The sequence below is a fragment of the Peromyscus eremicus genome, chromosome 20, assembly GCF_949786415.1.
Source record: "Peromyscus eremicus chromosome 20, PerEre_H2_v1, whole genome shotgun sequence".
Taxonomy (NCBI): Eukaryota; Metazoa; Chordata; class Mammalia; order Rodentia; family Cricetidae; genus Peromyscus; species Peromyscus eremicus.
In genome coordinates, this window is record NC_081436.1 from 25,079,735 (window position 1) to 25,220,758 (window position 141,024).

Genomic DNA, 141,024 nt, shown 5'->3' on the forward strand with positions numbered 1-141,024 from the left:
GCCACCATTCCTAGCCTCTGATTCTAAATTTGACACTTGCTTCTTAGTGGGGACACTCGCTACCCTTAGAGGGGACGGAAGGAGGGGTCAAGGAGACAAGAGACTGTGTCTCCCTCCTTCCTTTATCCCCTCCTTCTTCCTCTCCCCCTCCCTCCCTCTCCCTTCTTCCCTCCTCCCCTTCCTCCCTCTTTCTCTCTGAGGACCTGGGTTGCAAACTTCACCCGAGTGTCCAGTTTTTCTGCTATAAAAAGGAGATTAGACACACCTCACAGGGTTATTAGGATCAAATGGCTTTTGGAAAACATTCAGCCGGTAGCTTGCACTGTCATTAAAACAGTACGACGCATTCATCTGGCCGCTCCAGACAGAGTTAACGCAATGGCAGCTCAGGAGAGGCATCCAGCTGCCAGCTTTGGAGGAACAGACCCAGAAGAGGTCAATCATGCTCCAGTGTCACAACCCCTGTAACAGAGGCACGCTTCAAGTCCTCTGCAGGTAGAGAGGAAGGGTGTGGCAAGAGGGCTCGAGCAGAAGGAAGTGGTGAGGGAAGGGCAGGGAGGCACTGGGGTAGGTGGCAGAGGCCCCTTTTCTGCAGGGTGAGGCGAGGGCCACGGACTACTGGAGTGAAAAGGTGGCCTTGTGGTTCCATTACTTTCATCCATGCTGGTGCTTTAGAAGTGACCTGTCTCCACTGAGGGTGGAAAGGGACCAGCCTTTGGCTTATAAATCCAGATCAGGAGACGGCAAGATGGCGCAGAGGATAAGGGTACTTGCCACCGAGGCTTGGGACCCTTGGTGGAAGAGGAGAAGGCACTCTTGTAAGTTGACCTCTGGCCTGGATACCCACACATACATAATCAACAGTCAATCAATGCATCAACCAACCAAACCAGAGAGAATTTGACACTTGCTTCTTATTGGGGACACTCGCTACCCTTAGAGGGGACAAGAGACTGTGTCTCCCTCCTTCCTTTATCCCCTCCTTCTTCCTCTCCCCCTCCCTCCCTCTCCCTCCTTCCCTCCTCCCCTTCCTCCTTCTTTCTCTCTGAGGACACCCAAACCTTTGGGAATCCAAGGCCAGGTGGATCCAGGCTAAGTGAACATGGCCAAGTGGGTCCAAGAGGGAAAAGGAACATGAAACCTACACCAGCCTGGGAGGGATCAGAATGACACAAAGCAAGAGCTTACGCAGCATTCTTCCCCTGCCATTTAATTGCCTGGGATCTTCGGCAAGTCTTGACATGTCGCCTAGGCCTCAGTTTACTCATCTATGAAAAGGAAGGTAAGCATAAGCCTCCTTAAACAGTAAACACCAAGATGAAATGAGGCAGCCGGAAAACACTATTGCAAAATCTCCCTGCCCCACACCTTCATGTAGCCTGCTTATTACTGGGTCAATCAAATATGGTCTCTCCATAGAAGGAGATACCATTCAGCCATAGGAAAGAGTGAGATACCCACAGCTGCTCTGATGCAATCGTGTTTCTGAAACACTAAGCTAAATAAAAGCAGCCAGACACAAAAGCCCACACGCTGTGATGCCATTTCTGTGGAATGTTCTGAAGAGGCCAATCCATCCAGAAAGTTGATTAATGGTTGTCTACTTCCAGACAGGGGTGGGGGTGGGATGGAGAAGGTTGGGGAAATGGGGAGTAGCTGCTGATGAACATGAGGTTACTTTGAGGGGAGGGGAATGAAAATATTCCAGAAGCAGATGGTGATAATGATCGCACAGCTTTAAACATACGAAAATCTACAGGATCGAATTCTTTAGGTGAGTGGAATCTGTGGAATGGGAGTCATATCCCAATAGACCTGCTGGGAAGAGCCAGCAGCACGTTTGTGAGTTTGGTTCCCAGCACTGGTGTGTGGGCCCACACAGATGAAGAATTGTACTCTCCAGTGTGGCATTAGTGTAGTGGGTTCATATGCACTCTCGCAATTTTTATTGGCTTATTTGTTTATTCACTATACAGAAACTTATTGTAGGTCTGTCAAGATTCTGAGTTCCATGTTGGGTCACACACACACACACACACACACACACACACACACACACACACATCCTGATGTGCCCTTAGAAAACTCAGGAGGCAGGCAAGCTGGAGGGGTGAAGAGAAGAGTGTTATGTTAGCAGGGAGCCCAGGGTGCTGTGGGAGCAAAGAGGAGGGCACCATGCCAGGTGGGAGGCTCCAGAGAGGTCCCTGGAGGCAGAGCCACACTCAAAGGCACAGGAGAAAGGCAAGAGCATGGAGGCATGGAGATCAAGCTGGGCTCTAGGCAGTGTGGCTGAACAGGCACAGGAGCCATTGAACTAGAGATAGGGGGTCATGTTTGTTGGCTGAATGCTAGTGAGAAGCCTCCCCAGTGATCGCCCTTCTGGGGGCAGGGAAGGCAGGCATGGTCCTTGTTGGCTGGTGCTCAGTGATTGCTTGAATAACAAAGGTGTGGAAGAATGTTGGACTCACTGCTTTAATGAACTCCCTCCAGAAATTTGAGACCTTTGAAAGTTTGTTTCAGATAGGCTCTTGCTATGTATCCCAGGCTGGCCTTCAACTTGTCACCTTAGGAGTACTGGCATCACAGCATGTGTGACCATGCCTGCCTTTGAGTTTCGCGTGTCCGCCTGTGCATGCTAGGCAAGTGACCTACCGCTGAGCTGTACCCCAACTCTAATGTCCTACACAGTGGGTCTCCTCAGATTAAACTCACTGCTTTTTGTCTTGTTTTGAGACAACGTCTTCCCAGGTAGCTCTGACTGGCCTGGAACTTACTGTATAGCCCAGGCTAACCTCAAACTTGTGGCAATCCTCCTACCTTTGCCTCCCAAGTGCTGGGATGATGACAGGTTACGGTCACCAAGGCCGGCTGCTTTTCAGACTTCATCAGGACTCAGACCCAGCAAGCAGATTTGGCTTCAGTGGCTCAGGGTTCTTCTCAGTTCTTGGCCTTGGCTTTAGTTTTATTTATGTATTTATTGCTGGGTTTCAAATCTGGGCTTTGTGGGTGCTCACTGCACCCTGTTGCTATACTCAACCTCCCTGCCCTGGGACTTCCGGTTTCTACGAAGCCCCTACAAGTAAGGTTGACGCTGCAATTGCCACAGTCCAAATGATGCTTCCCCCTCCCCCTGCACAGGCTGCATCTCCTCCCTCTTGGCCTTTGCCTGGAATGAGGCCTCTCTGCCCTTCACCTGCATGCTCTCCTCCACCCCGGCTGGGCCACCTTGGCAAGCGTTGCAAGCATAAGACTCTTTTTTTTTTTTTTTTTTTAAAGATTATTTTTTTAAGATATATTTATTTATTATGTGTACAGTGTTCTGCTTGAATGTATCCCTTCAGGCCAGAAGAGGGAGCCAGATCTCATTACAGATGGTTGCGAGCCACCATGTGGTTGCTGGGAATTGAACTCAGGACCTCTGGAAGAACAGCCAGTGCTCTTAACCTCTGAGCCATCTCTCCAGCCCGCAAGCATAAGACTCTTAGAGCATGCCGCGCTTTGTCACTGAATCCTAGCACCCGCCATGTAGTCTGGCCAATCAAAAAGTCCCTAGGCAGCACTGCTTTGGCACATGACCTGTTGGAAGCAGTAAAACAGGCGCCCACCTCTTCTTTGTCCTAGCAAACACTGGCCCTACCCACACTGGCCCTACCCATTGCCAATGCTTGACGTATATAGCATGTCACCCGATCCTCAGAACAACCCAGTTTGGCAGGGACTATCACCAGCCCCAACTTAACAGTGCAAACTGAGGCACAGAATAATTCAATACAGGCCGAGTCTGGATTCTACTCAGGCAGCCCAAGACAGACACACAGCAGAAAAGGAGAAGTCCTGCCGGAGAGACACAAATATGTCATAGGTGAAGCAGAGGGAAAGCTCTCTTTTTAGTGGGGGTTGGGGTTTTGAAGGATGGGTAGGAGCCCAGGAGTCTGAATCATCAGAGTCAGGATGAAAGCAGTGGTGTGGCCGTGGCTTGTCTGGTTGACAGTGCAGTGAGCACCTTGTACCGAAGGCCGTGCAGGAGAGACATGGCTTTCTCAGGGGCTGCAGATACTTGTAGGGGGCCTGGGGCAAACAGTCTAAAAGTCTGAGATTCACAGAATACATCAAAAGGGCTCTTGGGCAGGACGGAGGCGCTTAGAAAATTGTGTCTTCTTGTGCAGCGAAACGAGTTTTGTGAAGCCAGCCACACCTGCACCTATGGCGCGCACACACACACACACACACACACACACACACACACAGTCACACACACACACACACACAGTCACACACACACACAGTCACACACACACACAGTCACACACACACACACACAGTCACACACACACACAGTCACACACACACACACACACACACACACACTAATAATAACAAATAAAATAATGTTGAAAAAGACTTGTTAATTTTATGTGTATGTGTGCACAGCATGTTTGTGCCTGATATCTGAGGACACCAGAAGATGGTATTCGGTCATCTGTCTGTGCAGTCACCAGCTGTGAGCTGACATGGAGGTGCTGGGAACAGAACCCTGTTCTGCTGTAAGACTGACTGGTCAATGCTCTTAACCTCTGCATCAACTCTCTGGCCACCCTTCCCTTTTTGAGACAGACTCTCACTATGTAGCTCTGGAACTGGCTCTGCAGACCAGGTTAGTCTCAGACTCACAGAGATCTGCCTGCCTATGCTTCCTAAGTGCTGGGATTAAAGGTGTGAACCATCATGTCCAGAAAAACAAACAAACAAACAAAAAAACTTTAAAAAATAAAAATAAAACAAAAGTTCAAGGAAGGCCCTGGTTTTTTTCTTTCTTCTTTCTTTCTTTCTTTCTTTCTTTCTTTCTTTCTTTCTTTCTTTCTTTCTTTCTTTCTTTCTTTCTTTCTTTCTTTCTTTGAGCTAGGGTCTCTCTACATAGCCTTGGCTATCCTGGAGCTCACTATGTAGACCAGGCTGGTCTCTAACATACAGAGATCCATCTGTCTCTTGAGTGCTAGGATTAAAAGTCCAGGGCCCTGGGTTGTTTTTTGTTTGTTTGTTTGTTTTTGTTTTTTGTTTGTTTTAAAGTACATTCAGATCCTAAAAGACACTGGCCACAGAAAGTTAACCCGCAGGCTAGAATAAGATCACACAGATGATGAGGAATAAATATACAGACAGAGAACTCCGCAACTCAGAAACTCCCACCCAGAAGACCTGATTAAAAAAGTACAAAGGGTCAGGCATGGTGGCCGGCTCCTTAAATCAGAGGCAGAAAGTAAGTAACACGGTGGCTGTGGTAGCTGGGAAGGAGAGAATGGGCGTGGCTGTGTGGTGAGCATAAAGCTTCCTTCAGTCTTGGTAGGCGGAGTCTATGGATGATGGATACTGATTGGGGCACAATAAACGCATTCAGTGCCACAGAGCCACACATTTGATTGTGGCTCAGTAGCTAAAAACACTGCCTGTGCTTCCAGAGGACCTGGGTTCGATTTCCAGCACCCACATGATGGCTCACAACCACCTGTTATTCCAGGTCCAGGGAATCTGATGCCTTCTTCTGGTGTCGCTGGATACCAGGCACACACATAGCTTACATATATAGATGCTGACAAAACATCAACACACATGAAAAATAAAAATAAAATACAATTTTAAAATGGCTCTAACAGGATGAATTTTATTGTACATTTTTTTTTTTTTGGGGGGGCGGGGGTGTTTCGAGACAGGGTTTATCTGGGTAACAGCCCTGGCTGTCCTGGAACTCATTTTGTAGACCAGGCTGACTTCAAACTTACTGAGATCTGCCTGCTTCTGCCTCCCAAGTGCTGGGATTAAAGGCCTGCGCCACCACCGCCTGGCTATTGTGCATATTTTAACACAATTTTTATTTTACTTATTTTCTGTTTTTGAGACAGAGTCTCTCTATGTAGTGGTGAATATTCTGGAGACCAGGCTGGTCTCAAACTCAGAGATCCTTCTGCATCTGCCTCCTGAGTACTTAATTAAAGATGTGTACCATCACACCTGGATAACACAATTTTAATTTTTTTATAACTTATACTTTTTATTGATTTTTCTAGTCAACATACAAAATCATGGATTTAGTGATTACACACACACACACACACACACACACACACACACACACAAAATTGTACTTTGCTCATATTCTCTCCTCTATTACCTTCCCTTGTCTATCCTCCCGTATATATTATTGTTAAATCTAGATTCCATATATGAGAGGAAACAGAGGTATGGCTCAGTGAGTAAAGCACTACTTACTGGCAAGCCTGAAGACCCAAATTTGGTCCTCAGGATCCACATGGTGGAAGGAGAGAACTGGTTCCTGCAAACTGTCCTTTGACCTACACACACACACACACACACACACACACACACACACACACACGACACAATATGCAATACTTGTCTTCCTTCCCTATTACTCTTCCTTGTTCCTTGTCCCCATCCTTTAGACCCCTTTCTTGCCTAACATAGCCCCTTCCTACTTTCATGTTTGACATTAGAAAATTAGGCTTCAAATTCCTAATCCTCCTGCTTCTACCTCCCAAATGCAGGGATTATGGGCATGCATGCATCACCATATCTGGCTACAAGTATTGTAATTTAAATTTAGATTCTGCATATGGGAGACAACAAATGGTATTGTCTTTCTCAGCGTGGCTTATTTCTCTTAACACGATGCTCTCCAGTTCCACCCATCTCCCTGTGAATGGCATCATTTTATTTCATTCTTCTTCGAGGCTAAAGTCCGTTGTGTATATCCAGCACATTTGTTCCAGTTGTTTACCTGGTGATGGTCATCCAGCCTGCCTCTATAGTAAATATGGATGTGCAAGTATCTCTGTCGCAGGCTGACCTAGTTTCCTTCAGAGTGTTTATCACAATTTTTAAAAGTTGAGAAAAAAAAAGGAGAAAAGATTGCTAAATTGGAGGCCTGGGTGGAACACGGACTTGGCAGTTCCCTCTGTGACTGGTACAGCTGCAGGTGGCAGAGTGGGCTGGAAATCCAGGAAAGGAGTTGAAGGCTGCAAAGAAGAGAGCTTCTGCTGGTCACAGTGGGCAGTGCGGTGCTGAGAGCCTGGGCAGCTGGTTGCATCTGCCTGGTCTGAGCGCCACTGCCACTGCCACTGCTTAGTAGATGGGTGGTTGCATTTGCCTGGTCTGAGCACCAATGCCACTGCTTAGTAGATGGGTGGGTGAACCCAGAGAATCATTTAACTTTGCTGAGTCTCGCTTTCCTTATCTGTAAAGTGGGGATAATATCATTGTGGGGATGAAATAAGATAATTCTTCAATAAGAAGCTCAATATAGGGTAAAAAGTTCTATCAATGTGCGCCTCTGGTAGAGGTGTGGGTAGCTTGGCGAAACCATTCAGAAGGAGCTCTAGCAGCTGAACGTGCATTCCTGCAGTGTCCACCCACCTAGGTCACCAGGCCAGGGAGGAAGCATGGAGTGGAGCAAGAAAGAAACCGAGTTCCTGGGAGTTTCTAGATCTTTGGTGGGGGGATGAGGCTATTGATTTTTCTTTCTCTCTTTCTATGTCTGCATAATAATCAAGTGTAGACCAATTTATCCCATTATTATTATTATTATTATTACTTTTTTTTTTTTTTTTTTAGTCAGGGTCTCACTATATAGCCCAGGCTGGCCTCCAACTCACTGTCTGCTGCAGCCTTTTGAGTGTTAGGAGTGTTGGAATTATGAACATGAACAACACAGTTTTATATTGATTGACTTTTTTCCTACTACTTTTTAGGGTGGGAGGGCAGGGTCTCACTATATAACCCTGGCTGTCCTGGAACTCATGAGATCTACCTTACCTCCCAAGTGCTAACCTCTAGTATTAAAGGCATGTGCCATCAAACCTGGGTTTTTTTTTTTAATTGAAAACTTTATTTTGTGTACATCAGAGGACAACCTGTGGGGGTAGGTTCTCTCCTTTGCCATGTGGGTTCCAGGGATAGAACTTAGTCATTATTTTTTGTTGGATATATGCTTAAGAGTAGAACTGCTGACGCTGGAGGTATATGTGAAGCTTTAGTAAATAAAGCCATGGACTGGCTTGCTTCCTCTCTTGTTTTATTTTATTTTATTTTTTTGTTTTTCGAGACAGGGTTTCTCTGTGTAGCTTTGCGCCTTTTCCTGGGACTCACTTGGTAGCCCAGGCTGGCCTCGAACTCACAGAGATCCGCCTGGCTCTGCCTCCCGAGTGCTGGGATTAAAGGCGTGCGCCACCACCGCCCGGCCCTCCTCTCTTGTTTGAGACAGGGATTTTAGTTGGTTGTTTTTACTCTTTTGCTCTTTGTGGTCCCACTACCCAGCTCCCAAATAAATACACACGGAGACTTATTATTACTTATGAATGCCTGGCCTTAGATGGCTTCTATCTACCTTTTGCCTCTGGGTTTTTTCCTTTCTCTTCCTTCCTTCCTTTCTTTCTTCTTGTTTTTGTTTTTGTATTTTTCAAGACAGGGTTTCTCTGTGTAGTTTTCGTGCCTGTCCTGGAACTTGCTCTGTCGACCAGACTGGCCTCGAATTCACAGAGATCCGCTTGCCTCTGCCTCCCAAGTGTTGGGACTAAAGGCATACACCACCAGGCATTTCTCTTTTAAAGTCTGTTCTTAGTGAATTGAGTGTGTATGTTATTGCTAATTGAACCCAAGCCTTGCACATGCCAGATAAATACTCTATAGCTGAACTACATTCCCCAGCCTCTTGATGATCAGTTTTAAAAGTAATTATTGGCTGTTTATTTCACACATTTGGACTGCTTGTCTGTGTAGTTCAGTAGCAGTATCCTACTTCAGCCTCTTGAGTTCCGGTGTACCACCCATCACCCCTGGATGTTTTCAGCCATTTTTTTCTTTCGGAGCATTTGGATTTTGCTTATCAACTAGGAAGCAATCTTTAATATATTGTAAGTAATAATCATTTGTCATCTGGGCTGTAAAACCTTTTTTTTTTTTTTTTTTTAAAGCTGTCTTTTTTCTTTAGAATGTAAGTTTTCCCTGAAGTTCATTTGGAAGGATTGTTTTAGCTGTGTTAGAAAGAACATTCCAACAGTTAAGCGCAATGACGAGAAACTTGCTCTCATAAAGTGATTAAAAGCTATCCCCACGGACTGACGTACTGAACGATCGACCACTCAGATCAATGGACACCACTCGAAACGGATATGGTGAAAGTGGTACCTACAATCAGGGCAGAAAATAATGTGTGGACATATTTCTGATGGATTAAATGAGAAGTGGAAAAAAATCCTCTCGTGGTTAGTAACTGAAATAAATAAAATAAATACAATACACCCTTAAAAATAATTAAGCGACAAATATCTCACAGGATGTGTCCCAAGTTAATTACTCGGAGGCAAAGCATTCCAAGCAGAGGGACCCACCAGAGCAAAGGTTCAGAGGCTGGAGGACAGCCGCGAGCAGGCTCCAAATCGAACTCAGGACGCCCACACGGAATGCAGGGTTGAAGCCATGCCCGCCCCCACAGCCATCATAATTATGTAAAATACCACTTTTCCCATATATGGTACTTAATATCTGTTCTCCTGGTAGGGCAGGACGAAGGGAAAACACGGCTCGCGGGGCGGAGTGTCAGAGCCTCAGACCTTCCCAGCACTCTCCCGCCGGCCTCGGCCCGGCCCAGGATGCGCACCAGAGCCGGGACCGGGAACCCAGCGCGCCGGAGCCGCCCACTCCTGATTGGGTACAGTTCACGTCAATCCTCGTCCTGTAACCTGGCTGTCCGTTGGATCCGCCCCACGAGGCGGGGCTCCCGCCTAGGAAGCGCGGGGAAGGTGGGGTGGGCGGAGGTGGGAACGGATGGGGAGGAGGAATCCCAGCCCGTTGGCATCCGTCCCTTGTCTGCTTATAGGCTGAAGATGTGTCAGTTTAGGCCAGACTCCTGCTGGATTGGGCGGCGTGGGGGAGGGGCGGGCGCTCTCGGGAGCTCCGCCCCCGACCCGTAGAGGGCTTCAGACCCGCCCTCTTCTGGAAGGGCGGGGCGGGCGGCGTTCAGCCGAGCTGGGTGCGGTGAGGCGCGCAGATCACCGTGGTTCCTGGGCAGGGCACGGAAGGCTCAAGAACCTGACCTGCTGCGGCTCGAGTCTCGCGTTCGCTCCACCCCGCCGCGCCGCCCGAGCGCTCGCGAAAGTCCTCTCTGTAGAACCAGCGCCTGTTCCCCGGGCAAACCCAGGTTCAGGTGAGCGAGCCCTGCCGGTGTGTCCCGCCCCGGGACTCCCGAGCGCGCGCGCGCGCGCGGCGACTATACGCTCGGCATTTGGAGCCGGCGGCCCTGTGGTTCTCGGCCTCCGCGTGGCCGGCTCCGGCGCGGTCGGGCGCGAACGCCTAGAACCCGGCTCCGCATCCTCATCCGAGGGGCGCTAGGCAGGGAGGCCTTGGGGTTAGGGAGCCGGGGGACACAGTCCCCGCTCCGCTGGGAGTCTTCCCGGTCTGGGCACTGGGAAGTCGGCCTGCTTCTGTCGCCTATGCACTCCCGCCTCCCCGACGGCCGGCTGGCGCAAACTTTTTAACCCCTTCGGGAACGCCGCAATCCGCGGACCGCCCGCCGAGCCCACGGGGATGAGGATGCGGGCTCGGGGCAGCGGTTCCTCTAAGTTTTGCAAAGGGAGGTAACGGGCAGGCGGGGACCGCTTGGCAGCTGTCGGGGTGTCCTTCTGAGTCAGGATCGGTCGGTCCCGCCGCAGACATTGCGCCCAGCTCGGTTTCCGCCCTCCGCAGCGGACTTCCTCATTCGCCCGTCAGCCTTCAGGCCGGGAGGGGGCGGGGAGAGGTGCGCTGGGTGCGTGGGAAAAGGGGACCCGGCTGCTGCGGGGCCCATGACGCCAGAAAGACCCCCGCCTGTCCTCATCCAACCTTGGGTTTCTATTGCCCGAGGGCAAAAGGCCTGGGTCTGCCCGCAATCGTCGGGCCGCCCAGGCGTGCACCTGATTCCACCGCACCCTGGGACGCCACGCCCGGACCAGTGTCTGGGAGCTGGCCCTGACTTTAGGTCCAGGCCCGTCTACTACTGCATCTTTTATGTTAGGGTTAGAGGCGGAGTTTTGAAGACATCCCCCACTTCCCTGTGCAAGGGTCCTCACCCCATCCTGTTCTGGGGCCACGCCCAGGACAGAACTGCTCCCCGCTTCTCCTGGCCCTCATATCTCCCAAGCAGCGGAGTTTGAATCCTCCAGGACTTGCTTGCGGGCAGTAGTGAAATTGAGGGCAGGGTGGGCCCGGGCGGGTGCCTGAGGCCCCACCCAGCGGTGTTAGGGAAAAGGTTTCTGGGAAGTCCCAGGTCTTTCTTGGGAGACCCGGAGGCTACCTCGGCTGGGCAGTGGAGAGGTCCAGTGGCTTTTCGGTTCTCGATGAGTGGTTTTCTGGATTTAGCAGGATTTCCAAGTAACTGTTGCCTGCTCCCTTCGGCAGCACCCATACTAAAATTGGGACGATACACAAATTCATGGCCCCTGCGCAAGGATGGCACGCAAACTCGTTAAGTGTTCCATATTTTTAGCCAACGCAGACTGGCGTATCCCAGCCATCTCTGGGCAAGCGGCTCACTCTCAAGCACGTCTGGGAGGTCTCCTTGCCTGAGAGGCGCTCCCTCATCGGCTGGGTGCCAGCCAGCCTCAGGACCTCCACCTGAACTTCTCACGCTGCTTAGGCAGCTGTGTAACCATCCTGGAGTCCCTCCCAAATCTTGGACCAAGTTAAATTAACAACAACAACAAATTAAAAAGGTAACTGTTGAAGGGGAAGAGTCTTAGCCCCTTTTTGTTCACAGCAACATTGTAGCCATTTCTGACTCCACCGTCTAGAGGCCAGGCTGATAACCTCACCTGTCTACCTTTTTGTTCAGGAGGCAGGCTGCTTGAAGGCCTGTTTAAGACAATCTCTCAATATCAGTCGGTTTATATACAAGGTTGCTATGGGTGGGGGAGGGGCCTATAGATGTGTAATTGAGCAAATATTTAACTGCCTTCTCCTGCCAGGGACTTTGCCAGGTGGTGTGTGTGGGGGTGGGGTGGGGTGGGGTGGGGGGGGTGTGAGTTGAGTAAGACCTGGCCCCTGCCCGCAGGCACTTAGGGGAGAGCTGAGACAAATCAGTAGAGGTGACTTTAGTGTGAGGTGGAGATGACAAGAACTACGGAAAGGTACCGTGAGGCATGGGACTGCCCTGTGAGAGCTTGTTGGCCTCCTGAAGAGAATTGTGTCCTGGGGAAATTGGAAGGTTTCAAGGAGTAGCCACGGCACACTGAGGTACAAAGACAGCTTGTGCTATGTCCCAAACAAGCCAGGGACAAAGGACTCAAGGGATTCCTAGGTTAGGGAATCCCTTGTCCAGGGCACGCAGGGAAGCCACCACGAGGAAGGAAGACATTTCAGGCTTGGCAATCTGAGGCAAGCACGTGGTGAAGGAAAGTGGGGAGTCATTTAATGGATAATTGGGGAGTAATTAAAAGCATCGAGGGATTGCTCAGTGCCGTTCTAGAGGCAGTGTGTGGTGTGGGTGACACTCTAGAACTTTGCTTCTGTTCTCTGCAGGTCCTGGCAGGGCAGGTGGGCAGACCCAGCTTCCCCTCCAATCAGCATTAGCAAGTTCTGTTGGGAGGCATTATGTCACCCTGGGGGGAAGGGAAGCTGAGAGTCAGGGACTCTCAGTGGGGCTGCTGAGGGGAGAGAAGAGGAGAGGAAGGACAGAGTTCTGGTTTATCTGGTTTTTATTTATTTTTTTTTTAAAATGTTTGAACTTTTTAACCAAAGGGTTAGGAGATAGGGCAGCTTCTCTCTTGTGGAATGAAGGGTGCATATTAATCACAGCCTGCCTTTTGCCTGGTCTTGCTCTAGAAAAAAACAAAACAAGGATCTCTTAGCTCTTAGAGAAACACACTAAAAAATGCAGCATTGTTAGGGAGCCGCTAGGGTATTGCTAGAAATGGGGCTGGCTGGGGTTTTGCTCACTTCCTCTTCGAACTAATCCTTCAATAAAGTACTTAAGACAGCCCCTACCAGCTTGACATCTTTATTTCAAAAGGGGAGGAGGGGTTAGCTGTTGTTTTCCTTCTCTTGGGGGGTGGGGAGGGGGATCTAAAGCAAGGGGAAAAAAAAATCCTTGCCTTGACAGCTTCCTCCAAGCATCATGTTCCAAAAATATTTAGAATAACAAAATCTGTGTGTTCTCTTAATTAAACAAACGTCCTAATTTACTGAGCATAAAACAGCATCTCCGCCCGCAGGGGCAGGAAGTACATTTTCCTTTTGTGCTGCCCCAGAGAATCACCGCCTCAGCTTTTAACCCTTGGTGCTCTGAGCCCATGGGCTCAGGGCCTCTGGTGACAACAGAACACTGGTTGCCTAGGCAACTGGCTCAGGGACCTCTGTTTAAAATAAATAAATAAATAAATTTTTAATACAGAAAAGTGTGTGTGTGTGTGTGTGTGAGAGAGAGAGAGAGAGAGTGTGAGACAGACAGACAGACAGACACTAACTTAGGGGAGTTGATTCTTCTCTTCTACCAAGGGATCCTTGGGATCTAACTCAGACTTGGTGGCAAGGGTCTTTAATCCACTGAGTGGGAAGCGTGAGTGGGTCAGGGAAAGAACATGAACTGTGGTGATAAGGCAGAGTTCAAATCTACCCCTTCCCACTAGCTTTGTGACATTGCACACATTATTCAACTCCCTCAGTTTTCCCATTTGGAACACGGAATCACGGGATCTACTTTGCAAAACTAAATGCAAGAACTAGAAGGAGTAATCCTGTGAAAGGCCTGCTGTATAGTGGCCGTGTACACCTTTTCTTTTTTTTATAGATTTTATCAGTCTTACCTCACTAGGTAGTTATGTGAAGGTAGAGGGTAGACCATTTACCTTGGTTCCCAACTCAGCATTTTTTTTCTACCTCTAAAAAGGAGTCCATGTATTATGGGGTGCTTGGGGGTCGCCTTGCAGGGGCAGGACAAAATGCCAAAATCATAGTGGCTTTTTTTTTTTTCTTCGAGACAGGGTTTCTCTGTGTAGTTTTGCGCCTTTCCTGGGACTCACTTGGTAGCCCAGGCTGGCCTCGAACTCACAGAGATCCGCCTGGCTCTGCCTCCCGAGTGCTGGGATTAAAGGCGTGCGCCACCACCGCCTGGCCATAGTGGCTTTAAGGCTGTCAATGCTTTTGGATAAGCTTGCTTATGAACATGGGCTAAATGGCTTGTTTTGAGGTGCTGGCCTAGGCAGAAGTTGCTCACACTGGCTGTATGTTTCTTTGGTTTTTTTTTGGTCTTTTCCTAAATCATGGTTTTCCGTGTTCTAGATGATAGGCAAGGGTAGTGTGGAAAGAACACCACCAGACTTGTATATCTGGAGACCTGGCTTCCAGCTGTGGTGCTGGTAGAAGGTAGGTTTGATCTGTTAGAGAGGACCATATTCCCTGTAAGAGTGTAGCAGTTCATGTGCTTATTGGTATACAGGGGTGCCTGGGAAACTCTACAGTTGAGGGACTTCCTTCCAGATACCTCTGCTTCTCCACTTGAGTACTTTTTGGGTGGGGTATATGTTGCACACCTTTTTTTTGGGTAGAGATTAAAAAAAGTGTGTGTGTGTGTTATGTTATGAGTACAGGTGCCAGAAGAGGCCAGAGGTGTGGGGTTTCCCCCTTTAGCTGGCGTTACAAGCAGTTGTGAGCCACATGATGTGGGTACTGAGGACCGAACTCCAGTCCAGTCCTCCGCCAAAACAGTGTGCACTCTTAACCAATGAGCCGTTTCTCCAGCTCCAGGCACACCTCTTCTTCGACAGTATCTGCTGAAGCATATTCCCTTCTAACTGCATTCTAGGCCCTTACCCCACAGATGACTGGACTGTGCAGAAGGAAATGTGAGGATAGTCACTGTGGCATCGTCAGAGAAGGCGGCAGGAAACAAGCTCGCTGTCCATTAGAAAGGGCACGTTAATCATGGCACAGCTGTACAGCGGAAATCCTCGCAGCCCTTAAAAGACAGCCTAATCTCTGTGCTCACAGGGCCTGTTCTCCAAGGGGGATGAAAAGGCACAGCTAGATACTATGTGCTGGGTTCTCATTTGGGGGCAACCTTTCACCTCTGCTGTTTTATGGAGACAGGACCCCACTGTAAGGTCCAGGTTAGGTTCAGGTTTAGCCTTTGCCTTTCCACACCTGACCACTTGAATGCTGGGATTGCAGGTCTGTGCCATCACGCCTGGCGGAGGTGGAAAGGGCTTAAAAATGGACTGACCTGCTCTTCTGGCTTAGAACACTTGAGTCCTGTTTTCCTCAGCCTGTCTCAATCTCACTAGAATGACAGATGTACTGTTCTGATCATCCCATCGCCCACCCCAGCCTGGGAAATATGGGGGGGTGATTCCTGTTTTGGCTATGAGAAAAAGAAGCTTGCATGGATTTGTTGTTGAGACAAGGTATCACTGTGTAGCCTTGGCTGGCCAGGATCTCGTGGTGTAGACCAGGCTGGCCTTGAATTCATAGAGATCCACCTGCTTCTGCCTCCTGAGTTCTGGGATTAAAGGTGCGTGTCCCCTTCTTTTGTAACTTGGGGTCATAGCATTTGAAAGTACACCCCTTTACTGCTCTGCCCCGGTTAATTGCTCAGACATCTGGTCTGTGGTTTTTAATGCATTAGCAGTGGAAAAGCTCAAGTTCTTGACAGTGTGATCAAAGGGACATGGTGACTTGGGGAGACCCTGGCCTTTGTCTCCAGGAAGGGCTGATGCCAGCCTCAGATTCTGTGGGTGCTGGGGACGCTCGCTGCCAGCTCTCCTCATTCCTTTCCCCAGGGAAGCCTGAGGAAGAGCCTCTGAGGGTTTTGAGCAGGCCCTGTCCCCTGCCAGACAGCGTGGAAAGTCAGAGTGGCGTGAGTCACCGAGAGCACGTACAGTGAGCCAGGCTCTAAAGTGGGCCTGCCACCACACGGGCAGGTGGTCGAAGGCACGGGGAGCTGCTCCTTGGGTCTGATGTGAGTCTCTTTAAAAAGCACCTGAGGCACGGTTGTGCTCGACTTAGTCAGGCTCCACTCTGACCGGTTCCCCGAGCCTGAGGTGATTCAGCACCGGGCAGGTGGCTGGAGAAGAAGGAGGCTCCTGGCCTTGGCTGAGGCCTCTCCATGCTGGTTGTGAATGCCCAGGACCCCCCCTTGGCTGGGGAGCTTGCAGTGCTCTCTGGAAGGAAGTCACTGGCGAAGGGTGAGTCTCCTGCAGGACAGGTTGGACCGCAGCCTATCTGCTGCCTAGAGGTAAGGGCAACTGATCTTTTCCATGCCCCAAGTTACTTCCTTGTGGCCTCTCAGACGGATCTCTAGGTCCTTACGGTGCTTTGCCAAGGAAAAACGGGGTCTCCCAGGGAGGCCTCTATGGTCCCAGTGGGCCGGATGCCTGTCTCCATAATGTTTATGTGTTAAGAGAGCCATAGATGAATTTCTTTCATAAGGATGTCACTGACCAAGAGGACATTTACAATTTTGAAACTTGATCCTTAGAGTTTTTTCTACTTTTTATTTTTAATTTTCTTCCTGTGCAGTGCTGGGAATCAGTCAGTCCCAAGGCTTAGATGCTAGGCAACTACTTTGCCACTGCGCTTCCTCCCCAGAACTACCCCCCAGTCTCTGAATATTGATTCTGATTGTAAATGATCCCAATTAAAAGAAAAACCATTGGCGTCAATGCTGGGAATGGTGGTGGCGCACACCTTTAATCCCAGCACTCAGGAGACAGAGCCCGGCGGATCTCTGTGAGTTCCAGACCTTCCATCCAGGACGACATAGAGACCCCCTGTCTTTAAGAAAGAAACCAGACGAAAACAAAAAGTCTCTTTCTGTTGAATGTGCTTAGGCTTGTAGAATGTCTGAGTCGAAGGGCTCTTGGGCATAGTTTTTAAAGAAATACTTTTTTCTTCCCATGATGATGAGCACTTTGCCCAGGATTCATGCCGACAGTTGCTCCTGGTCTCACTCAGGCGGGAGAAAGTGCTTTTGAACGGGACCATCTTTCTTGGCTTTTGTGGGCAGGTAGCCAAGCAGCACGCTCAGCTCCCTTAGCCTTCCCTCAGAAGCCTTCCCTCCCTAAAACATCTTTTCCTTTGAGAGGCAGCAAGTTAAAGAATGGGGGAGGTGTTGGGTTTGTCTGAACTTCTTCCAGTTGGGTGGGGCCCTTGGGCTGAAAGAGTTCCCAAAGCTAAAAAAGAAAAAGAGAGAGAAAGAAATTAGTATCTCTTATGGGGTAGTGCCAAGCAGAAGGGTGGGCCATCCTGAAAGCCACATGGCACTCAATGTCCTCAGCCAGTTTGAATTTCTAGTAACTTTGACTCAGAGTCTCAGGATCAGTTATTTTTTTGTTGAAGAAAGAAGCCAAGATTTTTTTATTTTTTTGGCTGCGGGCAGACCTGGGACTGGACTCTTGACTGTAACTCCTGCAACTTGCCTCAGTTTCCCATCTGCAACATACCAGCTTTGAGATGGAGCATTCTTCATCTTCCTCCCGTCTTCCTCCCTCCCTACCCTTATGTTATTGTCGACATCACTTCTCAGATGGTAGGAGATATATGTTCAAGTCACAGAGATGAAATTGATTCCCGAAGCTGCGCCTTGGTAACAAGGTGTGGTGGTAGCTAAGTGATGCAGGAAGGAACCGGTGGGCAGGCTTCTGGGCTTGCTGTTGAGGCTTCAGAGGGGCCCAGCCTCTTGCGTATCCTTCTCATACAGCGCAGCTCAGCTTGTTACTCCGGTCTGAGTTGGTAAGCATGAAGAAAAAAGGGTTCAGAAAGCAGCAGAGGTACCTTTATGTAGAGTGCCTGTGTTTCCTGTGTTTTATGTGAAGTCACTGGGCTGGAGAAGGCAGCTTCCCGTGTGGTAAACATGAAGAACGAGGCAGCGGAACACTTTTGGAGACTTAACTAGGCCAGAATGGGGGTGAGGGTTAGGAATCTTAGAGCTTGCTGGACGGTGAGGCCTGGGAAGCCAAAAGTTCCCCCTTGCCTTAGCATAGGGTCTGGCGCTTCAGTCAGCTTCAGTCCCTCCTGCTTGAACCCAGCTGAGGCCTCCATGGTGCCTGTCTTAGGGTTTCTGTTGCTGTGCTGAAACACCGTGACCAAAAGGGACTTGGGGAGGAAAGGGTTGTTTTCAGTTAGGCTTAGATCTGCAGTCTATCCTGAAGGGAAGTCAGGGCAGGGACCTGGAGGCAGGAACTGAAGCAGAGGCCATGGAGGCATGCTGCCTACTCCCTTTCTTTCTCCTCATGGCTCTCTCAGCTCCCTTTCTTATACAGCCCAGGCCCACCTGCCCAGGGGTTGCACTACTCAGTGTTAGCTGGGCCCTCCCATATCTATCATTAATCACAGAAATGCCCCACAGGCTTGCCTACAGGCCAGTCTGGGTTGGTGGGCATTTTCTCAGTTTAGATTTAGAAAACTAGCCAGCGCAGGAGGAAGAGTAGCAGCCCGAGAATCTGGGTTTCCGAGTTGAGTCACAGTTCTGCTAGTGACAGGTTAGATTTTCTTTTCTTTTTTTTTTCTAAATATTTATTTATTATGTATGCAGTGTTCTGCCTGCATATATGCCTGCATGACAGAACAGGGCACCAGATCCCATTATAGATGGTTGTGAGCCACCATGTGGTTGCTGGGAATTGAACTCAGGACCTCTGGAAGAGCAGCCAGTGCTCTTAACCACTGAGCCATCTCTCCAGCCCCAGGTTAGATTTTCTGGAGCACCTGTATATAACAGGCTACATGCTGATGAATTCTCCTCTTGCCCCCAGGAAGTAGAAACTCATTCATTTTGCTGAGGAATTGCCTTACAGAGATTCAAACTGGGGGGAGGGCCACTTCAGCTCCTGGCCTTGCAACACCCTTCACGGAGGGTAGACATAGCCTCGCTTGCAAAGAGGATGGACTGGTTCCTGCGACTTTCTCCTTTGGCTGTGAGCTCCGTAAAGAGCACCATCATCGCCGCTGCTGTTGGCCACTCACTGAGGCCTCCTGTGCCTCAATAAATAAATGGTATTTATTGCAGCTACTCTTTTCTTGAGTATGGAGCTCAGGGAGGGAGGGAGGGCAGGTGAGAGGACCGTGGCTGCTAGCATGGAGTCCAGCCCAGGATAACTTGGTTGCTGTTGGAGGCAGTGTTGCCCATGGCCAGAAGCCCATTGCTGTCCCACAGGCGTGCTCTTGCTGCTGCCTGAGCATGGTGCACTGTCGCATTCCTTCCTCTGTCTGTCTGCCTGTCCAGCCCTTAGTTATTCAGTAACCACAGCGCATAACACAGATTCCCATGCACAAAGCTGGACCCCAGGGCCAGGTGCTGGGAGAATGGAGGCACAGGAAGCGTGGTTCTTGTTTGCAGGAGCCCAGTCGGGGCTCCAGCTCATACAGGGAGAAGCCCTTGGGGAGTCTGAGAAGGCTGCCTAGAGGAGGTGGCACTTGAGCCAGTGGTAAGATCAGAGGGCAGGGCATGACGTATCCAGGGAGCAGGGTTGGGACTGTGCTCTTGGGCATGTCGGCCCTGCTGAAGCTTTGTTCAGGAGTGACTCAGGTTGGTGAAGCCCTGTGACTCAGGACTGGTGAAAGGTGCCCTCTCTGGTAGGCCCTAGCCTTTTCAGAGCCCAAGGCAGCCCACGGAGGCTTGCATCCTTGCACCATTTCCTGGGAATTCGAGTGCTGCATTCCACTCCCAGGTCATTAGCCTCTGACTGGGTGCTGGGCAGGCTGCCCATGTCCTCTGGTTGGGTGGTCAGACATGTTATACCCAGACAAAGGACTTAAGGTGAGATTTTTCACGGACTATTGAGAAACAGCCATTGCTATTGGAAACTGTCCTATTAAAGTTAAAAAGGAAAGCCAGGAGCCTGTTGTTCACAGCACAAGTATGGCAACAACACTGCCTAGAAGCACCCCACCATTGGAGTTTCTGGGTTTCCTGTGCGTGCACACACGTGCACACATGCAGTCATGCACACACCTGTATGCACTTCACCAAATCCTAAGCAGAGCGATACTGTGTACTCTGATTTCTCATTTAGAGCTGTAATCTGAAGTTTTCTATGTTGCAACATCATCACACTGGGTATGATGGCCGTGTTATTGTCCACTGAGGGGTAGAACTGTTCACATTGTCGGGAAGTACCATGGGTTTTATTAACTCTTAAAATGTGTTCACTCGATGAGCAGCTAGCTGTTGAGCATCTGTCGTAGGTCTTCTCCAGAGAGGGTTGCACATCAAGAGGCTGGTGCCTGAGATCACTGGGCTGCTGTCTGCACTCAGGTCTGGTCCTAGGAGCATGGCCGCTGCCTTTGGTGTTGCGGATGAGAAATGGGGATTTGCAGAGGAGATTGGGCTGCTGGGTGCCCAGTCCGGTTCATAGAAAGCTGGTAAAACCACTTTGTCATTCATGAGCTGTCAGGAAGCTCAGGAACTGGAGCCAATTGCTGGGAGACCTTTGCAGGCTCTGTGGAGGAAGGTCTTCCACTTTCTGCCTCCCATGTCTGTCTCCTGTGTATACAGGTGCAGTTTATAAGACCTGGGTCAGAAAACCCATGTGGAAGAGGTAAGGGACCAAAAGTCTCCAAGGGGCCTTGTTCACAGTATGAGGTCCGCTGCTGAGGACCATACTGAGTAAGAAGACGACTGCTGAGGGGCGGGAGGAGGAAGGAAGAGGGGATAGGGCCCCACCCATGAGGGCGGGGAGGGTCAGAAAACATCTAGATACCTTGTCAGGGGCCCAGGACTCTGCCGAGGCTTCTGCCCTGCTGAGATGGTGTAAGAATTGTAGCAATAAGTTGCAACAGTGTGGCTTTGTTGTAAAAAGGAAGTTTCAGAATCCTAGTGGCAGCTTTTGAACAGATCTTTTATCTGTAAGTGGGGAAATATTATCTGCAGGGGGGCAGCTGGACTTCAGGAGGGTGGTGGGTGCCTGCTTTTGTCAGGGAGAGCATTGTACTTAGCTCTCTCTGCCCCCACCGCTCAGTTCACACTCCCGTTCAAGGCTTTCTGAAATGTGCCCTCTTCTTAGAGAGCAGGAGGGGTAACTTGTTGTTTGGGAAGGAGCCAGAAGCTTGTTACCACCTGCCCGGGCTGGGGGAATGAAGCGGGCTGGGGTGGACTCAGGCATTGCAATCTTCCTTCACCTTCGTGGGTCCTCTCCACTCTGCAGTCTGTATTTGTATCAGCCCCTGGCCTCTTGGGTTTGAGGTTTGTCACGATTCTCAATCAACACCTCCCCACCCCCCTTTACTCAAAGCAACACAATCCAAGGCTTAACCTAGCTTTCTTTTCACACATGGGTTGAAGTTGGTACTAATAAAAAAGTAATTGGAGGAGTCCAGCAGCTGGTGGAATGTTCCTAGTTAGGGTGAGGCCCTTTGTGACCCTTTTAAAAAGAGATTAGTTTATATGTATTGCCTTCATGTAAGTATGTGTACTACATGTATGCCTGGTGCCCAGGAAGCCCAGAAGAGGGCATTGGGTTCCTGAATGTGGAGTAATGGATGGATGGTTATTGGTCACCATGTGCTGGAAACTGAATCTGGATCCTCTGCAAGAGCAGGAGCGGCTCTTGATGGCGGACCCATTTCTTCAGTCCCCCTTTGTAGCTTTATTCACTTCCTGTTTACACTGCTGTTCCAGTCCCCTCTTGTATCTTTATTCACTTCCTGTTTACACTGCTGTTTGGTGATTGCAGGCCAAAGATTACCATTGAGTTTATACTATTTTACATTATTTACTAGCTGTCATAGCAGAGGTGGGAGAAGGGAATGTCAGAATTAGAAATGGGAGGAGGAAGTGGCACATGGTGGGGACCGGGCAGCAGCTGAGTTTGGATCCCATTTTTTATCCAGGTTATTTGTTCATTAGCTATGGACTGAACGGCTGGGTGTGCATTAGAGGCTGTCGTAGGTTCTGGGACTGTGGCCATTGAGTAAGTCCTTGGATGTCCCTGCAGTGTGCATGCTATGGAAGCAGACAGCAGCCACAGGAACTGGTTCACTGCCATCACTCCAGGCTGCTGGAATGGCTACAGCGAAGTGCCACAGACGGGCCACTAGGCAGTAGGCATTTGTTCTCCCAGTTCTGGAGGCTGGAAGTCAAGGCCACAGTGGGGCCATTGGCACCCTGGCTTACAGGTGGCCATCTTATTGTGTCGTCACATACTTGTCTTCAGCATATCTGTGTCCTAATCTCTTACGGGGGCACACCAGTCATATTGGATTTGGGCCTATTCCAGTAACCATGGCTTGACTTAATCGTCTTTGTGAAGGTGCTGTTTCCATCGTGGATAACAACCTGAGGTGGGTCTTCAGCCATCAGAGGAGCCCAGTCCAGCCCAGACATTCTGGTGACTTTTTCAGGTCTAGCACCTCCTGGTGTTTTTTTTGTTTTTTTTGTTTTTGTTTTTTAAGGCAGGGTCTCACTATGTAGCCCTGGCTGGCCTGGAAATCTTTATGTAGACCAGGGCAGCTTTGAACTCATAGAGATCCATTTGCTTCTGCCTCTGCTTCCCCAGAGCTGGGATTAAAGGCGTGCTTTACTCACCCCTACTACTTCTTAGTCTGCTTTGATCCCCACTTTCTCACGTGTAAACAGGTTAGTATGTCTTCGGGCCATAGAGGAGCTCAGTGAAGGCTAGACTCGGCTACATATTGAAACTGTGTACCAAGCAACTGCCCCCTTGCACCCCTCCAACCTGACTCTTGTCTTGGTGTTCTGTACAGCCGAAGGACGGGGTACCTTCAGCAGTCTGGACTGACTTGAAGCAGCAGGTGCACAACCCCCCATCCCAGTGCGGCCCTCAGTGTCCCTTTCCACTTCAGATCCAAGCCCTTAGCGTCCGGCTGTTCAGCCTTTTCCACCTAGTGCTGAGTGTGGCCTCTCTCCGGCTGAGCATCAGCCAAGTGCGGGGAAGTGGCTCAGAGCTGTACACTTTCAAGTCCCTGGGGTTGGCCAGTGTTGAGTGGCTACTAGTAAAGCTTCTTTGCTGAGTACTTAGCCGGGCTGGGGCGCCACTCCGACCTCTCACGGAAGTGCTGGCTCCATTCGGGCCTCACCTCGCTGTCAGGGCTTCACCCTTGTGAAGTCCCTTGAAGTCCCATGGTGGACTGGGGAAACGGGAACATGTTTATACCTGATTGGGTCAAACACACTGGGTTAATTTCAGCACCTCCCTTAGCTCTGGTGGCCTTGGATGGGTGGCTGTATTTCCTTGGCTTCTGAGGCCTAACTACCCTAAAGTGTGTATCCAGTACTTACATAATAGGCAGGGGCTGTGGCTTCTGACTAATTGCTTTTCTCTCACTTTTTCACTTGTAAGTTATGTGACCACTGTGACTTTTTTTTTTCTTTCCTAATCTGTGATGGAGGAAAAGAAGCAATAATACCTCAAGGGGTTTTGGTGCTCAGTGAAGCTGTATTTTTTATTTTGCATGTTATTTACATAATAGTTTGCCCAGCACAACTATATGCTTCTTGGGGCCTTCTTGGGGATCTGCAGGTTCAGTGGCAAACTTCTGTTTAAAAAAATTACGTGGAGAGCTAGAGAGATGGCTCTAAGCACTTAAGAGCCCTCACTGCTCTTCCTGAGGGCTGGGGTTCGGTTCCCAGCACCCACACGTCAGCTCACAACTGTCTGTAACTCCAGTTCCAGCAGGCCCAGTGCCCTCTTACGGAGCCTGTGGGTACTGTACACAGGTGGTGCACAGACGCACATGCGGGCAAACACACATACACATAAAATAAAAGTAAGGTAGAGAGACACCAGTGTTGGCCTCTGTCCTCTGCACGCACAGAAACACATGCATGCACCACAATACGTACAAAAATCCAATTTGTATGTATGTCAGTCTTTTCATTACGACTGTATGAAACTTGAAGTCACATCCAGGTGATTGTGGCTGAAGTTTCCTACAAGGAAGGCTGTCAGGAGTAGTGCTCTCATTTTATAGCTGGGCATGTTGAGACACCCAAGAACCTATTTTGTTCTCATGGCTTCCCACCTTCTCATGCCACCATCTTTTTTTCTCATTGAGACAGGGTTTCACTGTGTAGCTGTGGCTGTCCTGGAACTCACAGAGATCTGCCTGCCTCCGCCTCCCGAGTGCTGGGATAAAAGGCATATGCCACCAACACCTGGCTTCATGCCACTATTTTATGGGCCATGGTGACATGGGTTTCTTCTGCCACAGTGGCTTTGGGTTCCAATCGCTTACTGACTTGTTGGTATCGGGTATAAGACCCCACTTCAGGTGAGCATGGGCAGGCCAGGGCAGATGTGGTCAGCAGGTGTGTGTTTGGGGGGTTAGGAAGGAGATATCTTTAGCCCGCTTTCTTTAGAGAACCCAGCTTCTGCTTCTCTTCTCCAGCGTGCCTCCTCCTGTCGGCCCCCACCAGCCTGCCGTTCTCAGCCTGCCTTCTGCCCACAGCCTGCTGCCTGCACTGTTTCCTGTCCCTGTCTGGGGTGAGGAGGAGGAGGAGTCGATGTATAGTCGAGCGCTCAGGAGGAATGCCTCATTATCCCACGACTGTGGGGCACGTGGCTCCCCTGCCCTCCCAGCGATGTGCTCCCCAAGCTAGCCGTCCCCTCCTCCCCAGCCCTGGCCGCAGGTAGTGAGTTCCAGGCTTCTGGCTAGAACTCCCAACCTCATGGCACCGAGGACGGAAGAGCTGCAGAGCTGCAGAGGCCCACCTGCCGCTTCTCAGCTGTGTGTCCTGCATGGGAGCAGTCTGGGGAGGCTCACGGGTGGCACGGCTCTACCACACGCCTGGCGAATGGCGCACTGTGTGAAAGTGCCCAAGTTGGCTGCTGTGGGCTGGGCCTCTCTCTTCCCTTGGAAAACCAGTCCCGGGCTTTAATTATCTTTAGGTTGAAGTAGCAATGCCCCTCCCCCAGTTCCACCCACCTCTTTTCTTCTGGCTTTCAGACAAGAATGTGAAGAATGTGGTTCTCTGTTGCGGACCTGAGTAGAGGTCTGGGTGCTGGGGCCATCTGGGTGCCTAGGCCATCTGGACGCCGGGGTGGGGGGACTCAAAGGCTCTTCTCGGCTTTACAGGCTGCTTTGTTGTGCCCAGACTGACGGGGACATTCCGGATTGGTTGTGGTTGGCTTATTAAATTCCTGTATATTCTATGTGGCCCCTTTGAGACAGCTGGGAGGAGCTGTAGTGGGGCGATGACCCTCTTCCTCTCCCAGCCTCTCACCTCAGAGGAATCAAGTTCAAAGGGATTGGCAGGGGGAGTCTGGTGCAGGAAAGGTCAGTGTCAGGCCTGAGGACCACTTCAGCTATGGGACAAGGAGACCAGAGTCGCCTGGGCGTTCTCCTTCCTGATCTGGTGTCTGCTGGGATCCCTGGCTTCGTGTGTCTGCTGCCTTATTGCATCCTAGGCTGCAGGGAGCAAAAGGGTTGGATGCAGGAGGACCTGGAGCCCAGAATGAGAACTGCAGGATGCAGACGCTAATAGCAAGCCATGTACCAGCTGTCTCTTTTGCAAATCAGGATAGCAGCAGAAGTTACCTGACAGCGCGGCCTTGTGTGAGGCGGCTGCTCTGGAGGCAGTTGGGATGAAGTTCACGGCCGTGTGTTCCTTTGAGCTGGGCTCTGTAAGGGAGATTCTGAGTGATTCGCTGGCTGATTCACACCCCCCTCACCCAGACAGCAGAGACGACTCAGTGCTTGCTCAGGAGAGCCCAACTCAGAGCATCACTTTTGTCTCGACCCCAGCATCTTCTGGGGCACTTCTGTGCTGCCATCTCTGTGTGTGCTGTGAGCATGTCTGTGAACACAGGTCTATGCCCACAGATCTCTACATACATCTTTATGTACATATATCTCTCTGTGTATTCAGGTTTTGTGTATGTCTCTGAACAAGTCTGTGTATCCAGGTTTTTGTGAGTACATGTCTCTATGTACATGTCTGTGAGTGTACATGTGTGCAGTGGTCTGTGTATGTACATGTTTGTGTTTGTACATGTCTGTATGCAGCTAGGTCTTTGTGTGTACATGTCTCTGTACGTCTGTTTGTATCTATGTCTTTGGGTATGCATCTTTGTGTGTATGTGTTTATTTATGTATATAGGTCTATGTGTACATATCTATTATGCACATGCCTGTGTATGTGTCCAGGTTTTGTGTGTGTGTATGTGAGTGAGTGTGCAAGTGTGTATGGAGGTGAGAGCTTGTGGGAGTTGGTTCTCTCCATACCATATGGGTCCTGGGGATCAAACTCAGTGCCAGACAGACATTTCCCCCCTTAGCTGTCTCGTTGGCTTTCTTCCAGGTTTTTATGTATATATGGTTACATGTGTTTGGGGGTACAGGGCTTGCTCCAGAACAGGATGACCTGGTGTGAATGTCCCTAGGGCAGGGCCCCTGCTTCTTTTCTTATGTACAACCTTGACCAACCTTGGTCACTTTGGAGCCTAATTGTGGCTCAGGCAGTCAGGATTCTGGTGTGGGTCATTCCTGCCAGCCAAGCTCCCTATTGAAGGGCAACTGGGGTCGGCCTGCCTTTAGAAAGGAGGAACCATGTAACTAGGCATTGTTATTTTATTTTCTGTCTTATGTATGAAGCAATTGGTTTGGTCTTCATGCCTAGGCTCCCTACTTTGATCATCTTCCTGAAAGGAGGAGGCTCAGGAATGCAGTCTGACCACCTCAGAAGAGAGTGTCAGATTCCTTGGAGCTGGAGTTACAGGCCATTGCCCTATATGGGTGCTGGGAACGGAACTCTGGTCCTCCGGAAGAGTAAACAAGCATTCTTAACCCCTGAGCTGTTTCTCCAGCTCCTGCTTGGTGGTTTTTTTTTTTTTTTTCTTCCGAAATAGGGTTTTTCTATGTAGTCCTGGCTGTCCTGGAACTAGCCCTGTAGACCAGGCTGGACTCAGTTGACCTCAGATTGACAGAGATCTGCCTGCCTCTACCTCCAGAGTACTGGGATTAAAGGCTTGTTTGTTTTTTAAGAAAAGGTCTTGGTATGTCTTTGAATTTAAGTCTTACCATCTGTCACCTAGGATCCAGGGCTGCAGGTATATACACCACACCCCGTCTGCTGCCTTCCTGATTCTTAAGGGATGCTCCAGAGTCCTCATATCTAGGCAAGTGCTTCTGAGCTTCCTGAGCCCCCCTTTTTTAAGGAAGAGGGGCCATGATTTCTGCCTTGGCTTGGTCAAGGTTGGCAAGATCAAGCCATAGGAATATGGTGAGACACACTGTCTGGCAAGCAGCAGGTTTTGGTCTGTTGTGGCCTCCTGACCTGCTTTTGCCTCTGAACTTGGAGTTCCACTTGGTCTAATTGAAAGCGGGACTTGGTTGGGCCCGTAGCTTGACCTGTGTGGGTCTCCTCTGCCTAGTGCAGTTTGACTCGGGGTGTTTCCGACTGTCAGCTGGGTGGTACCAGGGTCTGTAGAGATGAAGTACAGTACACTCAGTGGACTCACTGCATGTGGCCGTCATTTCATGAAGCTGGTTGGTGTTTGTGTGTGTGTGTGTGTGTGTGTGTGTGTGTGTGTGTGTGTGTGCTCCTGTGATGGAGCTCCTTGGATGAGGTACTCTGGGGGTCTCTCACAGCCCTGACCTTAGGATCCTTCCTGCATGTCCGAGCTGATCTGCGACTGGAGACCAGCCTGTAAATGAGCCCCTTTCAAGGCCAAATTCTGACTAGAGAGCTCTTGACAAAATTCTGGGAAAGAGCTACATTCTTGAAGAGGAATAAATCATGTTGAGTTGGGTTAGGCAGGATGTGACTTCAAGCCCCTGAAGTGTGCCGCGTCTGTGACTGACTCATTGTGAGTTCAGCCATGACAGAGACGTACTAATGACTTAAGGAGCCGCTGTAGGGGGAGGGGCTGCCTGTCTGGGGTGCCAGCAAACACTGGCACAGGGACCCTTGTATTCTCTACAGTGGTTCTGGGCCTTACAGGGACGGGGTAGGACAGTAATGTCAGCCAGACCTGCCACATCCTCCTTACCTTTGTGTTTTTCAAGTCACTGCAGGGGGGCAGGGATTGCCCGGAGGCCCAGAGTCTCCTCCTGTGAGTTATCAGCTTGTTGACTGTGTCTGATGTCTCCTAAGACATTCTATGTCTCCCTCCCTTTCAGGGATGGTGCTCAAGATCAGAGTTCACTCTAGGAGTTGCTGGAGGCTGTTGGGGCTGTCACTTGTGTCTTAGAAACAAAGATTAGGATATGTCATACCGTACAGTGGAGGGGGTATGGTGACACTGATTCCCTGTGGTCCCGGAGGTCTGCAGTCTGGCCTTTGTTTACACATGTAGTCACACTGATATCTGGACAGGGAGGTGCAGCAGATGGTGTGGCTGTGTGAGTCTGCAAGGCAGATCTCAGGGCTGGTTGGCCAGTCTAGATAAATGCCAGCTCTGGGTTCAATGAGAGACTATCAAAAAATAAGGTGGAGATTGGTAGAGCAAGATGCTGGACATTGGCCTCTGTCCACAGACGCCGCCTTGCCTCCACCCACCAGGCATACTTCTATACAGAGCAGCAGAGAGAGAGAGAATGGGAGGTAGATATTTTTATTGAGCTTGATTCCTGGACTTTTGACCTTTAGGAAAGGAAGATTAGACCCTCCCCACTTTTGATCAGTTCAGGGCAGGCAGTATTCAGCACTCACCTGTGTTGGCCACCAAGGGCCTACAGGTGACCAGCGTCCTGAGACCTGTGGGAACAGAAGAAGGCAGCTGTATGGGGAAGTGGCTCTATAATTCAGCTTTAAAAAATTTAGTAGCTTGGTGCTAATTTGCCTAGTATGTGTACGGCTCTGGGTTAGAATTTTCAGCACCACCCCAGAATAAAGTTAAAAGATATAAAAAAAAAAATGAAAAATTTATATAACTGTCACTAAGAGAAAACAATGTTGCTGAAGGTCTGGTGGGTTCCAGGTAGAGTGACCTTCAGAAATCATTTAGTTTAATTATTTATAGACAGGGTCTTGGCTTGGGACTTGCAATGGATACCTGGTTAGCCTCATTCACAGATCTACCTGCCTCTGCCTTCTGAAGGGCAAGTGTTGAAGGTCTGAGCCTGAGCCACCACCAGGCCGAGGGCGCCTTGTTTCCCAACCCTGGATTGCATTGCTCAGCAGTCATGATGTGGACTTGGAGACCAGCGTTCTGCACTTTCCCACTGAGACAGTGGCATATAATTAAAATGTTCAAGTATGGTTATTTTTCTGCGTTGGTTTTCAGCAAACCATGCTCACATGCCTGAGGAGAGAAAAACCCTCTCTCAGCAGAACCAAGGGGAACCAAGGGGAAGGAAGGAACCTCACTGTCTGAAGGGCTCCGAGTTGCCCCCATGCGTGCGTGGGCAGCCGCCAGCAAACTGGGAGAAGCTGCTGTCTGCGTGAGGGCACCGCTTGTGTCCACGTGGGAACAGCTCCTAGAGAAAGCACCCCAGAAGTGTTCAACCCTATCAAACCTGAGGGAGAGGGGAGGGGACACCGAGAAGGGGTGAGGGACGGGGCCAGCTGCCCCACTCTGCTTGGCGGCGGGGGCGTATCTCTTCCTGGAATAACTTGCTTCCCTAAAGCTCCTGGACTGAGCGAAGGCTCATTACATGCAGGTGAGGCCTCTTGTGTGATCTCACTGTGCAAATATTGAACCAATTAAAAGCCAAGCCAGAGGCCAGTATAAATGACTTATCTGTAGCTCCAGCCCCGCCTGCTGCCCGTCTGGGCCAAGGCTGCCTAACCTGTTGTTGAAGTCCCTTTCTCTCCTTTTCCTTGCCCCTTCAACCCCTTCTCCCCCTTCTCCCCCTTCTCCCCCTTCTCCCCCTTCTCCCCCTTCTCCCCCTTCTCCCCCTTCTCCCCCTTCTCCCCCTTCTCCCCCTTCTCCCCCTTCTCCCCCTTCTCCCCCTTCTCCCCTCTCTCCCTCCGTCCCTTTGTCCCGAGACTTAGCGGGAGTTGCCTTTGGAATGGTCATTCAGGTCTGCTAGGATCCCAGAAGACACACTGAATGTTTTGAAAAGTTCTGGTTCTTCCCACAGCGTTGACTCGGGGGACCCCGTCTGTAAAGAGAACCAGAGGAAACAGTTCTGCACCCCTGAAAATGAGCAGAGCAGCAGAGGTTCTAGGGCAAGGCTGAGCTGGGCCCAGGAGAAGAAGGCAAGGATAATTCATACCACAGTGCTCAGAAAGGGCTGCTTGCTGGGTGAGGGCCATGCCTGGGGCTTGGAAGACTCTCAGCTGGAAATGGGAGGGGGCATATGGCTGCTCTGGGGGTATGATGTGAGGAAGGATACTCTGGGGTGCTGACTGCTGGTGTCTAGCGTGGATCGAAGAGGAAAGATTGTCAAAGGCATTGGGTGATGGGTTGGGCTCCATAGGCCTGTGTGGGCAGTTTGTCCTTAGGGTGGACCGTTGTACTGCTGGGAGTGGCTTATTGCTTTCTGCTCTGACTCATTCATTCATTCATTTAGAAATGGTTCTCATGCTGAGGCCCTGAGACAGCTATCTTAATGGAGGAGACACAGTAAGATTATTCTGGAGTTCCCGTGACACATGCCACACAAGGGCTGTTCCTGCCACTCTGCAAACATCTACATAGGGCCCTGGGTTGGCCGCTTTTCATCTGGGGGGCTATAACTAACTATAGGACTCTAAGGAGTTGAGGGGTGTCAGAAGGGGAAATCTGGCAGCTTTTATCTTGTTCTGGTTTTAATCTCCTACCCTGCCTGGTTCTGGGAACTAGATCCCTCTTAAGTCCCCTATTCTGCTTATACTGGGAGCTGGGCCCCCTGAGTCCCCTGTCCTGTCTACACTGGGAGCTGGATTCCCGAGTCCCCTGTCCTGTCTGCACTGGAAGCTGGGCCCCCTGAGTCCCCTGTCCTGTCTACACTGGAAGCTGGGCCCCCTGAGTCTTATATCCTGTCTACACTGGGATCTGGATTCCCCTGAGTCCTCTATCTTGTCTACACTGGGAGCTGGATTCCCCTGAGTCCTCTATCCTGTCTACACTGGGAGCTGGATTCCCCCAGAGTCCCCTGTCCTGTCTACACTGGGAGCTGGGCTCCACCTCCCCCCCAACCCTAGCTTGGAAGTTCTCTCCTTTCCAGGTCCACGACTTTCCAACGGCTTATTTTCCCATGTGTGGCCACCCACCCCCTCAGTGAAGTATGTAGGGTGAACTCTAAAATACGGAGCTGATGATGTCATCTCCCCCTCCCTCACTGTCCCCAGAATAAAGTCCACATTCCTAAATGGCTGATAAGATCCTGCTTTAGCTGGCCCTGATGACCGACCACCTACAACCCTTTGTGAATTCATCCACACCTTTAGTGCACAGGACGGAATCTATATATGACATTCTCAGGACTTTTTAAAGAAAGTTTTTCTTTTAATTGGCAAAATAAAACTTGCCTGTATTTACTTTACCATGTACGTTTTGAGATAACGTCCTGGTGTCCTTTGCTGGGCATAGGCACTGTGGGAACAGCCACAGGGCCACATGTCTCAGCCTAGGAGGAAGGCGGTGGGGCAGGCTTTGGGCTCTCGGCCCTTGAGCTGAATTCCTCTAGGCCTTCCTTCCCCTGGTCTGGTTTCCTTATCTGCTGAGCATCTGCTTGGGCCTGGGTTGGAATACTGCTAATACAAACAGGTCCCAGCTTCTCCTGTAAGCAAACAACATTCCTGAGGTGTGTGTGTGTGTGTGTGTGTGTGTGTGTGTGTGTGTGTGTGTGTCCCTCCTGGTGCTCAGCAGCTCAGCCTCCACCTCTTCACAACCCGAGGTCAGTGGCTGCCTTAGAGAGGGTACTGTGAGGCTGGCTCGGAGGCAGAGTGGTCCCTTGTGGACCCTCCCTGTAAATAGCTGTTGTCCTAGGTGTTTATGCCAGGCCCTTTGTCTGCTTTGAGCTTCACAGCAGCCCCAGCAGACAAGTGTGAGAGCTGAGGCCTGGGGTCTGGGAACAAACAGGTGGTCAGTGCCAGGCCAGGCTCAGGTCCAGCTCGTCTGGCACAGCCCTTGCGCACAGCCTGTCAGCATTTCCCAGATCAGCTTGGAACAGTCTTTTCCCCCACGGGATCTCCGGAGTGCCAAGTCTAATCCGAGGAGTGAAGGCAGCCTTCCTTCTGCTTGCGTCAGAACTCTGCAGGAGGCTGTGGTGGTGTTCCCTTCCTCTAAGGGGAGGGCAGAACCTGCAGAGTCACAGGCACCCCTCCTGGGGAAGATGGGGGTGGTCACTCTGGGAGCAGGACAAAGGAGAAGAATGTGAACTACTAGGAGTCTGGGGGGGGCATGAATTGCAGCTCCTCTAATGGGTGCCCCTCCCCCCTCATTCAGAAGCCAGCAGTGTGAGGTGCTAATAGCTTTCGGATCCCAGGAGTTGTGAGCAGAGGACACAAAACTGTGGAATCCAACCCTGGTCTTCTTGGCCCCCACACACAGCATACCCATTCTGTGTGTTTGGTGTACTCCAATTTTGGGGTTTGAACAGATGCCCCCACTGTTCCCAGTTCCAAGACTGATGGCCACAGCCCTCGGTTAACACTTAGCCCTTCAGCCTCTTATGGCACCCAAAGGCATCACGGGCTGTGCTTGTCAATGTCCTTTTCGGTATATTGGTCTGCTAGGGACAACTTTGCCTTGGAAAGTTGGGGTGCCTGAAGGTTCTAGAAAACAGTGCTATCCTCTGCAAAGCTTTGGGGGGGGGATCAATAAATTATCTCCACTCCGTTTTTCTTTGTAGACTGAAGCCCCAATTATGCCTTCCCTTTCTGTTTGGAGTGTGTGACAATCAGTCCACGAATGACTTAGTTTTCCTAAAGGTGAGCTAGCCATGCCCCTCACTTCTTGTGTCACTGTGTCCCACTCCTCTCCTCTCCTCTGGCCCCCTCTGTAAAGCTTGGGTGGTTTCCTAGCCACCTCATTCATTCACTCACTCACTCACTCACTCACTCACTCACTCACTCACTCACTCACTCACAAAACCCTAGCCCAGTTCCTGCCCTGGCCACACATTGCCCTAAACATTGGAATTGAGATGGTTGAGACTCAGTTCCTGCCCTCAAATGAAACTGTAAGCAATTACAGTTTGACCAGTTGGTCACTGGTGGAAATGAACCCAGGGCATAGAGGGGACAGACATCAAACAGGACATCTTTTTGCTACATGAGCTGAGAGCCGAGGGCTTCCTGATGCAGAGAAAACAGCCTCTTGGGAGCTCTGGGGTCCAGATCAGATTGGGCCATGAGCATGGAGCTGGGATAGACATTGGAGAGGGGGAGGGCAGGGCAGCCTACTCACAAGCTGAGATGATTCGGCTTATTTTGAAGAAGGTGTGGTATTACGGAATCTGTTTGAACCTAACCAGTCATGTCTATAAAACAGGAGAATGTGTAAGTAGCAATGTGAATTGCAGAGTCTCAAGCTGGGAAGGAGGCTAGGGAGAAGTGTGGATACGCAGGGCACTGGTGATAGGCCTCATCATCCACTGGGGAGGAGTTCACTCTCCAGTGTGTATGTAAACGTGGGTAGCCAGACCGACAGAGACCTAGAACAGGGCACGGGAGGTGGAGAGTTGAGGGACGGTGCCCCTCCAGGTGGAGGTAGCTCCTTGGAAGGTGCTTAGATGAATTGGAGTGTGGAAGAGAGGCCTGAGTGGGAAGGGGAGTTCTCATCTGGGATCTAGGTACCCCAGAGAGGAAGCCATGGGCTCCCCAGGACTAATCCTGACTGTCCCACAGTGTCACTCACTAAATAGCATTTGGTGTGGAATTCTCCAGATAGGATAAGCTGGCACTGATGTGGAACAATTCCTGCTCCCCCCTCCCTCCCCATTACCAGCTGCTTTCTGCTGCTTCCCTGGACTGTTTGATGCTCGTGCACTTGGCTTATGAATCACTGTCTGAGCTCCTGTGTTGTTGGGGTTTCTGGGGGGGGGGCGCTTCGTGCCCTCTAGGGAGACACACCACGTCTTTTGTGTGTTATTTTAAAATTAGGCTATTTAGAATATTGACTTGTGAGGATTGAACATGAGACAACACTAACTTTGTGCACTAGAAAAGCACTCTGCCACGCTCGTCCCCTGGCCCAAGGACCTTTAAAGTGCAGACAGTCAAGTGAATCCCTTAAAGTATAGCCTGTTATAAAGGACAATCCTTTCTTGGTGACAGTGTCATCCACACTCATCATTGTTTGGGTCCTAGAGTCAAATTAGCCTCAGAACTTTTCTTCCTCTGGACACAGGATCTTGCTGTAATGTTGAACCTGGATTGCCTTCAAACTCCTGGGCACTCTGAGTTGTAGGCATCACTTCTGGTCCCTGGAGGATAATTTTAAGTGATTTCTCCATGCAGAGGCCTGTGAAGTATTTTGTTTGTTTTATTTATTTTATTATTTTTTTTGGAGACAGGGTCTTGCTATGACTCCTTGGCTGGCCAGGAACTTGCTATGTAGACCAGGCTGACCTTGAACTCACAGAGATGTGCCTGCCTCTGCCTCCCAGGTACTGGGATTAAAGGCATGTACCACCATGTCCAGCTCTGTGAAGTGTTGGTTTTTTTTTTTTTTTTTTCTTTTTGTGTGCTGGGGATTGAATGTAGGTTCTCCCACATGTTAGGCAAGAGCATTCTACCATTGGGTTCTGTACAAGCCAGACTCCTGTGTCACACAGGAGATTGGTCAGACACCTCAGAGCCAGGGGAGATTTTTCTTGAGGTGTACCTTGTCTTTTGGTTTTTGAGACAGGGTTTCTCTGTGTAGCTTTGTGCCTTTCCTGGAACTCACTTTGGAGACCAGGCTGGCCTCGAACTCACAGAGATCCACCTGCCTCTGCCTCCCGAGTGCTGGGATTAAAGGCGTGCGCCACCACCGCCCGGCCTGCCTCAACATTTTAACAATATGCAGGTCAGCTCCACCAAGCATGATTTGGCCCTAGAAAAGCACCGAGGTGGAAGAATGCTGCCTTAAGCAAGCATACCATTTGTGTTTATGAATCACTGCTTTCTCTTCTCTCCTCTCCCTTCCCCATTGGTTGTCAGTATTCTACCCAGCTTCACTGGTTTCACAGCCTTGGTGCTTGCCCCCCTGAGCTCCCTCCGAGTCCCCCTTTTTCTTGTTTCTCCTGGCTTCTTGCTTCACTGAGTGTGTGTTGGGGCTGCTTGTTGACATGGTGTTCCACAGTGTACATGCATTTGAGGAGCAGCATATGTGGAATTTAACAACCTGTGCATGGGGAAAGCAGCTGAAGTGGTATCAGGTGTTGTCAGGGCCCAGGGGTATATGGCAAGCAGCCCCTCCTCAGTCATCGAATGTCTAGTGGGCACCTGGTGCATTTGGGTTTGGGGAACATAGTGACCAAAACAGAAGAAAATTACCTTCCCTCTGCTCTGTCTGCCCTTCTTGGTTCACATTGACCCCTCAGGGAGCTGTGTGTGCAGTCTGTCCTGTGTCCCTCTGCATTGTAAAACCCCGGGGGGTTTTGCATCTTTGCAGTGACTTTTTATGTGTATATCCTCAGTACGTATTTGTTGGTTGAATAAATGAAGCTCATGGCTTTGAAGGTTGTTCCAGCCTTTCCTTTTCTAGAACTGTTGTCATTAATGGTGGGGTGGGATCCAGGCCTTGATGATTTCATTGACCTCTAAACCTGTGAGGAGAGGGAGGAAGGGCATGCTCACCTATGTTCTCAGGAGATGGGGAATGCAGATGCAGGAGCCAACATCTGTGATTAAGCTGGACCGGGGCTTCCAGTGCGTGCCACTCAGCTGTGTGTCCTTATGCCAGTTACCTGACAGAAATGTTTTAAAGAGGAAAAGATCACTTTGGCTGGCAGCTGCGGGGGTGTCTGTCTGTCTTCTGCTGCCTCTGTCTTTCTGGGCCTGTGGGGAGGCAGAGCATCATACATCACAGGTGGGAGGGTGTGGAGGAAAGCTGCTTGCCTCATGGCAGTGAGGAGGTACAGAGGCAGCAAGGAATGTCCTGGGACAAGCTGTGACCTTCGAGGACACTCCCTCTGCGATCCGCGTTCATTGGGCTCCACCTCTGAAAATGGCTACTACCATCTCCCTACAAAGACATCAAATTATGAATCCGCTGAAGAGATCTCACGATCCAGTCACTTCCCCCCAGTTCCACCTCTGAGCATTTCTGCATTGGGGGCCAAGCCATCGGCCCTTGAGCCTTGTGGGGTGGGACATTAACGTCCAAACCATACCACAGTCTGAGTGGAAGCCGCCAGGGTCAGGATTGCAATCAGTCTTGTAGGCGTTGGTTGACTGCTAAATCTGACTACACTTACCACCTTACTTTAGCTCTGGCAGTTTCCATGTTTTGATCAGAATTCCTGTGCAAGCTAGGCTTACAGCTTTGAGGAGACACCCTAATGTCTGCCTCACCAGGGGCGTCTTTCTCTGTTTGATTCTTTCCCATAGTTCTGTGATTTCGGGGAGACATTGGTTCAAGACAGTGCTTGGAGGCCACACAGGTCTCAGTTAACCTGAATCCTGAGGCCTGTTAGAGCCTTGTCTCCCTTACCCATAAAATGGATGTGATGAAATATCCCTTCTGAAAGGACTGCCAGGATGGAGTGGAAATTGAGTACTCATTAGCAAGTCTGGAGAGCGGAGGCTTTATGACGAGTGTGACAACCTGAGGGCTGCCAGCCTGGAATTTGGCCTTGGAGGATGGTAGACTAGTCCGGTTGTCTAGGAATGGAAAAGCTCATAGTGTCTCCACCAGAGTAATTTCCATCTTTACTGGGCCAACAGTTTGCTTTCTGAATAAACACACAAATAAGTAAAAAGAAGAGCGGGGTGGGGGGGGGGGTGGGGAGCGGGGGGAGACAGCCTAGTGGATGCTTGGGGGGAGGCTGGGGAGGTGGATAGCGAAGGAATCGCCTTCTGGGTTGAAAGAAGAGGTTTTTGGTCAACCTCTTTGCTTTCAGTTTCATCATTTCCTGAGAGTCCCAATTTAGCTTCTGGTGTGTCCTGCTCGATTATGGCCTAAAAAGGCAACAGCTTGGGTTTCTGAAGTTGGATGGGCACCCGCAGGAAGCTGCTGGGGAAGGGCGGCCCAACCCGACCCAGTCTCCAGTGGGCCAGAGCTACTGCGTTTAACTCCTTGAGTGCTGCCTGCCAGCCCCTCTGAGGAGGACCCAGCCTAGCCGCAGGAGCATTGCTGTGAGTGCCAGGGCAGGCAGTGTTGGCACGGTCATGGTCTATCATGCACGCGCACGACACACACACACACACTCCTGCCCTAATGGCGGCCGCCCTCTTAGAAGATTATTAGATTGTTGCGTCCGCCTCGACCAGCAAGGATGACGCGACGCCAGGCTCTTCTCTAAGCAGTTTATTCAGGAACCTTGAACAATCTTCTGACCCCGGGGAAAGCCATCTTCTTCTTCCCTCTCACTCTCACTCACACTCTTTCTCTCTCTCTCTCTCTCTCTCTCTCTCTCTCTCTCTCTCTCTCTCTCTCTTTCTCACTCACAGTCACCCCCACAGTCACTCTCCCAGTCACTCTCACAATCACTCTCACGGGAAAGCCAGCCCACACCCTTTATAGCCACTGGGCAATCAACCCCGTGGTGCCACGTGGACAATGCCGCTAGGGTCAGACATACACAAGCAAGCCAGATTAGGTCCAGGTGTGCAGAAGCAAGCCAGATCCTAGCCTTAGCCAAATAAGGAGCATCTGCCATCGGGAAGGCAGAAACCAGACGCCGCGCCATCTTTGAGGCATGGCCGTGCATGGCTCTCTACATTAGATTGCAGGTCCCAGGGCCACAGACATGTCCCCACACTCCTCCACTGCAGAAATGGCATGGCTGCAAAAGCTCACTGCAAGGAGGCCTGCAGGTAATAAGGGGAACCCCCTCCAAGTGGTACTGAAGAACTGTTTAGGGGCTAGCCCAGTGGTAGAGTGCTTACCTAGCATGCGTGAGGCCCCAGGTTCAATTCAATTCCTAGTACTGAGGACAGTAACAAAAACAAAACCCAAACCAAATCCAGACTCCCCCCCTCAACTGTGTCACTCCAAACCAAACAGCCCGCTCTGGACTGCTGTGCAGTCACTAGTGACCCACAAAGAAGTGTTCTGGGTTTGAGTCCCAGCCCTTAGCTCCAGCGAGCTAGTAGGGTTGCTTCCATCCCTTGTAAGTGAAGCTTTGGCTAAACACAGAACCCTGTAGGGGAATGGATGCATGCAGTAAGTTAGGGAGGTAAGTGTGAGTCTCTTCTCAGTCTGTCACGAGTGTTTCTGTGAGTCAAAACTAAAGAGGACCAGTAAAAAGAGAGACAATGGCTTTGAAATTTCATGCATGTCAGTGTTTTGCTTTTGTGTGTGTGTGTGTGTGTGTGTGCGTGTGCGCGTGCGCGTGCAGTGCGCGCGCCTGGTTCCCACAGAGGTCAGAAGAGAGGATCGGATCCCCTGGATCTGGTGAACCACCATGTGCATTCTGGGAACCAACCTGGATCCTCTGCAAGAGCAGCAAGCATGCTTGACTGCTAAGCCATCTCTCCAGCTCCCAGAAAAATGATTTTTTTTATTAAAAATATTTTAAGAATATGCATATACACTGCGCCCCCCCCCCCCCACTGAGCTGTGACAGTTGCAGCGCAAGCCTAGGACAGCAGTCACAGAGGCAAAGGCAAATGTGGGTTAGAACCCCACTGCATGGCTGAGCTGGGCATCCCGAGCAGTGATGCACCCTCTCTGAGTCTGCTCTCTCTTCTGTGAATTAGAGATGATAAAAAGTGCTTTCTAGGAGACTGGCAGGGAGGCAGTAAGCTTGATACTGATGGTAGACACTTACCAACTGTCCACCTCCTGGTGTGGGGATCTTGTGCAGGGCAGTGGTACATACCCTCAAGTGTACCCTCAGGCATCTTCAGTAGATGAGATGGGTTTCCCTGTGTAACCCAGGCTGGCCTCTAACTACGATCCTCCTGCCTTAGCTAGCCTTCCCAGTGCTGAGACTACACGCCTGTAGTGAAGCTGCCATGTACTCAGGATTCTGGAGACCAATGATGGAGATGAGCTTGACTTTGAGTTCTGAAAAAGTTGGGAACCAGCAGCTGACGAAAGCCTGGGTTCTGTGTTCACGGTGGTTTGTGAGCAGAGCAGGGATGTGGTGGGGAGGCTGTTAGTCTTGGTCAGGCGCCTTTTGGGGTGGGGGAGGGGGAGAGGACACCTGGGGATTACTGTGTGTGGCAGACAGAAGGTTTGTCCAGTGGCCTGGTCTAAATTGGCGGTGCCTGGAGTAAGTGCTGGCACTCTGGCGCTCACTCCACAGAAAAGGTGAAGCCCGCAGGCACTTCACAGCTGCCTGATTCTGTTCTGCTTGCCACCAGCTGACTCTGGACCCTGGCCTCTCTCTCCAGCAGTCCTTGCAAGGTAGATGGCGCCTTGTGCAGGAGGCTAAGGGGGTGTAAGGACTGTAGGAAGGACTGTAGTTTCCTGGGGCTGGGTTTAGATGAGGAAAGCTACCAGCTGAGGGAGCTGCCGAGGCTGCCAGGGTTCCCTGAACTTGCCTGCCTCTTGGGAGGGAGTTTGGGAGTACCAGGTTTCCAGGAAACCAGCCCCTGGTGGAGTGAGCAGGGAGCCCCTGAGCCTAGGTCTGGAAACCATTTAACAAGCCAGAGATGGAGGCCTGGGCAGCCAAAGCCTCCAGCCTCTTTGGCATCTGAATCCCTGCTGGAATCAGGAAACTTGAAAGCTGAGGAACTCTGGGTTCGAATCTGGAATCTTTGTGGCTTTCCAGAGTAAGATGGTCAGACTTGATCTCACAGAGCAGAACTTACCTGTGTCCTTTACTTGCGTTTCAGCTTCTGGTTGCTTCCTCTGGTGGCTTTGGGCCCAGTACCTTATACCAGGTTTCAGATCCTGGTTTTGGTTCAGTCAAAAGTAACAGTAGTTCCCCAGGGATCCAGCCTGTGTCTATGGGCTTCAGCCACCACCTTGCTAAACACGGGAAGGCCATAGGCCAGGACCTATACAGTCCTCGAAGCCTCTCTGCACAAACCCCTGGCTGCCAGGGAACCGTGCTTACAGACGGGTGTCATAATATATGCCCATGCCGTTTGTGATTCTGTGAGGACTAGTTGCTTCTCATATTTATTCTGCAAATGAGCTCTGAAAAGAACAAGTCACAGGTAGTGATTGTGTCCCCTGACCCCTGAGGCATGCCTGGTCCCTTTCACTTGATGGTATAGCCCAGAGCCTGGCTTCGGTTTTTATTTCTATCATGTAGTTGTTGTGAGTTGCTGTTTTGGCTAGTTAGATACCTGTGTTGTTGGAAGTATTCGGTGGTGTGGTTGCTCTGCTGCCTCCTCAGTGGACTGTGGCTGAGTCTGTCTTTGTAGAGACTCATAGCTCATCCCTTCCCATGGTAGTGTTGTTTATAGAATTGCGTATGTGCTGATCATAGAGTGATGCGCTTACTTATTAATTTCTAACCAAATCTTGCTTTCTCTCAGATGCGTAGAGTAAGAAAATTCTGGCAATTGCTCGGTCTGATTATGTGGAATTTCACTGCATGAGCGTTTGCAGGGAGAAGTCTTCTGTGGCTGATGTTCCGTGGCTGATGCTCCGTGGCTGATGTTCTGTCATTGTTTCTCCTCTTAGGTCCTGGCCCTAAGTCACCATGGCCCAGCAGGCTGCAGACAAGTACCTCTATGTGGATAAAAACTTCATCAATAACCCGCTGGCCCAGGCCGACTGGGCTGCCAAGAAGTTGGTCTGGGTGCCTTCCGACAAGAATGGCTTTGAGCCAGCCAGCCTCAAGGAGGAGGCGGGCGAGGAGGCCATCGTGGAGCTCGTGGAGAATGGAAAGAAGGTGAAGGTAAACAAGGATGACATCCAGAAGATGAACCCGCCCAAGTTCTCCAAGGTGGAGGACATGGCAGAGCTCACATGCCTCAACGAAGCTTCGGTGCTGCACAACCTCAAGGAGCGCTACTACTCAGGGCTCATCTATGTAAGTGACCCCGGTGGGGGCGGGGCCTCTCCACCCCCAGGTGCCCGGTCTCCGGCCACTGCGTGAGGAGAGGGCTTTAAGGAGTGCCAGGTGAGATGCTGTTGCATCTGCCTATCCTGGTGGAATGTTCTATGACATTACCATTTCTATCCCCTGCCCACCTTGTTTTTGGCCACATGTAGGAGTAACATGCTCCCACCTGCTTGCCTGTGACCTCAGATCTTTGTGGAGACATGCAGGTTCAGTTAGCATGGTCAATTCCTCTAACGGAGCGCTGCCCTCTGTCTCCTGGCTCCCTTGATCTTCCTGGACTACCTGGTCAACCCCTATAGCCACTAGTTTGGTTCAGTCCCATCTTGGTACTTAAGGCGTTTTTTTTTTTTCCCCTTGGAGAATCCTGTTGGTAAAGCCTCTTTCGTAGGGTTACATGTAGAACAGAGCCGAGCTGCCAAGAGTGGAAGGGTGACCTAGAACATGTTAGTTAGTTAGGCTGGTTCCGTGCCAGGGCCAACAGAAAAGTGGCATTAGAGTCCCAAGAACAGTGTGGGCAAAGGCCCTAAGTACGCCAAAGATCAGAGTCTCTTCTGTTGGGGCTACGATTTTAGATGGAGAGAAGAGCATTTTCCCAGGCCCTCCCCCGCACCTGTTATAGGCTCTGAGCTTTACTGACCCTGAGGTCACAAGGTTCCTTCTAGTGCCAGCCCCAGATTTACCCTTTTCTTAAACAGCCTTTGAAAACAGAATGTTTATTTTATGATAGATCATTGAAATCCTCAAGATGAACTGGATGCTGCATCCGCTTCCTTCTTGGCCTTAGACATTTCTCCGTCACAAAAATCCGTATCTGAGTCTGCCATAGACAGTTCTTAGGCACCCCATTTGCTGGTGCTCTTGGCACTCCAGTTATACTTTCCCTTGCGTTTGTCAGGGCCACATTTGCCGAAGGTGGGCCTCTGAAGGTGGTGGGCTGTGGAACCACAGCAGCAGTCCAACTGTGCATCTTCTGCGGCACTCTCCAAATGGCGTTCCTTCTGCTACCATGCTTCTGCCGAGGCCCGAGAGGCCCGAGAGGCCAGAGGCCCCGATTCCTTTTTAGTGCAGCTGTTAAGGAAGAAATAATGTGGTGGTTGTTCTTCCTAAAACAGCTCTTTGTTTGAATATGCTTCTGCAGCCACCTTGGTCTTGTTCTCAAGGCCAAATAACATAGTTCAGAATCCAGGGGAATGAGGTATCTCAAGGTTTTTATAGCCCTTATCATCTGACAGATGGGAAGTCCAAGTCTCAATGCACAGGCTTGCTTTTGATTTTGGGGAGGAGCAGGCTTGTGTGCTGCTAAGGAGGAGGCTGAGAGCGCCCAAGGGCTCAGCCCTTGAGCCTTGAGCCTTCTGTGAGACGCCAGGGCGATTTCACATTTCCATAGGGTACTTCCTACCCCACTGGATGGCTGCTACCCCACATGCCAAAGCCCTCAATTGAGTGTTGACACTTGGCATTACACAGACATTCCGAGTGGGCCAGACCACCACCTTGCTGATGCTAAGGTAGTCCTTCACGACAAGTCCTTTTTTCTGCTCACTCGTTGGTCCTCAGTCTGATTAGTCAGGGCCTCCCAGCACAGCAAGCACAGTTTGTCTGTTGGAAGAAGCATTCTTTATGGAGTGCTTTAGTTCATCTGGAAGGGTGGGAAGAGTTGAGGCCTGCAGATGGGATGGCACTTAGATAGAACCTTATACACAGTGAGGTGCTGGCAAGGGCTGGGAGCGAAATCTGGTTTTGTTTTTTGTTTTTTTTATAATTTTTTTAATTAAACTAATTTTATGTGTATGGGTATTTTGCCTGCATGCTGTAGAGGCCAGAAGAGGGCATTGGAAATCCTTGGAAAACTGCAGTTAAGGATAGTTGTGAGTGAGCTGCCACGTGGGCGCTGGGAACCAAACTTAGGTCCTCTGGAAGAGCATTCAGTGCTCTTCACCATTGAATCCTATCTCTGGTCCTGGAACCTGGGGTTTTTGGTGAGAATATATATATATAACACAAATTCAAATCCTGCCCCTAAGAAGCATCAAACATGAAATTCAAATTGGGAGCCTGCAGAAAAATGAAGGAAGAAAGCCTTGTCTGTCTGCCCAGATAGCATGGGAGTAGAACGCTCTTAGCAGGATTTGTTGTTGATGTCCCATTCACTCTGCTGTGCCAGTCTGCCCCTTACTGACTGTCACGTGGTGCTGCGGAGCCTCACTTCCTCTGTAAAGCTTCCAGGTGGCTCTCGGCTTGCACCAGGTCTGGACTCTGGGCACTACTGTTTCAGTCCAAGTCCTCTGCTTGGTCTGCCACTGGTGTCTCCATTTAAGTGAGCCCCTGGGTGAGAAACCAGCTAGCCACCTGCTCTTCCCTCTAGCTAGCTGCCAGTGGTCTTTCCTTCCCACGCAGGCAATATTAGCTGTCAAAGTAATTCAGTATTAAGGCAGTACACCCTTGTGAGTGACTGGCAGGACATCATTCTGTAGGTGGATGTGGCATGTAGAAGCCAAGCTTTTCCCCCAGAGCTCTGGTGGCAGGCATCAGCTCTTGGTTTGGTTTCTTGGCTGTCCTGTGTAGGTACCCCCGCCACAGACCGTCTCCCAGGTAGCATCACTAGGAGTTGCTAGTGGAGATCCCACCCAGCAGGTGCAGAACTGGGGCAATCAAAGCCTTTGGATGGCTGGGCAGGGTGCAGCCTCCCTCACGGCCTATATATGTGCAGCAAGGTCCCACACTGTGACCCCAGGAACCTTCATGCTGCATTTGCCTAGCCTTGTGGGCGGCCTGGCCAATTCTGCACCACAGCTGCTCTGTCTTTTCCTTCGGGGGAAGTGAGGCTCCGGGACAGGGGGCGATTGGGCACAAAGAGCCTCTGTGGCCTGTGAATGGAGCAGCTCCCTGGTGTGGCGGCTGCGTGGGAGCAGAGCCACTTGCTCAGTGTCTGTGCCTCCGTGAGCGTTTAGTGTGCTCCTTCCTCCCACCTGAGCTGTGTGCCCGCTTCTCAGGGCTCAGCTGCCTGCTGTCCTTGGCTTGGGGTTAGCCCAGAGTCCTTTAGAGCTCAGCTGTCCAAAAGAATGGTCCCAGTGACCCTCTGTCCCCTTCTGTTGTTTCTGCCAGCTGTTTCAAACATCTGGCTTTGTGGCACACCCTATATGTGGGACCATGTGTCCTTGGCTTTTATCGGGCTGGAGTTCCTAGATATAGGATTTTTGTCTCCAAGGCTGAGGACAAAGTCCAATTGTTGGAAGATCCTGGGATGACCTCACTGTTGTCTAGCCTTCTATCTGGTCCCTACCTAATGCCATCTGACATTCACACGGAGGATACCACAAGATGACCTTGCTCCCTTCTTCCTTTGGCAGCATCCAAGCCAGTGCCACATTTGGGTTTCTTTGCTTTGACCTCCCTGGCCCCTTGAAAATAGAGTAGTCGGAAGGAGAACACATGGCGGAAGCCCGTCCCACTCCCACAACTCCCTGGGAAGAAGGAAGTCTTCCTTAGTGTCCAGGTCAGCTGCTCTCCCCAGTGCAGAGCAGTGCACTTGGTTAGGGTACAGACCAGTTCCCTCAGGAGAGCAGCTGACCAGTGTCTGGGTGGTGGGGTCCTCTGAGCAGTGTCCTCAGCCTCGCTCGCTCGCTCATTCGAAGTTCCAAGGAGAACCTTTGGTCAGTGCTGGGGAAGAACCCTGTCTTCATGCCTGGCTTCTGTGTGAACCCCTGGGTTGAGCCTTGCAGTTTACTAGAGAGAGCGCGGGTGGAAGGGACTGGATGCATCCCACGATCAGCTCCCCAGATGGGCTGCTCTTGGATCGGGATGGAAGTGTACAGCGGGGATGCAGGGAGCACGGAGTGAGGAAAACAAAGGATGATTGGAGACTTGGCCCTCCAGAACAAGGAGGTTGACCTTGGTCCTCTTGAGGCCTGAGTTTGTTCCCAGTGAGGCTTCATGCCTTGTGATCTTTGATTGTCCCTTAGCAGACGGCAGTTTTGATGTGGAGCCTGGGGTGCTGAACCTCGCTCCCCAGCTTTCTCTCCAGCTTGGGATCGTTACCCCAAGAAGATAGCCCTGAGGTTGCTATTGCTGTTTGAAGACAGCCGTGTTCCCGAAACTGAGCATCCCTGGGTGCCCTTGGCAGGGACAGATCTCATGTGCTGGTTAAGAGCCCACTGTCTGTGTGTCTGAAATAAGCAGGGAATTTATTAGAAGTGGTCACAAGGCATTGTGGGCATTTCCTCTAGAAACATGGAGGAAAGAGCTGTGTAAGCTCACCGTAGGAAGCAGTCTCAAACAGCACCTCTCCACAACGGTGTGTTCCTACTCCTCACCATTGAGTAAGGTACCAATCTCCACCCCACCCCATGCTCTTTCAACAGATTGGGAAATGGAGGAAGAAGGGTAAGGACCCCATCCCTGCATCTCAGTTGGGATTTGAACTCAGTGTATCTGACTCCAGGGTTTTGCTTTTAAAGGTCAAAGCAGACCTGGGACATTGGGTGTATTGTAGGTGTCTGGCCTGAAGGGTATTGACAGTTTTGAGTTTCTGCCCCTTGAGGAGTCTTTCAGAGGACCCAAAAGTAGCCCTTATGTTTTTTTAAAGATTTGTACAGGAATGCAGGGCACGAGCTAGCTTTTAGCCATTGAGGATCTGTGGCGAGCTTTCCCAGTGTTAGGGTGGAGCACGTGTGTGTCAATGTAGAATTACTTGTGCTTCTTTGCAGTTTTCCGAGATACAGTTGAATCCTTAATCTTTGTGCATCTCTCACAGTGGCCGACACATCTCTTATTGTCCTAGGATCTGATGTTTTTTGTTTTGCTTTTTGTTTTTTGAGACAGTGTTTCTCTGTGTAGCCCTTGCTGCCCTGGAACTCACTCTGTAGACCAGTCTGGCCTCAGACTCAGAGGTCTGCCCGCCTCTGCCTCCTGAGTGCTGGGATTAAAGCCTGCATCATCATGCCTGGCTGGAATCTGAGTTTTGTAACTTGACTTCTGTATACTTTGATATGGACCTCATCTGGTGCACACTTGTCAGCATACAAAGCCTGCAACCACCTGTATTGAGAGAATGTTAGTTTGCCTGCAGCATCAGCAGCTGCAGGGACACCAGAGAGCACTTTCTCCCTAGGCTGAGTTGTGGTCTTGGAAACAGTGGACACTCAGCTGCACAAAGGTTGAATGCTGTCGAGACTCAGACTTGCTAAACCATTGCCTTCTGTTGCTTTCTGTAGACCTACTCAGGCCTGTTCTGTGTGGTCATCAACCCTTATAAGAACCTGCCCATCTACTCAGAGGAGATTGTGGACATGTACAAGGGCAAGAAGAGGCATGAGATGCCACCCCACATCTACGCCATCACAGACACCGCCTACAGAAGCATGATGCAGGGTGAGTGCTTCGGGGCACTGAGGTCCTTGCCTGGCCTTTCTAGGGGCTCCATCCCTACCTGTCATGTCAAGACATTTGCAGGAGCTGATCCACATTTAGTGTCGCATTGCTCTAGTGACTGGTGATGGGGCAGTGCATGGGACAGAGGCTGGTGTATCATCGTATAAGAGCCAGGGCCAATGGCTATCTAAAGGACATGTTTGTGTGTTGACAGACTGTTCTAGAAACTTGAAAGATACACTTCCTGATTGTTTTCCCATGTACTCCTCCTTCTAAGAGTTCCCACACGAGTTTTTGGCTCTGTTCTAGGTCCTTCTATGAGTTCTCTTTGTGTTCCTTGCAGACAGTGCATACACTGGAGTGCATCCCCTTTTAGAGAGCAGATGTGAGGTCTCACCTGCTGCCTGCTCCCCTCTGCTTGCTGTGTCCTCTGTCCTGGCACAGCTTTGGGAGGATGTTTGTTCACTAATTCCTTCTCGTCCTGGCCACACCCCTTGGCCACTTCCTGGATAGACTGACAGGTCACCCATTACCTCCATACTTCTGAGTTCTTACTGTCTTCCCTGCCCTGGTGTGGGGCAGTCTCCCTGCCTTTCCTTCAGGCGTCTCTCTGCTCCCTCTGACTCTCTCCTCCTCGTCTACTTGGCTGTCTCCATGGCCCTCTTGCTTCTGCCTGTGGGTACGCCTTTTAGGCTCAGGCTCAGCCCCGGGCCTTTCATTCAGCCACTGGAGTGGTTTCTGCCTTCAGTGTCTGGCTGCGCACTGGTACTGTCCCCGATCACTGCCAGGCAGTCTGTCCCCACATTGCTGCTAGAAGCCTAGCGCCCAGGCTTGTCACACACTCTCCTGTCCTCACCCCTTTTCCCAACTCAGCCAACACTTTCATTTTGTTTGTTTCTTGGGTTCTGAGACAGTACCTCACTGTGTAGCCCAGGATGGTCTTGAACTCAAGAGTCCTCCTGCCTTGCGCTTCTCCGTGCCTGGCTTCAGCCTACTCTGTAGGTGTTCTTTCTGCTACTGTTTCTGATCCAGTTTTCTTCCCACCCTCACAGCACTGGCCTTACGTCTGGCTTTGCAACTCCTTGTCTGTACCATTGTTCTGTCAGAGCCTCTACCTGTCAGGTGAGCACTTTTCTAGACTGCAGGTCTTAGACACATAGAGAACCTTCGTGCATTTCTCTAGCAGGTCTTTCTGCTTCAGAGCGCCACACTTACTCCACCGGCACATAGCGCTCAGTATGTCACTGCTCCTCTCCGGAGCCCTCTGCCCCCCAGGGAGAAGACTCATACCAGCTTTGCACCAGAGCCTGGCAATGCTTTGCTTTTGCATTTTAAACTTGATTTTCTCTCCTTGGTATGGACTAGGCCCTGGCTGCCCTTATATTCTTAGAGCCTTGACCAGTCCCTGGTACATGTAATCCTAACTCAGGCCCGACTCCCAAACAGTATGGCCGTCTTATTTTGATAGTGGTTTCTTTTGCATTCTTTGTTCTTTAAGCCCTGCAGTCAATCTGGGCGGGTGGTGACGCCCTTCATATTGGCTTTGCCTGGGTTTCGTGGTTTAAAATGGCAGTGTGCACCCTTCACTCTGCACCAATGCTGTGCACAAGGTATTCCCCGGTCAGGTTATTAGGCAGGATGTGCAAGTTTGGCCTAGCCTTTGGCTGATGTTCACATCTCTCAGGATTCCTTGTGGAAGCCAGCCCTTTGGTTTTAAAGGAGGATGTCTGTTTGAAAGTGCTAATGAGAGCAGTCTGGTGGGAGAACATTTTGTGAGATTCCAGAGGAGTCTGAGTCCCTGTCTCTAGAGGTTATGAGTCACTTTTCCTTGGCTCTCCGGTGGCGCAGTGCGAGAAGTGCACTTGGGGTCTTCCTGAGTAGGGCGTGTTCTCACTCTCCACCAGGATTTAAGCTGCTGTCTTCTAGGCGGTCATGGGGGAGCGAGCGGTGGAGAGTGGAGAGCCACGGCCAGTCATTGGAGTGGACCCTTAGCCTCTCACCAGATAACCTGTGGGCGCTTTCCCAAGAGACTTAACCAGCCCTCTTTTGCTCAAGAAGGAAGTTGGGGGCAGGATTTCTGAAGGTCACATAGATTGGAAATGGTTATGAGACAGAGATAAAATAATGTGTCTTGTCCTTAGCAGACAGAGAGTAACATAGCCTCAGCAGGGAGGGAGCTGAGGGAGCAGTTGGAGGGAATGCTTGTCAGTGTGGGGACCTACAAGCCCTGTGCTTCTTCAGGAATGGTCTGTGCAGGGGCTGAGGCCACATGTTCTCTCACCCACAGCCCCCACTTCACTTCCTGTTTTGCTTTGGGCTTGCTGGAACTCTTTAGCCCCCAAGTGGACCTACTGAGCACATTCTGAGCTGTTGAAAAGTTCCTTCTTGTTGTACACAGTGGGCCCACAAGGCCTTTAGCAGGAGGTGTCTTATTCTTGGGGCATGAAGGGGGCCTGTGACACCATAGGTCACTAGTAGAGAGTGTTTCCAAAAGGAACCCTGGCTTCTTACCCTAAGCCAGGTATTGTAGGTGGAACCTTGGTCTTCAGGCGGTTGGAACCCGTTACTCTCTGTTTTGGGGTGGAGCCTTAGGGCTTGCTGCCCACCCAGTGAGGGAGGGGGCAGGTTTGCTTTGTCATTGCCCCCCCCCCCCCCCCCCCCCGTCTTAAAAGGTATGGCCAGATGGTTCCTCTTCTGCCTCCCCTCCCCCAAGAACTAGACAAAAAATTTCCTTCCTTCCTGAGTTGGCTGTGGCTTATGACATACTAGCATTTATTCTGCCAAATAGGGTAGTTGGTGGCTTTTTCTGGGGACTTTTATGAGACAGGCGTTTTGAGTCCTCCTTCCTTGTCGGAACCCTTCGGTACTGGGGTCTGCCGATGCAGTCTTGGTTACTGCCTGTGGCTCTTTCAGCGTCTTCCTGGTTTGGATGGTAGATTATAAGCTATTTACATATTTGTTAGACTAAGCCAGGCATTCTCAAATATGACATTTGGGATACTGTAGGATGCATAGTAGTATCCTGGTCTCTTTTCATTCTCTCTACTTGTGACAAAAAATATCCCCAGCCACTTCATTAGATGTTCCTTGATGGACAAAATTGTCCCCAGTTGAAAATCCGTAGACTCAACTTTATTGATCCATTTTACTCTGACTGTTAGTTCTAGTTAATCAGCAGTTGGGTGGACCCTGTACTGTCAAGGATTTGAAACACAATCTCAAAGAACTCTGGGATAGATTAGTATTGTCTGCCGTGGGCACAGGATAGGGCATTGGAGTGTATGGTGTCTGGTTTAGGCCACACAAACAGGTGATAGAAAATGCCAGGATACCAAAAGGGTTATCCTGTTCCTGGAGGCCCTGGCCGTCCAGATGGATAGAAAAGACATATTTGCGGACAGATCTGGGGCCACAGATGCACAAGGCAAGCGGCTGCTGCTGCTACCTGGTGCCAGTGCAGTGGCAACAGGTGTCGGGTGTCTTGGAGTTCAAGGAAGTTGTGGCCGCTGAGGCTGGTATGGCAGGGAAAGGCACCGTGGAGGTAGAGACCATGGGAAACCCGGCCGGTCTATGTTAATAAGTGGTTATGGTGCAGCCCAGACATGCCTGCACAGTTCTGTTTGTTGTTTGAATCTCCAGCCTTGGGTTTAATTAGAGTTGTGTTGGCTGGTCGGCTCACCACTCTAACCCCGGCTCTCCGTTTGTTTTCTTTTTGCCATCCGTGGCTGTTAAGAGGCATTTCAGCCTTAGGAACCAGGGCAGAGTGTGAACTTGTGAGGCCGCCCCCAGCTTGTAGGGTGCGAGAGAAATTGAGCTCAGCTGTCTCCCAAGGCAGGTAGAAAAGAAGCCATGCTTCATAGCTCCGAGCCAGGTCTGGTTCGCTCTCAGGGCAGCAGCGGAGCTGGCTTGCACTGCAGGCCTGCCCATGCACTGTGTGGTGGCAACAGGGCAAGGTTCTTCCTCTCAGCCCTCCTTGGCTTCTCTGCGGAAGCCGCCCTGGAGGCGGTTGGTCACCGAGCAGTCGCTCCAGTGCCCAGTGGAGGAGCACGTTCCTCTTGGTGGTTGTCTGACCTTGCTGAGTAAACAGTGACAGTGAGATTTGTGTGCCACCTTCCCATCCACGCATGGTCCCCCTGGCTCACATACAGGTGAAGGGATGGGCTCAGGTGCATTAGCTGATGTGATGGGAACTGGGGGGGTCTCTTGTCTCTGACCAGGAGGGCATGGCTACTTTTTATTGCCCCTCTTCTTTTCTGGCTAGTCCTTGAAGGAATTCTTCCCAGCCTAGCAGTTAGGTGGGGGTGTGAGAGAGAGACCTGCCTTCCTCTCTTTCTGTATCTGCCCTGTGGTTCCAGGGTCTTCTTGAGGAAAAGCCCTCAGCTCATCAGAGGCAGGAGAGTATTTTAGGACTTGAGTGGCAGCTTCGGAGCTGGAGCAGCGGGAAGCCACAGATGCGATGACTCCACTTAAGCAGGAATGTGCCAGCCAGGAGGCCTGGTGCTGGCCAGCCTCCTCACACAAAGGCCTCCCTGTCTGCTGGGGAGGTGTGGAGCCAGCCCTGTGCCTCACCGTGCGCTTCAGGAGGCAGTGTGGCTTCCCTGAGGAGGGCCATTCCCCTGTGTCTGTGTGACTTAGTCCTTGCCCCGGGCTAGCCACGTGCCTCCTGTGTGCTGTGCACTGTGGACTGTCTACTCCTGCAGATACAGGTCCTGCCCAGAGGGTTGCTGACTGGTACCCAGAAGTGCCGGATGCCCCAGCTCCTCTATCAGTGAGGGGCCCACACAGAGGTGGTGTGCCCTGGAACTTTGAGGGCTGCTGGGGTAGACTTGGGGTTAGAAAACTAGTTAGCACTTTGTAGGCTACAGCCAAAGGTCTGCTGGGCCAATCAGCCTTAGCTGTGGTGAGAAGCCTTGTGAACACGGCTTGAGAGCTGTGTCTGGGAAGAATATGGAGTTTGGACCAGATAGAGTAGGACTCTGGCTCTTTCACTTGCTAATTGGCTTGGCTATGGCGCAGCAATATATACCATGATAGGGTCTTTGTTTTTCTCTGCCTTTCACCTTGATGCACCTAACATGGCCAGGCTCAAGAGCTGCAGGAGTGGCCGCAGGGCAGTGCTGACCTGTGCGGCAGGTGCCTGGAGAAGGGCTAGTAGGAGACTGGAGACACAGCCTCCATGGGACCTTCCCAGTGCCCAGTCCTGCCAGCCCTGCCAGCCTGTTCACGACTAGCCAGTGAGCAAGTACTTACCCCGGGGCGTCTAAGTCTCAGAGCCACAGGCATAGGCTGCCTTCACTATATCTTCAGGGGGGCTTCAGCCTTGCAGCAATAAGGCCTTGGGTGGGTCTTCTAGGAGGATGTCACTTTGTTCCAGGGGTGTGTGTGTGTGTCTGTCTGTCTGTCTGTCTGTCTGTCTGTCTGTCTTCTATTGCTGGTGGGCCTATAGAGGCACTGAGACACACAAGCCTTCCACCTACTTCTACCACAGTTCTGGAGCTAGGAGGCTGCTCCCTGGATGGCAGACAGGTTGCTCCTGGAGTGAGCTACCTCGTTACAATCTCCTCAGTTGTATCGTTCTCACATCTAGGCTCTTATTTCTAAAGAGTGTGTGAGAGGAGTACGTGTTACGTAGGTCCTTTCTGTTGGTTTCTCTTCTTTTTTGTGTGCTAGGGATTGAACCCAGTAGATGGCTTGTGAGTCAGGTGATCTGCTGAGCTGAATCCCTAGCCCAACAGAACGACCCTTTCTCACAACTCAGCTTTATGGTTTCCATCCAGCTCAGCAGCGGCCCCTCCCCACTGCTTTGACCTGGGCCAGCAAAGCTACTTTGAGAGCAGTTGGAACCTTGACCCCCATGGTTTTGTTAGTCCATCCTCCCTCACCCCCTCAAAAAAGGCAAATAGAAAAAAGTACCTGTGAGGGACTGGAGAGATGGTTCAGTGGTTAGGAACAATGGCTGCTCTTCTAGAGGGCCAGGGTTGAGTCCCCAGCATCCACATGGTGGCTCATAAATGTCAGTAACTCCAGTTTTAGGGGGTTTAATGCCCTCTTTGGCCTCAGAGGGCACCAGGCACATAGACACATACAGGCAAGACCTGCCTTTAAAAAGGCCACCTTTGTAAAGTGCAGTGGGCAGAGCGGGTTTGCTGCTGTCAGCATTGCTGTGTCCGTGTGTCCTGCTCTCCCACATCCTGGCGGAGACGGCAGTGGGGCTGTGGCCTGGCATGCCAGGACCAGACAGGCCGTGTTCAGAGAAGAGACACTTTCCTTCCCCGTTGCCTTTCTGGAGTGGAGCTGTCAGATGAGAACAAAATAATTCCCCGAAGCCAGAGAGAGAGAGAAACCAGTGGGCAGCCTGCACACATGAAGTTCCTGTAATCTTGACCCCCGGCTACTGGTTCAGGATTGACTCCGAGGACCTAATGTTTTTAGCATTCAGACAGTATAGCTTAGGGGTCAGGGAGTCACCCATGTTCCTAGTCTTGTCTGCCCACCTTCAGCTGGTCCAGAAATACAGTAGTGCCAAGGCCCAACCAGAAAGGAGAAGGGTCTGCAGCTGTCCTCCTGTGGCATGCTCTTCCCTGGCAGCCTCCAGCATACTCTTGCTAGACTGGCAAGGCTCCTAGAGGCCTGAGTGTCTTCAAGAGCACCCCCACACACACTGTCGCTCTTTCTGAGCTTATCCAGGGGCAGTCAGTGGTCATCCTTTGGGGATCAGCTCTCCCTGAGCCCTGCCTGGCTGTGTCCATCTAGCTTCCGTCTGTCCTGTTTTGCTTCCGTCTGTCCTGTTTTACTCCTTCCCCAAGAGCACAGCTCTGCAGAACCATCCACCGTGGCTCCTCACCCTCTCTCTGTCCAGCATCCAGCAAGGCCCCCCTTTCCTCTGAGCAAGGCAGAGCCGGCCAGGGTACTTCCTGAAGGCATTTGCCGTGGGCAGTGGGCACTCAGGTGGTGTTGGATTGCCAACCTGACTAACCTGTTGGAGGCACCTGTGCCAGGTCAGCTGCCTGTCAAGAGCATTTCCCCTCAGCCTTGTAGGCGGAGAAGTGGAAATGGTCCGCCTGTGCACCTGAGTGTTGCTGGTGCATCTGGCCAAGAGAAGGCTTGTTTGGGGTCTCACTTTTAGCGCAGTGAAGGTCAAGAGTCATCCCTGGAGCTGTGTTCTGATCATCCAGGGCCTGACAGGGAGGGCTGCCCGACTCCTGCCCTTTGTACCTGGGGCCCAGGCTTCTGAGGAGCACAGGCCATGATGAGGCCAAGTCCATCTGTCTCTAGCACCAATTGCTGCTGAGTGAGCGACTACATGTGTGTCCTGGATGGGGGGGGGGGGTTCCTTCTTAAAGGGCTGCCTTGTAGAGACAGCTAGAAGACCTCTGTTCCGCCTGTCTGCAGCCTCTGCTAGTAAGTAGGAAGTGGTTTTTGCATCCTTCCTTCTCACCTTTCTGTCTGCTTCCCAAGTGCTTGTCACGCAGGCTGTGATTAGGCTGCCTGGGGAGACATCAGAGTCCTCCAAAGGTTCTCTCTCATCATGCATGGCTCTGGCCTCTGTGCGTCGAGGTTGAACCCAGCCTGTAGGTGCTTTTACCGGGACAAAGACCTGCCTGAGTCCGATCGCCGGGTTCCTCAGGATCTGAGGTCTTATCTCCAGGCCACACTAAGGCCGTCCCACTTCTGGCTTTGAACTGGAACCCCACATTTTATATGCTTTGCACAGTCCTTTGTGTTTTGACTTCCTGACACCCAGATGGTGTCCAGAGACATGACTCTGGAGTTGGAGTGTCCACCCAGGGTGACCCGGTGCAGAAGTCACCTTGCCCACACAGTCTGCACCCAGTAAGCCACCCCCAGGTCTGCTGTATAATTTTCTCCAGAGCACATTTGGAGGGGTGCTGCTTGTCATGACTCAGGTGGGCACGTTGCCCACTCTGTTGCCGTCCGCTATTGGTCTACTGCTTCTCAGCCCCAGAGAACCTGCTTCTCAGCCCCAGAGAACCCGGTGGACCTGGGGATGGGGGTTCCTCAGGCAGCTATGGCCTTTTGACAGTTCCTCCTGGGAGGTACACTTTCTGAGCCGGCCGTGAGTCAGTTCTAGTAGCGGCCTGCACCCTTCCTCCTGTACTTCCTGTCTGGCTGATGTCACCACTGTTCTAGTAGTCTCGAGCCTCACAGCCTTTTATGGACAAGAATCAGCCATAGTTCCTCTCACAGAGGAAGTGAGCCATAGCATGAGCGCGCCCACCCCCCCCATGTGTATCGGAATCTAAATACCGGGGATGAAACACCTGCAGCCAGGCCTCGGGCGTTTTTCTGAGTTAGCTGGAAACCTGTCCGCTCAGGGCGGCCACATCAGCTCTGTGACCTCATTCCATGGACTCAGCTTCTGAGTTTAAAGTCAGCTCAGGGGCGGGAGAGCCTGACGGCTGAGTGTTTCACTCACGAGCGCCTTTCTTGTGGTTCTGGAAGGCTCTTTTGGGAGCGTGGAGATGTGGTGTAGGGGTGGTTAAGGACAGCATTCTGAGTGGCCTCAAGCATTCATCTCTGCAGGTCTTCCGAGCAGACCCTCTTCATTCCCAGAGGTCCAAGGGCACAGCTAATGGCTTCCTTTCTGTCTGCTCTGGGGGTATGACCAGTGCCGCTAGCCGCTGTCTGCTGCTCAGGGCTTTGTTAAGATTCTGACTGAGGAAAGGCTGCAGCTGTGAGAGTTCTAGAAACCATGGCTGAGACTCACAGTGCTGCCTCAGCCCACATCCTCTGAGGTGGGGCCCGGGCTGAGATGGGGTCCTGGGTGGTTCAGATCCCGTGTTTCTGAATAAGGTTATGCCGGTGGCTGTTAACTCCCAGGTGGCGGGGTAGAAGAGAGATGACAGAAGCGCCTTTCAGATAAACTCTGTGGCCGTCCAGCTGGCCTCTGAGTGTCCTCAGCCGCTGAGACGACAGTGTGAGGCCAGGCTGCTGGCGTGCGTGCCAAGGAGAGTCCCTGCTAGAACACACGGGATGGCGGGCAGCAGGATGAGCCCAGGCCAAGAGCCCACCACTTGCTGGGAATTTATGCCAGTATCTGTACGGGAAGCTCCGAGCTCAGGAGCAAATCTCAGGCAAGCTGCTGTGGAACAAGCTAGACAGAGCAGGCAGTCCATCAGCAGCTACCTCCTGCCTTACCTGACTGGAGAGGGTTTCCCCTGGCTACCCAGGAGGTCGAGAGAAAGCTTCCAGAAAAGGTCGTAAGGACTTTGAGTCTTTAAGAGGCTGTGTGTGAGTCAATCTAAGGAGGTGGCTCTGCCGTGCTAAGTGTTTGGGGGGGCTGACCCGAAGGGAGGAGGGGGCCTCTGGGCAGGTCTTCTTTGTGAAAGCTCTGGCAAAGCAGAGTCTGGCAAAGCAGGCTGGGATTCCTTTGAACTTGTGTTTGGGCTGTTCTGGCAGAAACAGCCTCTGGAAGTGGAGAGGAGAGGGCAAGGAGCTGAGGGTGTGGGGAGGCTGAACTTCCTCCATGTTGAGTCTGGCTCCGAGGGTTAAGCTTTTGGAGTGTGTGCAGGCCTCTGTGTATATGTATGGACAGAAGTGCATACATGTGCTGTGGATCTATTTACACCCAAGTGTCTCTGTACTGCTCCGGGCACTCACTGACTCTGTTTGCACACAAGTATCTGAGTGTGTGCTGCTCCATGCACTCACGTTCCTGCTTACATGTCTCTGCACACATTCTTGTGCACCACGGCACACACCTGTGTGTATGCAGGTGTGCGTCTGTGTGCATACAGGACTGAACACAGCTGCCCAGATGTCTCTGTTTTCTGTGCATGTGTGTCCATGTGTGCATGTGTGTTGGCCACCCTGCTTCCTGCTCAGTAGTGAAGTCTCTGACTCCTCCTCACACAGTTAAAGGAATTCCAGTCATCCAGGGTCTGGGCCTGGACAGCCCTGGGAAACACTTCCTTCTGAAGGAATGGAGAATGTTTCCTTTTATGGTAGCACCAGGCCCTTTCTGCTCATGCTTCGCCAGCACACGCAGGTACATTCTTGCCTGCTCTGGGGTGGTGACTAAACATGCCCGCCTGCAGCCACAGCTGGGGCCGCCACAGCTGGGGCCGACCACAGGGAGCTGCTGGGGGAGGGCAGAGCCTGGGATGACAGAAATGCTTGCTCCAGCCTCAGGGGCCACACTGCTGTTGGGGAGGAAGGGGTGAAAACAGCCACCTCCTGCTTTTTCCTGTATCCCTGCCTGTCTTATCCAGGCTGGGCTCTGCTCTGTCTCAGTCCTTGTCTGGCAGCCTTGAAGAACACAGGGCAAGGCAGGGGTGGTTGAGCGCCCCCTTCTTGCCTTCTCCCTGAGTGGTTCTCAGGAAAGTGGCATAGTGTCTGTGGGAGTGTGAGTGATGGGGCTCCCCCATACTCCCACTCCAGGGCAGTTTTTCTTTTTTCTCATCTTTTAGTTTGTCTCAGCTATATAGATCACCCTGGCCTTCAGTCCACAGCAGTTCTGCCTCGGCCTCCAAACGCCTGGCTTGGTGGTCGTTTCTTGAGATGAGGATGGAGGCTGCAGCTGAGGGCATGGGCAGCTGCTGCCCCCCTATAGGATGTGAGGCTTCCTTTTCCGGCTTCCTGTCTTGGAGTCCAGCCTTCCTTCTGCTCAGCCAGTTGACAGAGTGAGGATGGCAGTGTGCACTCAGCCCTATACGCTCTTGAGACTGGGCCAGCTAGAAAGCTCGCCTACAGGAGGGCAGGTCATCTGCCTGGTCAGTCTGGTGTTGGATGGCTAATTCCATGTCCTGAGGCCATGCACACAGAAGGCCGTGAGTCATTCTCCCAGAACCTTGTCACATGGGGCCCCGAGCCCGAGCAGGAGCCGGAAGTGCCCTTCATGAATGGCTAGCACCTACTGTCAGGCAGTGCTGGTTCTGCTGCAGCCACCAGTGCCCCCGGATCGGCCCTCCTGCTCCCCCCTCTGCCACCGCTGCCCTATCACAGAGGTGATAGAGGCCCTGCAGGAGTTTACTGTGCTTACAGGGTCAGCACCAGGCCTGTTTTATGTGTTAGACTTATCAAAATCATCACAGAAGGGAGTGGGTAGCCAGTCTACCTTGGGCTGTGGAGATCCACAGTCAAGAACCTCATCGTAGTTCGGATGTTACCAAACAGCATGATGCTGGCTTGTGCCGCTTTGACTCTGTAGGGTTTGAAGTGGGACACTCAGCACCCACCTGGCTCAGCAGATTGTCCTAGACTGTGACCATCTAGCTTAGCTTTCAGAGCGCAGGGCACTCACTGTCCCTTAGCTTCCAGAGTGCAGTTGTCCCCACATGCAAAGAGGAACACTCACACCCCTCCTTGCCGACTGGTTCATGAAGCTGGGGTTGGAAGTTCCTGCCGCTGGTGTAGACAGCAGGCTGTCACAGACACCGTCTGAAGCTGTCAGTCATCGCTGGCTCCTTCCGTCCTGTCGTCATCGTGTGCTTGCGTGAGCCAAGCACCATGCCGGCGGGTTCACGTGTGTCCTTTACATACGTGCTGCCCCACATGGAGGAGTGCATGGGGCTCAGAGACGCTCTTCATCGTCTCTGCGAGGCAGTGTCCCGTACCAGGACTGTCTCATTGTCGGCCAGGCCTTGTCGTGCTGCCTACCCTGACTTCCGGCCCCCTAAACAGTATTCCTTGCTTAAATATGGGCAGTGTTGGGAACACCTGGCATGGGCATTTTTTCCCCTGATATTCATGGGATAGAATGGGCAGTGTGTGTACAGCCTGGACTTGGGGAGGCAGTTTTCTGGGACTTTGACATTACAGATGCTCCTCCGAGGGATGTCCATAGTCAGCCCGGATTGGAGGCCTGGAAGGTCCCTTCAGAGCAGCATTTAAGTCTTTGTTCCTTGTCTTGGCAACTCTTCATGGAGGTGGGAAGGGGCAGGTTTCTTCTTCCCACCCAAGGTAATCTGATGTCCTCTTTGTTGCAGATCGGGAAGACCAGTCCATTCTGTGCACGTAAGTGTTTCCTGAGTGTGTGTGTGTGTGTGTGTGTGTGTGTGTGTGTGTGTGGTGTGGCGGAGTGAGGGGTGTTTACCGCTCTGATATTTGTATTTGTGGTGCTTGGGAATGAACTCATCCCTGCTCTTACTGTTCTCGGGGAAAGAATACTTTTATCCTGTTGAAAAGGGGTTGATGGGCTCTTTCCCAGTTCAGGTCCCTCCTCTTGCCCTGAGACAGGATTCAGGGCTATGTGTCTTCTGCCCAGTGGTCCCAGTGAGCTTTTGTGTCAGCCCTTCTCAAAGGAGTGGCCCTCAAGTGTGGGTGCGTGGGTGACAGCAGAGAACCACCACAAACTCCAGCAGGAGCCTCCAGCTGGAGCATGGCGCATGCCTTCCAGCTGGGAATGGCCCTCCTTATCTGATTTAGGCTGATACTGGCTACTGTCCACCTTAATAAGGAAACCGCCTCCCAGGGATATTTCAGGGGAACACATATAAGTGACTTTGGCTCCCAGGTCAACAGCTGCCTGCCCCGATGTCTAAAACATTTGGCTCTAAAGGCTGCCAAATGACCAGGGTAGGCAGTGGTTATGAATCGACCTTGGTCTGGCCTCTGGTGGGCCATGGGAAACAGACTGAGAGAAGATTCCAGAGCGTCACATTTGGTTTGCTGTTCCCCTTTCCTCCTGTTGGCTCCCTCATGGGTACCCACCGAAGGGCAGAGGGGTAGACAGCAGCACATGCTGTAAGGGGGGTGGAGGCCGGGACATGTCTCACTGAGGACTCCCTCAACTCTCTTGGCAGGGGCGAGTCGGGAGCAGGCAAGACAGAGAACACCAAGAAAGTCATCCAGTACCTGGCACATGTGGCGTCCTCACACAAGAGCAAGAAGGACCAGGTGAGTGCCTGGTGCCCTGCTGGGCCTTGGCAGGGGGTGGCGAAGGAGGAGGACTTACAATGGAGGCCTCCACTGTAAATGAGGATGCTCTTGGGAATGAAGCAGAGGCCCACCCTACGTCCCTAGGCAGCAGCTTAGCTATCTCAGGAGTGGTTGGGTGGTAGCAGGTCCATTCCATTCTTGGCCTCCAAACTCTCCAAGTTGCTATGAAAACTGGACCTACCCCAGGGTTTCCTTAGCGGAACGCTTGGTGTGGCAGCTGATTGCCGCGCGCACGCCACTTCTGAGGCTGGAAGAGACAGCCCGAGACAAGGTTCTCAAGTTAATGAGGCCAGAAGGACTTGGGGTGACCCGCCTTCACATCCCTGGATCCTTGTTCTGTTGTGGGAATCCATGCCTCTGGGTGGACAGGCCTCCCTCCCTGAGGAAGGACAGTTGGAAAGTCATCTTACTTCCTTTTTTCCCTCCTCCCTTGGTGGATTTTGGTGGAACTCAGCAGTGGCCTGGCTAGGTGAGATGCACGTTTTACTGCACGTTCTGCACCGGGAATGCGTGTTCTGCCATCGTGTGTCCTTGGATTCTGTACATTCTTCTGAGCAGCTTTTCACTTCACACGTTGTCACTTTCTGCAGCTAGAACTTTTCTTAGAGGCTCGGCTCACTGATTGTCTCGGGAGGAGGGCTGGGTGCGATGCACACAGGCCTCTGGTGCACTCTGAAGCGGCAGTTCCTGACTGGGGTCAGCCTCATCACCTGGCTTTCCTCAGAACGCCAGACCTGCCTGAGTTCCAGATGTGTGCCCTGTTCGGTGCCCTGTGCAGGCATGGTGGGGCATGCACCTGCCTTCCCAGAGTCCCGCGTGCTCCTCACTCTGTGGTCCACACCGGTTACAGATGGCTGGCCCCTCATCTCCTGGCACAAGCTGGTAGAGATACTGGGGGAGGGGTCCCAGATTGGACTTTCCTAGGGAAAGGAGTGGTTAGTGTTGAGCATGGCTGAGGAGCCCCTACACTCCTCATCCACTTAGGCTGCCCTGAGAAATCTAAGTACCAGTGATGGCCTTCCCCCCCACCCCCCAGGCCATCGGGGTGCTCTACTGCCCTCAATGGCTTCACTTGACTGGTGTCCTATGCACTCTGTTCTCCAGTAAGTTGGGGTGTGTCTCTGCATGCATAGCTGGGGTGCAGCCACACAGCATCCTTGTACCGTCTTCTGGAACCAGACCAGAAACAACTCTCCACATGCCAAGCTTTCTGAAACTTTTTCCATGGGGTGTGAGGAATTATATTTAGAAACTAATAAAGTTTCTTTCCCCCAACCTTCCCCCCCCATTTTCCATTCTTTATAGGAGGCCTATTTTAAAAACAGATCTGAGAGGTTAGGAGGTCTCTGGCTGTGGTTTTTCCGTCTCTGAATTTGGAGTAAAATCTATTTCCCAGCTATTTATTGAATGCGTGGTATGTGACTGATTCTTAGGAGGATGACACTGGAGTCTCTGCCCTGGAGGACAGGAGACAGGACCCCAGTTGGAGAGCAGTAAAAGAGCCCCATGTGCCTCATGCCTGGGATCCAACTTTGGAGGGAAGACAGGGCTCAGGCATACAAATAACTGGGGGGCTTTGGGAGACAGTGGAGGAAAGCCATGAAGACCCCATATGTGGCGGGCACTCTGTGCCTGGCTCCACCTCCAGCTAGAGTGATTGATGGCCGCCTCTGGTGTCCAGTCACAGCTAAGGCCGTTGACCAGGGTAGTTGTTTACCGTCCCTGAAGCTCTGCTGTGATTTTCTCCACATTTACCCAGTAGTTTCTCGATGGTAGGCCTGTTGTGACATGTATGTCTGGGAGAGAACTCTCTTACCTTCAGTGACTGGCTCACTCCCCCCAAAACAAAACACACACACACACACACACACACACACACACACCCACCATGAAAACTGAAATCAAAACAACCAAGCCCACCAGACAGGACATGCAACCTTGGCTAGTTCTGTGTGTTCAGAGCTGAGCTTACTTTAGAGGAAGGCCAGGGTGGGTTTCTGCAGTCTGAGGAGTGGCCCTGCCTCTCTCTCTCTCTCTCTCTTTTTTTTTTTTTTTTTAATGTACTAGTTGGAGCCCCCTGGCTGAAATACCACCCAGGGAAGCTTTTCAGAAACTGGACTGGTGATCCCAAACTCAGGATCAGAGGCCAGCATATCATTTCATATCGTGCACACTTCCTTCACGGTCTCTTCTGTGCCCAGTCAGATGTCCACACAGCAAATTCTGTCGGTCAGCCATCACCTCTGCAGCAGGGAATGGGTGGGCTCTGTCACTGCTCCCACTTTCCACAGCAGCTGTGTGTGAGTCCAGACAGAAGCCTGAGCTCTGCCTCTAAGTCAGGCAAGCAGAGGCTGTCTGAGGGAACAGGAGTGGCCCAGCCATCTTGGCAGCCTGGCATCTGCTTTGTTAGGAGCGTTACTGGGTGGGGAGCAGCGCCTGTCCCAGTTTGGCTGTGTGGGTTCCCTTTGGGCTGACTACCAGGCCCACCCGAGGCTTTTGGGAGGGAGCCTGGTGCCTTATGGGAGGGTGACTGTTGGTGCCAAGTGTACATGTGGAGCTGTCTCTGAGGGCATGGCCATCCTTGCCCTTCGGCCTGGCCTTGCTGACCCTCTTCTCAGGAGTAAGGCAGAGTGACTCCCCCACTTACCTGACTGGGCCATGGAAGCTTCCACAGAGGAGCCTTGGCTAAGGTGGTGGGAGGAAGTGGAGGAGGCGGAGGAGGCTTAGCCTGGTTCACTTCTAGGCTCTGGTGGACTCCAGAACCTTTCTGATGCCCCGCAGACATGTTGTGTCTGTGGTAGTTGCGCTGGAAGGCGGGTGCCCGGCAGACAGGTTATGTCCGCAGCATTTGTGCCGGAAGGCAGGTGAGGTATCACTGACTCTCCTGGGAGATCTCTGCACCGCTGCCGGGTTGCCTTTCCTCGCTCTCAGGTGGCCGCTGTTTCCGGAAAGCCCTGGCCACTCTCCAGCCCTTCGATTAAAACGTCGACCCTGCCTGGTGGGAGTGACGCTCTTTCCTCTCTAGAGGTCTGACCCAGAGGAACAGGGCCCAGTGTCCTCGGCCCGTCTTGGCTGTTGCTGGCTGGCTGAGGAGGTTGATGAAGCTTGCAGAGTTGATTGGGCCTGGCAGGGCAGACTCCCCCTGTAGGACAGTTGCAGGGCCAGGGGATGTCGAAGTGGCTGACAATGGTCAGGGTGAAGACTTTAGTTTGACCACCAGCTTTGCCGACCGGTGCGTGGCTGGATAACCTTGAGCAGAATGAATATCCCTCCTTCCCCATCCTCGCTCCTGAGTCTGTGAAAGAGGACAAGGACAGCTCTCTGCCCTCCTAAGCACCGTAGTTCCAGGGATGAGACACACGAGGGCTTCTTTGAGCAGCCAACAAACACCAGGATTTGTTGAAACAGGATTTGTGAAAATTATTGATAAATACCTGGGCCTCTAAAGTGGGCCTCCCTGATCCCACCTGGAGACACCTGCTGACGTCAGGGAAGGTGTGGAGATAGGGGCCCATAGGGACCGTACAGCTGACTCCGCTCTGTCTTGTGTGGACCTGACGCCTTTCCTTGTCTGTAAAGGGCAAGTGTAGGGCTTAGATACAAGGAGCAGGCAGAAGGCCAGTGTACACAGGGCGGCTGTCCCGGAGACAGGTCTGTGCCATGCTGTCTCTTAATTTCCTCACTCTCTGTACTCTTGGATTCAGTTCCCAGAACTGGTAGCTTCCCGATTTTTCTGGCAGGTCAGTTTCTGATCAGTCCGTTTCCAAAGGCCCATTGGGACAGCTGCTAGAGTGGCGGCTACCAGGGGCCCCGAGGGCCCTACCTGCAGGCCTGTGTTCCTGGCATGCCGGGCTTAGTAGCCCACACCGCTGCCCGGCCTTCATGAGATTCGGTTCCTCCACAGGGCGAGCTGGAGCGGCAGCTGCTGCAGGCCAACCCTATCCTGGAGGCCTTCGGGAACGCCAAGACCGTGAAGAACGACAACTCCTCGCGATTCGTGAGTATTGGCTGGGCTGCTGTGGCTCTCGGGACACAAGGCCACCTGCGGGTGTTTTGACACCATGACTTCTCACCAGGGTGCTTTCCCCCCAAACAAGGGTTTGAGTTTGTGGCTTCCTCCTCCCATTGGTACAAGTTCCTGTCAGCATGCCCCCCATCCCCGGGCCTCCTTCACAGAAGATGGGAAAAGCCGGGAGGAAGTGAGGAGTTGTCTGTTGGCACCCTGGGTGCCCTGCCATACAAGTGGCCAGGTCACATGGGAAGGAACACTGCCCATGACAGGCCTCTCCTCTCTGCCTTCCCTCCTGCAAGGAACTCACCCCAGACTGGGCACATTAAGTAACCTAGTGCCTCCCTCCTGTATATTGGTTCGGCTTGTCAACACAGAGCTTTTGGCCTTCCTCAGCCTTCTGGGTACAGGGGCAGGGCCGGGTGGGGCCCCTTGTTCCCTATCTCTGAGATTTGTCTCCTCTGTGTTTGTCTCCTCAGGGTAAATTCATTCGCATCAACTTTGATGTCAATGGTTACATCGTGGGTGCCAACATTGAGACCTGTATCCTTGTGGCTGACTGACTAAGAGATGACGGAGCCCGTGGAGAGGTGGCAGCCCTCAGGACAGGCTGCTGCCTGATCTCTGCACCTTCCCTTCTTGGGCTCATTGTGGTGCCATCAAGAGCTGACTGGAACCGTGGCGTGGCGCCCAGCTCAGAGGGCAGATTCTTCTTGGTTCGGAGGGAACTACTGAAAAATCACTAGCGGGGTCCGAGAGGGCTGGCCACATGGTGGCTGCTGTTTTCTGTCTCCCTTGCGCCATCCTGTGGCCTTCGTGGAGTGTGCTAGTCTGACGTCACTCATCAGCAGGGTCTCTTGAAGCAGACAGGCTCCCCTCGGGTGGACCGCAGTATTAGAGTCCAGCAGCGTGTGTGAAGGCGGGAGGCGAGGCAGCTGGCTTTGCCCTGCTTTGCTGCTGGCTGCCTTCCTTCCTCCTGGTGACATTTAGTTCCTTCTGGTGGAGATGGGAGTAAGGCAGAGGGTTGCCTTCGCTCTGCCGTGCGTTGCTCTTTAACGATCTCGAAGATCTTTTGGAGAAATCTCGTGCCATCCGCCAAGCCAAGGAGGAGCGGACCTTCCACATCTTCTACTACCTGCTGTCCGGGGCCGGGGAGCACCTGAAGAGTAAGTCAGGGCCTCTCTGGGGTGGGGCTGCGTGCCACCGGAGTGTGGAAATATGACTTGGTTTGGGGAGGGGAAGTGGGGCGGGTTTCTGTCTTTGGGTATGTCACAGGCAGAGCTGTCGTCTTAGAGCTTTGATGCTCTGTGTCGCACAGATGCTAACGGCACCTACTGAGTCAACAGAGAAGAGGGGTCCAGGGTGTTCACAACCCCAGGGCTTGGAGGTCGCAGCAATCGCCTGGAGCCTGGGCCTCTCGTGCCTCACCGGCCCATGCTTTTCTTCCTCCTTTCACAGCTGACCTCCTGCTAGAGCCATACAACAAGTACCGCTTCCTGTCCAACGGGCATGTCACCATCCCTGGGCAGCAGGACAAGGACATGTTCCAGGAGACAATGGAGGCCATGAGGATTATGGGCATCCCAGAGGATGAGCAGATGGGTAAGGACAGGGCCTCCTGTGGCAGAGTGGTGAGATCAGCTAGCCTGTCCGTAGAGGCCTTGAGGCAGATGTGGGACCCACGGATAACTGCCTGTTGGCTTTGGTGCTGGGGAGCCTTGTGTAGTGGAAGGAAGTCTTGCTCTTGGTGACACCACGGGCCTTTACACAGACAAGCAAAGGAAACAGAACTCTGGCTCTGTGAAGTGTGGAAGAGGCTGGCGGGCCAGAGCATCTATGTTCAGTCACAGACACCATTTAAACAGATGGATATAACTGTCCCAATAAAACATTATTTATAAAAGCAGGCAGCGGGCCTTGGGCCAGAAGCATGTCGTTACGGTAGGTTTAGAAAGGTTGAACATGTAATCAGACCTTTGTGTCTAAATAGCGCTGTCAAGCAGAGGTCTGGGAGAGACAGGCCACTGAGTGGTGGTGAGCCCCCAAGGCATGTAGCGTCTATACACCATGAGACGAGGCCTGGTATTCTGGTGCCTCAGGAAGTGCAGTACCCATACTTAGCCAGAGATCTCTTGCTGAGTGGCTACCCTTGACTGGAGCTTCCTCCAACCTCTGTCCACTCTTGACTCATCTTTCTCAAACACCCAAGGCTTGCTGCGGGTCATCTCAGGAGTCCTTCAGCTTGGCAACATCGTCTTCAAGAAGGAACGGAACACTGACCAGGCGTCCATGCCCGACAACACAGGTAACACCAGACTCTCACCTGAGCTGTGGGTATGCTCAGCAGAAAGTCCGCAGAAATTCCAAACCTCTCTTCTTAGCTTGTCTGCGTTTGTGGGTGCGTAGCCCTCTGGTTTTTGTTTGTAGGTTTTGGGGATTTTCTTGAGTTGGATTTCACCATGTTCCTCATGCTGGCTGTGAGCATATGGTACTCTACCATCCCCTGTGCTAAGAGCTGGGCTTAAAGCTGTGCACTGTTACGCCTTCCTCCATTCGTACACATGTTAACTAGACAGCAAGTGGTAGTGAGCATTCTCTCCTGGCCTGAGGTTTGCTCACTTGTTTCTGAAGTCAAACAAACCACTTGGCCTGGTTGCTAAACGCTGTTTCTGCTTGAGGGACAAAGTAACCCGAGCCTTGTCCTTGAACTAGTCAGAATGTGACACCATGTAACTCACCTCACTCAGCCACTACTGTTTCCTGTTTAAGTTACTGAGTCCTTACAACATGATCTTCTCTTACAGTCTCTTAAAAATGTTCAACATGGGTTGTGTGGCTTGTACTGGATACTTCTGTGGGACTACTTACTGCTGTCCCTTGGGTAGGCCTGCCCCCTTGGAGGCCTAGTTTTGAGTAGAGGCCTACGTTAACACCTGAACCACCATGTCCATAGGCCTGCTCTGTGACTAGATCCTGTCGGTGACTGCACACTCTCCTTTACACCTTTCTTCTTTGCTTGCAGGCTACACGTGGGTTTAATTAAACCATTTCTCACTCCTGTCCTTATTTTTTGAAAATCTCAGCTGCTCAAAAGGTGTCGCACCTCCTGGGGATCAATGTGACCGATTTCACCAGAGGCATCCTCACCCCGCGCATCAAGGTGGGAAGAGACTATGTGCAGAAGGCACAGACCAAAGAGCAGGTACGTTATTGGCTCTCTGTGTGTCACATGACCCGGCCCTTTCCTGGGAAGAAGGTCTTGCAGCTGGGTAGTACTAGGCTTGTTCTGGGCGGCCTGCTGTGAAGACAGTTGAACAGGCCTGTCATTTCTATCCGGGTGGCACTCCTGAGACCATCGGAGGCTGAGGGACAGGCATGCCCAAATCCACATTTGGAAGGTGCTCCTTTTAGGCTGCTTGGTGTTGAGGATGATGCCACATCCTGTGTCTGCTGCTTAAAACGAGGCTTTGCCATTTCTGCGGTGTGCTTTCTGGTTCCAGCAGTGGCCTCGTCATCTTTGGAACTCAGGCCAAGTGACTGTTGTTCCTCTGCCACCTGCTGCCTTGCTACATGTGCTGAGAGACAAGCAGGGGCTTTCCTGTCTGTGCCAGGCAAATGTGCTTGTCATTCCCGGGCCTGGTGCCCCCGCAGGCTGGACCTCCGCCTTGTCCGTCGGCTTATCCATGGCTCTGGCCATGGAGTTTTATGACACCAGCGTTTGGAAGATGGCATCAGGGCCCTTCCTAAAGGATCCCACGGGATAGCTGGGAGCCTGTGCCTGCTCTTGGACAGGCCGCTGCAGGAAAGACAAGAACATTGTTTTCAAAAGCCATTGTGTGTAATCCTGCCAACTGTTCATGTCCGTAATAATTAAAGAGAAACCTTGGCACCCCAGCCCCCATTAGAAAATGCTCCACAAACACTTAAGACAATACAGCAAAGCCAGGAGAAGAAGCAGCAGTATTGTCTAACCGTGAGGATTGTTACTTCCTGAGGATCCCTTTTCCTTTTAACTGAGTTTCAGTTTTGGCTTTTCATTGTGGAGCTTTTGGAACAAACAAAACAAGAGAACCATGGAATGACCCCTTGGTGTGTCATGAGGCAACTTTAGCAGTTGGCCAGTCTTGGTTAGTCTTCACCCCTCTTCCCACCTGCATTATTTTGAAGCAAGTCTTGGGATCTTAGCGCTTTTGTAAATTGCCCTTGTTCTATTAACAAAGGTCTCCTCAAATACCTGGGTCCGCTGTCCTGTGGGGAATGGAGGTGTTTCAGCTCTCTTTGTACAGCCTACAGTGAGAACCTGTGTGAGGCTTTCTCCATCTGTTTCTCTGGGGAAGCCTCATGGTGAGGTCACTGGGGCAAAGGCACACGGCTTCCAGACTTTGTATCTGACCTCCATGACCCCGGATGTTGTCCCTAGGCTGACTTTGCCATTGAGGCCTTGGCCAAGGCTACCTATGAGCGGATGTTCCGCTGGCTGGTGCTTCGCATCAATAAAGCTCTGGACAAGACCAAGAGGCAGGGTGCCTCATTCATCGGGATCCTGGACATTGCTGGCTTCGAGATCTTTGATGTAAGCTCACCCCTTCACACCCCCTGGGTTCCCCCTTGGCTTCTGGGTTGCCATCTTCTTGGGTCCTGAGTCTCTTTTTGTCATGGTCCCGTAGCTGCTCATACTGGCAATCTTGTTTTCAGAGGCACACTGTTGGTGTGTGTCTTAAACAACACAGGTGTATGCCCATTGCCGGCCAGCAGTTTTAGAGGGGCGGGCCTTTCAGGCCACTCTCTTAGAGACTTCATGGGGGGTTGGTGCCTGGTTGTTTATTCTTCCAGCCGAAGTTTGCACTTTGGGGTCATACATTGTTCCTGTCCGTGAAGGCCTTGAGATCTAGTAGGAAGAGCTGCTGAGATCCTGCACCTGTTGCTCACAGTAGATTCTCAGTGAAGCCGAGAGCTTAGATTTGGGAAACACGGTCTTCGGTTTTCACTAACTTCTCATTGAAGTGTTGTATTTTTTCCACTTGTGTTTTGAGTGTAGTGCCCGGCCACAGTGGGATCAACAGTAGGTGCTACCTGTTTGCACATCCCAGCGGAGTCACAGAGACCTGCTGCCGTCACTAACATTATTCATCTATTTGTCCGTGTTCTAGAGACAGAGCCCACAGCTAGTTCTTGTTCATAAGCAGCACAGATGTATTTCCATATCCTAGTATTTTGATTAATGTAGTCAACCACACACCTCTTCTTGCTAAGTTACTTTGTGTCTCATAACATCATCCAGAGCAGGGCCTTGTCAGCCTGCGAGAGGGCTCCTCCTGCTGTGGAGTGAGGCGGGGCAGATCCCGGATGCTGCTGTACGGGCAGTGCTTGGACACACCCACAGCATCCCTTCCCTGCGCCCTCCTTCCCTGGGGTCCGGTACCTCTCTGATGCCCCCTTCTCCCTGCAGCTGAACTCCTTCGAGCAGCTGTGCATCAACTACACCAACGAGAAGCTGCAGCAGCTGTTCAACCACACCATGTTCATCCTGGAGCAGGAGGAGTACCAGCGCGAGGGCATCGAGTGGAACTTCATCGACTTCGGCCTCGACCTGCAGCCCTGCATCGACCTCATCGAGAAGCCAGTAAGAGCCCAGCCGGCCTGTCCACTCTGCAGTGCCTGCCCGGCTCCTGCAGACCCCGGTTTATCTAGAGCTCTCCATTGTGGTGTTGTCTAGAGAGCTCACGGCCTGGGCCCCTGACCCAGTGCCTGGGAGACTCAGCAAAGACGTCCTGGTCGAGTGGAGATGAGACTGCGCAGTGCATTCCATTTTCCTCAGACCTGTTTGTCTTAAACAGCATGCTTTTGTGAGATGTCTCTCCCCTCCCCGCCTACAGCACAGAACTATGTACCATTTACATAAAACCAAGCAGATTTTTGTCTGCTTGGGACCAACACAGCCCCCCACAGCCTTTACCCCGTGGCCTTGACTATTGAGATGGCTGGGGCTGGAAGAAACCTCCCCTCTGTAAAGCAGGACATTTTTATAGCTCTTGCCAGGTAGAGTTTGGGCTGCCCGGTTGGGCTTTTGGGTGTGTGGGCTGTATCGAAGTCTGACCTGTTGGCATCTCTGGGTCACTTCCTGAATGTTGCTCGACGATCTGGTTTTAGTGTCGTGGACGTTGAGTCACATAGAAAGATGGATAATCAGAAGACCCCGGAGACAGTCTGTTCACTTTGAAAACAGTCCTAGCAGCTGGGGGATGTGTAGTCTGGTAATGTTGGCGTTTGGAGGTTTTGCTTTTCCTTACTCAGTTGAATTTATAGGTGTCAAGAACCCACCTGGCTCCAAAGTGTCAGACACTCTCTAAGATGTCCTTCACTTCTTAGAAGTTCAGTGTCCAGAAGGCTGTTGGGTCTCTTGGGCCATCTCCTCTTCAGGGGCCATCTTAGGGGGTCTCATCTCATTAAGCTGCTGTGTAGACACAGTGTAGGGGCCGGGGTTTATGCAGAGGCCCCTGAGTCCAGGGACAGTCACTTGAGCAGTTCCCATGCACCCCAGAACAGACACGGGTATATGGGGTGGTGTGTGGTGCATTTTGTCATTCTCCCTGGGGCTCGCTAGTGACCTCCACCGCTGCAGACCTGCTACAGTGCGTCATCTCTCAGCCGTGGCCCAGACGCCAGAGGCATCCCCAAACAGAATTCTTAACTCAAGTGCTTTCTCCAACACCACTTTTTTCCCTCTGGAGAGCGTTCCTCTGTGTGAGCAGCATGGATTCCCCAGTGGGTGGACGTAGCCGCACACTCTGCTCACCCGTGCCCTGCTGCTCTTCCTCCAGGCAGGCCCCCCAGGCATCCTGGCCCTGCTGGATGAGGAGTGCTGGTTTCCCAAAGCCACCGACAAGAGCTTCGTGGAGAAGGTGGTGCAGGAGCAGGGCACCCACCCCAAGTTCCAGAAGCCTAAGCAGCTGAAGGACAAGGCTGACTTCTGTATCATCCACTATGCTGGCAAGGTGAGGAGGCACCTGGAGAACTAGCCGGTCACTCTGTGCCATGAGGTGGGGTCGTCTCCAGGCATAGCAGCCAGGCAGCCCTGGGGTGGAGGTGTGGTCCAAGTAGTTTTTGGTAATACGGTGAGAACAGTAGTAAGCCTGCACACAGCTTTCAAAGCACCTACACACAGGCCTAGCTGTGGTGTTGGAAGCTTCTAGAACTTCTTGTAGAGGTCAAGGCTGTGGTGTAATGCGTTTGGGGCTGGAGGAGCTGCGGCTGTAGTCTGTAGCTGAAATGAGAGCCCTGATACTTAGGAACTGAGTGACAAGGTGCTTAATCTCGCTGAGCTTCTATTTCTTGACCTGGGAGCAGACAGGGATGACGTGAGCTCACGTGGGTCAAGGCTTCTCGGCCTCCCGCGGCCCAGTTGTCTTTCTTGTGGAGACTGGCCTGCACTTGCTGCGAGGTTGAGCAGTGTGGCTTCTCCCACACTGGCTTTCCCGCAAGAGTTCCAGCTGTAGTACCCTTCCGCACTGTCTCCAGACATGGCCAGTTGTGTTCCATTGGAAGGGGATGGGAGTTGTCCCCGCTGTAGATAGCAGCCATTGTCGTGGGCCTGCACAGCTGGTCTGTGGTGGAGCTGTGCTCGACCCTTGGCTAGCGTTCATCTCAGTCTTGTGTGCTCCTGGGCTTCAGCCTGACTGAGCCTCAAAGGCGCGTGCTAGGAAGCTGCTCTCGCTCAGCAGTCTCTGCTCTTTGCAGAGTCTCCAGTCCTAGCTGGAGCACACAGTCTGAGATGAGTTGGCACCTCTTCAGTGGTGACCTCAAGCCTTTCCCATGCTCTCCTGGCCTGTGTTGCCTGGCCCCTTCTGTGAAGCGGCTCTCTTAAAACTCCCCAGAAAAATACAATAAAACCCAAAGCACTATTTATACAGCTACCCACGGAAGGCTGCCTGGCCTTCTCTTTCCTCCCAGTGGTTCCCAGAACCAGCACAGAAGCTCACTGGATGCTTCTACTGCCCTGTGATGTATGACATGGAAGGCAGGGACACCCTACCTGCCATCCAGGGTCTGAATGATGAAATTAGCTGTGCCATCTCGGCTCAGCGGGGCTGCTCAGCACTGCCTCTGGATTGCCATCTTGCAGCGTGCACGCGCTGATCCTAAGAAAAAGGAAGCCTCACCCTGTTCCTCACTGGCAGCGGCTGCCATGTGGGCTAGAGAGAGGGAGGCCAAGATGCCTGCTGTTCTGCTTGTATTCTTCTGGGACCTTCTACAATGAAAGCAGGACTCTTGTTATTGAGAATGTATTTGTAAAAGATTAGAACAGTGCATGCAATTATAGAAAACATGGGCCTTGTGAGAAGACAAGGAAAAGCAGAGGTTATGGCCTCATAACTACAAAGAAATGTTAGTTAACATGGAGTACGTTCTGTGGCGGGCATAAAAAGGGGTTTTGCTTATGTTCTTACTACTTTAAAGAGGATGGCATTCTGTGGCGTAGCTGCGACATCATTTTCTCAGCTGCCCCTTTTTGCCTTCCATCTGCAACCCCTCAGAGAACATCGTGTCCATGCCTTGTGGCTTCTGTCACTTGCCACCTGCTTCTTGGGGATGGCAGTACTAGGTCAAAGGCGTTCACACAGGGCTCTCCATGTCCCTGATAACGGTTGCCAGAGTCTGTGTCTCCAGAGCAACTCATGCTCCAGTCTCTGCCTCTTGCAGGTGGATTATAAAGCTGATGAGTGGCTGATGAAGAACATGGACCCTCTGAACGACAACATCGCCACGCTGCTTCACCAGTCCTCAGACAAGTTCGTCTCCGAGCTGTGGAAGGATGGTACGTCCTTTGCCCTCCACCTCTGCCTCCTGCCTCATACACAGCCCATCATCCTCCTAGTCTGCGGTGAACCCAGCCACCATACAAAGGGCCCTGATACCAGCCAGGTGTCCTTTGTCCTTTGTGGCTCTCACAGGAAGGTCTTCCTGAACTAAAAGGGAGAGGTTGCCCTGAACAGCAGCTTAGCCATCTCCTCTAGGGCTGAGGCTCCTCTGGGCTTCCTGGCGGTCTGGCCAGGCACCTTCCCCAGGTGAGCCGCCCCCAGGTGGCTCCAGCCTCGGCCGCACAGGTCTGCAGTATCTAAGCCTCCTGCATTTCTGCCTCTCCTCCTTGGTAGACTGGTTGCTTGAAGCCGTTGTTTTTCTGTCTCTCCTCTCTCCCTCTCCTCCGCCTGGGTCTTGCTTTAACCTCTCTGTTGCAGAGATGCAGAGCACTCAGAGAGCCTATTTCTATCGCCGCTTTCCCATTCTCCACCTAGAATCAGGTGACTGGCTGCCCGGAGTGGCCTCTCGTGTGTGGCATACCCAGGACTGTGCACGTTGCTGTCTCATTTTCCTTACCCCATGGCTCCTCCTGCCTGCCTGTGCCTGTTCCCTGTGCTGCCCTGGGCTCCTGCCCTCAGTATGCCTGGCACAGGCCTCAATGGAATGCCAGGTTTCTGAGGGACTGTTGGGATGTTGGACGTTTCACATGGAGGGAAAACCGTTGAAACCTGGTGTCCTGCTTAGAGCTCCCCCTGGGGGCTGCGTCTTCTGCTTGGACCGCTGTGCATGTTGCATGAGGTTCAGGTGTTTGTGCTACTGTGTGTCTGTGGCTGAAGGGCAGCTGTGTGATCCTTCAGCACTCACTCAGAGAGCACTGGCTATGTAGGTCAGCAGCAGGACACATACAGGGACCAGTCCCCGTGGGACCACACTCATCTTCCTCTCTAGGACCCAAGTGCTTTCTCCAGCCACTCACCCCCAGACTTTGGTGGCCAGTAAAATAGGCACCATGGTGGGTACCGAGATCAGGTGGCTTGCAGCTCCACTGTGGCTTCCATTTTAAGCAAGTGGTTTTTGTTTTTGTTTGTTTTTAAACCGTCCTGATGTATATAAGAGATCTGATCACACAGGAGTAGGAACCGGTCTTTGCCACAGAACTCATGTCTATCCACGGAAGCCTTCAGATTTAACCCTAGCCCATGCTCCACACTGATCTCAATGGCTGCTGCTTTGTTGTTACCTTGGAGAGAGCAGTTCATTTCACTGCTGCTGGGCAGGAGCCATATAGACAAGAGCCATGTCTTTTTGGGTTGGTCTAGAGGATGAAGGCCTGTGTGCAGCGCCCTAGCACCATGTGATACCATATAAATGTTCCAAGGAGAACCTTGGAAGTGCTTGGGGCTGGAACTGGTTTTTTTAAATTCTTTCTAATGCTGCCATGTGCTGACCTTCCCCCTTGCTTTAGAGGTCTCAGCTGGGGAGGACCATGTGTATGTAGAGACTACTCTGAGCCCTGTCTACAGTGGCAGAACATGTCTGGAGATCAGTGCTTGGCTCTTAGCACAGTGCTTATAAGCAGAGGTCACTGTAAAGGCAAGATACTATTTCTTTGTCAGCTAGGACCACAGGAACCCACGTGTGTGAAGCCAGGGTTTAACACCAGAGCCAACCTCTGAGAATTCTCTCTGTCCCAAACACATTACCAGCTTCACTGATTCTCCCTGGGAGTATGGGCTTCCAGAGTTGGCTAGGGTAGGGGACATGAGCATATAAGGTCAGCCTTGGAGATGCACTGGAGATATGTCTCAGGACTCTGCTGTCGCTCCCCAGGTTCCTCCTGCCCAGGTCAGGTCTCTCCTACCCAGAGGCCTTTGCACTTCTCAGCTCTGGTCAGAAGGGTCCTGCAGCTCCACACTGACTATCCTTTTTGTCTTGATGTCTGTCTCTCTTGTGCCCCCTGCTCCGTCGGTGTGGCCCTGCCACTCACAAGCCTTATGTTCTTCACAGTGGATCGAATCATCGGCTTGGACCAGGTGGCTGGCATGTCGGAGACAGCCCTACCCGGTGCCTTCAAGACACGGAAGGGCATGTTCCGGACCGTTGGGCAGCTGTACAAGGAGCAGCTGGCCAAGCTCATGGCCACGCTGAGGAACACCAACCCCAACTTCGTCCGCTGTATCATTCCCAACCATGAGAAGAAGGTGAGGATACTTGGCGTGGTGGGGCGGGACAGAGCCGTGTCCCTGCCAGCCGGGCTCACCTGCCCCTTTCTCATTAGCTCCTGGATACAGTAGTGAGCCCATGCGCTTTCCTTTCCAGGCTGGCAAACTGGACCCACACTTGGTGCTGGACCAGCTGCGCTGTAATGGCGTCCTTGAGGGCATCCGCATCTGCCGCCAGGGCTTTCCCAACAGAGTGGTCTTCCAGGAGTTCCGGCAGAGGTGAGCTGGCCCGAGCCCTTTCTTTGGCCCAGGCCACATGAAGAGTAAGCCTCAGGTGGACGGCTTCCTGAGAACCTTTAGCTGGGGCTGTGTTACTACCATCCATGAACAGTAGGGTCTGGCCAGCTCTGTGCACCGTTCGCTGTGCCTTGCGGGGAGATGGTTTTTAGTTCCGGTGCCACCACTGTCTCCGTGACTGTGGTAAGGCACCACAGGCAAGGCGGCCTACAGGAGGAGAGGGTCACTGGGCTCATAGCTTCAGAGGATTAGGAGACATCACTGTCACCTCCCAAGGCCACCAGCTGGGGACCTAGCATTTAGATGCCGAGAACATAGGAGGCATCTCTCTGAACCCAGCATGTGAGAAGAGTTGTCCCCTTCTTATTGCTGGAAGGAATGTCACTCTGCGAGTGATGATGGGCTGTTCCCATCAGATGCAGCCGGACACTTTTGGGGCATTGAAGGGACTTTGTGGAGCCGGCTTGTAAAGTGCTGCAGCGTTTGCCATGGTGCTGGTGACTTGGGCTTATGTGTCTAGTGACTGTTGAGTGAAGAGAGTTCCCATGATGCAGCCATTTATTTTGTGGGCCAACCTGCAGTGTCCAGGGAAGCGGCGAGTGTGGCTCCCTGGGTCCCCGATGAGGACTCTGTGCAGTTAGCAGGGAGCAAGCACAGCTTATTCCTGGGGGCCGAAACATTCCAGTACCCTTTCCAGACTCACCCCCTCCTCAGCCATCTAGCCAAAGGAAGAGCAGGGTGCAACTGGGCTGGGACCCCCTCTTTGGGAACTCTGGGAACTCCTGCTACCCCACACGGGGGACCTTAGTTTTTGGTTAAGCTCTAGTCCATGCCGAAGTGAAGCATGGGTGGAACGACCAACTTTTCTTTTCTTCCTTCCTCAGGTATGAGATCCTCACCCCTAACTCCATTCCGAAGGGCTTCATGGATGGGAAGCAGGCGTGTGTGCTCATGGTGAGTCCTGCTGCGGTTCCCTGGAGTGGGTACCTTTGGCAGTTAGGTCACAGCTGCTCATGTGGCCACCCTGTGGGACGGTCATTTTGATCTGTGGATGCCTGTGCTGCGTGCTCTCTGCTTGTGCTCAGGTTCTGAGTTTTCTAAGTGCCTTGAGAGGCTGTCCTCGAAGGCCTTCGGTGGTCAGGGACGTGTTGGAACCAGGACAGACAGCCGAGGACTAGGCTGTAGGAGACAGGATTTTGACAGGAATTGGTCTGTTCCATTCGGGGAACATTCTGTTGCTTTCTTGGCCTCATTTCCTTTGGCTCAGTGTGTCTATCTATGGCAGCTCACAACCAGGACTGTGAGTGGTCTTGGGGTTGGCCCAGCGTCGGGAATTTGTGCCTCTGGAATTTGTGTCTCTGGGCTTTCCTCCGGATGCTTCCTGCCCTGGCTTGATGTGTAGTGCACACTCTGGGTTTTGATGTAGTGACCAATGGTCCCAGTGCCCCGTAGCCACACGCGGGGTTCAGTCTCACCACGGCCCTTTCCTGTAGTTCTTATGCATCTTATTCTTCCCGGCCTGGCTTGTGCGAGCGGCCACTGCTTGCTGACTCAAAAGAGTCGTGAAGAGGGGCTGCTGGGATGAGGCATTGGAAGAAAAAATTTCCAACACTTCTCATGCACAGAAGGTTTGTTCAGTGATTGGGAGATTAAGATGAGAAGGAAGTGGGGTGGGGGGATGCTGCCTGCTGTCCAGATGCTTGTCCAGTAGTGGGCAAGGCAGGGTTGGGGGGGTTTTCTCCCCTGGACCCTTGGCCACTTTTTGTCGGGTAGGTTGTGCTCCTACAGAGACTAAAGTCTTCCCTGTCTCTTCAGGGAAGATGTGTATGGCTATTCCTAGATCTTGTCACATGGTAAGAGATCTGGGTGCAGGCAAGGGACAGGCCACCTCCTCCCCTAATCTTTGGTCTTTCTACCAGGACTTCTTGCCAGACTAGCAAGGTTGTTCAGGAGCAAAGGTCTCCTAGAACTCGTGTAGAATACTCAGTGACAGTGCCACTCTGAGATTATTGTAAATCCCTCCACTCCCAGACAGACAGGGGCTGGTGGTTCGTGTAGTTGTCGGTGTTAGTCACTTTCCTCATTGCTGGGACCATGTACCTGACACATGGCAGCCTTAGGGGAGAGGGTTTGTCTTGACTCACAGTTTGAGGGTAGAGTCCGTTATGGGGGAGTAGAGGGGTAGTGGGAAGACAAAGTGAGGCGGCTGGTCACGTGGCCTTTGCATCAGGCAGGAGACATGAGGGGCGCTCAGCTGTTTTCTCCTTTCTCCTTGATTCAGTCCAGGACCCCAGTCCTTAGGATGGTGTCACCTACCTGTGCCATCCTCAGGTAAACTCTGGAAACATCCTCACACAGACTTCCAGAGGTGTGTCTCCTGGGTGATTGTGAACCCAGTCATTGACAGCAGAGAACCCCCTAACAGGTGGGCTTTCTAAGAGAGCCCTGCTGCCCTGACTGGAGTCGGTCAGGTTTGCCATGACGACTGAGCTTGCCTGGTACTCACTGGGTGTTTTCCCCCTGAGCTGAGTGCTTCTGACACTCTTGGGTAGTGCCCACAGCCCTGCTGGGAGGGAGGCATCTTATTTGCTGTATGCTGTCTTTTTTTTTTAAATCACATCACCACCCCCTTTTGCAGTTGAGAGAAGTGGCCTCCTAAGGGGCACAGCCCAGGGTCTCCAGGTGGTGCCAGGTCCTGAGGCCCAGGAGGGCACTTGCTTTAATCTCAGCGCCAAAGCGCTTCAGCCGCTTCACAGTGGACGGTGTCCTGGTCGAGCATTTGTGGAGTGTGACTCCAGAGGGTGCACAGGCAGGAGGTCGAGGGGTCTCAGGAGTCCCGGGTTTGACAGTCCGGTTTGTCGCTTTGCTCCTCGCTGTTCCTCCTCTCAGTGTCCCCGAGTCCTGTGTTCTCTGGTCCCGGGGCAGAGGCTCACAGAGGAGGTGCAGCTGCCCTCCCAGGACCAGTGGGACGGCTGGGCTGAGGTGGGTGTGGCCATTCCTCAGGGTACAGAGCGGCGCAGTCAGTGGTCTGTCTTCCCTCTAGATCAAAGCCTTGGAACTTGACAGCAACCTGTACCGCATCGGCCAGAGCAAAGTCTTCTTCCGGGCAGGGGTGCTAGCCCATCTGGAGGAGGAGCGGGACCTGAAGATCACCGATGTCATCATTGGCTTCCAGGCCTGCTGCAGGGGCTATCTGGCCAGGAAGTGAGTTGCCGGGACCCCTACCCCGTACACCCTCACTTGTGCTCCTGTCGCTGAGGAGAGCTTAGACTGCTGTAGTTGAAAGCCTCTGGGGCCAGGCAGAACCTGTCTGTGGGTGGGCCCCACGCTCTTACTGCCTCTCTGCTTCCTGGATTTCTCCTGCCGATGGGTAGAAATGGCTGCTTGTGAAGGAGTTTAGAGGGACATGTGGGAGTCAGGCAACCGAGCTTTGATGTGTCCCCAAGTGTCCATTTATTGTAATCCTCACTTTGTACCATGACCCCCAGGCCCATCTGTGCCTGTCCTCACAGAATGGTATGTTCCATGGAGGCATCCTGAGCTCCGAATGTAAAGTCAGTGTGTTCAGATTCCCCTGCTATAGGGCAGCAGGCAGAGCAGCAACATTCAGGTCCTAGAGTCTCTGGTCATGCTCCAGGGCATGTCCCAGTGTGAGCTCTGAGCCCCAGTGTGGGAGACTGTGGGAGTCCAGCTCTGACCTGCTCCCACCTTTCCAGAAGGGTTCTTAGGTGAAGGAGAGAGGGATGAGAAAATGTTAGATAGAAAGATAGACCTGGACTATGAGGAGAAAGGCAGAGACACAGGATAGCTTCAGGAGGGCCTGGGTCAATACCCAGCAGCCTCTAGGTTTATTGAAAAGGGATTTTTATAACAATGCCAAGGGAGAGGCAAAAGACCTCCCTCTTGCAAGATCAAAACACACTGTACAGCCAAGTGTAGACCCTTCCAAACACCTGGTAACCACGCCCGTGGTCAGATCATCCCCTTATGCACTCCTGCTGGGTAAAGCAAGCCCAGATGCTCGGACCCTGAGTAAGTTCTCACTAGAAAGCCTCTGTGGGTCTCCACACCCCAGGATGAGCATGGGTTTGTGATGTTGGGAGACATGGAGGCCCCCTCCCTACACATCTTTTCAGCACATTGTCTGCTGATACTGTGCACCTCCAGCAGCTCAGATAGGGAGGCAGCGTGGGTGGATACCCCAAGTCCAAGTCCCCTGGGCACAGTTGGAAATCATGACCTTGCATTGAGTGGGGTCTGTCACTGGTTTTTTCGGTCCTTTATGCCTGAGAGTGCCTCAGTGGAGGGCAGTGATTGAATGACGCATGCCCTTGCCAGTCGTGTGTTTGGTGACTCGTGAGCCAGGGCTGTTGGTGCCTGTGTGCTTTCCCTCACTCTGAGTTGCTGACTGTGCCCTTCACCTACAGGGCCTTTGCCAAGAGGCAGCAGCAGCTGACCGCCATGAAAGTCCTACAGAGGAACTGCGCCGCCTACCTCAGGCTGCGTAACTGGCAGTGGTGGAGGCTTTTCACCAAGGTGGGTGCTGGGAGGCTGTGGCCTGGGAGGCTGTGGCCAGGTGCTCCACAAGCAGCTCGACCTCCTGCTGCTCATGTAGGGCTTGCTGTCCAGATCACAAGCCTTTCCTACAGCTCCCCAGGGCCCAGCAGTGTGAGCTTAACCTGGTCCTGTCCAGTGTGTGCCAACATTACCACTTGTTTGCTATGAATGGCAGTGCCTGGGCTGGGCCAACTTAGAGAGCAGCTCCTGTAGGTAAAGCGCTGCCCAGCACTCCAGCCCCATGTGAGAGACACTAGCCTCCTGAGGTACCTCAGGACAGCTGCTCAGAAGTTCTACTTTACACTCTCAGTGGTGGCACACACCTTTAATCTCAGCCCTCAGGAGGCAGAGGCAGGTAGATCTCTGATTTCAAGGCCAGCCTGGACTACAGAGTGAGTTCCAGGACAGCCAGCACTACACAGAGATTCAGTCTCCAAAAAGAAAAAAAAAGTTCCTTTGTAACGTGTTCTGGTTTCTTTAGTTTATAATGTATGATAACTGCAGAGTGTTAAATACCAGAGCATTAGGAAGAGTATAAGCTTCACTCATGGGCCCCTCACACTGAACTGCACTGTGATGTTTCTGTGTTAACTCACACTCCTTTCTCACTTGCAGTAAATGTCAGCCCTGTAAACTGTGCATTCTTACATAGCCAGGCTTCGACTTGTGCACACAGTCTTGTGTTTTGCGCTTTCTGTTTGAGATTCCCATCAGCATCAGTTACTAGGATTATTCCCTAGAGGGTGGTTCTGTGTATCATTCCTGAATCTTGGTGCTATAAACAGTGCTGTCATGAGCATCTCTATGCACGTGTAGAGATGGTTTCCCTGCAACATAACTAAGTGGGTCAGAGGCCTGTTGCACAGGACTGACTTCCAGGAAGGTTGTACCTGCTTGTACCTCCTCCCCAAGTCATCTCTAGAGCTTGTATTCCAGAAGTGAGGGGGCTGCCAGAGGTGGACAACCCCTAGCCAGCCTTAACTCTGCCTCTGTCTTCTCCCCCAGGTCAAGCCCGTGCTGAACTCGATCCGGCATGAGGATGAGCTGTTGGCCAAGGAGATGGAACTAACGAAGATGCGAGAGAAGCACCTGGTTGCTGAGAACAGGCTGACAGAGATGGAGACTCTGCAGTCTCAGGTAGGCGGCTGGAGACTCCACCCATCCATCCCAGCTGCTCTCAGTGCTGCCCCCTAGTGGTCACCACAGGCAGGCTGGTTTGCAGCTTAGAGAACATTTGCAGTCTAGTGGGAGAGCCGTCTTCAGCATCTCTTTATACCACCCTGGTGTGTGTGTGTGTGCGCGCGCACGCGCACACACACACACACACACACACACACACACACACACACACACACACACACACACACACACACACATGTGCCGGGGGGAGGCTGCTCAGTGGAGAGGCGAGTTCAGGAGCTCTGGTTTGAGGTCCCACCCTACCATAGAACCCTTCAGTCCTTTTTACGGACATCCGAAGCTCTTGAGGAAAGCCCCAAAAGGATGTAAGGGCTGTGTGGGAGCTTGAGTACTTCTGGCTGGAAGCTGTTCTCGTCCATGTTTTCTTGGAGGAGGGAGTTTAAGCTGTAAGCACCCACCCTGGAGCTGCCTGAAGAGTGCACATCAGCTTTCTGTGGCTGTGACAATGCACCTAAGATAAATAACTCCAGAGGGGGATTAAGAGATTCAGCCTGTGGTCACTGGCTCTGTTGTTTCTGGGCCCTGTTGAGGCAGAATGTCCTGGTAGAGGGAGTGTGGCGGAGCAGAGCCAAGGAAGCAGAGAGAAAGAAGGGGTCAAGGCCTTAATATTCCCTCCGAAGGTGTGCCCCCAGTGACCTTCTTCATCAGGCCCCAGCTCCTAAAGTTTCCGTCAGCTCCTGACAGTGCCGTCAGCCGGCAGCCAAGCCTTTAGTGCTTGCCTTGGGAGACATGTCCCATCCGGACTGCAGGGAGGGCACAGGGAGCTCAGCCTTTGCCTCTGCCCTTTGCAGCTGATGGCAGAGAAGCTGCAGCTTCAGGAGCAGCTGCAGGCAGAAACAGAGCTGTGTGCCGAGGCTGAGGAGCTCCGGGCCCGCCTGACAGCGAAGAAGCAAGAGCTGGAGGAGATCTGCCATGACCTGGAGGCCAGGGTGGAGGAGGAGGAGGAGCGCTGCCAGCACCTGCAGGCGGAGAAGAAGAAGATGCAGCAGAACATCCAGGTACCACCTGCACCTGCCGGTGGGGCGGGGCGGGGCACACAGGGCTGCTTAGGGGCTCACCGTCTCTGGACAACCCGCGGCCCATGACAGGCACACGGATTCAGTCGTCACATCAGCCTTCTTTGTCCGCTTGGGTGTCTCTGTGGAAGCTTGCTGTTCGGGATGGTTGCTCTCAATCTCTATGCGGCTACCCAGTTGAGCATTGAGGCTTTTGAGTTTCTCTCCTTGGTCCCTGCTCCACCAGCCTCAAGCAGGTGGCCTCAGCGCACGGCCCTCTGTGTGGCATGCTGGCGCGAGCAGCCCTGGGGACAGTGTGAAGCTGTGCCAGTCGGGTTCCCCGAGTGAGTGCCAGCCAAGTGTGTGTGTCACACGCCCTTCTTGCGTGTCCTCTCCCGTTAGGAACTCGAGGAGCAGCTGGAGGAGGAGGAGAGTGCCCGGCAGAAGCTGCAGCTTGAGAAAGTGACCACTGAGGCCAAGCTGAAGAAGCTGGAGGAGGACCAGATCATCATGGAGGACCAGAACTGCAAACTGGCCAAGGTGGGCCTGGTGTGCCATGCCGTCACGGGGTGGGCCTGGTGTGCCATGCCGTCACGGGGAAAGCTGGGCGGTGCAGGGCCATGCCTGCCCGCCTGTTCACCTGTAGTGCCACAGCTCTGCTCAGCAGGGAGTTGCTTCTCTCAGGGTTCCCAAGGCCTCTGGGCACCAGCTCCAAGTGTAAAGGGGTTTTCTCATGAATACAGAGGCTGGGGGAGGGGCTTACCATTTTTCCTTGGTAAAGGAAATCCCAAAGCTTTTGAGATTGAGGAAATACCAGGTGGCATCCTCTCATAGTGGCAGGGACATGACCACTTACTTGTCCCTCGGTTAAATCAGTTGATATCCAGAAGTCTTTCTTACCTGACCCCAGGGAGGTCTTGGACACCTACATTTCTAGTGTCTAAGGATGTGAATTTACCCAGATGTCTAGGGTAACTTGCCAGTCACCTCTTAGACCCAGTAAACCCTGAACTTGAACCAGTGTGTAAGGTTTAAGTGTTCACCCTTGACTCCTCCATTTCTGGTTGAATCCTCCTTTGGAAGAGCTGAAGAGTGTCCTCAGCCAACACTGAACTCTAGTACTCTTTCTTCACTTCCAGGAGAAGAAGCTGCTGGAAGACAGAGTAGCCGAATTCACTACCAACCTCATGGAAGAGGAGGAGAAGTCCAAGAGCCTGGCCAAGCTCAAGAACAAGCACGAGGCGATGATCACTGACCTGGAAGGTGAGTCACGTTGGGCATGAGCGTCCTGTCCACCCAGGTTGCTGAGCCGTGCATACGGCCATCAGGCTTTAGGGACAGGATCTGGTTCTCTGGGGAGTCTGGGCTGTCGACTCACTGCTGCGTGACTGGACGGTTGTCTGTGCGAGGAGTGATAAGCATGAAGCTTTGATATGGCATGTGTTGGGCACAGAGACACAGAGGCCTTGGTAGCTCGTGGAGCTATTTCTCCATCTCAGAGCTGGGTGTGGGTGTGTGCATGGTGTCCCTTTAAACCTTCCGTGTGTCTTACAAGTGCACAGTGTCTGGTTTTATACACTCAGTTAAGAGCAGGCAGGAGTGTGGCCACTGAGGGCTCTGTGTCTCCCCCGCCCTCCCTGGCAGAGCGCCTCCGTAGGGAGGAGAAGCAGCGCCAGGAACTGGAGAAGACCCGCCGTAAGCTGGAGGGAGACTCCACGGACCTCAGCGACCAGATCGCAGAGCTCCAGGCGCAGATCGCCGAGCTCAAGATGCAGCTGGCCAAGAAGGAGGAGGAGTTGCAGACCGCCTTGGCCAGGTGAGGCCCCGCTACTGGCCAGCGTCCCATGTGCTGTGGCTTCCTGACTGTTCTTGGTGCTGCGGGGAGCCATGAGCATGCTCTCTGCTCCTGCTGCAGAAGGGCCATGGGGGGAGACTTCTGATCCACAGAAAGTCACCTACAACCCATTCTCTGGAGTCCTCCCTCCCTCTCCTCCCCTTCCTCCCCACATCCCTCTCTCCTCTCCCTTTCTCTACCCCCTTCTCCTTCTGGTCCCCTGCCCCCTCCTCTTTCCTTACTTGTTTATTTTGTGGCTATAGGCATATACTAAAAATAATTTTTGTACTTTTTAATTTTTTTTTTTTTTTTTTTTTACATTTGCTTATTTGGGGTGGTGGTGGCACAAGGGGTACGCGCTACAGAGCGCGTGGGAGGTCAGAGGTCATTTTGCCTGAGTCAGTTCTCTTCTTCCATCGTGTGGGTCCCAGGGACTGGACTCAGTCATCAGGCACCTTTGCCTGCTGAGCCATTTCACCACCCTGTTTACATTTTTAAAAAATTAGTTTTTTTAAGAGTAACTTTAGATTCACAGCAAGATTGAGCAGAAGGTTGAGATTCTCATACATGCCCTGCCCTCACATGTACAGCCACTCCCTCCCTCCCTCCTTCTCTTCTCCGCCTCCTCCCCTCCCCAGCCACTATTGTTGTACAGTGCTCATGTAAATTCAAAGCACATCCACATTTTTACTTACAGTCATCATGAATTACAATGTTTTATTCCTTTTAATCTTTTCAGTACATGTTTGAATTTAATGTATTTAAGGTAATCTTAATTTAGAAAATGAAATAATTCTATCCAATTCTCAAATGGTATTTCTCTTTAATATATATATATTTAAGTGTGTGTGTGTGTGTGTGTGTGTGTGTGTGTGTGTGTGTGTGTGTGGTGTCTACTTGAGGGCCAGCAGAAGGCATCAGAGCTCCTGGACCTGGAGTTACAGGCAGCCTGAGCTGCCATGTGGGTGCTCGAAGTTGAACTCAGATGCTCTGAAAGGGCAGCCAGTGCTCTTCTCAACCCTGGAGCCATCTCTCCGGCTCGACATGGTATTGTTCTTAAACATCCTGGATGGTTGAGCTTTGCTGAGGTTGACCCTCAGTCCATGATTGTGACTGCCAGATGCTGCTTTGGCTGCACCTTCCTAAGGTGGCCCAGTACTGATGTCACTGATCTTTTTGGCAGAGTGGAAGAAGAAGCTGCCCAGAAGAACATGGCCCTGAAGAAGATTCGAGAACTGGAAGCTCAGATTTCTGAGCTCCAGGAAGACCTGGAGTCTGAGCGAGCCTCCAGGAATAAAGCTGAGAAGCAGAAACGGGATCTTGGAGAAGAGCTGGAGGCACTGAAGACAGAGCTGGAGGACACTCTGGATTCCACGGCTGCTCAGCAGGAGCTGAGGTGTGCCACTTGGTGGGATGGCCATGAAGGACAGGGAGGTGAAGCTGGGGAGGCCAGGCCACATCACACATGGCACAATCCTCTGCACACACATCACACACACAGCACAGTCCTCTGCACACACATCGTGGCCTGACTTGGCATGAACCAGGGAGCATGCGTGCTGATGGTTCCTCAGTAGCTTCTTCGCTGAGAAGAGTCCCTGCTGAAGAACCTGGTGAGACAGGGTGGATCCTACTAGGCCTGAAAAGGCACGAGTTTCTGCAGTCTGCATGCTAGATTGGGCCTGAGGGTGGATGGATGGTTAAGGAGGGAGGTCAATGGTAGAGAATCTGTGCAGTCTGGGTGTGGTGCAACTCATCTGTAATCCAGCACTTGGGAGATGGAGCCAGAGGGTCAGGAGTTCAGGGTCGTGTAAAAACTTGTCTAAAAAATCCAGGAGCGAGAAGGAGAAGCTACGTGAATAGGCTCTGCCCTTTTTAGGCCTCTGCAGTCGAGATGAGCCAAGGGATAAGAGTCCCCCAGGGATGCTTGGCCCCCACTCTGAGCGTGCTTTCTCTCTAGGTCAAAACGTGAGCAGGAAGTGAGCATTCTGAAGAAGACTTTGGAGGATGAGGCCAAGACCCATGAGGCCCAGATCCAGGAGATGCGGCAGAAGCACTCACAGGCCGTGGAGGAGCTGGCCGAGCAGCTGGAGCAGACTAAGCGGGTACGGGAACTCTGGGAAAGGCAGGCTATGTCTGGGGAGGGCCCAGATGGGCCTTGCTGCATCTAAACCAGTGTCCGGGGAGGACAGAACAGGTGCAGTGTCGACTGCCCCAGACCTATGGCTGGGCCCCGACTTTGTCTGAATGCCTGGGCAAATAAGTTCCTCCATGCCTCAGTGTTCATGTCAGCAGAGGAGGATGGTGGCTACTCTGTCTGTCTTGTTATTTTCTGAGGTTGAGCTGATCATGATGTAAAGCGTCTGTATCAAAGGTGTTTGATTCTTTGATGATGACATGTTTTCATCTGTAACACCCTACTAGACCCATGACCTTGACCCTGAGCCAAAGGGCCCTCAATGGTCTCTTCTGACTAGGTGGCCCTTTCTTACACACCAGCAGCGACTGTCTTACTGGGAAACCCTGGTGATGTCCTGGCGACTCTTTCCAGGCAGATTCTGCTGCCCTTCTGGCTTCCAGCCCCTCTCACCATTGGTGGCAGCTAGAGCAGCCCAAGTCTCTTCGTGTGACAATCTAAAACATTTACAAACAGACCTTGCTGCACCTCCACCAGCACTGGGAGAGCCGTTCCTTAGTGTTTTTACCCAGCATGGCTTTGTACTCAGGGTCCTGTTGCTTGTCGAGCCCACTTGGTGCTGTGTGCAATGGAGTTGTTTTGCATCTATATTATGAACTGCGTGTCTTTAGTTTTGTGGGGTTTTTTTTGTTTTGTTTTGTTTTGTTTTGTTTTGTTTTGTTTTTTTGAGACAGGGTCTGATTATGTATGTAACTTTGGCTAGCCTAGAATTCACGATTGGACCAAGCTGGCCTTGAACTCATAGAGATCTACCTGCCTCTGTCTCCTGAGTGCTAGGATTGAAGGTGTGCACCCCCACACCTGACACCTTCTTAGTTCTTAAAAGAATATCACATTAGTGCTTTGAGCATTAGATTTCAAGTTTAGGAGCAGTTTTCTTTGTATTACAAATGCTGCTAAAATCCCTACAGATGACCCATGAAACTTCATAATTCTCAAATGGTCCCCCCATTCAGAGAGGAAAGCTTGGCAGTATTTTTACCCACTCTTAGGGATTTGAGAATAGGTGTGACCGAGGCTTTCCTTCTCCAGGGCTCTCGAGACAGAGGCAGCAGTCCTTGCCTCTGTGGACTTCAGAGAGCCCAGGCCCGTACCAGACCCTGGGTGCTCATTACACCCCTGCTTCCTCCTCCAGGTAAAAGCTACTCTTGAGAAGGCGAAACAGACCCTGGAGAACGAGCGAGGAGAGCTGGCCAATGAGGTGAAGGTCTTGCTGCAGGGCAAGGGAGACTCGGAACACAAGCGCAAGAAGGTGGAGGCCCAGCTGCAGGAACTGCAGGTCAAGTTCAGCGAAGGAGAGCGTGTGCGCACCGAGCTGGCTGACAAGGTCACCAAGTTGCAGGTGAGGTGTTTGCTGGACCCTGGGCCTGGGCCATCCTCACCTGCTGTCCCATAAGTATGCTTCCTCATGCTGGCTCCTCAGCCAGGCCCCCACGGTTCAGCTCAAGAGCAGTCCAGCCTTGTCAGAACAGTCCGGGCACTCAGCCTTTGCTTCTCTCTTCCCTACCCAGGTGGAACTGGACAGTGTGACTGGTCTCCTTAACCAGTCTGACAGCAAGTCCAGCAAGCTCACCAAGGACTTCTCTGCGCTGGAGTCCCAGCTTCAGGACACACAGGTGAGGACAGTGTCAGGACCCAGAAGCCCCAAGAACCCTGGCTGCCACCCCTGTGCGTCTTGTGGGCAGACACTTCTGAGCACATATCCTGTCCTTGTCTCTGCGTGGTGGTGGCTCCAGGCTGTGGCACTGCCCCTCCTCAGAGTCCCCTTTGTCCTCCGAGTAGGAGCTGCTGCAGGAGGAGAACCGCCAGAAGCTGAGCCTGAGCACCAAGCTCAAGCAGGTGGAGGATGAGAAGAACTCCTTCCGAGAGCAGCTGGAGGAGGAGGAGGAGGCCAAACGCAACCTGGAGAAGCAGATCGCCACCCTCCATGCCCAGGTGGGAAGAGGGAAGTGATTGAGGGGGGTCCGAAACTGGGTTGGACCCCCTGGAACCCCCATGGTGCAGCAGGCTGGTCCCCAGTCGTCCTGGAGAAAGACGTGTCCAGACCAGGTGCCAGTGTGGGTGTTTGCTTACCTTCCCCGTCCTGCCCAGGTGACCGACATGAAGAAGAAGATGGAGGATGGGGTAGGGTGCCTGGAGACCGCAGAGGAGGCGAAGCGGAGGCTCCAGAAGGACCTGGAAGGCCTGAGCCAACGGCATGAGGAGAAGGTGGCCGCCTACGATAAGCTGGAGAAGACCAAGACGCGGCTGCAGCAGGAGCTGGACGACCTGCTGGTGGACCTGGACCACCAGCGGCAGAGCGTCTCCAACCTGGAGAAGAAGCAGAAGAAGTTCGACCAGGTGTGGCCTCCACTCCACCTTCCGTGTCCTCCCTAGGCAGTGCGGTGCGGTGGGCATGGCCAGGTGCTCGGTCTGCAGCTTGGTGAGGGGCCGGGGAGGAAGTAACCAGAAGAGGAGTTAAGATTTAGATTTTAACCAGCCCTTGTTCCACCATGGCGATGCAGACACTGGGGCCAGATGGAATAACAAAGTAAAACCCCAGGGTCGACAAGGGACAGACAAAGTCAGCCTCTACCATGTTTAGAACCTTTTTTTTTTTGTTTTTTTAAATACATGTAGTTATTTGGTGTGGCTGGTGTATGCCTGTGCCACAGTGATTTGTCGAGATCAGAGGACAACTTAACAGAAGTGTCTTCTGTCATCAAGCTTGACGTTTACCTGCTGAGCCATCTTACTGGCCTCATGTTCTTCTAAAGTTTCATTATACATAGCCACATTTATTTATATGCTGCCACTGGCTCTTCATGTGATATAGTGGCAGAACTGAGTGGCTGCTACAAGAGGCCATACACAGTGGCCGAGCTGCTACAAGAGGCTGTATGGCCTACTGCCTCTAGGTAATGTACTTTACCTTTCTGGCCCTTCATGCGAAGGTCCCCCAACCCATGGAGCTGGTAAGGAATGGGCCAAAAGGACAAGGAGGGCAGGAAGATGAGGGATAGCAAGGTTGAGTCCACACAGAACAGGCACAGAGGTTGCGGCGGTATTTGGAGGAGGGCCCCACATGGGATTTAATTAAGCTTTTAAGCAGCCAGACTCGCATCTTTTCAAGAATCCAGTCAACCTGCTCTTTACGAGAGCCAAGGCTTTGCCAGGGGTCAGGGTGGGTGGTGATTTTGTTTCTGGGCTCTCTTCAAAGGGGCTCTTGGTAACAAATCATAGCATTAAGCAGAGGGGTTGCAGAGATGGTCAGCAGTTAATAGCAGTTCCTCCTCTTCTAGAGGATCTGAGTTCGATTCCTAGCACCCATGCCATACAGCTCACAACCACCTGTAACTATAGCTCTATGGAATCCAACACACTCTTCTGGCTTCTACTGGCACCTGAACATGTACTTATGGTGCACACATACAGAGAGATGAAAATAAGTCTCGAAAAACCTAAGCAGAGGGCTGGAGTGATGGCTCAGAGCTTAAGCACACTGGCTGCTCTTCCAGAGGTCCTGAGTTCAATTCCCAGCAACCATATGGTGGCTCAAAACCATCTCTAATGAGATCTGGTGCTCTCTTCTGGCCTACAGGCATACATGCAGACAGAACACTGTGTACATAATAATAAATCTTCAATTTTTTTTTTTTTTTAAAACCACCACCAACAACAGAAAAAAAACAAAGCAGAGATCTAGTACAGTGCTAGAGGAATCCTTGCTCTCACCGTGGGAGTCAGCCAGTCCCCGGGCAGCAGCCTTGGGCCTGTTGCTGTGGGTCTGGCTGTAGGACCCCAGTGGTCTGCAGCCTCACAGTACGACCGACCTCTTTCCCCAGCTCCTAGCCGAGGAGAAGACCATCTCTGCCAAGTATGCAGAGGAGCGCGACCAAGCCGAGGCCGAGGCCCGTGAGAAGGAAACAAAGGCGCTGTCGCTGGCCCGGGCCCTCGAGGAGGCCATGGAGCAGAAAGCAGAGCTGGAACGGCTCAACAAGCAGTTCCGTACAGAGATGGAGGACCTCATGAGCTCCAAGGATGACGTGGGCAAGAGTGTGAGTGCTGGGCTAGGGCCCGGGGCCCAGGAGAAGAGGCGGGGTGTGTGGGGTCTGAGTTCAGGGTTCCTTGCTATCTGTGCCTTGAACTAACTCGGGCTCTCTGCTAGGTCCATGAGCTGGAGAAGTCCAAGAGGGCCTTGGAGCAGCAGGTAGAGGAGATGAAGACCCAGCTAGAGGAGCTGGAGGATGAGCTTCAGGCCACTGAGGATGCCAAGCTCCGTCTGGAGGTGAACCTGCAGGCCATGAAGGCCCAGTTTGAGCGGGATCTGCAGGGCCGGGATGAACAGAGCGAGGAGAAGAAGAAGCAGCTGGTCAGACAGGTGTGTGTGGCCTCCCCGCCCCTGGAAAAGACACCAGGGACTGCCTCCTGCCTCCTCACGCAGCATCTGGGCCTGGGAGGGGCTCCTGGACCACCCTCCCACTGCCTCATTTCTCAGTCCCCTGTCCCAGGGCTCAAGGACTTACTTTGTGCCTTGGTGGCCTCCGTGGCCCGCTGGATCTCCCAGACTGGCCCGAGCTCCTCTGAGCTCAGCGCTTGAGTGAGCTTCAAGCATGATCCCTGCCTCCTGAGCTCTGCTGGTGTTCCTCAGGTACGGGAGATGGAGGCGGAGCTGGAGGACGAGAGGAAACAGCGCTCAATGGCCATGGCGGCTCGCAAGAAGCTGGAGATGGATCTGAAGGATCTGGAGGCGCACATCGACACAGCCAATAAGAACCGGGAGGAGGCCATCAAGCAGCTGCGGAAGCTCCAGGTGAGGCAGACCTGGGTTAGCCACAGATGGGGGGTTCGGTAGAGGCAGACCTGGGTTAGCCGCAGATGGGGGGTTCGGTAGAGGCCGGGAGTCAGGGCCTGCCCCCTGTGAGCCTGTCTGGAGGAGCTGCTAGCTTGTCTCACAGCTGAGGTTCAGGCTCAGAATGGAGACAGTAGTAAGAGGGGCTGAGTCGGTTAAACCAAGGAGAAGGTAGCTGGACATGCAGATGAGTCAGGGATGGTGGCCGCTTAAAAGCAGACTTCCAGAAGAAACCGGGTACCGACTGTTCAGGTTCTGAGAAGTGGCTTAGAGCCTGGGGCAACATACCTGGAATTTTCACTCACTAGTGATTAAAGACTAACGGTAATAAAAACAGCTCTTGAGCGGCCCATCATGCCTAGTGTGTCAGCAGTAGGGAAGAGTAAATGTCACATGGGCAAGGTTGTGAGGCACAGAACGTCAGCTTGTTGGTGGCATTTTTAAGAGCCACGTATAACAGGAGTCCCACTCTGCCTCTGAGAATGCCGTTGTGAGATTTGTCTGCAGAAGAAAAAGAGGGCTATTTACGGAGGGTCTTCAGCTTGGGAACAGACGGCAGGAGGATGGCAGAGGGGACCGAGTTTTCTGCCTTTAGTGCCTGCTGTCTTGTCCCTGAGCTCCCCTGGCCACTGACTGTGTGGGTTGGCCGCCATTGGCTGGTGCCACTGGCATCAGCTTCAAGTCAGCAGGAAGTTCTAAGAAGGGCGCAGCTTGCCCTGTATCCAGGGGTCAGTGCTGTGGAGAGATGCTTTGTAAGTCCTTGGAGGAGGAGGACAAGGTGCAGAGCCACCTGCCTGTGGTTACTTTTCTGCCCGTTTATAAAGTTGGCCAAAATGGTGCCAGGCTCAGAGAAGGTCCCTTTTGGGGATGTGGTCCCTAAGGGGTGTCTGAGCAGGTGTGAAGTGGGTGGAGATGCCAACCTCTTGTGCACACAGGCCCAGATGAAGGACTGCATGCGGGAGCTGGATGACACACGCGCCTCCCGAGAGGAGATCCTGGCGCAGGCCAAGGAGAACGAGAAGAAGCTCAAGAGCATGGAGGCTGAGATGATCCAGCTGCAGGAGGTGGGCCAGCTGTGGGGCGCAGGGCTGCTGCCTTCTGGCCAGTGAGCGGCAGCCTTTTCCGGAGGGGAAGGGCAGAAAGGGGAAGAAAGAAACAGCAACCTCCCGGAGGGAGTTAATAGAAGGGGTCCTTCCACGGCTTAGCCACACACCTCGGCAGGGCGTGGTGTGTGGGTTCATGCGTGTGCACATTTGTAATGGGGAAGGGATGAGATCCAGCCCTCAAGTACTGGGCAACGGACCCACCTCTTAAAAGAAAATGCGATCATTTAGCCCCCAGTCCATTTCATGAACCGATGTGTTGATTATGAGCTTCTGCGATTGCACCTGGCAAGGAGGGTCCTGAGTGCCCCCTGGGCTGCTGGTTTGGTTCCACGTGAAGCACATGGTGGGGAGAGGTGGGGTGGTGTGTCCGGATCTGGTGGACTCCCCACAAAGTGCCATTGCTGGTTTATGAGATCCTCAGTCAGATCCTCTGCTCTGGCACGGCTCTTCTACCAGGTGTGGGATGACACCCTCCACTGTCACCGTTATGATAGTGCTCTGGAGGCTTCCACAGCTCGTCTGCTGCCCTTGGTGGGCACAGAGTCCTGGACTCAAGCCTGCTTCATAAACCTTCTCAGTATCTGGTCTTACCATATGCAGAGGGACCAGCACTGCGGGTCTCGTCCCTGTTAGGCCTGGGAGGTTCCTGTATAGCCCTGGCTCTTGGCTTGACTCTAAGTACTTAGACATAGTGGCTTTATAAGCACATGCCTAAAGGTGCCCCAGGGTGGAACTGACCCTGTGTGGGCTAGAGGAGTTCCTGGGGAAGGGCTTTGCGGAGGGCACAGAGTGATGTTCTAAGGGCCCAGAGAGGATATGGGTGGGCTGCTGGCACTGAAGCTTGTGTCGGTCCCAGTGGGTCATGTTCTGGGTCCTTGTGGCAGGAACTGGCAGCCGCCGAGCGAGCTAAGCGCCAGGCCCAACAGGAGCGGGATGAGCTGGCCGACGAGATCGCCAACAGCAGTGGCAAAGGGTGAGCCAGAGGGAGGAAGCCCAGGGGTGCCTGGAGGACCCCCCCAGTGGTGCAGGGACTCACTTGTCGGGGTCCTCCCCAGGGCCCTAGCGTTGGAGGAGAAGCGGCGACTAGAGGCCCGCATTGCCCAGCTGGAGGAGGAGCTGGAGGAGGAGCAGGGCAACACGGAGCTCATCAACGACCGGCTGAAGAAGGCCAACCTGCAGGTGAGCACCAGGACAGCCGCTGCCCCTGCACGCTGGGATCTCCCTGGGGTGAAGCAGACCGTGCTGGGCAGAAATGGGATGAATGTCCACTGTTCTCTGATTGCTTCTGACTCTGGAGGCCTGTGGCTTTAAGACCAGGTTCCAGGAAGTTTCTGGGTCCTATTCCCGGGCAGGTTCCTTTCTGAGAGAGCTGGGATGTTTGGTGGTCCTGGTGTGTGAGGAGGGGGTCCTGCTGTGTCCCTGCAGCTGGGACCCAGCCTTCCCTTGAGGCCCCCGTACTCCCTTCCTGCAGATCGACCAGATGAACACCGACCTGAACCTGGAGCGCAGCCATGCCCAGAAGAATGAGAATGCGCGGCAGCAACTGGAACGTCAGAACAAGGAGCTCAAGGCCAAGCTGCAGGAGATGGAGAGTGCTGTCAAGTCCAAGTACAAGGCTTCCATCACTGCCCTGGAGGCCAAGATTGCACAGCTGGAGGAACAGCTGGACAACGAGACCAAGTAGGTGCCCCACCCCGGCTGAGGGCGCAGTGCTGGTCCTCCTGTCAGTGCAGGTTGGGTCCAGGCCCCATACGCCATCCTCACTGGTTCTGAGAAGTATGTGGAGTTTGGATGGGAACCTGTAGCCCACACTCAGAACTGGGGGCCTTCTGGGCTGTTCCTAGGGATACAGCCTGTCTTGCTCGCTGTCTGTGGGCTCAGAACTGAGACTTGGAGGTAATGAGGCTCATTCTGGGTCCCAAGCCTCAGTTTCTCCATAGACTGGCTTCTTCACCGGTCTCATGGGTCAGCCCAGGTCCCATCCTGAGATGGCAGCTACTGGGTGTCCAGAAAAGACTGGGGCCTCAGCCTCCAGGCCTCCGTGTGGCCCCGGGAAGTGGAGATTCCGGTTGCTGCCGTCTTGATGGCGGTGTTAGCTGGTAGAGCATCTCCTTTCAGTCACCATGTCTGTCCTGTCCAGGGAGCGCCAGGCAGCCTCCAAGCAGGTGCGCCGGACGGAGAAGAGGCTGAAGGATGTGCTGCTGCAGGTGGAGGACGAGCGGAGGAATGCGGAGCAGTTCAAGGACCAGGTTTGTGCTCAGGCGGAGCCTCGGTTCCGGGGGGCTGCCCTGAAGAGCCCCTTACCTCAGCCACGTGTCTCCGCAGGCCGACAAGGCGTCCACCCGCTTGAAGCAGCTTAAACGGCAGCTGGAGGAGGCCGAAGAGGAGGCCCAGCGGGCAAACGCCTCCCGCCGGAAGCTGCAGCGTGAGCTGGAGGATGCCACGGAGACGGCCGACGCCATGAACCGAGAAGTCAGCTCCCTGAAGAGCAAACTGAGGTGAGCCCGCCTCCCGGTGAGCCCGCCTCCCGGCCCTGGACCTTACGCTTTTTCTCAAGGTAGTTTGTTCTGAGCGCTGTTCAGAAACTCATCTCCGTCCAGAGCCAGTGTGCGGAGGAGAGGTGCGTAGTGACAGACATAGGGGTTCCACCCTAGTGTGCCCTCCCGGGGTCTCCTTGCCGCTGGGGCTTAGCCGGGCTCTTGAATGAACAGCAGGTTCTTGGCAGTTCATTCCCAGCCTTTTGTTTTGTTTTTCAAGACAGGGCTTCTTCTCTGTGTAGTCCTGGCTGTCCTGGAACTCGCTCTGTAGACCAGGATGGCCTCGAACTCACAGAGATTCACCTGCCTCTGCCTCCCCAGTGCTGGGATTAAAGGCGTGGCCACACCACCTGGCTTTTCCAGCCTATTTTAACAGCCTGTCTTCTTGGAACTCGAAGCCTGATGGGGGTGTTTCCATGCTAGGGTTTTTTGAATTGGCTGCTGGAGGCTTTCTGGCCTGAGTCTGCACTCCAAGGAGATGCCCAAGAGGGAAAGCTGGCATCACGATGCAGCGTGAGGGAAGGAAAGCCAGGCTTCTGTTAGTGTTAGAGCTTTGCCGATCGCAGCAGATCTTGGAAAGTCTCATTCTTCCTCCAGTCAGAGAGAATCTTGTTTTAAAGCATGAAAATAAGACTCATGAGAATTTCATCTGTGTTTTCTAATGTGATCAGAGAATGCCCCGGCCTCTGTGTGAACAGCTGTTCCCCAAGCATCCGGGTCCACTTGGTTCTTTTTGTTTTGGGGTGCTGGGATGGAACTTAGGGTCCCACATGAATTAGGCGTGTGGTCTGCCGGTCAGCACTCGGCCTGCCTGGTCCTGAGGTTTGAGCTCAGGCACCTGTTGCGGAAGGCAGCGCCACCTGCCTCCACTCAGCCGCCCTCTGCTGGTGTTCTGTGGTAAAGACACCTGGCAGGGAATGGCTGGCGATGCTCTGATGGCCCACTCCCCAGAGAGTGCTGCATGCACAGTACTGCCTCACTTCCCCTGGCAGGAGTGGTGTCCCTGGCCACATTGAAATCTGTGTACTGGGCCGTCCGTCCTCCTTAGCTGGGCCCCGCTGACACTGCCTCTGTCCCCTGCCCACAGGCGCGGGGACCTGCCGTTTGTCGTGACCCGCCGACTTGTCCGGAAAGGCACCGGCGACTGCTCAGATGAGGAGGTGGATGGCAAAGCAGACGGGGCTGAGGCCAAGCCAGCCGAGTAGGATCTTCTGCTGCCCGAGACGACAGACAGACAGACAGACGGCTCCGCCTCCCCTCCCCAGCCCTCCACACCCCTGCCTTGAGACTGCTCTGACCATGACCCCCCCCCCCTCCTCCTCCCAGGCCTCCTGAGGGCATTGGCTTCCTCTGCTGCAGCCCTTCCAGTCCTCCGTACCCCTCAAGAATCTGATACCAAAGAGTCCAGGCTGGCTCAGGCCGGTGACCAGCAAGGTTTTGCCCCACTTGCCTGAAAGCACAGGTGGTGGGCAAGGAGGGCAGCCATGGGAGTGGGCACGAGAGTTTTCTATGAATCTATTTTTTCTTCAGATAAAGATTTTACTAGCTCAGGCCCTCCGGAAGTGTTGCCACCCCCCACCCCTGCTGCCTCCTCCTCCCCACTCCTTCCTCTGCTGTTGGCAATCACACATGGTGACCTCACACCCGCCCTATGGCCCCCTTCCCCGGGCCCTTCCTGGTCCAGAAGGAGCAGTCCAGGGCTTCCGCCTCTGTGCTGGGTGCAGAACATGGGGCACTCGGGGACTTGACCCCACTCCCTTCTGGGTAGCACGTGTGCCTCCGCTCCTTCTGATGGTCAGATGTCTCAAGTGCAATGCCCCTCCCCTCCCTTGCCCAGGGCAGACTGTCCTGGCACCGGGGCAACCAGACAGGGCATCAGGGCCACACTGGAAAGGCCAACAGCCTTCCGGTGGCTTCTCCCAGCACTCTAGGGGACCAAATATATTTAATGGTTAAGGGACTTGCAGGCCTGGCAGCCAGACTATCCAAGAGCTGGGGCCCACACTGTGCACTCTCTCGCGCCCCTCCTAGGACGGGCCAAGGGTGGCTGAGCTGCACCCGCCGATGCTATAGCTTCAGATCTGCCTTCCATGGATGGTTTTGAAAGAGAAAAACAAAAAGGTTTTTCTTTTTTTCTTTCTTGGAGCAAGTGCTACAGTTCTGGGTGTTTTCACTGCCTTTCCCCTGGAACTGTGTTTAGAAGAAAGTAGCCTGTCCGACAATGGTCTACACTGGTTGCCGAGTTTCCCTGTGCGCCTCACTGCTTTGTAAATGCTGTGTTTAGACTCCCGAATGGCAAGAAGGCTTTTTTTTTTTTTTAAAAGGGAAAAAAAACAAACAAAATCAAATCATGAAGCTGCATATGCCGGAAAAGCTCTGAATTCAAGTCCCAGTCGCTGTCACGAAGGAGTGAGTGGGACTTGCACCCCCTTTTTATATAATAAAAGTGCCTTAGCATGTGTCGCAGCTGTCACCACTACAGTAAGCTGGTTTACAGGTGTTTCCACTGAGCGTCACAATAAAGACTACCATGTCCCACTCTTTGGTGTCTGGGTGTCTGTCCACAGCAGAAGGTGGCCTGGCAGGGCTGGGCCAGCTGACCCAAGAGAATCAAACTACACTTGATTCTGTAGTTTGAGGGGGCTCCGAGACATCTCGGGCGGCACTAGAGGCTCCCTGCCTGAGAAATCCAGAGCCTCCAGCCTCCATGCAGGCCAAGAGGCTGGGCTGCCATGAGCCCAGGGCATTCACTCAGGTATGCCTCTCCAAATGCTGGGGTCACCTGTCTCTCCTAGGAGGAAGGAAGAGCTGATTGGGAGTGGGGTGCTGCAGTTCTAGAGGCAGAAAGTGGGGAGGAGTGAGCAGAAGTCTCCAAGGAGGGGCCGCTGTATGCAGGGCAAATATCCCAATAGCAACAGTGGGGGATGGAGCCCCATGCTCCGGGATAGAAAGCACAAGAGAAGAAAGGGTCCGGAATGTGTCCTAGACCACACAGCCCCACGGAGAAATCAGGCGGCCTGGGAGACAGACTCCATCAGACTCTGGTTCTACTGGGAAGAGGAGAGAATGAGGCCACACTGCAGCCTGGCTCCGGCTAGATTTACACACAGGTTTTTACACTTGCCTTTGCTGTTTTCCTTAGTTTACCTGCTTGTTCCTAAGTGTGGCTCTTCATGGCTTAGCGCTTTTACTTGGTATTTGTGTTGATTTGCACATGGGACTTGGAATCTAGGCCTTGTGCTTGTTAGCAAGGTCTGAATCATCTCCAGCCCTTGACTGTAGTTGAGTGGAGTGTTTCTTTTGTTTTGTGAAGGGAACTTTTGGGTAAGAGCTGGCCATAGCCAGCAGCTCTGTGTGGAGCCCTAGCCTGGCCGAAACAGCATCTGCCAGAGTTAGAGGGTTCTTTTTTACAATATCTTTTTATTGCACAAATGTTTTGTCTGCATGTGTGTGCCACATGTGTATCTGGTCCCCGTGGAGGTCAGAAGAGGGTGTCAGATCCCCTGGAACTGGAGTTAAAGGCAGCCGTGAGCCACCACATGGTTGCTGAGAATTGAACCCAGGTCCTCTGCAAGAGCAGCCAGTGAGTGCTCTTAACCTCTGAGCCATCTCTCCAGCCCTGTAAGAGTGTACATTCTTACAATTACTGCAGACCAGCTGCCTCAGAGAATCTGGACCCAAGATGCCGCCAGCCCTCCAGGGGAGTCAGGTGCATGCCAAGCTCGGAGAGCCTGGTGTGGACCGGCTGGGGTGTCTCTGCATCTGGATGATGGAGGTAGGACTCCTTGCTCTAACCCTGTGGATGCTTCATTCCACTCCCAAGGAAAACGAGTGGGAAGCCCTACCTCACAGACTGGCTCATACTGGTTCTTCCTTTCCTAGGGTAACTATAGCATCACCACATGCCAGATAGCTTACAACAGAGAGCTACAGCCAGGTTCAAAGCTGGTGTCAGCTCCAGGGAGATTCTGGTGGGTCCGTGAGTTCCATGGCTTGTAGTGGCATCACTCCAGTGTGTTTTGTCCAAACACAGCCTCCTCCAGCTGTCTTTAAAGATTAAAACATTTTTATGTGCCTTTATCAGTGTTTTGTCTGCATCTGTGCTTGTGCTTGGTGGCCACAGTTGTCAGGAGAGGGCATTAGATCCCCCCTCCCCGCAACCGGAGTCACGTGGTTGCGAGCCATCATGTGGGTGCTAGGAATTGAAAGCCAGTCCTGTGCAAGACAAGTACTCTAACCCACTGAGCCATCTCTCCAGCCCCGGAAAATAAAAAAAAAATTAGATTTTGTGGTGTGTGTGTGTGTGTTCATGTTCACATAGGTCAGAGGACACCTTGGAGGAAATAGGGTCCCAGGGGGTCAAACTTAGGCGGTCATTGGCACCAAGTGCCTTTACTCACTGAGCCATCTTGCCAGCCAGTGCGTTCACTCTTAAAAACACATTTTTTAAAAAGGTTTATTTTATGTATGAGTGCTCTAGCTGTATGTACAACTTTACTCCAAAAGAGGGCATCAGATCCCACTATAGATGGTTATGAGCCACCACGTGGTTGCTGGGACTAGAACTTAGGACCTGTGGAAGAGCAGCCAGTGCTTTTAACTGCTAAACCAATTCTCTAGTTCCTCTGTGTGTCTCTCTTAGAAGGACATTTGGCATTCGATCTAAGGCCCACACAGGTAATCCCAGATTCCCAATTTACAGGCTCTGTCAACATCCCACAGCAGCCTCCATTCTGGTTATAGCAGTCACGGGCTATACATTTCAAGGCTATGCTGTGGCATGACAGTGACATCAGCCAACGCTCCTTGGTGACACCCTGGGCTCATTGTGCAGGGCTGCCTAGTGGAGTGGCTCCCCAGCCTCCCCCCCCCCCCTGTTTGGGAATCTGCTGAACTTGAAGCTGGATCCTCTCTCTGGTTAAAGCAACATCTTCAGCACTCAGTAGAGTCTTGAGGCAAACTCCAGCCTCTTGGGTCAGTTACCCATCCTGTTTGAAATCAGAATTCCAGAGTTGTTGTGCTCACTCAGCAAATGTGCCTGATGCTCCTGATGATTATATGTGCATCAAACTGAGGGCAGTGTTACCTGCATTGCATCACAAAAGTAATCACGGTGTCTTAGTTAGGGTTTCTTTTGCGGTAAGAGGACCATCACCATGGCAACTCTTATAAAGGAAAACATTTAATTGAGGCTGGTTTACAGTTCAGAGTTTTAGTCCATTATCATCATGGTGGGAAACATTGTGGCATGCAGGCAGGCATGCTGCTGGAGAAGGAGCTGAGAGCTCTACATCTTGATATGCAGGGAACAGGAAGTGAACTGTAACCCTGGGTGTACCTTAAGCACAGGAGACCTCAAGTTTCACCCCTACAGTATTATCATACTTCCTCCAACAAGGCCATACCTACTCCAAAAAGACTAATAGTGCTGCTACTCCTAGTAGTCCTGCTTCCTTTGGGGGCCATTTTCTTTCAAACCACCCCACATGGTTTAGATCCTCTCATCGTTATACTTAGTTCTAATCCTTGAAGCTGACACATTTGGAGATGCGATGCTCCATCTGAGCAAAGACAGGACAGTTCTCTGAATGACACTGGTGGCCAATGAGCAATGGCTTCCCTTTTCATTCCCAGGCCATCATCCAGGGCTGTCAGTGAGGGATATGGTTCCCCTTTCTGTGTTGAGCAGTCCTGCCAGGTTTATCTGTACTGACCTCTTAGGTGCTTCAGAAGCCCTGTGTCACATGCTCAGTTGGAAGGTCCCTGTCCCTGCATTCTCTAGAGAATGTGAGACCAGCATAGAGGTGGGTGCCTGGTCTGGGGTATTCAGTATAGTGTTCAGCTTGTTCTCCCCAGTGTGTGCTGAGATCAGCATGTGGTGGCCAGGTGCTTTGGCTGCTGATCCCCGCACCCTCCACTAGGTGGTGCTGGCGTTTTGCCTGACTTGCTCTACAGTTTTAGGGTGGTTTCCTTTTGGTTAGGATACTGGTGGCGGTAATTGCCAAAGATTTGGGCTGAGATGCCAACCCCTATGCTGTGGGCAGACATCCTGGGGGACTGCTTTGGATGGTACCAGTCACGCTGAGCTGTAGTGTAGCAGATCTTCAGATGTCTGGGAGTTTCTGGGGTTCAAGACATCTATGCCCTATCTTGCCAAGTGAGTCTGCTGTCTAGTCCAGGCTGCTCCACCCAAGACTGCTTGAGAGACCTGTTCTGGTCTATTCCACACTCTGATCAGAGGGTCCTCATCACTGCAGACTCGCTGCTCATATAGACATTTACCTGGCTCTGCACCTTGTGGTAGTTTTGTCTGGCTGTTGAGTTAATTAATGTCAATCCTGGTGAAGGAGGAAGACTTGATGGAAGGGTAATTACAGGAAAAAATGACCCCCAAATAACCATAAGCAAAAACGGAGCTCGCAAAGGTCACGTGTCAGAATGCCTGTCTGTATCGGTTTGAGTCTTGGCTCCACCCCTGCTCATCTGTTGGGGACAAAGTCTGGCTCCTGAGATACAAGGGGCCTGGAAGGCCCTTATCCAACCCTCTTTTGAGAATCTATTCTGTTTCAGGTCCTGTGAGGGAAACTGAGGCTCCAGGTGATTTGCCAAAGGGTCCGGACTGGTTAGCTGGACACACAGGCCCACATCTCCCCTGACTCCTGGTGTCAGTCTGTGGGTGACGGAGGTAGAAAGCAGAAGCTGTCCTGGGTGTCTGGATAGGCAAGGGCAGCAGGTGTGGGGTCAAGAGGGGCACATTGCCAAACATTATCCACAGAGCCATCCCAACTGTCGCCATAAGATCACTGGGTAGACCATGGTGGTGGAGAGAGAGACTGAATGTGAAGAGGCACAGGCTAACTTAGAACTTAGTTTGGTTTCTTGTGTTTTGAGACAGCGTCTCTCTAGGAACCCCAGGCTGGCCTGGAGCTCCCCACTAGTCTGGCTTTAAATTCATCTTTTCATCTCAGCTTCCCGAGTGCTGGAATTCTAGGTTTGTGCCACTAACGTCGCTTTCAAAGGTCACCCTTGGCGCTTCAGTCTCAGAGTGAATGGGCCAGTGATGGTCTCCACTCTGCCCACCAAGAGCTTGTTTTCAACTGATGGGTAGATCACCTCTGCTGCTGACCCCCGGAGGCCACTGCCCACCTGTGGGGGGGGGGCGTTGGAGGCTCTACAGTGGGAACGGGAGACAGCAGGCATTGGACTGTGGGACACGGGGGGGGGGGAGCAGGGAGAACAGAATGGGGAAGACACCACAGGGGAGGGTCAGCCATAGCAAACTCATGGAAGTGTCATGGTCACTGAGGCCGGATAGCTTGAAGGTCTATGGTGGAAGCAGGGCATGGTTGGGAGGGAGGGAGGGAGGGAGGGAGGGAGGGAGGGAGGGAGGGAGGGAGGGAGGGAGGGACTGCAGCAGGCTCAGGGACAGGTGTGCTGACTGAAAGGGCCTCAAATTGGCCCTGAGAGGTCATCAAGGACTCCTTAGAAAGAGCAAGCTGTCTTCACTCCTCCCTTCCCTGCCCGGGGAGGATGCCCTAAACTCATTGGCCAGGGGAGGATTTGCTGAACTGCTCAGGCCCCAGCTGGGGGAAAAGAGGGCTCCTATCAGGGCCACACAGCTGGCCAGGAGCAGGGCAGGGCTGCCACCGGCTCCACTTCCCCAGTGTGGCCTCTGTCCTTCCTGGAACAGCTTTCCTATGAACTGAGCCACAGGCCCCTTCAAGAGGTCCAGCGTGCCCACATTAGCACCCAGCTGCGGCCCACGACCAGGTCAGTGCAAGGCTACCGAGGGGCCAGAGAATGGAGAATGGAGACTTTCCTTGCATATCAACCTCTCTGCCTTGGGGGGAGTGAATAGTCACAAAAATGATAACGAAGAACAGAGAAGATTATCTGGTTATGAAGGGGGAGAATATTAACGAACCTTCTGAGACAGATTGAGAGATTCTAGGGGCTCTGGAACCTCCTCATTTGGTTGCTTCTTGTAGGAACTAGGGTTCTCTGTCGTGGCGGCTGGTAGGTGCCTTGACTGAGCCCTGAAGAGGTGGGGGGAGCTAGGCAAGTCTTGGTTAAGTGAACCCTGTGGAAATTAGCCTTATAATGGAGTGCTAGACCAAACGTGCCTCAGTGTACCATGTGTATGTGTAGAGTCGAGCAGGATCAAATCCGAAGATGAAGGAACAAAGGGACAGCTGCACTGTGAAGGGAGGTGCCATTTCATCTCATCTGGTGACTCGTGGGACATCTGCAGGCCTGTCACCGTTTCTGCCAGGCCTCTGTGTGCCTGGAAAGTACCATAAGGAACAGTTCTTACTGAGCACTCACCGCACCATCCCAGCGCAATGGAACTACTGCTTTTAACTTTTAGCTTTCTGCCTAGGAAGCAAGTCAGTGTCTTTTTACCTCTTTTAAGTGTTTTTTGTTTGTTTTTTAGTTTTTGTTTTGTTTCGGTTTCATTTTTAGAAATAGGGTCTCATTGTGTAGCTCTGGCTGGCCTGGCATTTGCTATGTAGACCAGGCTGGCTTTAAATTTACAGAGATCCATTTGCCTCTGCCTCTAGAGTGCTGGGATTAAAGGCATGGGCCACCACACCAGCCTAGATTTATTTTTCAAGTATGTATGTATTAATATATGAAATATATATGTGCATGTATATATATTCACACACACACACACACACACACACACACACACACACACACACACACACGGAAGCCAGAGGACAACTTGTGGGAGTCAGCTCTTTTCACTATGTGGGACCTGGGTTTGAACTCTGGTCATCAGCTTTAGCTGCAAGTACCCTTATCTACTGTACCATCTTGCCAGCCCTCTAGACAGAACTTAGGGAAATATTCTGAAATGCAGGCAAAGTACTATTCAAGGGGCATGTTCTTTGCACTATGGTTTACATAAAGGGTTGGATATAATATGAAGTCCAATGGTTAGGGAGGATGACAGATGGGTTTGGGCTGCCCAGAGCAAGTACAGAAACAGACACAGAGTGTGGCAGGCTTCTAGGGCCTGCTTGGATGGAGGATTCTGCAGAAGCAAGGAGTGTGGGGGCCTTGGGAGAGCCCAGGGGGCACTGGTGAATTTGTACCCTGTGGGGCACAGGCATTGCTGTGGATGGGAAGCTGCTTACAATACACTGCACATAGATAGGAAGACATCCTGCTGAATGTTTAAGGAACCTGAGCTTAGTTACCAGAGGGTGGGGCATGGCTCAGAATGGTTTGGGTTCATGAGTTAGCTCTAACACTGTTATGAAGACTGGGGATGTTAGCTAACCTTGTGGTCTTCCTTCTCTGTTACGACAGGGCCACAGTGCTCCTTATCTCATGGCACATGTGTAATCACCTAATGAGGTGTATGTCCAAGGAGCCCTGTGTGTCCCAGACAATAAACGTTAGTCTCTATCATTAGCTCACATATGTGTTCCTCCCCTTGGAGCATCCCTCCTCCTCTTGCCTTCTGTGTACAAATTCAATTATCTCCCACAGGTTCATCATCAGCTGACCCTCCCGAATTAGGAGGCCTTTGCCTTGTCTGGAGCAGGGGGCTTGGGGTGGGCAGTTAGAACCAGATGACCAGCTGGTTTCTGCAGAGCCCACGGAAGAGAAGCGCTTTTAAAGCCGGATCCTTGCCGGACGCTGTGGAGGGACCTGAGGGACACAGTCCCTAGTGGCTTGCCTTCTCAGCAGCTGTTCCAGCTCCATCACACGGTCCGGTTTCTCCTCCTTGCAGCTTGGACCAGAGACCCTGCAGTTGACACCATGGAGCCATCAGCCTGCGAGGGCTCCCCAGGTACTTACATTCCTCTGGCTTCTTCTGGTTTGCGGCCTAGACCTCCATTACTGAGTGCAGAGAAGTTGAGAACAGAGAAGGGGAGACCCAAGGGGGACTGCAGGACTCTTCCAACATCAGATCCCTTCCTGAGGAGTCCAGCCAGGACTCACCTCCTCCCTATCCTGCTTCCTCAGGTGGGACCAGGACAGCCTGGGAAGCTGACTCTGTGGTTACGGTCACTCAAGCTCTTCAATCTGTCCTCTAACCTCATTCTCCTTCCCACCTAGGGAGCAGAAACTTCATTGAGGAAGCCGCTGAGTACCTCCAGCACACGCCGCCGGGGAGGGAAGATCTGAAGCTGCTGCTGACAGAAGATGGAGCCTGGGAGAACTTCGTGGCTGAGGCCCAGTTGTCCAGGTCACCTGCTGTTAGACACTTCTCCCCTTTTCTGCTTATGGATGTGCAGCCTCCATCCACCATGTGGCGCCTTCCCCACCCAGCGCCCTGGTTCACATGCTAATTCTCTCTCCAAAGCATCTTCATAGATACACCCGGAATTGTGCTTTGTGAATGTTCCAGTGTCTCTCGGTGAACTGGAGAGCCAGGCTGGACCACACACTACCTTTAAGGCTGACCCAGGGTTTTTCACTCTCTTGGAGATCAATGCCTTTAGTCTCCGATTCCCTAGAGGTCAGAAATGACACCAAAGCTCCCACCATATACTGCATGGTTAAGACTGAGCACCCTACACAGGACATTCCTGGGAACAGAAGTGGTTAGGATCCTGAATTTTTCTAATTTTAAAATATTTTCAACTATGATGCATCATGGGAATGAGATCCAAGTCTCAACATGAACCACACTCTGATATTTTTTATACCTAGAAAACATCTTAACTTTCTATGTTCTTTTTAGCACTCTGGTGTTTGAGTGCGACCCATCCCCTGAGGTCAGCTGAGGAGCTTTCCACTGTGGCATCGTTTTGAAGCCTTTCACGCTTAGAATATTCAGTCAGGGTTGCTCAGTTTGAATGAGCTTCCTGCCAAAGTCCCAGCCAACTGCAGACAGTCCTGGCAGGTAGGACATGACCAGGTCTACTGGTTGTTCTCAGCAGCTGAGGGCAAAGGAAACACTTCACAACACACTAGCAAACATTCCATGAATTAGGGTGACTTATGCTCCAATCTTGCCTCCCCGTGTTCATCAGCAGAGTCCCCTCCCCCCACTCTGCCCCCACCCCCGGCAAATGTGCAGATGGCCACAGTGTTACCCTTGAGTAAGAAGGCATCTTCATCAAACGCCTGACACTAAGAACATTTTTTTTTTTGACAAGGTCTGATGTAGCCCACGTTGGCCTCAAACTCAGACATAACTAAAGATGACCTTGAACTTCTGATCTTCCTGCCTCTACCTCCCAAGTGCTAGAATTACCACCTTGTGACACCATGCCGTAGACGAATTTCTAAATGGTCTTATTAAATTAAAAACACGGAGCCAAATATAGGGGTGAAAGCCTTAGAGATCAGGGAAATAGGGATAGCCACCAGCTAACCTTACCTCACCAGCTCTGCAGCTTCCAAATGCGAGCTACTTCCTGTCTTACCCACACCTTTATTGCCTTGCTGTTCTGTCCTCTCATTGGCTCTCAGCCCAGCTACTTCACTTCCTTGTCACTGTCTGTCTGTACAGATCTCCAGGTCTCTATGGTTGGTACTGGGATTAAAGACGTGTGTCACCACACTTGGGTCTGTTCCCTAGTGTGGCCTTGAACACACAGAGATCCTGTCCGCTAAGTGATAGGATTAAGGGCATGTGCTACCACTGCCTGACTTCTGTGTTGACTTAAAATGGCTTGCTATTTCCTCTGATCTCCAGGCAAACTTTATTAAAGCACAAATAAAATATCACCACATTTCAGCACAAATAAAATATCACCACAGCATGCCTGGTTTTATACAGTGCCAGACCCCAGGGCCTCATGCATGCTTGGCAAGCATTTTACCTACTGCAAAATCCCCAGCCCCTAAAGAACATCTTTTAAAAGTTTTTTTAAGAGACTTATTTCTATTTTATATGTATGTCTTTGCCTGCATGTATGTGTGTGTGCCTGATGCCCACAGAGGCCAGAAGAGGGCATTGGAACTCCTAGAACAGGCAATTGTGTGCCCCCATGGGGTGCTGGGAATCAAACCTGGGTCCTCTGGAAGAGCAAACAGTGCTCTTAGCTGCTGAGTCATCTCTCTAACCACAAGAGCATCGTAAACAAACAAGATTTATTATAGTATATTATTTATTTATTTGTTTTTTTTGAGACAAGATCTCTCTCTATAGCTCTGGCTGTCCCAGAACTCATTATGTAGATCAGACTGGCCTCAAACTCACAGAGATCTACCTGCCTCTACCTCCTGAGTGCTGGGATTAAAGGTGTGTGCCACCACACCTGGAAATTTATTTACCTTTTATTTATTTATGTGTGTGTGTGTATGTGTGTGTATGTGTGTGTGTGTGTGTATGAATGTGTGTACATGCACATACCCATGTAGGCTGCAAGAGGGTATCAGATCCCTTAGATTTGGAGTTATAGATGATTGAGAACCTTTCAATATGAGTGCTGAGATTCAAACCCCAGTCCTGTACAAATGCAACAAGCACTCTTAATTGCCAATTCTCCAGTTCCCTGAAGAGCATCTTAACATGACTTTTACTCATTATCTTCTATTATTGATGAAGGACCATTTACAATTACCAAGTGTTCACCATCAAAAGATTCTGCATGTCTGTAAAATCCCTCTGGAGCCACAGAAAGCATGCTGTCAATTGTAGCACGAATCTTAAAAGGTCTTATTAATAAAATCAAACCTGAAGCCAGGTATTGGGGTGAATGCTGGAAGATCAGAGAAAAAGAACAAGCCACAGCCACCTCACCTTGCGGTTCCTCAGCTGATCCTGTTTCCTCAGACTAGAAGCCTCTGAGTCCTTATCCAGAATGAATCTCAGCTGAACTGCTGCTAAAAGCTTAAAAACTTAACCAGCTCTAGTTCCTGGTTTTCATGCCTTATATACCTTTCTGCTTTCTGCCATCACTCCCTGGGATTAAAGGCTCACTTCCTGGGATTAAAGGCGTGAGTCACCATGCCTGGCTGTTTCCAGTATGGCTTTGAACTCACAGAGATCCGGATGGATCTCTGCCTCCCAAGTGATAGGATTAAAGTTGTGTGTGCCACCTTTTTCTGGCCTCTATGTCTATCTAGTGGCTGTTCTGTCCTCTGACTCCAGAGAAGTTTATTAGGATGCACAATATATTGGAGGACACAATATATCACCACAGTCATTTGCACAGGCCATGTGTTACGGAGTCTATAACAAACCATCAGTTTTATTTGTTCCACTGGGCATGGAACCGAGTCCCCATGAATATCAGACAAGCACGCTACCCTTGACCTCACTCCACAGCTAAACTCTCTCTCTCTTCATCCCCTGATGCCCGTTACAGAGCTGATGCAGATACATTACGCGACGCTCTCAATGCCCTCACAGAAAACATGGCCCAGGAAGACCAAGAGAGGCTCCAACGAGACCTGCAGGACGTGGAGAGGTTTGTGGCTAAGTTCCCTCAGGTGAAACTGGAGCTGGAGCAGCAGATCAGGAAGCTGCGCGCCCTTGCAGACAAGATTGACAAGGTGCACAGGGACTGCACCATCTCCAAGGTGGTGGCCGGCTCCACCAGCACTGTGTCCGGAGTCCTGACCCTCCTTGGCCTCGCTCTGGTGCCTGTGACAGCTGGGGCCAGTCTGGGGCTCTTGGCAATGGGGATGGGCCTGGGAGCAGCGGCGGCTGTGACGAGTGTCTCCACTGGTATCGTGGACTACTCAAATGAGTCGTCGGCCAGAACGAGAGCCAGCCACCTGGTGTCAACCAGCATGGACAAAGTGAAGCTGGTTGCCGAGGCCGTGGTCCATTCAGGGCCCCAAGTCTGCCAGTTGTCTGAGAATTGCCACCGAGTCCTGCGATGCCTTCAACAGAACATCTACGCTATCAAGCTCGCCAAAGCCAACCCTGCCTTAGCAGCCAGTGCTAAGCGCCTCTTGACCATGGGGCGCATCCCTGCCCAAAGTGGAGAGCAGGTCAAGAAAGCCTTTAGGGGCACTGCTCTGGCAATGAGCAGAAGAGCCTGGGTCATGAATATAGCCACCACAGGTGTGTCCCTCACTGAGGATGTGATCAGCCTTGTGAAAGAATCCAAGCGATTGCGTGAGGGGGCAAAAGCGGAGTCGGCTGAGGAGTTGAGGCAGCAGGCTCAGGAGCTGGAGGAGAAATTGGAGGTGCTCGTCCAGATCCATGATAGTTTGCAGTCAGGCTCAAATCAGTAACATGCTTCCTCCCCCAAAGGAGCAAGAAATCTGGGGACAGAGACAGAGGCATTTTGTTAGAGGAAATCAAGGCCCTCTAACATGGTGTTCAGGACTTAGGCATCTCTTCTTCTTTTTTTAAGGTTTATTTATTTATTATGTATACAGTATTCTGTCTGCATGTGTCCTTGCAGGCCAGAAGAGGGCACCAGATCTCATTACAGGTGGTTGTGAGCCACCATGTGGTGGCTGGGAATTGAACTCATGACCTCTGGTAGAGTAGACAGTGCTCTTAACTGCTGAGCCATCTCTCCAGCCCTAAGAAATAAGTGAAATATTTTTATTTATCTATCTATCTATTTATTTATTTATTTTTCCTGAGACAGGGTTTCTCTGTGTAGTTTTGGTGCCTGTCCTGCTTCTCACTCTGTAGTCCAGGCTGGCCTTGAACTCACAGAGATCCGCCTGGCTCTGCCTCCCAAGTGCGGGATTAAAGGTGTGTGCCACCACCACCTGGTGCATCTCTTCTTTTCAAAAACTTTGATGTCTGTGGTGATATATTGTGTTCCCTAATAAACTTTGTCTGAAGATCAGAGAACAGAAGAAGCCACTAGATTAAACATAGAGACCAGGCTGTGGTGGCACACACCTTTAATCCTAGCACTCGGGAGGCAGAGATCCATCTAGATCTCTGTGAGTTCAAAGCCACTCTGGACTACATGAGATTGACTCAGTCTAGGAGAGAAAACAGAGCCAAGCAGTGGTGACACACATCTTTAATCCCAGTACTGGGATGCACACACATGCCTTTAATCCCAGGAAGTGATGGTTGGGAGGAGAAAGGTATATAAGGCGTGAGGAGACAGGAACTAAAGCCTTTTCGGCTGAGGAAGCTCATTTAGCTAGAGGCCTATTGGCTGAGTTCTTTCAGGCTGAGGAGTTGGTGAGGTAAGAGGTGGTGGCTGTGGCTTGCTCTGCTTCTCTGATCTTTCAGCTTTCACTCCAATATCTGGCTCTGAGTTTTTATAAAAGCCATTATTACAAGACCTATTAGAATTCAAATAAAATCTGGCATCCAACTTGTGGGGAATGAATTCATCAAAAAAACTGCTTGCCTGTGGCTTTGCAGCCCCCAGCTCAGGCCCAAGATACATGCTGCCAGAATCTCCACCCTACCTGGGCCAGACCTAAATTTTCTTTTTGTCCCCATAAGACTACCAGCACCCCCAATCAGCATGAAGTAGCCTAGAAAACTATGCCCATATTCCCCCCAAAATGGATTATGAATGTTTGTGTTTGTTTAGGGGTTGGTTAAAAATTGTTATTGATCATAGTCAATCTCTAAAAGAAGAAAGAGGAATATGATATAGAAATGTATTATATAGAAATGATAGGAAAAAGGGTAGATTATTGAATCTACTCTGAGAAAAAGAGAGAGAGATAGAGATAGAAATGATAGGATAAATTGGTAGATTATTGAATCTACTCTAAAAAGAAAATACAGGAATATAGATATAAGATAAAAAGGTAGATTATTGAATCTACTTTAAAAAAACAACTATTAATTTTAAATATTTTGCATTGGATTGGATTTTTGTATATTGTATACAAGTTATGTATATTGATACAAACTTGAGATTGATTTTGTTAGAAAATACTGTACATGTATTTCTAATCTTGTTCAAGATATTGTACCTATACAGTTCATTTAATAATGTAATACAAATTGCTAGTCCTTGAAAGTTACCATTGCCAACTATTGAGGATATAAGAAATGCAAGTTAATAGTCATTACAATCAAACTTGTAGTCATATTAGGTATGTTCTCAAGGTCAAACAGGAATATATTTTAGATAGACAGATCATCTTCAAACACTTCAGAGATCTACAGAATATGGCATTTAAAATGTTTTAATAACATAGATTCTTTTTTTTAAATGACAATGAGACATGTCTGCTCCTGGCAGCACCATTCTACTTCAGAGAAGATGATAGGCACTGAAGAAACTTCTTATGGAGTTTACTTTCTTTGTGGTAAAAGTTAGCCTTTGGACTAGAAAATGCCCTTGCCTCAACTGCTGACAGTATGCTGTTCAAAATGAACAAGCAGGACATAAAAGAAAGGACTGCCACACCTTGCCAAGACAAGATAGGAAGGTCTATCAGCTATACTAGGCCTGTAGGCTGAAGATGGATATCTAATGTTTCAGAGGAACCTTGTGTGACTGTCCAGGCAGCCAGCTGTTTCTGTCATTTCTCACATTTTTTGGAAGTCATTTGTTTGCACTTCCTCCTTTCTCAGTTAATATTATTTTCTTCTTGGGTCTCTGAGGGAGTTGAAGTTATAGTTATAGTTTTCCTTGTTAACAAATTCAGAAAAGAAACTCATTAAAAAGGTGTAAAGTGTGTAAGTTTGAAAGACATCAAAAGATAGTTTTGGGTTGGTAATACAAGTTAGGAAAGTGGGGGCTGGAGAGATGGCTCAGAGGTTAAGAGCACTGACTGCTCTTCCAGAGGTCCTGAGTTCAATTCCCAGCAACCACATGGTGGCTCACAACCATCTATAATGAGATCTGGTGCCCTCTTCTGGTCATACATGCTGTATACAAAGTAAATAAATAAATCTTAAAAAACAAACAAACAAACAAAACAAAACAAGTTAGGAAAGTGATTTAGGTACAATATTTTGGACTCACCAAAATAGGATAGATAATGGAGTATTTTCTCTGAATTTGTCAAATGTTAATAGACTGGACATTGTTAATGTAATTCTTGACTGGATACATTGTATGTATTTATTGTACTTATTGTATATAGTTTTTATATATTAGTTATAACTCTCTTTTATTATTTTATACAGAAAAGAGGAAATGTGATATATTGTGTACTCCAATAAACTTTGCCTGAAGATCAAAGAACAGAACAAGCAACTAGATTAAACAAAGAGGCCAGACAGTGGTGGCACACACCTTTAATCCTAGCACTCAGGAGGCAGAGATCCATTTAGATCTCTGTGAGTTCAAAGCCACCCTGGACTATATGAGATTGACTCAGTCTAGGAAGAAAACAGCCAAGCAGTGGTGACACACACCTTTAATCCCAGTACTGGGATGCACACACATGCCTTTAATCCCAGGAAGTGATGGTTGGGAGGAGAAAGGTATATAAGGTGTGAGGAGACAGGAACTAAAGCCTTTTTGGCTGAGGAAGCTCATTTAGCTAGAGGCCTATTGGCTGAGTTCTTTCAGGCTGAGGAGTTGGTGAGGTAAGAGGTGGTGGCTGTGGCTTGCTCTGCTTCTCTGATCTTTCAGCTTTCATTCCAATATTTGGATCTAGGTTATTATTATTATTATTATTATTATTATTATTATTATCATTATTATTATAAGACCTATTAGAATTTGAGCAACAGATGTGTTTTTATTTATATGTATATGTGTATCTGAGCATGTGGGTGTAGGTTCCCTCAGAGACCAGGAGAGGGCACCAGATCTCTGGAGCTGGTGTTATAGGAGATTGTGAGCTGCCTAATATAGGTGCTGGGAACTGAATTCTTGTCCTCTGCAGGATAGCCAGTACCCTTAACTGCTGAGCCACTTTTCCAGCCAGGGTTTATCATTCCTGTGCCTGAGCACTGCAAGATAAATGCAGGAGACTAATGGAGCAAAGGGAAAGCAATGGGAGCCTGAAACAAGGAACCAGAGGGAACTAGAGAGTGTACTAGTAGGGAGTACTCCAAAACAGTTGATTTCATAATAAAGAACACTTAGGGGGCTTGAATAAAGAGGGTGGTGTAGGAGAAGCAGTGAGACGGCAGGGAAACTGACAAGCCAGGGATGGGAGAAGGCCAGAGGGAGAGTTCTAGGTGTGCAGGAGCCCCAGTGACTTCCTGGGATGAGAGTGGTGGTGGTAAAAGGGTGGTGGTGACAGCAGAGTGGCACATCAGTGGTGCAGGGTCTAGGGTGTGCTGTGGGATGGTCTGTGTGTCAAGTGTGTTGCTCTGATTGGTCAATAAATAAAACACTGATTGGCCAGTGGCCAGGCAGGAAGTATAGGCGGGACTAAGAGAGGAGAATTGAGAGAACAGGAAGCTGGATGAGGGAGACACTGCCAGCTGCCACCATGACAAACAGCATGTAAAGTACCGGTAAGCCACGAGCCATGTGGCAAGGTACAGATTTATAGAAATGGATTAATTTAAGCTGTAAGAACAGTTAGCAAGAAGCCTGCCACGGCCATACAGTTTGTAACCAATATAAGTCTCTGTGTTTACTTGGTCGGATCTGAGTGGCTGTGGGTCTGGCAGGTGAGAGAGATTTGTCCTGAGGTGGGCCAGGCAGGAAAACTCTTGCTACAAGGGTGCCCCGTGGTGGCCAGTGCAATGCCGGTGACACTCGGCAGGCAGTACTGGGGAGCGACACAGGTTGGAGTCACAGGTCAGGAAACTTTGTGGTGTGTTGAGGGCAGCCATCTTGTGGTCAGGAGATGCACCTTCTCAGAGCCACAGCTTCCTCGTGAGTAGGGGTTGGGGTGAGGGGTGGATAAGGCCACCTCTCTGGGCATCTTCCTCTTCCATCTTGTGCTCATAGGCTTGAGTTCAATGAATATTAACCAGTAAATGGGGCATCACAGCCTGAAGGTCCCCAAATCATAGGTAAGGAAAACAGAACACTGGAACATGGCTCAGGATGTGTGGTTGTAGGAGGTCCACCTTCATCCTGGCCACCTAACCACTAGCTCCACAGCCCCTTCTGTGAGACAGCAAACTCAGTTCAGGTGCAGAGCACAGCCTGCAGGAGGCACAGAGGCCCTTGTGCTCACAGAGAAGCACTCCAGGGGAGCCAGGAACAGTAACAGGGTCGTTCCTTCAAAGGAAGGGATGCATAACCTGTCATCCACCCAGAAGGCTGGAAGCAGACATGGTTAATAGCTGGGTGACCTTTTGTGCTGTCTTTGTGGCCAGGACCACACCGGATTCTCCCCCAGACCCTTACTGTGAATTTGTCCATCTAGAGAACCCATTTTTATGAAAGATGTCACGTGTACAGAGTTTTGATGTAGTCATGTCTTAAGCTTTACTGTGCATATGGGGTTGAGTTCATTATCACCGGGAAAGTCCGCCAAATTGCAGTGTGCTTAAATATGCCTAAAATAAACCACTGGGGGTCAGACTCCTGAAGTTTGAACCAACACTGCCTACTTAGCTGTGCTGGAACAAAATACCTTCTTGCCTCCTGCAGATGGTCATTCTGCTGGCCACGGTGGCTGCTGAGACCCCTGCACAGCCTGTCCCACAAGGCAGCACTCTGCTCTCAAGCTGGCTTCTCTCAGCTGACCTGTGCTGAATCCCCTTCTGGCCATTTCAGTAGTGTCCTGCCTGGTTACTTCTGCAGTTGAGAGTTTTTAAGCGGCAAGTAGCCAGCCTTGGCAGTTCACGGCCGTGATATGGGGATAAGCACAATCTCTCTCCTTGGTTCTGAAACCTCTTTGGAAACACTAGGCTGCTGGGGAGTGTAGTTGGATTTTTTTTTTTTTTTTTTTTTTTTTGTGGGTTGTAGCATTCTTAACCTTTATTAAAGCTAACTTTTTTTTTTATTTTGCAATACAATTCAGTTCTACATATCAGCCACGGATTCCCCTGTTCTCCCCCTCCTGTCCCCCTCCCCCTCCCCCCAGTTTGTGCTGCCAGCTCACAAATAATGACACAGAGACTGTGTCATTATGAAAGCTTAATTATGAAAGCTCGTCCTTAGCTTAGGCTTGTTCCTAACTAGTTCTTATAACTTAAATTAACCCTTATTTTTTTTTAATCTACGATCTTCCATGTGGTTTGTTACCTCAAGTCCATACTGTCCATTCTGCTTCCTCTGCATCTGGCTGGTGACTCAGCCTTCCTTCCTCCCAGAGTTCTCTCTCTGCCAGGAAGTCCTGCCTAGACTCTCCTGCCTAGCTATTAGCCATTCAGCTTTCTATTACACCAATCACAGCAATACACAGTGACAAATATCCCACAACAGGGAAGGGCAGAGTCTGGTGCCCACAAAAGCATGCTCTTCCCTTGAATATAAAGAATTTCTTAGGGCTGGGCATGGTAGCACATGTCTGTAATCCCAGCATTTGGGAGGCAGAGGCAGGTAGATCTCTGAGTTTGAGGCCAGCTTAGTCTATATAGTGAGTTCCAAGACAGAAAAAGCTACATAGTAAGACCCTGTCTCACCACCCCCTACCTAAAAAAAAAGAGTCTTTAGGTAGTAGAGATTTGCAAGAGGGTTTTCCAATTCTGTTCTCATTTTGGCTTTATCCTCTCTCCTAAATATCTTTGCTACTAACCTCCTGACTTATTCCCACTGGAGTGGTGGACTCCAACCAGACCCATTAATGATATCCAGGACACAATGCAGAGGATCCTTCCTGGTAGAGAGGGTGGGCAGATGCACTCTGCTTGTCAGGGTCACCTCTAGCAAGCATTCCCCAGCTTTCCAGTGCTGGCTGAAGCCTGTGTGGGAACAAAACTCCAGAATATCTGAGCAAAGCCAAACACCAACAGCCAGGTGTTTAAATCTGAATTCAGCCTTCATGATCTTCTCAGCGTGCTCACGGCTCAGTGCTCATTCATTCAACTCTCAAGTTTTTGCAAACTGAAGGTTGGCAGTTGCCTGTTCTAAGCAAGGTCACCCATGCTTGGGGCCCCTGGTGTGATGGGTCTGTTTCACATGACAGAGCTGCTTCATCTACAGGGCGTTTACCCATCAACCCCACAGTTCCCCAGAGTTTTCTTGAGTGCAAGCAGCAGGAAATATTAGACAGAAGGATTTAGATTGTGGAGATAAACAGAAAATACAGGCTAGCCTCGAGAGGGCCTGAACCTATTCCAATGGGCCCTGACTGTCTCTGCCTCAGGGTATTTATAGAGACACCAAGGGGTGGAGCAAAAGACCTCCCCCCAGCACAGTCAAGTGCAGACCACTTCCTCCCCATCCCTGTCCTGGTACCCATGGCTCCTAAACCACCAGTAGTGGGTAAGTGGCTGCTCCAACTTGGGCCCCAAATCTGGAGCAAGTGAGGAAATTTCCAAGGGTGCTGGAACACATTCTCAGTGACAGTAGCTGACCTTCTCCAAAGGGGGAATGGCAATGGGGAGTCTGTGCCCTGCCTTAGACACAACATGGCTTTTTTAGTTTCTCCTTATTTCCCAAGCCTTTTCTCTAGCTTCCTGCTGCTAGGTTCTCTGGGGTTGTGAATTGTATCTTGGTTATCCTTTGCTTTGGACACACACTCCCTTGATGGTTTTCTTTGGACCTTTTCTTTATTCTTCTTTTGTATTTTCTATTCTCTTTTCTTATCTCTATCCAGACATGTCCCTTCTGTCTCTCTTGATGTTTTCCTTCTAACTCTGTCTTTATTCTTCCTTATTATCTCATTCCTAATGTTTTCCTTCTCTTTCTTCTGTATACTTTCTCTTTAGCTTTTATACCCCAACAGAATCTTTCAGACAATATAGAAATTACGATACGGTTACATTATGTTGTTCACATGAATGATTACAATGAATACAAGTAAGAATCAGCATGTTTTCCATATCCTTTACATGATTAAACATTTTACGTATTACAGGTGAAAAACAAATTATCCCCAAGAACCCACATACATTCATGCCCAAGCAACTTATAAATTAACAGAGTGTAAGCAAGCAAGATATTCCACTGACAGGCTGCATTTCGCAGTTACAAAGAAAGAATCAATTACTTTATTACTTATCTCAAAAGGTAATTTTAAAAGAACCACAAATCCAAACTTTTGTATATGAAAAAGAATCAGTAAGCTCTGTGTTAAACCTTTAGGGTGCATAACCACTCATCAATAGTTTTTTTTTTTTTTTTATATCAGGAGATTGAGGGCAGAAATGGATATAAGGAATTAATCATCACATTTGGTCATCAACCAATCCAAACAAGAAAGGCACATCAGCTAATGATAATTGGCCTGCTTTGTTCTTGTTCCCTGACCTTGATGAGTTCTCATTCAATTATGTGCCTTTTTAAAACTTTAGATGGTCTTCTTGGGTTTTTCACCTCAAAGCTATTTGACACACCCATTCACACCACGCCAAATACCAGAGGAAGATGCCAGCAGCAAACGTGTGAAGACACAGGAGAAGCTAAAGACATTCTGGAGTCTGTGGTCATGGGGCCTCGGCTAGCTGGGATTCACCCTGAGATTCGCCCATCAGGATTTTCCATCTGGTGGTTTGACACCTCCATCTGCAATTGCCACCTGCTGCTCCTCTGACTTGGCCACTGGCATGTTCTCGTACAGCCCTCCCTGTACACACCCACCATGATTCAGTCCCATTCCCACTCTGGCCCTTCATTTTAGACTCCAGTTTCTGTCTTCTCTGTGAGTCACTGGCTGTCTGCATTGACCTTGCTGTGCTTGGACATAGAAATACAAACTCCTCAACAGTCAGTTCCCTAGACTCAGACTATGTTGTATGCCTCCTTATCCCCACCCCTGTACATGTCATCTCCCCTGGACTCTTAGCTCCTTGAGGGAGGGGGGCCCCTGAGGCAGGTATTGCTGTGGATATCGTTCTGTATAAATGAAACACTGACTGGCCAGTGGCCAGGCAGGAAGTAGGCGGGACAAGGAGAGAGGAGAATTCTGGGGAGTGGAAGGCTGAGTGAGGGAGACACTGCCAGCTGCCACCATGACAAGCAGCATGTAAAGATGCCGGTAAGCCATGAGCCACGTGGCAAGGTATAGATTTATAGAAATGGGTTAATTTAAGATATAAGAACAGTTAGCAAGAAGCCTGACACGGCTATACAGTTTGTAAATAATATAAGCATCTCTGTGTTTATTTTATAAGTGGGCTGTCAGACTGCCAGGGCTCAGCGGGACCCGGAGAGAAAACTCCAGCTACAGGTATGACTGCAGATCCATGTAGATCTGCTCAAATTCCCGCAACTTCTCCTCCAGCTTGTGAGCCAGGTCCCGCAGCGCTCCCCCTGACTCTGTTGTTGCCCCATTGTGCAAATCCATTGAGTCAGTCACAAGGTGATACACATCCAATCCAAGTGAGACAAGACCTAAACCTGCTGCTCTAAATCTGGCTCCTCTGGTCATTGGAAGAGCCAAGCCAGACAAGGCATTCCTCACCTGCTCAAAACCTTGGGCAAAGTTTCTGAGATTCCTGGCCTGTGTTCCTGAGCGAGAGCTGGCCCTGGCCACCCTGATGGCACGGATCTGCTGACCTATGGTTTTCCAGGCACTGACTAAATCCACACCTGTGTTAATTAATTTAAATGTGAACTTAGGGATGATATTAAAAATCTCCTTAGCTATATTCTGGCTGGCCCCAACCAGGCGCCGGGCTTCAGCCTCATCTGACACTCTGATTGATTCTTCCACAACGGTGGTGGTGACACCTGTCACACCTGCTGTTGCTCCTAGCCCCGCTGCAGTTGCTGAGAGCAGCAGACTGGTCCCTCCTGTGAAGGGGGCCAGAACTAATCCAAGGATGCCCAGGACTCCAGAGGCAGTGCCGACAGAGCCGGACACCACATTGGAGATGGTGCAGTCCTTGTGCACCTGGTCAAGATGGTCAGCCAGGTCTCGAAGCTTCCTGATGTGTTCTTCAAGCTTCCTTTTCAACACAGGAAATTCTTCCAAAAACCTCCTTTTCTCAAGCCTGTCCTTTTCATCGGTGGGCTCCTGGGCTAAACGCTCCTTCAGTGCATCATGCAGTGCAGCTTCCTCCTCGCTGTGACAGAAGAGGTCAAGTGCATGAGAAAAACAGTTATTTAAAGCTAAAACTTTGTTCAAACTTCACTTCCATACGACAAACCCAACAGGGAGCAATTTTTTTTTTTGCAGAGATCCATAATTTTGCATTCTACCATGAGTTTTGGTACTTCATAGATGCCCAAGGTCCTTAGTCCATAGGGGTCAGTGTGTAAAGTCAAGTCAAGACACTTGATAAAATTAGAGGCACTTGATAACATGACTTCACTCAAGGTCAATGTCATCACTACCTCTGAGAGCCCTGCAGATGAACACGGGGACATGGACTTAGAGCAAATACTGTTTAACTCAGAGAACTGTGTGTGTTGTGAGGGATTCCCCTTCCCCAAGAGTCTCCTCTCTGCCCTCAGCTGCCAGAAAGTCGTCTGCAGCCCGTTCAGTACCCAGCCTGCAGCAATGCCTGTGCTTGCCAGGGGAGCTCTGCAATGCACCATACACAGTGCTCACCAAGAATGGATTATTCAATCTTAAATGCTCCCAAACCCGAGCAACTGAAAGCTCCATATCTGTCCTCATGGGACAATACACAGCGACAGCACATTTGTTTTAAAAGCTTTGCATAAACCAGCTCCATCTACTGTTCACAGTGTCCGCATTAGGGTAGATTTGGATCCCATGTGTAAGATACTCCACTAAATATCTGCAAATATTTCAAAGTGGGGAAATGCAGGATCTGAGATGTATCTGTTCCCAAGAATTTCCTATAAAAATGCTCAACTTTACAGATGTGGGGTGTGGTGGGAACTCGGGTGCCATTTCTGACCTTCAGGGGAACTGGAGGCCAAGGCACTGACTTCAGGAAGATTCCCATGAGGACGGTGTCGCTGGAATCCATCTGTTGTTGGTGTCCCTGTAAGGGATGTGCTGTCTCTGCACTCCCTGACTGGTGCCTGTAAGTCACCAGGTCTCTGTGTACAGAATGGCTCCATCTCTGTCCCCTAAGGCAAGAGTCTTGAGCAATGTCTGCTTGACCCTGCTTCAGGATGAATATTCTTTCCTCAGGTGGGCTTCCTGGTGTGCAGGAGTCATGTGATTTCCTGGTGTGCAGGAGTCATGTGATTTCCTGGTGTACAGTAGTCATGTGATTTCCTGATGTGCAGCAGTCAGGTGACTTGTGACACTGTGATTCAGGACAACACTGTGTCCTGAGGAGAAGAAACTTCAAGCTTGAAGCTCTCTCATTTCTGCCTGGTGCATGTTTTCATTGGCTCATTTTAACCCTTTGTGCTCCATGGTCAACTGTAACTATCTTATATGTGAGTTTTATGGGTGATTCTTGAAAATTCACAATCCTGGTTGGTTTGGAGTAGTCCTTTATTAACAGCTGGTGTTAAATATAAAAAGAAGGGCTCACTGCAACTCTTTTCTCAGTTTTTCATTTAACTATCTCTGAGAATTAATAATAAAACCCAAAAACAAACCCCTCAGAGCCACAAGCGACCCTCCATATCATTTTGCCTGCTGTCTGCTTTTTGCAGATTCCCAAATTCCTTTCCTTCCCTGGCTGGAGCTCACAAGGTCAGTGCCTGCCTGAGGTGACTGAGCCAGGACAACGGCCACTGACCCTGGCTGCATGCTGACCCCAACCCTTATTCACTCCTGACCCACCCACCACCTGACAGTTCTAGTTCAGGGTTCTGCAGACAGTGGTCACTAGACTATCAGACCCCACAGCTGGTGACAGTGTCACATTTGAACACAACAAGGCCACGTGCAAAGATGCAAGGGGCCTGGAGATCACTAATAGTGATAAATAGGCTGGACATCCCCTGAAGTTGGACAAGACAATAAGGGTAGTATTTTCCTCTGAGATGGTGACCTGGGACCCCCTCAGACTCTTGAGTTCTGCAAACCATCCTCCAATCACACTGACTTTGGGCTCTTGCTTCTAGCCACACATCCTTCCTAATATTCAGGGAGCTCTGTATAGAACAGAAAAGAGCCCCAAATAACACCTGAGAACCCCTGAGCACACACAGCTTGTGGAGGGCACACCCTAGCACATCACTGCACAACCATGATGCATGAGGTCAGAGCAGAGGAGATAAATGTCCCTTGTCCCTCTTGCATGCCCTCTGCCAGGCCTCTTCTTGTACCATCAATTCCTCTCTCCTTCGAGCCTTGCTGTCCCAGCCTTCTACCTACACCTCCTCTCTAGAGTCACTCACAGTCTCCCCTGAACCCTGGCTGTGACCCTGGCCCTGGTCTCTGGGCTTTGGGAAGGGTGCTGGCACTTGGTTTTCCATCCCTGACCTGTTGTTCACCCCAGGCTGTCATCACCACATCCTTTCAGACTGAATTCCCATTCCTACTGAATGTACTGGGGCTCCAGATCTCAGTAAGGACAGTCAGGGTCAACCCAGCTCTGTGCAGCTGCACTGTGGGCTCTCTGCCTCCTCAGCCCACACAAGGACCCTGCTGTTGTTGAAACTCCTCAGATGGGAAGAAACTGACTGAGACAGAACCTGGGGACTCAGTTGATCATGTCTACACTTATCTCAAATAAGTTTATGATTCCAATCTCCCCCAGGAGACCCTTGGCCCTGGTCTCTTCATCCTTTCCAAAGTATGTCTCAGTGATAACTTCCAGAAGTACCCACTGTGTACTGCCACATGTTGAGAACTCCACACACATGATCTGATTTTCTCACACTGCAGTTTCATGGTGGTGAAACTCAGGAAGTGCTAACTAACTTGCCAAGGTCACGTAATTAGTAGAGGGCAGACATGGTCCTGGCACCTTGAGCGACATCTTCAATCAACCTGAGGTGATTTCCATCAAGGAATAACATGGTGGAAACACTCCTCTTGGATGGTTGAGGAGGGTCCATAACCCCCCTTCCCCCCAGGACTGCCTAGAGTGGGTATGCCTGCCCAGGAAAACCCTCATCCTCATGATCTGGTGGGCAGTGCTGGGTGCACCATGCAGGTTACCTTGACAACCCTGCTGCCTCCACAAATGCCTTCCAGACTCCATCTTCAGTTATCAGGCGCTTGAGATCCTCTCTGAGGAATTCCTCTGTGAGTAAATCAGCGAGTTCAGATATGACTCTTGTTCCCACTATTTACCAAGAAGAAGAAGAATGAGGTTAGAAGACAGTGTGGAAGGGGCTAAATACCAAGTAGCAGGAGGTGGTGAGACTCCATATTCTTGAGAATGTGTTCATGGGTCCTAATGGAATCTCCAGGGTTGGAGATTCAATGATGTCCCCCAAATTCATATGTAAAATCTCTTAGGTCCAGCAACTGTATTTGGAGACAGAACTTTAAGGAAATAAAGTAATAAAGACCAAATTAGTGGGTTATCATTTTCTCTTTGTGTCAATAATGGAATTTTCAAAGAAAATGCAATCAATATCAGTGTCTTGTGAACATGGCAGGACTCAGGGCTCTCAGAAGCCAAGGCATCCATGAGCCCTTGACTCTTGAATATTTCATGTCTCCAAAGCCAGGACCACATAGACAACACTTCCAGGTTTGACTACCCACTTGGAACACATCCTTGTCACATTCATCCACCCAACAGCGGCTTTGTACATTGAAGCAATGGCTTTCCGGAAGCAAGAAAGCTCTGTGCTTTCTCCATTCTCCAGCTGGAGCTTAGCTGGCTGCTCCTTGCCTGGAATGCACCCTGCCGTTATCCCACTTCAGAGCAGGGGCCACCCCTCAGTGCCCTTATGTCCTTGACAGTCACAGTCATTCTGTGACACTCAACTTTCTAGTGTCCTTTTCTCCCCAAATGCAAAATGTCAAACATCTGTCATTTCTTGCTGTCCCAATTGCTTTTTTTTTAAATGTAGGTTTATATTGTAGATCTAAAGGGTTACCATTAATAACCATCCACAGACTCGATATGCTCTGTTGACCTTTCCCCCACCAAAAAATTAGTCCATTGCTTTCAATTTAGCCTTCTGTAAATCCTTAGGACATTGACAGAAAAAAAGCCAGATTATTGGCCATAATATCACAGGAATGAACATTGGCCCAGAAGCCAATAAATTCCTTGCTTCACTCTGAATCCTCATAAGCAAGCCACAGCTCTTTTCTCTTGCTCTCAGAACTACTGTCTGCCAGGATCCTGCAGTGTTGTGTTTATAGTATTGTGTTATGTTTATAGTATTCAACTGCATTACATTTCCAAAGTCTCCCTAATTTCTCACATTTATATATCCCTCTGTCTGTCTGTCTATCTATCTATCTATCTATCTATCTATCTATCTATCTATCTATCTCTCTATCTCTCTATCTATAGGTATATCTGTATCTATCTATCTATCTATAGAGAGATAGTCATATCTAGCTGCAGTTATATCTATATATCTATATCTAGTCATGTTTGTCACAGCAAGAGCCCTCTCAATGACGCCAGCTTCTGTATTAGTTCCTTTTCTGTTGCTGTACCATGATAGGAAGACATTAATGAAGATTCATTTTGGCTTCCAGCTCCACAGGCCTAGATGTCCCTAGTGGAAGAGAAAAAGACAGAAGAAGGTACTGGAAGCTGAGAGATCACATCTCAACTGTACCTAAGAAGCATAGAATGTTCTAGAAGGTGGGGGTGGGGGTGGGGATGAAACTATGAACTATGTTTTCTTTAGCTTTATTTTATTTTATTCTGTTTTTGAAACACAGTCTCACTATGAAGCCCTGGCTGATCTGGAACTTACTGTGTAGACCAGTCTGGCCCCAAATTCACTGAGATCCAACTACCCAGCCTGGTAAGTGCTGGGATTAAGGCACACACACCACACTCAGAAAGGCCATATACTCTAAGAGCCCACACAGAGGGATGGATCTTCTCCAGTATGCCTCCATATTCTAAGACTTCCTTAACCTCCCTAATGGCAACCCCAACTGGAGACCAAGTGTTTAATGCAAGAGCCTCTGGGGGATGTCACACAGTCAAGTCAGCACCCTTACATACACACTTATATACTTAATTCCCTTTCCATTGGAACCTTGGTGATCTGGAAGAAGTCAGAGAAGAGGAAATTGGCTACCTGATACTGCCATGAGGACGTTCTGGTTCTGAGCACAAGTCAAGGATTTCCTACAGGTTTTCCTTAAGGCTCTTCAGGTTTCTAGACTGGAAGGAGGAGGAAAGAAAAAAAAAACTGTGAGATGCAATGGGGACATCTGCAGGGACATCTGGTGGGAGGGGCCAGAGGCCCAGTGGTTCCACCAGGTGGCAGTGGAGGACCAATGGACTGACAGCCAGAGTGCTTCTTTTCCAGTGGGCCCTGCACTGCTACTTCCAGATGTCAGTCATCTCGTCTACCCTCCCCCCTCATCCTGGGCAAGTCAGAGCTCTCATGCTCTGTTAGTGTCCACGGAGAATGCCATGAGCTAGGGACATATCCATGAAGAAAAGCAATATACAATCTACACGTAGGGGAAATGCGAAGAGATATTCTGTCAACTACTTGGTGGGAACACATGAGAATTAATGTTAATAGGAAAGATTTACTGTATGTCTGTAACACACAAGGCTCCTCACACACACCTCATTAGGGGATCAACATCCTCCATGAGATGAAGACTGTTGTGAACCCCATTTTTAAAGTGGAGGGAAGACCATAAGAATTTGCTGACACCCCCAAGTTATCACAGTAATGCCGGACTAGAGACTTGACCCTGGGTTGTTCTGATTGTCAACCACCTTTTAGATATGAATCTCCACTCTCAAAAAAACACACAGCAGCATTTCTTCCCCTCCTCATGTGACTGTGAATGGCTTCTCACCCACATCAGGGCCTGAGCCCTTGAATAGTTAAATTCACAGGGTCACAGTGATCTCTCAAAGTTCACCCCCTCCTTGTTTCCTCAGGATCCTGCACTCCACCAGGGCTGGAATCCCGTCACACCCTGTCACTGTTCCTGCTCCGGCCCATCCAGTCCTCTGCCCTCCCTAAATGTTCAACCTTAGGCAGCTTCTAATCATCATGTGAAATAAACACTCTCTTAAAAAAAATTTCTGCGCTGTGGACACCTTACTGGAAGATATTTCTAGAAGCAAAGTGATTGGATCACAGAGCTTCAACATTTAACTTTTTCATAACATGAGGCTCAATGCTGTATAAATAAAGTATGGGAACCCACACTCACCTGAGCATTGCGTGGGGGTGGGCATTTTCTCTAGATCTACTATTGCACAATAGATCTGACTGCACGTGGTACCTCAGCACTGGAGAGGCTGAGGCAGGGTGGTTGCTGGCAATATGAGGCCAGCTGAGGCTTCACACGGAGACCCTAGTTCTAACTAAGAACAAACAACACCGAGGTCTGGGTCTGGGGCTGCGTTTCTGTGGTGGAAAGTCCCTCAGCGTGTTTGAGGCCCTGGGCACAATCCCTAGGCACAAATGGACAAGATACTCAGCTCCTCCCTTCAGGCTTGCCCAGTCTCTCCCTGCCTTGGATGCCTTGTTTCCTAGGGCACTTCTCCACATTACCCTTGCCACCTACCCCACCCCCACTCCTCCTCCTGCACCAGTGGACTTAGCATGATCCTGGTGTCCAGGACCAGCTGTGCAGCCTCTTTCTCTAGGGCCCAGCAAGGGTCCCACAGGCACCCCACATCTCCAGCAGGGGAACAGCAGAGTGTGCTCACAGAGACCATGTGGGGTCAGAGTGGCTTGCTCTGTCCAAATGGTTGGGAAGTGCAGGACAACAATAAGAAAGCAGACAGACAAACCAGAGTCTCCAGGCATCAGGATTTGCTCTTCTGCCCTGAGATGGTACAAGGGGAAATAACAGCCAGGTAGTAAGTAACCATGGAGACCCGTGGGACAGAGGCTCAGACACATGGCTTCCTGGAGCTAGTTGGTTAGACCCCAGAAAGTGGGTGTATGTCCATGTCTGTCTTATTCTTCACCTAGATACATAAGACAGAGCCTGCCATTTTCCCCATCCCCCACAGGCTGAAATGATGCCAGGTGAGGCCCTGACGACACAAGCACGCCACCCACTGCTCAGCCTCCTTTCCAGGCTCCTGGACAAGCCGCTGTCTTCTGCAGCCTCAGTTTCCACACAGATCCTGACATAGATTAGGGCCTCAGAGACAGGTTGGGGGACACCCAAACCCCACAGCTCCTTGTATCTCAGAAGACAGCCTTTGTCCCTATCCTGCTTCAGTATCAGCACCCCAGGGCCAGCTTAACTGACCAGGCCCCTAAGATGGCCAGGCTTAGGCCCCCGCCCTCCTCCATCTCTCTGTTTGCTCCATTTCTCAGTGGAGTGGGCACCCCAAGCAGACGCCTTCCTTTTGCAGTTTCCTGTCATGTCCCAAGCATTCTCTCATCCAAGGTGAGCCCTCGAAGATCAGCGGACCCATTTGAGGGCTTCCACAACCTTTCTTGTGTTTAGGAAGGACAGCCACACCCAACCCAGCTGAGAGCCAAGATCTACTGTCCCTGAGTGCATCTATAAAATGGGTCCACCCCTCTTCTAGAGCTGTGGTGAGGATGAGCAAGTGGGGGAACTGATCACCTTCCCCAACTTACCGTGAAGTCTTCTGTCCAAACTTGAGCAGGACCCAGGTCTCAGGAGTGTGGGTGCCGCCACTGGCTGTGTATGTGACAATCTGACAAAGGCCAGGACTCAAACTGAAAGCAAAACCTCAGATTCAGCTTACTGACCCCACCCTCACCCACTTTCTTGTCCATTCTCTCACAAGACCAATGAGTTTCTAGATTCCTCTTTGCACACCCCCATGTTGTCCGTAGGTTCTCCATGGTCTTTCAGAAACAAGAGTCGGCCACGAGAGTGGCTTGTATGGCCCTTTCACAGGGGTTGCCTAAGACCATTTGCATTTCAGATATTTACATCATGATTCATAATAGTAACAAAATTACAGATACGATGTTGTAATGAAAATTTTAGGTTGGGGTCACCACACCATGAGGAACTGATTAAGGTTGAGAAGTACTGCACTAGAGGCCCAGGAACCCACCACAGATCACTCTCCACACCTCCTGGGTTCTGACCAGCCCTGGCTTTCCCCAAGTACACCTGCTAGGTGGAAGTTTCTGTTAGGGTTTTGACTGCCAATATAGGAGTATTGTAGGGTGAAGAGGTGGGACATAGAAAACCACTTGGGTAAAAGAGATTGAATGACGGGTTTGAGGCCTCTGAGGCTGGTTAAGGATGGAGGGGTGAAGAACAGCCTGATGTGGGAGGTCTGCACTGCCACCTGAGGCCATGGTGTTATCTGGACCTGTGCTGCCACCAAGGGCCATGTCTGTAGCAGGGGTCTCTGTCAATGTCTGTGATCCATGTTAACCCCAAAGGCTGTGTGGACTTCCTCAGTCTGGGCAGCTGTCTGAAACCCATGTTGATGTCTGAGTATTGAGCTGAGCTGACCCAACCCCACACTGGCCACCGCACAGTGGTGCCAGCAGTGGTATGAGTACAGGAGAGATGGCCTTGCCCCTCTCCTGGGCTGTGTAAGAGAGCTAGCCCTGATGGTATGGGAGTGGGAGAGCTGGCCCGGATGGTATGGGAGTGGGAGAGCTGGCCCTGATGGTATGGGAGTGGGAGAGCTGGCCCGGATGATGTGGGCCCAGGAGAGTTGGCCCCACTCTTTGCTGGCCACAGCACTCCAGAGAGTCAGCCTGGACACTCACCTGGGCAGCTTGGGAGAGGGCTGGCCCTGGTGGCTTGGGTGCAGGAGAGCTGGTGGGCTGACCAACTCAGCTAATACACAGGGCCAGGGCCAGGGCCAGGGCCAGGGCCAGGGCTTTGAAATGGCCCACCCCAACACCTAACCATCTATGAGCTGCTGGAGCACATGAAGGGACTGGTCCTGTGGACCATAGCCTCAGGATCTCCATGACCCAGGGCAACAGCAGGATACGCAGGAGTCTCAGAGAGGGTTTATTATTGATGGTGTAGCAGAAGCCAGAGGCCTCAAAACAGACCAACGACTCATTGCAAAGAACATTTGCAAGTAAAGCTGTTTGGACAAAAGAGTATTATACTGTGTGATAGATACATCATGACACACCACGGCTTCTACAGCAAGACTTTCTTTCTTTTTTTAAATTTTTATTTTCTATTTTTTTGGGGGGGATTATGAGGGTAAAGAGCAGAAATGGTAGCCCTGGGAAAGGAGAGAGATTGGGGTTCATGATGTGTAATTCATAAGAAATCAAAACTATTTACATGGAGAAAAGAAATTGAGGGAAAGACAAACAAAATTTGGAGGAAATCAGTAAATCCCATAAAGAATGCCAACAAAGTCAAGAAAAAACAAACAGGTGAAGGAAATTGTTCAAGAACTGAAAATGGAAATAGAAGCAATAAAGAAAACACAAACTGAGGGAACTCTGGAAATGGAAATCTAGTAAGCAAACAGGAACTACAGACACAAGCTTTACCAACAGAATACAAGAGAAGGAAGAGAGAATCTTAGGAGTTGAAGATATGCTAGAGGAAATAGATTTATCAAGGAAAGAAAAATGTTAAATCTAAAAAGTTCCCAACACAAAACATCCAGGAAATCTGGGATACCATGAAAAGAATACCAAACCCAAGAATAATAGGAATAGAAGAAACAGAAGAATCCCAGCTCGAAAGCTCAGAAAATATTTTCAACAAAATCATAGAAGAAAAAATTCCAAACCTAAAGAAGGACATGCCTATAAAGATGCAGGAAGGTTATAGAACACCAAATAGACTAGGCCGGAAAAGAAAGTCCCTGGGTCACATAATAATAAAAACACTAAACACACAGAACAAAGAAAGAGTATTAAAGGCTGCAAGGGAAAAAGGCTAAGTAACATACAAAGGCAGATCCATTAGAATACAGCTGACTTCTCAATGGAGACTTAAAAGTCAGAAGGCCCTGGACAGATGTCTTGCAGACTCTAAGAGACCAGGGATGACAGCCCAGACTACTGTACCCAGAGAAACTGTCAATCACCCGAGATGGAGAAAACAAGATATTACATTACAAAGTCAAATTTGAACAATATCTATTCACAAACCCAGCCCTACAGAAAGTACTAGAGGGAAAACTCCAACCTAAGGAGATTAACTACACCCAAGAAAACACAAGAAATAAATAATTCACACCAGAAAAACCTAAAGAAGTGAAACACACACACACACACACACACACACACACACACACACACATACACACACACACACACACCACCACCACCACCACCACCATGAACAACAACAAAATAACAGGAGTTAAGAATCATTGGTCATTAATATATCTCAATATCAATGGACTCAATTTCCCAATAAAAAGACACAGGCTATCAGAATGGATAGGAAAACAGAACGTATCCTTCTGCCTCATATGAGAAATAAATCTCAACATCAAAGATAGACATTACCTTAGAGTACAGGGTTGGAAAAAAAATTCCAAGCAAAAGGACCCAAGAAGCAAGCTGGTGTAGCTATTCTAATATCTAACAAAATAGACTTCAAACCAAAATTAATCAAAAGAGAAAGACATTTAATATTCATCAAAGGAAAAATCTACCAAGATATTTCAATTCTTAACATCTATGCCCTGAATGAAAGGGCACCCACATTTGTAAAAGAAACATTACTAAATCTTAAATCACACATCGATTCTCATACATTAATAGTGGGACTCTTCAATACCCTACTCTCACCAATGGACAGATCATCCAGGCAAAAACTAAACAGAGAAATACTGGAGCTAACAGAATGTTATGAACCAAATGGACCTAACAGATATCTACAGAATATTTCACCCAAACCCAAAAGAATATACCTTCTTTTCAGCACCTCACAGAACTTTTTCCAAAATATACTTGGTCACAAAACAATTCTTAACAGATACAATAAAATTGAAATAACCCCCTGTATCCTATCAGACTACCATGGATTAAAGCTGGATTTCAACAACAACAGAAGGTCTACAAACTCATGGAAACTGTATAAATCGCAGAAATGAAGAAAGAACTTAAAGACTACCTAAAACTCAGTGAAAATGAATGCACATTTCCAAACTTATGAGACACATTGAAAGCAGTGCTAAGAGGAAAGTTCATAGCAATAAGTGCCTTCATAAATTATTTGGGGGATTTCATACTAGCAACTTAACAGCACACCTGAAAGCTCTAGAAGAGAAAGAAGCAAACACATGCAAGAGGAGTAGTTGGCGGCAGGAAATAATCAAACTGAGAGCTGAAATCAATAAAATAGAAACAGAGATTAAGACAAACAAAAAGTTGGTATTTTGAGATAACCAATAATATAGACAAACCCTTATCCAAATTAACTAAAAGACATGGGGAAATTATCCAAACTAAGAAAATCAGAAACAAAAGGGGACATAACAACAGGTACTGAGGAAACCCAAAGAATCATTACCTTATACTTCAAAAACCTGCACTCCACAAAATTGGAGAATCTAAAAGAAATGGATGATTTCTTTGATAGATACCACTTACTAAAGTTAAGTCAAGATCACATAAACACTTTAAGTAGATCTATAACCCCTAAGGAAATAGAAGCAGTCATTAAAATCTCTCAACCAAAAAAGCCTAGTGCCCCAGATGGTGTTAGCACAGAATTCTACCAGCTGTTACAAGAAGAGCTAAACAATACCCCCCAAATTATTCCACAAAATAGAAAAAGAAGGAACATTGCCAAATTCATTTTATAAGGCCACAGTCACCCTGATATCCAACACACACAAAGATTCAACAAATAAAGAGAACTACAGACCAATTTCTCTAATGAACATTGATGTAAAAATACTCAATAAAATACCCCCAAACCAATCCAAGAACACATCAAAAAGATCATCCACCATGATCAAGTAGGCTTCATCCCAAAGATGCAAGGATGATTCAGAATATGAAAATCCTTCAATATAATATCCCATGTAAACAAACTGAAAGAAAAAATACATGATCATCTCATTATATGCTGAAAGAACCTTTGATAAAACCTAACACCCTTTCATGATAAAAATCTTAGAGTGATCAAGGATACAAGGGACATAACTAAACATAATAAATGCAATTTACAGAAAGCCTATAGACAACATAAAATTAAATGGAGAGAAACTCAAAGCAATTTCACTAAAATCAGGAATAAGACAAGGCTGTCCACTCTCTCCATATCTACTCAATATGGTACTTGAAGTTGTAGCTAGAGCAATAAGACAACTAAAGGTGATGAAGGGGATACAAATTGGAAAGGAAGAAGTCAAAGTATTTCTATTTGCAGATGATATGATAGTATACATAGGCAATCTCAAGAATTCTACCAGGGAACTCCTACAACTGATGAACACCTTCAGTGAAAGGGTTATATACAAGATTAACTAAAGAAAAATTAGTAGCCCTCTAATATACAAATGAAAATATGGGTTGACCAAGAAATCAGGGACACAACACCCTTCACAATAATTTAAAATGTCTTAGGGAAACTAACCACGCTAGTGAAAGACCTGTATGATAAAAACTTCAAGTCTTTGAAGAAGGAAATTGAATAAGATATCAGAAGATGGAAAGATCTCCCATACTAATGGATCAGTAGAATTAACATAGTAAAAATGGCCATTCTACCAAAAGCAATCTACAGATTCAATGCAATCCCCATCAAAATCACAACACAATTCTTTACAGACCTTGAAATGACAATATTCAACTTCATATGGAAAAACAAAAAAAAACCCAGGTTGGCTAAAACAATTCTATACAATAAAAGAATTTCTGGAGTTACCACCATCTCTGATTTCAAGTTTTACTAAAAAATTTTAGTAATTAAAACCATAAAAACAGACATTGGCATAAAAACAGACATATTGATCAATGGAATTGAATTGAAGACCCAGATATAAATCCATACACCTAAGAACATCTGATTTTTGACAAAGAAGCCAGAATACACAATGGAAAATAAGAAAGCATCTTCAACAAATGTTGCTGGTCAAACTGTACATCTGCATGTAGAAGAATGCAAATAGATCCATATATATCACCCTGCACAAAACTCAAGTCAAGTGCACCAAAGACCTCAACATAAAACCAGACACAATGAACCCGATAGAAGAAAAAGTTGGGAATAGCCTTGAAAGCATTGGCACAGGAGACAACTTCCTGAATAGAACACCAACACCACAGGCACTAAAATCGATGATTAATAAATGAAACCTCATAAAACTGAAAAGCTTCTGTGAGACAAAGTGCCAGAGGCCATAAAATATACAGCAGATGACAACCAATCTTCAACAGGTTGACCCACCAGATGGATAACTCTCTGAAGGGGAGCCTCACTAGGCAAAGACCATGGGGATACTGGCCGTGGAATATCATTTGTTTTTGTAATTTTCTCATGTGTTACCACAATTCCTCCCTAAAAAGAACAGCTGTGGGTTTCTTTCTACAGTCCATTGGGAGTATGATATATATAATCTGTGGATGGTCAGGAAGATGCTCTCTTCTTAAGCTATATAATTTTGATGAATAGAAAGAATACTAGGATATTTTTCTTAACTCAGACTGACATAGGAAAACAACAGTATTTGCAGCTAAAAAGACAGCTTTTTACATATTTAGCTGATTTAAGACTTCAGAGCAAATTCAAAATAGACTAGTTGTCCCTGCAAAATATATACAAGGACAGAATCCCAGATGTCTGTTGAACTAAGGTCAGGCACAGGGCAATTTTAATAGATATAACTCCTCATAGCAACTGAATCTCTGCATGTACTCCTAAACTTACTTTTATGATACAAGGCTCAATGTTCAGCAAACTAACTGTTTATTGTTTAGGTTCTGAATTTCAATGTTACTCTCTGTGAAAAATGCTGGCCACTTAGAGCTCTGTGCTTGCTTACTCACTGGCCAGTCAGCATGACATTCCTAGCCTGAGAGAAAGTGTAATTTTCTCATGTGATGTCAGAATGGCTCAGACCCTGAATATGTAACTCATTTTGTCCAGAGTTTTTCTGTTGAAGGAGGTGTGTGTGTAGAGAGAGATGTGTAGAGAAACAGAGTTGGGTAGATGAGATGTAGCTGTATAGAGACATGTAGCTGTGTAGAGATGTGTGGCAGTGTAGTAGAGATATGTAAGTGTATAGAGGTGTGCATCTGTGTAGAAGAGAGATATTGCTATGTGGAGAGATATGTAGCTGTGTGGAGACAATGACATTTTTTTCAAGATGCAGTAATAAAGAAATTTACTATCAGAATGCATGTGTACTTTTTCCCTATCACTCAAATAGAAAAGTTTAGCCATTGCCTATCTTTGTGGATTTTTTTGCATACCCTGGGCTGCTGGAGGCTGGCACTTCAGGCAGCAATAGCAAAAGATACCATTAACAAGACAGTGGCAGGCTACAGAATGGGAAAATATTTTTTATCAACCCTACATTATCGAGGACTAATATCCAAAATACATAAAGAACTCAAGAAACTAGACAACAAACCAAATAATCCAATTAAAAATGAGGTAAAGATCTAAACAGAATTTTCAACAGAGGACTCTCAAATGGCCAAGAAGCACTTGAAGAAATGTTCAACATTTTTAGTCATCAGGGAAATGCAAATCAAAATGACCCTAAGATTCCATCTTATATCTGTCAGAATGGCTAAGATCAATAACACAATCACCTCATGCTGGTGAGGATGTGTAGCAAAGGGAACACTCCTCCTCTACTGGTGGGAGTGTAAACTTGTACAGTCACTTTGGAAATCAATATGTCAGTTTCTCAGAAAATTAGGAATCTATTTATCTCAAGCTCCATCTATATCACTCCTGGGCATGTACTCAAAAGACACTCCATTCCATCACTAGGGCACTTTCTTGACTATGTTCATAGCAGATTTATTCATAATATCCAGAAACTGGAAACAACCTAGATGCCCTTCAACTGAAGAATAGATAAAGAAAATGTGGTACATTTACACAATGGAGTATTACTCAGCTGTTAAAAATAATGACATCATGAAATTTGCAGGCAAATGAATGGAACTAGAAAAAGTCATCTTGAGTGAGGTAACCCTGACCCAGAAAGAAAAATATGATACATACTCACTTATAAGTGGATATTAGCTGTTAAATAAAAAATATTCATGCTACAATCCACAAACCCAGAGAGGTTAAGTAACAAGGCTTAAGGTGGGACTCAAAGATCTCCCTGGGAAGGTGAAATAGAAAATATTTTATGTGTGTACTTGGGATTGAGTGGAGATGTGAACAGGGGGGATCAGGTGGGGTGGGGAAGGAGGGAGAAATGACAGTTTCTCCTATCCCAGACAAAACTTTGAGACACCAGCCTTCATTACAGTTGTCTCCACTCCATCCCAACAGTTTGTTTTATTCTTCCTTCCAGCCTGGACTAACAAACAGTTGTCAAAAAAACCTGTGAGAGACACCATACCTGGCACCAGGAACCCTGCAGCTCTTACATCCTCTAGAGGTACTGACATCTCTTCTCTAGCTATTTTCTGAGTGTGGTCTAGAACCTTGGGCCTTCATACTGAAAGCCTGTTGAGTTGAGGATAGAAAAGTTGCCCCCAAAATGGACTAAGGGGAGTCTCCTGAAACTGGGTAAATGGTGTTCTCCTTATTGGCTCTGTCTTGGGGTACATGCTCAGGGACTTCCTCAACCCTCCCTTGCCTCTCAATAGGGTCATGACAGCCTGAAGAAATGGGGAACAACAGGGCATGTGACTTAGTGACAACTTCCAATGTCTGAGGAGACTCCAAACTCTCCACCACACACAGGAAAACACTTGTCTATGATCTTGTTCACACCAAGTTTTGCAAATTTGTCAGCTCCTGTGAATGAGTCCTTCATCTACAAAACCTCACCATAGCTCATCCTGTGGTGGATCTATGTGTGTTGCAAGCAATATGGGGGAAGAGTCATGACTTCAATGAGCATGTGTCACTGCAAGATGGAATGAGTTCTAATCTGGACGGTGATGTTTGTTTACAATGTGAGTGCTCTGCCCTCTCTCTGGGGAAAAAGGTGCCCATCTGGATGGGTACTAGAGACATAGAACACTAGATGTCATGGGCCATGACATAAATACAACAGATGTCAATTAATAATTCAGGTGTTGAACCACCAGATGAACTCTCTGATGGAGGAATCTTGTCAATCAAGGTTTACAGGACCACAGACTGAAAATCAATTGCTTCTGACTGTAATTTTTCTCATGTGACACTACATTTCTTCCTTAAAAACAGCTATGGATATTTCCCCCACTGCCTTTGTGTTTATCTCATGTACATATTCCATGTGTTGGGTACACATATATCTGTGGTCAGGAAGATGATCTCTTCTTAAGCTGTATAATTTTGATGAATTGAAATAATACCAGGATACTTTTCATGGCTCAGGCTGACATAGGGAAATAACAGTATTCTCAGCTACAAAGACAGTTTTAGATACATTTAGCTGATTTTAGACCTCAAAACAAATCCAAAATAGACTAGCTGCCCCTGTAGACGAATTGCACAAGGACAAATTCCCAAGTGTCTGTGTGTTGAACCAAAGTCAGGCACAAAGCAACTTTAGTAGCCATAATCCTCTCAGCAATTGGCTTTCTGCACAGACACCCAATCTCAGTTTATGATACAAGAGTCAAGGTTCAGCCAACTAACTGTTTATTGTTTAAGTCCTGAATTTCAATGTCACTCTCTGTCTGGGAACCCTGACCACTTAGAGCTACCTGCTTGGTTACTCATCAGCCTGTCAGTGTGACATTCCAAGCCTAAGAGAAAATGTGTGATTCCTTATGTCTATCAGAATAGCTCTGTTTATTATTGTTTACTCAAGAAATGCTATGTGACTCTGAATATTTAACTCATATTTGTCTAGAGATTTTCTGTTGGTGGGAGAAGAAAGAGCTAGGTAGATGAGATGTATAGCTGTGTGCAGAGAGAGCTGTGTAAAGAGCTATGTAGAGCTGTGCATAGAAAGAGGTGTGCAGAGAGAGAGAGAGAGCTATGTAGGAAGAGGGGTAGCTGTGTAGAGAGATGGAGCAGTAGCTGTGTAAAGGTGTGTGTAGGAAGAGATATGTAGAAGAGAGTTGTGTGTAGAGAGAGATGTGAAGCTATTTAGAAAGGAGTCATAACTGTGTATAGATGTGTGACTGTGTAGAAAAGGGATGTAGCTGTGTAAAAAGAAATGTAACTGTGTGTAGAGATGTGTGGCTGTATAGAAGAGAGATATAACTATATGGAGACAGATAGATTTTTTTCAAGATGCAGTAATAAAGAAAGTTACAGTCAGAATGCATGAGTACTTTCTTCCTAACACCCCTCAGATAGAAAAAGTCTGGCCCTTGCCACATTCATGGATTTTTTGTGAACCCTGGTGCTGCCTGGAGGCTGGCCCTCCAGAGACAGTGATAACCAGATAGACGGTTTCAGAAAAGAAACTCTCCATATCCTAATAGTTAAAACACGAAATATATAAAACAGAGAATGTATGAGGAGCTGCAAAAGAGAAACAGTGAGTCATATATAAAGATAGGTCCATCAGACTAGCAGCTGATTTCTCAATAGAAAAACATTAAAAGCCAGAAAGACTTGGTACTATGGATTTCAAGTACTGAGAGACCACATCTGTTTTCCCACCCCATTATACCCAGCCAGAGTACTGCTATGATGGAAAGAAAAAGGAAAACAAGTCATGATCAAGGCAGGCTAAAAGAATTCATGATTACATCCAGGTCTGTAGAGGATACTGGAAGGAATGTTTCACACCGAGGAGGAAGCTCAACATGTCCAAGAGACTATAGGAGAGAGCAAGTCCCACAAGAGCACTGGTTAAGTAGATGAGGACCAGGAAAAAGCTAAACATTTCAACCTTAGCAAAATGATAAGAATTAATACTTTCAACAATACTCCTGAATATAAATGTTCTCTATTCCCCAACCAAAAGACACAGACTAGCAGACTGGATTAAAACAGAATTCACCCACTTGTGGCCTCCAGGAACACATGGGTGATGGTGATAAAGACAGATGCTGCCTGAGGGTGAGAGGATGGAGATGGAGCTCCAGGCAAATGGAACTAGTGAGCAGTGTTCTAATGTCTGACAGAGTAGACTTCAACCCAAAGCTCCTGAGAAAGGACAGAGATGGCCACTGACTATAGGAGCAGTCAGTCAAAGGAAGTCACAATTCCAGATGTCTGAACACCAAAACAGGCACACCCAACTTCAGAAAACAATGCTACCAGATGTCATAGACCAAGCCTAGCAATATAATAGGATCACAAAAGTAGAAAAAGGGAAAACACAGGGAAGTTGAAGAGTGATTAATTGCAAAGAGGGAGGGAGGGAGGGGTCGGCATGAGTGAAAGTGGCTCAAGATGCTAATTGTGGTGAATATGATCAAAATGTATCAAGTAAATGGATGGAAATGTAATAACAAAACTCATTATTATATGTAATTTGTATGTTAATAAAAAGCTTAAAGAAGGGGCTGGAGAGATGGCTCAGAGGTTAAGAGCACTGACTGCTCTTCCAGAGGTCCTGAGTTCAATTCCCAGCAACCACATGGTGGCTCACAACCATCTATAATGAGATCTGGCACCCTTTTCTGTATACATAATAAATAAATAAATTTTGAAAAAAAGCTTAAAGAAGAAAATAATGAAAGAAGAAAAGGAAGGGAGTCCCCATCCTATATGCTTGCTCCATCTTGTGTGTGATGCTAGAACCCCAGTCAGAGGTGGAGCTCAAACACCTGGCCCTTGAGCTACACAGGCCTCTATCCTTTCTAATGACATAGTCACAGGCCTCATTGTTTTCATTGTCTCAGAACAGATTAAGAGACTGGCTTTTGGCATCCAAGACAGACTGACATTTTCAAGATGTCTTCTCTCTGGCTGTCTCTCTGTAATGTTGTAGACTATTATTTTAAGGTGTGTTACTTTTGTTTATGTTGCATTTGTTTAATTCTGTGAAGCTGTGTTACTGTGCCTGACTAGAACACCTGATGGTCTACTAAAGAGCTGAATGGCCAACAGCGAGACAGGAGAAAAGATAGGTGAGGCTGGCGGGCAGAAAGAATATATACAGGGAGAAAACTTGGAGGAGATCTAAGAACCAGAGAAGGATGAGCACTTCAGGAACCAGCCACCCAGCTACATAGCAAGCAATGGAGTTAGAAACAAAGGTATACAAAAATAGAAAACAGGAAAAGCCCAGAGGCAAAAGACAAATGGGATGGTTTAAGAAAAGCTGGCTAGAAATGAAGCCAAGCAAAGGCCAGGCATTTATAATTAAGAATAAGCCTCGCCGGGCGGTGGTGGCGCACACCTTTAATCCCAGCACTCAGGAGGCAGAGCCAGGCAGATCTCTGTGAGTTCGAGGCCAGCCTGGACTACCAAGTGAGTTCCAGGAAAGGCGCAAAGCTACAAAGAGAAACCCTGTCTCAAAAAACCAAAAAAAAACCAAAAAAAAAAAAAAAAAGAATAAGCCTCTGTGTGTGATTTATTTGGGAGCTGGGTGGTGGCCCCCCCCCCCCGAAAGAGTAAAATACCAAGCAACAACACTGTAGAGATAGGATTTACAGAGACATCCACCCCTCACTTTCTGCAGTAGACACTGTAGACCAAAGGTTCTGGGTTCAAACAATCCTTTCATAGGGATCACCTAAGACCATTGGAAATATCCGATATTTACATAAAGATTCATAACAGTGGTAAATTGATAGCTCTGAAGTGGCAACAAAAACAATTTTATGGTTGGGGACGCCACAACATGAAAACTGTATCAAAGGGTCCCAGCATCAGGGAGGTTGAAAACCACTGCTGTGGACACTTCTGCAACCAACCTTCACCAAAGCCCAGCTCCTGCAATGGCTTCTCCCATCTCCTTCACTAATACCATGATCCCAAGGCAGGTCTTCTCCCTCACTGAGAAGAACACCTGACTGACTCACCTGACTCTGACAGGAGTGTCCCGGGATCTATGGCTGATGGACATGGACTGTACAGGCGTATGTTGGTAGTGTCATGTGAAGAGAAATGAATAAGCCAGCACATCTGTGAGGTCCCTGTGAAGCCTGTCAGAGGTGGCCATGGCTCCCGAAGGTTCCTTTCCTCGGCAGCTGGTGTTTGCTCACTGACCTCATCACAGGAGCACAGTGGCTCCCGAGGTCCCTTGGTGTGCATCCCAGTGCAGAAGCCACTCCTCTGCCCCTCCCCATCCTGCCTCTCCTCTAGGACACCGGACATCCTGACATCCGGGATTCTGGTCATGGGGCATGTTCAAACTAACAGTGACCATGTAACACAGGCCAGAAACTAAGGGAAAGCTGCTAAAGGCCCTCTGGGGTCTCTTGCTGTATTGGGGTGAACTGGAAGATCAGAGAGACAGAACAAGCCACAGCTAACCTCACCTGGCCAACTTCTCAGCTGGTCTTGTTTCCTCAAACTGGAAGCTTCTGTGTCCTCATCCCAATGGCTTTCAGCTGAACTGCTGCTAGAAGCCTGAAAGCTTAACCAGCCAAATGCCTCTAGTTTCTGGTCCTCACGCCTTATATACCTTTCTGCTTTCTACCATCACTCGCTTAAAGGGATTAAAGGCTCGCTTTCTGGAATTAAAGGCGTGAGTCACCATGCTTGGCTGTATCCTTAAACACATGGATTTCTGCCTCTGGAATGCTAGGATTAAAGGCGTGTGCTACCACTGCCTATCCTCTATGTTTAATATTGTGGCTGTTCTGTCTCTGACTACAGTTAAGTTTATTAGGGTGCACAATATTTCGGGGAACATAATACCACCACACTCTTGCTATAGATACAGGTGTGACAGGAGAGCTGGGGGTCCCTTTCTCTTTCCTCCTGCTTCACAAGCTGCAGGGTCCCAATGACACTACAAGGACCATGTGCAAAACAGAGCTGGGATGGTGGGCAGACATAATGGTAAGACTGAGTCTTGGGTAACCCCACACATGGCTAACAGTATCTGACTGCGAGTCTCATTCTCCCACAATCCTCTGGTGCTGGAGATATGGCTCAGTGGTACAGCACTTTCCTAGCATGCAGGAGACTCTGGATTCTCAGCACTGGGGTGGAGGAAGGCTCCCTTGGTCAGCTCTGAACCTGCCTTGGACTGAGCCCTTTTTGCCTTCTTGGAAGAGCGTCCCCTGGGTAGGTGTGTTAAGGGATCTTAGATGGTGTCTGCTCTGTCCTGCTCCTGGTGAACTGGAAGCCCAGGCAGGGAGCCTCCTTTCCCCACTGTGCTGAGCTCTCCAGATGAGACAGTACCAAGGCTGTCTGCACAGCATTTAGTGGCAGTGGGACATCCTACCTCTGCTTTAGGAGGGAACACAGGGGTCAGGACTACAAGCTTCTCCTGGTGTCAGGTTCAAGGGCTTCCACAAGCACATAATACCTGGTCCCTGCTGTGGTCACTCCCTTATCACCGTCCAGTCTCCCACAATTGAGGGACATTCTAGGACTTCAGGCCTGTACTGGGCTCCTCCCACCCCATAAAATTCCTCCCTTTCCTTCCCTTTTGAGGCTCTTACACACCACTTCTTCCCTGCTGGCTTGCCCAGTCCCTTCTAGCCTGGTGTCCCTATGTACTTCTCCACTTCCGGTGTCCCTAGGGCACTTCTCCACATTACACTTGCCATCTACCCCACCCCCATTCCTCCCACAGGAGCAGTGGACTTGGCACGATCCCTGTAGCAGCCCTTTCTGGTAACTGGGACCAGCTGTGCAGCCTCTTTCTCTAGGGCCCAGTGAGGTTCCCACAGGCTTCCCACATCTCCAGCAGGGAGACAGCAGAGAGTGTCCATGGAGACACTGTGGGGTCAGAGCAACTTGCTTTGTCTAAAAGGTTGGGAAAGAGTTGACTATCAACCATAAGGAAGTTGATAGAGGAACCAGAGTCTACAAGAACCAAGATTGGCTCTGCTGCCATGAGACAGAACATGGGCAAGGAATAGCCAGGTAGTGAGTAACCATGGAGACCCGTGGGGCAGAGGTTGAGACACGTGTCTTCCTGGAGCCAGCTAGGTCTGATCACAGAATGTGGGTGTCCCCATGTCTTTCCTATTCTCTTTTGACTTTTGCTTTTTTCAAAACAGGGTGTCACTATGCAGCTCTCAATCTCCTGAAACTCACCGTGTAGACCAGGCTGGCCCTGAACTGACAGAAATCCACCTGCTTCTGCCTCCAAAGTTCTGAGATTAAAGGCATACACCTCCATGCCCAGCTGTCTGTCTTATTCTTTACCTGGATACACAAGACAGAGTCTGCCGTTTCCCCCCAACCCCCAACAGGCTGAGCAGAGAACAGGTGAGGCCCACAGGATTCAAGGCTACACTCCACTGCTCAGCCTCCTTTCCTGGATCCCGGACAAGCCACTGTCTCATGCAGCCTCAGTTTCCACAGAGTCTCACTTAGAATAGCAATTCAGAGACAGGTTGGGTGAGAACCCCTCCCTGGGAGGTGGGCTTCTTGTATCTCAGAAGGCAGGCTTTGTCGCCATCCTGCTTCAGTGGTGGTACCCCAGAGCCAGCTTTACTGACCAGACACCAGGGATGGCCAGGCTTAGGCCCCCGCCCTCCTCCATCTCTATGTTTCCTCCATTTCTCAGTGGAGTGGGCTCCCCCAGCAGACACTGATCCTCTAGGATCTCCTGCCATGTCCCAAGCATTCTGTCACAAGCTGAGCCCTGGCAGCTCCCTGATCCCACTGAGGGCTTCCACACCCTCTCCTGTGCTTCACAAAAACAGCCAGACCCAACCCTGCCTTGAGTCCAGTTCTACTGTCACTGAGTGGGGACATAAAATGGGTCCACACCCTGCTCTAGAGCTGTGCTGAAGATGAGCACGTGGGGGACCAGAACACATTCCCCAACTTACAGAGGAATCTCCTGGGTCCTGAGACGCAGGTCTCAGGAGTGTGGGTGCTGCCACTGTCACTCACTGTCTGTGTGACACCCTGACAAAGGTCAGAAACTCAAAGAGAGAGGGAACGCTTCCTCCTCTGAGCAGCTCAGATCCACGTGAGACCCCGGACTCAGGTCCTGAGCCCCACCCTCACCCGACATCCTTGTCCTCCTACTCACAGGACCAACCTCAGGTTGACTTTCTAGATTCTTCTCAGCACACCCTATGTTGTTTGGAAGTTCTCTATAGTCTTTAAGAAAATCTGCCACTTCAGGCTCAGGGACCCTCCAGAGATCACTCTCCACAGCTCCTGGCTTCTGACCAGCCCAGTCTCTCCCCAAGCACACCTGCTTCTGCTCACCCTGTTGGGAGCACAGTGACCCTCATGCACCCATCCCCAGTGAAACCAGAAATGTCAAGCAAGCAGCATTTTCTTTTC

The 141,024-nt window shown here is 50.3% G+C and overlaps 3 protein-coding genes and 1 non-coding gene across 4 annotated transcripts; 3 read left to right on the forward strand and 1 right to left on the reverse strand.

The window, feature by feature from the left end:
• The first annotated feature begins 10,030 nt into the window (after positions 1 to 10,030).
• Positions 10,031 to 96,315, forward strand: Myh9 (myosin heavy chain 9). Its single transcript, XM_059246895.1, has 41 exons — positions 10,031 to 10,216; positions 40,599 to 40,950; positions 46,197 to 46,353; positions 58,302 to 58,329; positions 59,118 to 59,211; positions 63,158 to 63,250; positions 63,742 to 63,805; positions 64,330 to 64,428; positions 64,721 to 64,864; positions 65,472 to 65,567; positions 66,346 to 66,464; positions 67,683 to 67,835; positions 68,712 to 68,885; positions 70,084 to 70,257; positions 71,963 to 72,077; positions 74,069 to 74,262; positions 74,381 to 74,502; positions 75,405 to 75,474; positions 77,564 to 77,724; positions 78,948 to 79,056; positions 80,083 to 80,214; positions 81,069 to 81,275; positions 81,675 to 81,812; positions 82,412 to 82,535; positions 82,917 to 83,088; positions 84,290 to 84,502; positions 85,067 to 85,211; positions 86,439 to 86,645; positions 86,815 to 86,919; positions 87,086 to 87,238; positions 87,395 to 87,643; positions 89,128 to 89,340; positions 89,451 to 89,663; positions 89,934 to 90,095; positions 91,070 to 91,198; positions 92,125 to 92,213; positions 92,296 to 92,419; positions 92,712 to 92,920; positions 93,381 to 93,489; positions 93,566 to 93,738; positions 94,865 to 96,315. The coding sequence occupies exons 2-41, from the start codon at positions 40,618 to 40,620 to the stop codon at positions 94,980 to 94,982; spliced, it is 5,883 nt and encodes a 1,960-aa protein (XP_059102878.1). The 5' UTR covers positions 10,031 to 10,216; positions 40,599 to 40,617; the 3' UTR covers positions 94,983 to 96,315.
• On the forward strand, positions 11,430 to 11,531 carry LOC131897285 (U6 spliceosomal RNA). The gene has a single exon (XR_009375637.1). It is a non-coding gene; the product is annotated as a U6 spliceosomal RNA (small nuclear RNA).
• Positions 96,316 to 103,551: 7,236 nt separating the features above from the next.
• Positions 103,552 to 107,934, forward strand: LOC131896450 (apolipoprotein L2-like). The gene is made up of 3 exons (XM_059247071.1): positions 103,552 to 103,582; positions 103,852 to 103,981; positions 107,058 to 107,934. The coding sequence occupies exons 1-3, from the start codon at positions 103,552 to 103,554 to the stop codon at positions 107,932 to 107,934; spliced, it is 1,038 nt and encodes a 345-aa protein (XP_059103054.1).
• Positions 107,935 to 116,260: 8,326 nt separating this feature from the next.
• LOC131896914 (apolipoprotein L3-like) lies at positions 116,261 to 137,796 on the reverse strand. Its single transcript, XM_059247742.1, has 5 exons — positions 137,622 to 137,796; positions 125,217 to 125,318; positions 122,718 to 122,803; positions 120,652 to 120,778; positions 116,261 to 117,676 (listed from the first exon to the last, which is right to left on the reverse strand). Exons 3-5 carry the CDS (start codon positions 122,728 to 122,730, stop codon positions 116,833 to 116,835), a joined length of 984 nt encoding a protein of 327 aa, XP_059103725.1. The 5' UTR covers positions 122,731 to 122,803; positions 125,217 to 125,318; positions 137,622 to 137,796; the 3' UTR covers positions 116,261 to 116,832.
• Between the last annotated feature and the right edge of the window lie 3,228 nt (positions 137,797 to 141,024).

Excerpts from the sequence above, each read along its gene's own strand:
- Myh9 (XM_059246895.1), top strand. The coding sequence starts at position 40,618 with ATGGCCCAGCAGGCTGCAGACAAGTACCTCTATGTGGATAAAAACTTC. Across the intron at positions 70,258-71,962 it reads TCATCCACTATGCTGGCAAG|GTGGATTATAAAGCTGATGA; the intron begins GTGAGGAGGCAC and ends TGCCTCTTGCAG. Across the intron at positions 79,057-80,082 it reads GGTGGAGGCTTTTCACCAAG|GTCAAGCCCGTGCTGAACTC; the intron begins GTGGGTGCTGGG and ends CTTCTCCCCCAG.
- LOC131896450 (XM_059247071.1), top strand. The coding sequence starts at position 103,552 with ATGGAGCCATCAGCCTGCGAGGGCTCCCCAG. Across the intron at positions 103,583-103,851 it reads AGCCTGCGAGGGCTCCCCAG|GGAGCAGAAACTTCATTGAG; the intron begins GTACTTACATTC and ends CTTCCCACCTAG. Across the intron at positions 103,982-107,057 it reads GCTGAGGCCCAGTTGTCCAG|AGCTGATGCAGATACATTAC; the intron begins GTCACCTGCTGT and ends TGCCCGTTACAG.
- LOC131896914 (XM_059247742.1), bottom strand. Across the intron at positions 117,677-120,651 it reads GAGGCAGCAGGGTTGTCAAG|CGAGGAGGAAGCTGCACTGC; the intron begins GTAACCTGCATG and ends CTTCTGTCACAG.